The sequence below is a fragment of the Anguilla anguilla genome, chromosome 6, assembly GCF_013347855.1.
Source record: "Anguilla anguilla isolate fAngAng1 chromosome 6, fAngAng1.pri, whole genome shotgun sequence".
Taxonomy (NCBI): Eukaryota; Metazoa; Chordata; class Actinopteri; order Anguilliformes; family Anguillidae; genus Anguilla; species Anguilla anguilla.
The window spans coordinates 49,155,372-49,299,550 of NC_049206.1; the positions used below are offsets into that span (position 1 = coordinate 49,155,372).

The 144,179-nt window shown below is 40.6% G+C and overlaps 1 protein-coding gene and 1 long non-coding RNA gene across 5 annotated transcripts; one reads left to right on the forward strand and one right to left on the reverse strand.

Moving 5' to 3' along the window:
• Positions 1-15,698: 15,698 nt before the first annotated feature.
• epha7 (eph receptor A7) lies at positions 15,699-76,255 on the reverse strand. 4 transcript variants are annotated; one of them, XM_035423323.1, is made up of 17 exons: positions 76,065-76,255; positions 74,146-74,210; positions 71,169-71,838; positions 57,733-57,888; positions 50,277-50,612; positions 28,103-28,227; positions 26,622-26,790; positions 25,425-25,533; positions 24,243-24,298; positions 22,102-22,215; positions 21,446-21,631; positions 20,864-20,925; positions 20,285-20,494; positions 19,847-19,996; positions 17,878-18,071; positions 16,973-17,128; positions 15,699-16,018 (listed from the first exon to the last, which is right to left on the reverse strand). In XM_035423323.1, the coding sequence occupies exons 1-17, from the start codon at positions 76,156-76,158 to the stop codon at positions 15,904-15,906; spliced, it is 2,967 nt and encodes a 988-aa protein (XP_035279214.1). In that variant the 5' UTR covers positions 76,159-76,255; the 3' UTR covers positions 15,699-15,903. The 4 variants fall into 4 exon arrangements, with proteins under 4 accessions (XP_035279214.1, XP_035279212.1, XP_035279213.1 ...); XM_035423321.1 differs by having other exon boundaries at positions 19,847-20,062; XM_035423322.1 differs by having other exon boundaries at positions 22,102-22,227.
• A 14,391-nt stretch (positions 76,256-90,646) lies between these two features.
• On the forward strand, positions 90,647-127,289 carry LOC118229333. Its single transcript, XR_004765651.1, has 3 exons — positions 90,647-90,978; positions 125,887-125,978; positions 126,253-127,289. It is a non-coding gene; the product is annotated as an uncharacterized LOC118229333 (long non-coding RNA).
• Positions 127,290-144,179: the final 16,890 nt, after the last annotated feature.

Below are 144,179 nucleotides of genomic sequence, written 5' to 3' on the forward strand. Positions count from 1 at the left end.
GTGTTTCAGAAATGCTATAATAATGATAGAAAATGATTAATGCTATTGATATTTGCTTTGTGAAATGACATCATAACGAATGAAACTAAATCTGATTGTAGGCCCACTTTAGTAATGGAATTTCAGTATAAATAAATTAGTATTGAATGGTACCACATTATCCCCGTTCTCCCATTAAAGTAAATGTGTCCCACACCTGCAGCCAGGAATCTCTTGGGGTTTCAGTCTCATTGCGTGGGACCTAGTGTTAGGTATGCAGGTAAAGCATGCTAATTCATCCACATGCAGAAGGTTGTGTTACACAATGTGCTGATTAGGTGTTTCTATTCTTGTTACATTGCTGAATAGCTAGCTACCTATATGTTCCAGTTAAATGCAATTTGATAACCACTCACTTATGAATGTTGAAATTAGATTGCACCACATTTTGAACAACAATAAAAACAATAACTACAGAAGTACAAAGCACCAGAACATAAATATCAGTTGTACACTAAACAAGGGGTTCCCAAACTCAGTTTTGGAGCCTCCCTGTATATGTTGGTTTTTGTCCCAACCACAGTCACAATCCCAGAATTTTAACAAGCTGTTATTTTTTCTTAATTGGGTGTTTTTAGAGGGATTATTTACCCTCTTAAGCACAGTACAGGCATGTCAGAAATAACTATGCATGCCATAAATAATTAAACTCCCATGTACCTAGTGTTCTTATTGTGTTATATTGCAAACAATTGAATAAAAAGAGGTAAAAACTGAGGTAGGACTGAAGTGAATCAATAGGCTCCTAATTGGACACCTGGCCACTAAAACAAACCATCAGGAAGACAATGAATAATTCGAAGACAAAGCACATGATAATGAGTCAAACCTGTATTGTGTTAATACGTTTAAGGAAGAAAATTATCAATGAAATTAAACACATGTTCAACAACCTAATTAGTAGCCAATTGATTTATCTCTTTATATGCAATTGTTTACAATGTAGCACAATATGGACAGTGTAAAGTAGCACAATATCAACATGGGAATTTTATTATTTGTGGCATGCAAGGCTATTTCTGACAAGTTATATCTTAAGAGGGTAAATAATCCCTCTAAACATGAAAAGCATTTAATAATTAACGGTTTGTTAAAATTATGGGATTGCGATTGTGGTTGTAATGGAAACCAGCATACACAGGTGGACCCCAGGATCGAGTTTGAGACCACTGCACTAAATATTTTTGTTAAAATATCAGCCAATTACAAGATAAATTGCTTGTGTTGTGGATAAGTGCAGGACATATGAGGCTTGTTTCTGTTCATTCACACTATGCTTTGCCTTTGCTTGCAGTTACATGCAGTATGTAGCTACAGCTTCAGTCATATAATAAGCAAATTAATCAGAATGGGTAAGTATTCTGCATATGATGTTCTATGCAAAACTATTATCCTAAACATTGAATGTTTTTTTTACATTTTTATTTTTTATTTTGAATATTTTAACTCGTATTTAATTTATTTATGTGATGTTTTTCAACCTTAAAACATGCATGTGTGTGCATGTCTTTTTGCAAATTGGAAAACTACTGCTACATAAGAACATGAAGTTAGTCCAAACACAAATCTTACTTAAGATATCGAAAATTTCAGTTTGGTATTGTCAGCATTTTTCTACCGTTGTGCTGGAAATATAAAAAGAGAAAACTTTTGCACCTGCACATGCCTTCACTGTCATGTTAAGAATGTGCTCTCCTATGTGACTTCATTACAAGACTCCAAAAATACAGCTTTGTGTAGCATATGACATTAATAATCACAACATAGGTACATTGTGGATGTGTTTGTGTTTGCGTGTGTGTGCACGCGTGCGTGTGCACGTGTGTGTATACAGGTTGCTACACAGAATGCAAGGTAAGCAGCTCATCTGTATTCAGGTTTCATTCATGTCTGTAAAGTGTGTAGGTTTGGCTTTTAGGAAATGACCCACGAATGCAATGCAATGGAGCAAAGCACAAAAGCCTCGTATGACAAATCATAACCAGAAATGAGAGAGCACACTGGGGCTGGGGCAATCAAAGACATGGACAAATGGCTGAGCTTGTGTGTGATGACAGGCCCAGCAAGTGGAATCATCCGCTATAAGACAGCTACATCAGCTGAAATTACAGGAATACATTTGACCCTTGCTCCTGTGAAAAATGTAAGCCTCCTCCAATGCCAAAATAGTAAGTGACTGATTATAATGCACTTTTTAAGTTTGACAAATTGGGTCCTTTGTATTACAGATTCCAGAGTTCTGGTAACAAGCCTCTCATATGGGCATGGTGTTAACTATAACAGTGCTGTTCAGTTAACAATGCTAATAGGTCCAGCAAAATGTAGTAGTCTTGTGACTTGAATTGTATTACTCCATTCAAATGACAAAACCAAAATAACCAAGTTTGTGTAACTAAGAATTGCACACTGGGCCACCATAGAAAATAAAGGTGTTTGTTCTCTGCCAATTACTCCTGGTCAGGGTTGGTGGCGGGGGGGGGTATTCAAACAAGGTACGACCTCAAATGTCTTTCGATTGACCTCAAATGTAGGATCTGATAAAAGGCCATCAGTACCTTCTAATAGACTTTTGGGACCCATATGTAATTGCTGCCATTTACAAATATCACAAAGACGAAAACGGATCTGTCCCTTTAATTCTGAACAGCTCCCTCTCCTAAATGCTATGCCAATAAACAATTTACTCTCAGAAACTTTCCCCCCTCCATCTCACCATACGCCAATTAACACAAGTAGAACATATGGGTGCTAGAGTTTAGAGTAATCATATGCAAATCTTAAAAATAAATTTAGGAGGATTCATTTTGCATGGGCCACATGCCATTAAAGCTGTCAAAAGCGTTGTGATGCAAAGGGAAATATATTGTTTCTGGTGTGTTTTGTGTCCCCACAATAGTAACAACAAAAACAGTTTGAACCCTGCCCCCTCACCTCATAATCAAATAAAATAAATAAATAAATAAATGCTGTTTCAGAGAATTTACAGTTGCGGGCACATATTTTAGCTTGAATATCATTGCAAAAATATGGAAATCCTTACAGCTTCTCCCTGGAAATGTCTGGCACCAAGGCAGATGACAAAATGAGATTTAAATACGTATTATGACAGCTGACACCTACTGGATAAGTCTTAGATGTTGTCTAAGAATGGATATGGCCTATTTCACAAAAAATGACTAAACCATAAACATTTTTGAGTTAAGTCAACTTAAAAAGAATTAATCTGAACCCAAAAGATCTAAAATGTAAGAAATCTTAGATGTGAGAGATTATTTAATGGAGTAGCCCTACCCTTATCCTTTTTTCAGGAGGTGTATTTAAACTGAGAGGTGTGGCTGTATTAAAATGGGTCAAGTTGTCTTCAGCTGTTTGGTTTTATTACCTCTGTTGACACCATATTTTCAAATAAAGCTATGCTATTATTCAGCAGAAAATGTAAAACACCATCATGCACAGCTCATTGACCACATATAATCAGTCTTTGGTGAGGATAATAGAAATATTGAATGTCATATCCATGCGGTTGTATTCATCATAATACAGCATATGCAAGAAGCCCTGCGAAGAAGCAAGGTAATAGCTACGGGAATCATTTCCTAAACCAGGATTCCCTTATCAATCACATGCATGACCTACCTCCATGTGATATTTATGCTGAAAATCCTCAAGGACATACAGACCACCACACAGAATGTTGGCCTCAGGAAATGGATATGATAAGCATCACATTGCATATCATTCCAGTTTTGTCAAAATCTGAATGTTTCTATATACGTGAGCAGCTCGCAGACACCATTTTGAAATAAAATTTGTAGAAGATCTTTTACTCCGCCAAGTGATGATAGCTTCCTGCAACCTGGCGGAGAAAAAGCGAAAGCATAAGCATTTTAATTTTTTTGACATAATACAAGTGTCTTGGACTGCAGCGGAAATATTTTCAAAAAATATTATTTATTTTATTTTTTATTGAATTTCTCTTGTGGTGTAAGTGTCAGCATAGTACAATGTGTGGTTCTTGAGATTAAGACCTGGGACTCATATAAAATATGTGTATTTTAGTTTACACATTAAAGAAGACATTTATGGATTTGGCAAATGCACTTGTTTGAAAATTTAAAATAAGAAATTGAAAATAGAAAGTATTACCATATTTTTAAGGGTAAATGCTCAAAAGCATGCTAAAATAGAAGAGCCCCATGGCACATACATTATTAATGAGATGAGATGGGAAGATAGTATACAGTCATTTTCCCTCAATAAATTGAAAAATCAGATCAATCAAAATCTGCAAGAAAGCTGCCAAATAAGAATGTCAACATGTTGTACGTGTTGTCATTGTTTTCCATGTTCCAAGTCTTCCTTCCTTCCTGTTAGCTCATCATTATGTACATTCAAATAGTGATGCATATGTAACCTCGAGTTTGGCCACAACATAATTTCCTGAATTACAATCAATCTTCGGTTTGATGCATCGGTCCTTTCAAATGTCAGATTCATGTGACAAAAGAAGAAAGAAGGGAGCAGAAATGCATTGAATCAATTGTACCCAAAAGTATCACTCTTTCATCTTTCAATCTGATATCGTGCTCTCCAGCCCCCCCCCCCCCCCCCCCCCCCAGCCCCCCCAGCATCCCATCAGCACCATGCACATCCAAAGCCAATTTTCTAACAGATGCATACTCCAGCTGACAGCTGCATCAGGCACAAAAATAGAACAAACAATTGCACATGAAAGCTAGATTTCTTGTTAACAATTATCTGTTGAATGAAGGCCACAGTGTTAATTTAGCAATCAGACAATCTCCATACTGGAAAAAACGTAATAAATTACGTATTCTGAAAGGAATCTTCTCCAAATTTGAGATGTTACACAGAGTGAATATTTAAACGCCATGCTTATTGGAAAGCAATACACATAGCCAGTGTGCATGATTGCTCACGCGCGCAAACCCACACACACACATGAGAGTACACACACACGCACACACACACATACTAAAACAAGTGACATGTATTGAATTTGTGTGACGTCTGTGGTCTATGGTTGTGTGACGTCTTTTTAAAAATTTTATATATTCTAGAGCCTTCCAGTTCCCAGCACACTGAAATCCCAATGGGCTCACTTAATTTGGGTCACTTGATAATGTTAATGTATTTTACAGTAGATTTACAGCCACGTAGCACATACCCATATGGTATTTGTATGCATCGGCACATCACTGCCCCATCTAATCCATTCCAGGGGATTAATTGGGTTAGTAGCAGGCTGTGATGGATTTCGGCCCTGCGGTAGGCGCTCCCTACCTCCGGTAGAGGTCTTGCCCCTCACCACCAAACACGAGTGCCTCTCCTGTGAAGGTGACGGTAAGGTAACCCAGTTTACTTTTGAATACACCACGCCAAGGTGTAGAGGGGGAGACCTCCACCATGCATCACAGAGGCTGGCGCTGTGAGAAAAAAGAATTCAAATGAGGGACGGCGCACTCGAGACCAGGTGACCCGACGCATCGATAATGGAGGCCAACGTTTCATTACGTGCGAAAGTGAAAGGATAGCGTGGCGCTCAGCGCGCCCCGTTATGCGTGCACTCCCCCACCGCACACTACGCCATTGACTTAAATGGATGAAAGCACACTGAACCATGACGGTGAACCGCTCTTCATCCTCGCCATTAACCATCACGCGAACCATTGTCCGAGAGCTTGGGCTTTTGTCCTTTCATCCTCCTTTCATTTTGGTTCGGCGGCCATCCCATTAGGCGCATCAGACGAGCGCTTTGCCCTAAATCAATATGCGCTTCATTAGGGGACTGCTGTGAGGGTGGCCTCGTGGGGGCATTGGCTCGGCTGTCCTGCTGGGTGGCCGGTTGCCCCCCCCCCCCAGGCCGTGATGCCCTCATTCGTCAGCCCGGCTCCCTGGACATGCCGGAGGACCTCTGGGTACACCTGCGCTAATGGCAGCCTCTTATTTATTCTGAGCTATCATCAGCCGTGATTATCAGTTACAGTGGGACTGTATCAGCCTCATTTACTGAGATCTAGCGTTGTTGCGTGGGGGGCTGGGGGGTTCATTATTGCAAGGAAGGGGCTGGGTGTATGAGTGTATTTTGGCTGGGTGTGCATGTTTATGGGGGAGGGGACTGTTGGGGGGGTTGCTTCTTTGTATCTAGAAGGTGTTTGGTCCTCCGGTCCTCCTACGCTTTGACTAAAACTATGAATAATTAACTTAAGTGTTCATTTTTCTTTATTAGGATTTGACTACATTACAGTGTAACTTGATTAATATTCTCTTTACTGTGAAGAAGAACACACTGAGCAAAGATTTTAATTGCGTTTCTGTACTATCCAATGTCCCACCCAAGGTGTTCATCACGAGCCCAGGATGGACCCTATAGTTGTGGGTTTGAGCCCTCAGCTATGTCTCCAATTGGCTGTCACAGGGAATCCAAGATGACAGGACACAATTGGTTTGGTCCCGCCAGAGATAAGATGGGTGATATTAAAGCTCCTTTCACACATGGAATCCACAGCATAGATGGGTTCAATTATTCGGGTTAGGTAGCGTTTTTTTCCCGTTCACAAGAGATGTCCGTAAATCCTGCTAGGCCTTGTCCTGGCAAATTGGAAGAGTGTCTGACACAAAAGATTGACTCCTTCACTTGTTCACACGCTCTCAGAAAAAAATTTCCTAAAAAGGCACAAACACTTGTCATTGAGGTAGTACCCTATAGGTACATGAGATTGTACACCTAGCCAGCAATGCATAATTCATTTGTACCTTTCGTGTTTGTGAAATGTACTTATTTATGCCCAAATAGAACACTGCTGTTCTTTCAGGGTACATTTGGGAATTTTGTTCCTTAAAGAAAAAATATGTACCTCCACTGTACCTTTATTTCTGAGACTGCACAAGATGCAGGCATGGACAATTGGTGGAAGATGTACGGGTTAAGATGCATGTGTGAAAAGGGGTTAAGTATGTCTTACAGCTTTCCTTGGGTAAAAATAAGACAGTGCTGATAGGTATTGTGTGGCTGTTTTCGCATGGAAAATTGAGGTAATTTAGGTAAGCCTAAATAAAAATGGTACATCATTCCAGGAACAGCTAGAATCATTTCAAATTTTGTGTGGGAGATACTTTCAATATACTTATCATCAACTGCAGAAGAACTATGATGGGCAACCCGTTTTGTGAACATAGGCAACCATGTAGACGACAGTCTCGGCAATAATTGCACGTGGTCCAAACAAAAGAAATACAGCATCCATTTCTGTGGTAACACACAGACCTTCCGAGGTCCTTTGTAGACCACCAATATTTAACTTTTACTTCAGCTCTCTGCTCATTGGAGAGTTATAAAACAATCCCAAAGTTGCTTTGTCTTGGCAACTCAGGATGAAATACTTACTGAAGTGCACTTGCAAGCAGTGGTGTCTACAACCTAGAGGAAACATCTCAAAACTGTAGTGTGGAGGGCCCTCCACATCATGGTATTAATTGGACTGGATACTAAGCTGAAAAATGTATCATTTAAAATTTTTACTTGTCCAGAGAATACAGAAGTATGATTTAAAAATAACTGTGACTAAAACTAAGTGACCGACTAAACCTCTTATTCAGAGCAAACTGCATATTGGTACTGGATTTGATTCAGCTCTGATAAAAACCACTCTGGAAACTAAATGCAATGCATTTTTGGGAATATTTATTTCTAATTGCATTCGGCGTGATTCTATATTATGACTGGCACCTGCTGAGCTCACTGTTTTATATAATCAATACAGGTAATATAACCCACAGTCTGATTAAAGGATATATTATGCTATGTGGCAGAGCTGTGTTGTACAGAGGCTGCTCTGAACGAAAGACTTCTGAATATTTTAGCAAAACAGACCAGATGGATGGATGCAATTTATCTCCGCGACATTTTTTTTTTTTTTTAAACCGTTAAAACGAATAAATCAAATCATACTGCATTGTGGTCTATCGCGCATGCAAATGCAGTTTGTGGTGCGTGTGACAAGAAGTGAGCAGGACTGAAGGATTCACAATGTACAGTCGCACTTCCTCTTCATTGATCAATGAAGCATCGGCCCATCTGGTCTGTTTACCCAGTCACCCACTCCGAGAGCGACGGGATCTCGAATCTCTTCATTTCCATGACTGATGTCGCACATCTCTCTGGAGATGGAGGGATAATGGTGTCACAAAGCCTGTGCACATTCCTCCTGAGGAGGAAGAATTTACAATGGGGCATTCTTTGATTTTTTTCAGCCTCCTCATTCCTCACATTGCTGGTCAGTGATTGAATGAATTTCTGGGGAGATGCCCGCACGCCCATTTCTGGTGCTGAACTTTAGCGAACTTGTTTTTTTTTTCCGGAACAGCTTTAACTTTTTAAACCTCTGCAACATCTTTTGGCACAGGTCAGGTCTGATTCGGCTGTTTTTTTTAATCATATCCATTTTTTTGTGAGTCATCTTGTAGGCACATATGCTGCTAAAAAGCAGCTGTCTTTTCCCGCTGATTTGATGGGGGATGGTGGTTTTTGTTTAGTTTATTTTTTTTAACACTTCATTTGATTTCCTGATCATGAGAGCTATTTAAATTCAATCAGTAATCTGTGGTTTGATGGTCTGAGCTGCCAAATGCTGGGCAATTATCATTACGCTTGTCACATACTGTACAGGGACAGCGTGCCTCTTCTATAAATGTAGTGTGAAACTACAAACTGAAAAAAAATAAAACATAAAAAGGACAGAGACGGTACAAAATTACATGATTTCTCCAGAATGGCAGGACACACAAGACACATTTGGAGCAAAGCCCATACTCAGTTTCTATGAAAGTTTTTGACTCCTTTAATGCAAATGCTGCAGCACAGTATACACCGAAATAGCATTTAGCGTCTGTGAGTTCAGCTGTCACCATAAATGCGCCATAGAATGCCAGCGTGCGTCACGTCATATCATGTTGTCTGCTCTCTGCAGTGGGCATCAAAGAGCTGGGAATAAGAGGTCGAGCTTGGCGTCATTTGATTCTTCTGACTCCCTATGACACTCAGCAGCCCCGCTAATGGCGTAGCCAAAAATGTCATAACTCATTCCGCCGCAGTGTGTCTTTCAGGACCCCGTCATATTCGCCAAAGCCGACAGCTTTCTCCAAAGAGACATTCGCAGGCGGTGAAATTGATCATCTGCCTAGGGGTTGGCACACTGTGTAGGAGGGAGACACGTTTTTACAACCACCTAAATTCTTAATGCTGCAAGGTACCATGAGTCAGGTCGTAAAAAGGAACCGGGGCGACTTCAATGTCAGCAGAGCTACTTCGAGTGATATCGCCTCGGGCACACAGGGCATTACAAAGCGTGTAACTCAAACGGCTTTAATAATCCAAACTTTAAACACTCAACACGTGTTGTGTGTATATTTCATCAAAAGGAGATTTTTAGGGAAGATATCCCGCGTCCCAAGTGTGGGTCCCCCGTCATCCGCAAACGGGCCTCGTGCAAACAGATTCGATCGGCTTAGCGTGGGACCGGACCGCGAGTCTTATTTTCGTCTCTCTCCGAGATTAACTAATGATTCTTATTTAAGCCGCACTTGAATTTGAAACCAGGAAATAATTACCCCTTTCATAGATGTGAGTGCTTTGGATGGAGGCAGCGCGATTGAACCGAACCAGTCCAATAACGGCATCAAAGAAATGATTTTTTTCCTTCCGCTCATCTCCCGCTATGAATAAGAACACCGCTCCCAATAAAAGAACTTCGGCCTGTGTCAAATCGGTTTGATCAGTTTGTGACTCAATGCCGGCTTTTCCTCCAGCCTTAGATTAAGAATAAAGGATCCATTAAGCTGTGCACAAATCACTCTCAAGTCTGTACTTATTAACACTATCATGAGCATGGCTACATTCTGAAGAGTTCAGATTTTAATGTGCAGGCACATTAGAATCAGTGTTGTGAATGTAATTAAAAACAGGTTTTTACTCCTGAAAAGCAGTACGTAGGTCCTTGCACAATTTTAACAAACAGCGGCTCTCTCAGATAAGAAGTTGACGTTTATCTGCAAGTTTGAATTTTCACTGTGCAATTGTCAAAAGCACTGCACTAACACATCTGTCGCAGACTCGAACGGCAACAAATGCCTTAAAAATAAAACAGGGAACAGATGTTTAAACCTGCTTTCTCATACACGTATTTGCATATGATATGTTCAAGTCTAGGAATTCACTGCGACCTCAGCCATGTACCATCTGTGGTTTCCCTTGACATACGCATTTGGTACTGAATCGCTGTCTGAAATATACACATCTGCTTCATGAAATGTTTTTTTTTTGTTGTGCTATTACAACCTCAACCTTTCATTCTGCTGTGCCTCACCCAAGTCTTCTTCTTGCTTTCTACCTCTCTCCCTCTCTCTCTCTCTCACACACACACACACACACACACAAGCAAACACAGACACACCCCGACACACACACCACTGACTGTCATTATTCAACATTACTAATCTCATCAATGGCATCACCTTTAGATCAGTCATGATAAATAGCGTAGTGCTTAGTCAATTACTTTTCTGGGATTACCTTTGATTTACTGCCTTAAAGTATAATACTTTTCCCTTGCAGCCTTTCTGCTTTTCCGTGACAATTTTTATTACTATTTGTCCATACGTCTGATTACATATCTGCCCTTGGGATTCGTTCTGACCATGCCAGTATCAAAACGGTCCAGAGCATTGAAAAGAAAAATCTCAAGCCACATGCTACATAATACAGGTCAATGTCCTCAAAAGAACAGATATATATATATTTATGCTGAAAACTGAGCTATTTTATTTATAATGGGCAGCAAAAGGAGACATTTTCTAATGCCAAGTGAACTTTTTGTATTGCTTTCAAGTGTTTACAATCAGTTATCACAATATTACTATTTTTATCCAGAAATCATGTTGAGATGACTGTTTGATGCTACAATGCACGCTAGTGATGAGACTCATGCACTGCACTTGAATGCCATTATTACGTGTTAATCTGTTTTCTAGGTGCTTAACTTTGGCATCAACCTAACAGCATTTTATTAACATTATTTGCTCAAGCCCAGTGTAGAACTGGTTTGGTAATGTGCAACATAAACATTTGAACATTTCTCTACTGCTTTTGTTAATAGAGGATGTTGCTTTTTCCATGCAATTCATGGGTACTGTTTTGACTGCACAAAAAAGATATTGTTTGAGTATTGGAATCAAGGACTTATTTTGGAAATGGTGTTTTTCTTCTCTTGCATTTTTACTGTTTTTTTGCCTGTTCATTTTTTCCCCCTATCTGATGATTAATCTATTGGCCACTTTCCATTTGTCCCTCACACAAGGGAAAACAAAGAAAACAAACATACCTGATATATTACAAGGAGAAAATGTTCTGACTTTTTTTATTGATCGCCTTGCTATGAGCTGAGCCAACTTGCTATGAGCTGAGGGGGTGGGGGGGTGTTTCCCACAATGCACTTGCAACCCTCCTCCTGTTTCTGTCTGATTGAGAAATACCCCATTAGCGTGTTTCATGATTAGGCTTCATGAGCAAAGTGAGGCCTATGGCAATTTAAACCCATTTCACCTCCCACCTGCCCCTGAGTCCGACCAACCACCTTCCACCGCTTCTGCCGTAACATTTCACGACTACGTTCAAAAAATCTCCCCCCTTACTGACTCCCTAAAGTCCTCCGTGGAGGTATTGGGAAGTGAGCACTTTACGTGATTAGCTGTCACTGATCTGAGATCAGCAGGGGGCTAAGGGAATAGGGAGCAAGGGAGCACTTTAGTCTTCTCTCTGAGGTGGCATTGTTCCACTGCGCACAGAGGAGCCAAAGCATTTTGGAAACATGTAGGTTTTATTATTGAATTCTGTCTGCCTCTGGGATGAGATGTTAAGATTCTACCAGACTTAATAAAGTAAATATTAGAATATCTGAGGAGATATAATCTGTATGCAGCCATTAAACATTCCCATAAGATTTAGTTTAATTAGATTTTTTCAATGTTGGAGGTCTGATAATGTCTTTTTAATGACACCTTTCCTGGCACACTCACAACTCACACATACGCGCGCACACACACACACACACACACACATGCAGACACACACACACACACACACTGAGACATACACACATCTGCTTGTCATCACTTGATGGAACAAATAATTTGCATTTCTTTTGAGACATAAACTCAAGGACAATTTGTCAACTTTCACAGCACACAGTCTGATTTAGTGTGGTGACTTAATTGCCAATGGATTCATTAAGATTACACCACAGTGACTTGTAATCCCATAGCAACGACCCATTAACATTTGTTAAAACCCCAATGAGAAACCAAAGGCAACAGACATCACCTCTTAACAAGTAGCCCACTAATAATCAGCATTCGGTTGATAGACTTCAGTGGGGAAAAAAACAAGATTTCTGTAGAGATTGTATTATATTTCCAAAAATATATGTACAGTCTATTACAAAGGTTACAAAGCAAAAAAGAAATGTCTATGTAACAATAAATTGCCTAGGTTAATGATTTTACAGTTCTGCTGTAGGGGAAAATACTTCTGACCAGTGAATCATCTCAATACTCTCATCACAGAAAAATAAATAATACATTGACAATTTATCTTACTGTACATTAATCTAAAACAAAACAAAACAAAACAAAAAATAACCAAACAAAAAATGGAAAACCTATTAGCCATCTTTGGTCCTAAATGAGAAATTATGTACAACTGAAATTATCTGGGTGACAATAATCTGCAAGTGAGATAGAAAAATATAGTGCATTTTTAATGTATTCAGAGCTCACTACAGAGAAATGTGTGTAAAAAACAACAATATAAATAAAATGTACAAGTTTTACAATAGACCATATACAAAGTTTTTTTTTTCCATTTTGTTTTTTCAGATCTCTAAGATCTTCACAATCAACAGTGCTTTACTCTTTGGAAACATCTGCCACACTTGAAAGGGGGTGTCCACAATTTTCAACACTTCTAGCTTTCCTATAGTCATTTTTTCCCACCACATATTTTAATGTTATAATCTCATGCTGGCCTACCTTTTCTGTCTCTATAGGAACCAAAAACCCTGAGGGGAGGGGTGGAGCAGGGGATGACATCAAGGCCTGGCCTGTAAGGGCGGAACATGGCTGGCCCTTTGGTAGCAATGCAGGGTGACTGAGAGGGGGAGGGGCGGGGTGCTGCTGACTAATGTGTTTATGCTGGTATTCAATTGAAACGTCTGGCAGGGAACCAATTGCTGAGGTTTGCTGTACAGATAGAAAGTGGGCCTGTGACACAGAGACCAGATGCCACGGTCTGCTTCCAAAATCCCTTTGCGGGCATTGGGTAGACTTCCAAGGGTTCCTGGTTTGGTTAACCATATGGGTGAAAATGGTTCATAGACACATCCAGACACAGGTCAGATTTCTGACTAATCTCTCACAAAGGAGTCATAGAACGGAAGTGACTAGCCGTTGATTTTATGTTTAAACATAAATGAGTCAAGCTTTCCACTGAGGCATGCTTTCTGAAGCTGGCTTCCTATTGTAGTTCCCATACAGTCAACTCAAACTGCTTCCCAGCCTTGACAAAATACAAGGACGTCAAGAGACAGTCACCTTCTTATAGAGAAGACTCAACTATTTTCTGAAAGTAATTCAGCTTTTCTTCCAAAGATGTACATTTTTCCATAAACAAAATCAGATGTTTCTCAAAAATATTGCTTATACATCCACACCTTCTTTTTTTCATGTTTTTTTTTTCAGAATTCTGAAAAGTTCAGAACAACCCCTTACGCCATTCAATTTGAAATACCTACACGTATCGTTTTCTTAATATTCAGTAAAAAAAGGAAATTATTCGTCAAAAGACTACAATTCTGAAGACAAAATTCAAGAAGATAACACATTCATTTGTTGTACAAACATGACTGCGATGGCACCAGTACATTGGCTGCGAGCACACCTGTGCAGAGGCCACTTCTCGTCATCGTGCCCCTTTGAACTTAAAAAGGGGGGGAGGGTAGAGAAAAAGGATACACCTAGTTTCATGTACGTAAGTTACAGCTACACAAACGCCTGGACAGAATAAGCAGATGCGCATAAATAAATAACCAAAAGGCTCACCAGGCAACCTGCTGTTTGAAAAAGGTCAATGTATACTCCAAATCCATTCAGTGACTGAATGCACCCCAACACTACAGCATATCTATAAAACCTAGCACCGTGACATTTCAGAAGATGACATGCTTTATCTGGAGTTATTATTGCTCTGTTTGGTCGAGTTAACCGCACCGTTAATCGTACACAAACATTTTTTTATTTTTTTTTTATCACTTCAACCTCTGAATGAAAGGATTGATTCATTTCATTTATTCAAGTTCTAGGTAGGATACCACAATATTATTGGAAAATCAAAAGGAAAAAAAAAAAATCTGTTCCTTAAAGTAAACTTCAGGAAGATTCAACTGCACAGCATTTATGCCTTACTGATACCAGAAAAAACAAACATCAAACAAAAAAACAAAAGCTTACTTAAGGCAGTGTTGCTTTCAGGTAAGACTTGCACATTTTTTCATTTTTATTTAAATGATTAAAAATGTGTAAGTTACTATGAAAAGTAATACTACCTTTAATTATAAAGTGATTTTTTTAAGGTATCACTATAGCAAAATGTTTTTTTTTCATTATATTGAATCCGTCCTTTAGTTTCAATACAATCGTTCTCTAGTGCTATCCGTGGAGTGTTTCTGTTAAATATTTAAAAAACAGGATTCTCAGAATCTAATCCTTGTTTAATAAAATGAAATGATTTCAGTGGTTGTGTAAAAAAATGTCTCCACATTTATCTTTGATATTCACAAATATATTTAGTGATTTTCTTTCATGGTATATGTAATGTTTCACTGTTTTTCATTTTAGGTATTCCTTTAAAAAATTCTGACCATCTTTTTTCAAATAAGTATGCTAAAAAACACCCCTGTAAGCTTCAAACATCCAAGTGAATATTGTCTCTAAAATAGCAACTGCAGTGCAAGATATTACTTTCACCTTCAAGCAAAATACTGGGGCAAAGAAATCTCACTGCAAACAATTAAAAGAACCAAGAGTGCTTCAACACAAACTGGTCATGCCTAAACATCCAACAATACCGCCAGCCATATTTAATCCACATTTTGGATGGGAGACTTTACCCTGTTGTCAATTTCAAATAAAAATACAAATAAAAACAGGAAAGAAATAAAGAGAAGAACAAATGTTATGTTTACATACCACACCATATCATTATGGCTGACACGAATAAACAGAACTATAATAAAAATGGCATTGAAATCACCACTGCACGCAAAAACGCGTCTTCAATATGGACAAAATGTTTTTGTGAAATCCATACTGATTATGGCCAAAAAGGAGGGAAAAAAAATGTACAAAGTTAGAAAGGAACAAAATAAAAAGCCTCCAATTAAATTGCTCCTCTTCACTTTTCTTGATATGTGGTTCAGATTTCCTCAGAGATTGGAAAATTCTAGATGTCCAGGTAGTTTCTCTCTTCTTCAGCGGCCGGAAAAGGTTAAGATCCTTCTCGTCAGTGGCGCCAAGGAACAAAGGAATGATTTGTTTTTTTGTTTGTTTTTAAGTTCCGTAAATCCGTAAGAGTCACACACGGGAAGCAACACGTTTTTGTTTTTTTGTTTTTTGTTTTTTTTTTGTCTTTTTTTTTCTTGTATTCATTCATGTTTTTCTATGATTGTCCACAGTAGCGCTGTGGAATTGTTCTGGGTAAGTCTTTGCCCGCCCTGCAGGGGGCAGTGTCGTCAGTCACACCTGGACACCCGTCCCGTGGAGGTGCAGCATCTGAGCCCTCATAGTCTGTATGCTGCTCATGATCTTTTTCTGATGGCCCACTAAAGTGATTCCCAAGCTCATCACATCCCTAGGAGAGACAAGATCCAGTCATAAATCACCGTGCTCAACCACGGAGAGCCAAAACAACAACAACGATTTATAGCCTCAGGTATTTCATTAAGTGAAAATAAAAATGAAAAAGAAAATTCATAAACCTGCTGCAAAGCCTTATCCATTAATTAGAATGTAATTAATTGTACTTGCTAATATGAGACTGATTCAAAAAACTTTGAATTCCATTTTTGCTCAACGTCTACAGCTGGAAAAAATGCCAAAATTAACAGCCGGTGACCTGATTCGATATGTTCAACGATTGGTGCCGAATGTAAATAAGCAAAACGTTTTACTCTTCGAAAACTTGATTTATGAGGCAATTCAATCGAAGTGCAAAGCAGTTTATCCTGAAATTTCAAATGGCCATTTCGCAACAGCTTGTTTTTGTGACAAGGACCACAACACTCTAGTTTTATTTCAAGCTGAACTAAATGAACCATATAAAAAAGTCCTGTGTGAACAATAAAAGATACCCCTTGCCTTGAATACATGATTTCAAAAAATAGACCATTTTATGGTGTGACTGCATTACCACCCTAGAGATCACGCTGAGGCTAAAATACATCCACGCATCATAAAGCCATACCTTATAAAAAATCTTAAGCTATCAAGGGCACTATTAAAATTTTTACACATAGAATAAAAAATGTAATGTCAATCCTTAGATTTACTGGTTCATATTGTTACCAGACATTTAAATAGTTTTAAATTTTAATTCAGATTGATTTAATTATGATATGATTTAATTTACATTTTTTATGACATTTTTTAAATTCTTTAAATACTGACTTATATATGAAGTGTGCATAATGGGGCTATTCTTTAACAAAGTTGTGGATAGCATTGCATAATAAGTAAAACTGCCCACTGGCAATGTTATCAGTTGAGGAAAAAATTCTTGACCTTGAGATACAGACAGTGTACTTACTCAATAGTCATCCTCGCCACGGATTCCAATGAGCTGTACCCGGCTGCCGTGAAGTTGTCTTTGTACCTCTCCATTTTGATGGCTTCCAACCAGTCTCCGACTGAGCGGAAAGTGGTGAAGTCCGGTGTGTTCTGGTCTAACAGGGGGCTAATGGGTCTGAAAGACAGTAAACATCATAAGCCAAGACAGGAATAAACCGACTAAATAAAGTCATTTCTAAACAAGACAATACAGATGTTTCTTTGTATGCATGTAAAAAAACAACACATACAAAAAAACTAAAAGAGAGATACGACGGTGCCATAATCTACAATTTAATATGTTAATCAAATACCCTTTCCAAGTATTTTCTATTGAAAATGAAAATGAATTCCCCAATCCACCATCCTTTTGCCGACATGAAAAAGACTATATCATGATTTTACTTTTAGATGACTATAGACCTTTCAAAATGAACCCGTTAAAAACGGGCTTTAGGTCATGTCCTGAGTCCCACAGAGTGAGATCATATTTCCACTGTAAAGGGATTTCATCTGACAAATGTCACAGTGGGATCCGGAGTTCCCACAGAACTTTAAAGTCACAGGAAGTCATTATAAGGATTTATTTAAAAGCATCTCTATTGACCATAAAACCATGGAGGAGGCTTTGGTTTATAGATCGTGCATGATTTATCTTTCATCTGTGGGCCCTTGCCAATAAATCAACCAGTGAACAGTCTGAATGACCCGCTAATGAAGTTAACAAGGGATTAAAATAAATAATGGCTTGTTAACGCGTACGGGATGGTGACAGGATCGGGGCCAGCGCACCGCGCAAACCGAAACGCCGCGTTTCGAACCGAAACGCCGCATTTCGATTGGGGGGGGGGGGGGGGTCATAGGGGGGCAAGAGTCAGGTCTTACCTTGTACATGTTCCAACGGGGGTTTTTAAAGTGTTGGGATTGCGAATCATTTTATCGAGGATGCCGACTATCTGATCGAATTTGGGGCGGTCGGCCCTTTCCTTCTGCCAACAGTCCAACATCAGCTGGTGCAAGCCAGGCGGGCAATCCATGGGGGCGGGGAGACGGTAGCCCTCCTCAATCGCCTTTATTACCTGAAGGACCGTAGATGCACAATAGTCAGGCACTGTTCGCTGTTACTTTAGCTTACACTCGAATTCTCCTTTTCATCAGCTAATTATTCACTGGATAAGCATGTGCGACAGCTCATAATAAACTCTTCAAGGAAAACTAGGCTAACCAGACGCAGTCGCCTGGCATCAGCTTGTTAAAAACACTCCGAGCACCAAGTACACAATGTATGAGCACTCTAATGAGGAGATGCTGGAAACTTCACAACTAAATCTGCCCGTATAAGGAAGGAATTAGCCCGTTACAAATGTCACTGTCTGCCACGGCAGAACTTTCTGTGATCAATTAAGCATACAAGAGGGCTATTTCCCTTGGATGAGGCTGGTTTTCATCATTAAATCTGTGTCTGATTAAGAGACAAAAACACATACGAAAATATTTTACAGACCACCTGCTGACTACCATCTGGCTTTAAAGTAGAATATATTATTAATCTCTTTCAAATTGTGTGCATATTACATATGAAGTACACCATGTGTTCTGCATTCGGTGTTCTTTTAATTGTTTGCAGTGAGATCATTTGGTTTTGACAATCTGCATGCACAGGAACACAGACAAGCATATACACGCATTTTTATTACTTATGTCATGCCGATTTAAACCAAAAAACAAGAGAAGAAAATGTCAAAATGCAAAAGCGCTTGAAGAAATGCAATTACTTTACTTCCAGCACAGCGCATACACAGATGAATTGTTTTCTCCAATTTTAACAGTACAGGATCTGACAGTGATGCATGTCAAGCTTTTCCATGCCATGCATGCCAACTAAAGGGCAACTATGGCTGTAAACAAAACTGAGTGTTTGAAACCACTGATGTTTGAAATGTATGTTTTCTGGAAAAAGTCAAGAAGCACTTGAAAGTGAAGCGCAGATAAACGTGTTTAATGGAACATACCACTGACGCGCCATTTAAACAGACCTCTCCGAGCAAATTTATAAACCCATGTTATGTCTAAGCAACTGCCTGATTTAATTTCTCGTGGAACAAACTTAGGCGGCTTTTAACGGGTCCATTGTGCGATTTTGTCTTTTTCAATCTGACATTTACTATTTAATCAAAGGGGCTTTACGGTTTGTCTGGGACGGGATATATAAATCATGTTTAGCTCTCCGGCTTGGCGTGTTTATCTTCGGCGAATATTCGGAGGCTTACATAATCTTTAATTTCAGCAAAGGATCAGGCTAACGCAGAGTATCCATCAGGCACATAGTTAAACACAACAGGATTAAAATACTTTACTCCATACGTCTCATCACCGGTCTGGCGGAATTTTAATGTGGCCACACTTGTGAAGCCACTTTTGTTATCAGCAAGATGAACAGCGTTGCAGTGTTCATCTGTCCAAATTTAATTGAACCAAACCAATGGGAAAAGCTCTTGTCTTAGGTTTGCAGGACTAAGTACTTTTCTATGACTGTTTTGTTTAAATGTTTCCTTCACATTATTATCATTATAGGGGTGAGAGATGCAATTTTACTCATTATATAGGTTAAAAGCCAGGCTGGATCACCTTAATGTATTACACATTGTATTTTTATTATTATTTTAATAAGCATGGGTTACTCATTGTTACTCAGTAAAAACATTAAAAAGAAAAATGTTGATAATTAATTTCTGTTGTGTAGCTTTGGTGTGTCATAGCAGTGTACACTTTAAATGAAAACAGCTGTTGCTTGCACTTTTCATGACTTTTCAAAGCATTAGATCTCGGTGCGAACATGAAAACAGTGACTCACATCTTGATTGGACATGTCCCAATAGGGTCTCTCCCCATAGGACATGACCTCCCACATGACAATGCCGTAACTCCACACATCGCTAGAGGACGTGAATTTGCGATACTGGATGGCTTCTGTCGCCGTCCACCGTACGGGGATTTTTCCGCCCTGTTCAGTAAAATGCAGATCATTTGCTGGGGTAAAGGTCAAATTCATTATGTCCTGCATCTTCCCCTAAAACACCAATTAGAAAGAGTTTAAACATTTAATGCTGCATCCGTAGAAAGATTCAAGTTATTAAGTGCATGCTTTGCATTTTACACCGAGGCAGTCGGGTATATAGAAAAGAAGGGATTCATTCTTTCTTGCAGATTTAGCTGCCAGTGTGTTATTTCCGCATTCCGCGAGGGGGGGAGGGGGAGGAGAGAGAGGCAGAGTGGCGTTCGGTCGACTCACCGTCGTCGTGTAAACAGCCTCGGGATCGTCCTCCATCACTCTTGACAGCCCGAAGTCGGACACTTTACATACGAGATTGCTGTTGACAAGGATGTTGCGCGCGGCCAAATCCCGATGGACGTATCCCATGTCGGAGAGGTACCTCATCCCGGCCGCGATACCCCGAAGCATCCCCACCAGCTGGATGACTGTGAACTGGCCGTCGTGTTTCTGCGGAGAGACAAGGGCAAACGTCAGGCCGCTGACCACAACTGACAGGCAAAGCAGTGCTCTAAATGTGTTCCGCTCTTCAGCCCTATCTATCATGACCTCTACCAAACCGAATAATAACTGCCATCAATAAAAGCGTGCACATATTTGCGGAATATAAGAATTCATGTCCACAAATATTAACATACATGTCTGTGCTTATACTGACAGACAAAATATGTACAAAGTAAGTCTGTTGCACGGTCCAAAAACTCAGCAGTAGGTCATTCCATCATAATATCAAACTGATGAATAATTTCATGTTTTCTTTAAAATGTTGCATAACACAAAATCCCGCAATTCCTTTTTCATATAGTCTGTTTTACTCACCCTAAGGAATGCATCTAATGATCCATTCTCCATGTATTCAATCACAATCATGACAGGTTTTCCTGAAAAATGGATAAAAATGATACATAAGTACCAGAGATCCCTTTTCTCCTTTGACATTAAGTGCACATATTCCTTGATTTAAACCTGGAGCACAAAAAACAAATCTAATTCTCCATGTCGATATTACAATATTACATGCCTCAGGGTAATCCGACACTAATGAAATAAGATCCTCTCTATGGCAGTTTTCCGGTCTTACTTTAAAGTTAATGTATCAATCCTAACAGATAATTGTTCAACTGCGACAATCGTCGGTCACTTTTATGGTCTCAGTAACTTATGTAAGAGGTGTGTGTGCTTATTTGCCAGTCTGGAATTTTACACTTAGACCAACATAGCATATTACCAATATTCTTGCCATCATCAATGTGTTTTTTCCCCCCCAAATACGTCAGGCAGGTCAGTTGCATTTGGATTTTGTTTTATAATTAGCATCCGTTGCTACTTGGGTGAAACTGCGTACACCGCGTCTTTAAAATAAATCACGTTTGTCATGTCCTGACAGGCTACCGTTCTTACCACGGGTCACGACGCCTTCTAGGTGGACCACGTTTGGATGGTCGAACTGTCCCATGATGCTGGCCTCACACAGGAAGTCCCGCCTCTGCTTCTCCGTGTAGCCATTCTTAAGGGTTTTAATGGCAACTGACATGTCTCTCTTGCCAGGAAGCTTCAAGCGCCCGCTGCACACTTCTCCAAACTCCCCTGCGAGAAAAAAAAGTCACTCATAACCCACAGACTCATAAGGACTTTATGCCTAGCTAACAGGTGAGCGCACTGGCAGATAGAACAGCTGCGCCTGTAAGAGGATGTGGAGCGGGCCCAGGACTCGTTGTCGTACACAAGAGAGAATTCTAGTAACTGGGACACAGAAAAGGACATGCTCAGTATGTAGGACTACAGACTCAATCAAATCCCTACAACCCATGTGACAGTGATTTATCATCGGTGTGCATATTTTTTTTTCCTCTTCAGCCAAAAGATTCAGAGTACGTCTTAATTGCGACAAGGTCCCCCCCCCCCCCCCCCCCCCATTCTTGAATCTGTACTATTAATAAACAGAGCAGAAAAGAGCACCCCAATTGGAAATGCAAATGTTTGGCTGTCAATGTGATATATGGTCGTGTAGTGTGGCTAAAGAGAAGAAAAAGACCGGGACGGCAGTGTGGGCTCACCTGCGCCGATGACTCTCTCAATCTTAATGCAGGAGGCGTCCAGCTCTTTGGCAAACTGGTGGACTGCTCGGTTCGGGTCCTCGTAGGTTTCGGGGTCAATGTACGTTTTGGTGCCTGGAAATTTAACTGTAGAAGGGTAAGAGGATTACTGTTACGATTAAATATGCACGCGGCGCAGAGAACGCTTGACAGACGGGCGGTTACCCGGGGCAACAATTCAGAAGGCATCTCTAAACAGTCCATTGATGAAAAGCTTCTGAATCAAAGGGCCTTTTCGAAAAACCCAAACCATATTTTTCTATCCAAATACATATGAAAGAGCCATTATGTTCCCCGTTCAGACTTTCCTCAAGAATGTTGATGGAGATATTTTATCTTCTACTAACTTTAAGTGTGATCTCAAGGTTTGATCTACAACCTTTTTGATTTTCTTAGAAATAATTGCAATTCAACCTTGTTCCTTCATTGAAGTTCTGCGAAACACACTTTTCCATACATGCCTTAATATTAGGATTTCTCTTAAGTTGAGTATGTGAAGGGTAACAAAAACAATAGATGAATTACATGCTGCTGCTTTTTAACATCATTACTTCCAAAATAAAAGCGTTGGGAGTTCAAAAGCAGTTAATTTCTGTCATTGCCCAGTTCTTTATGTAGAGTTTGCAGCATTGGAATGTGAAAGATTAGGAGTGTCGTCTTCAAACAACCATAAAACGACTCAAAAAAAAAAAAAGGTTTAACACGCAGCCATTGTGTGTAGAGGCCATACAGATCAGAGAATCAGTCTTTCTTTCTTTCAGTGTGGTTTTGCATCAGGCTTAAGTGGCCCAGCATCGTACATTTCAAAACTCTTCACTTTCCATTCAATTTTCTGGAACTGTAAGACAAAATGTGTTTGCACTTCTCCTTCTAACATTACCTTAAAATATTACATTATGTTAGGGCAATTTAATGTCTTCCACTGACCTAATTTGTTCATGTCAAATTTCCCTTACTACAATATTACCTGTCAGCTTCAACCGTGCTAGCTGTTTAACGCTGAACACGTAATGCACAAGACGACAAAACACGCAGAAAATAAACACGCTAAAATACCGTAATTAAATTACTAATCAGCTCCAGGCGAAATAGTGCCCAACAGAAAAGCATGCGCCATTTTCTGAGCCCTCCAAACCACGCTGGCCTATCCAATAACATAAACAAGAATGCATTCAGCTTGGGCGAGGAGCGATGCCAACAGATATTTTCTCCACTCGCTCCTATAATTGCTTCGTCCATCCAAGCTGTCACCGGATCAGATAGGAGACGTCTTATCACAATCTTCCGAGCCGCGAGGCAGACAAATTGGGCCTACAACTCGAATTTACGTGCTATCGGGCTCGTGTCGCCCCGGCGGCGTTTCGTCATTTAATATCGCCGAGCGGATCCCCTTCCCGAGATCCCACGGCGGCGGCCCCTTTTTTCCGCGGTAGGCCCGGTTGCGCTCCGCAACTCGATCCGTGGGATACTTAGCGGCACCGGCCTCCGCCGTGAGCCCGCCTCTCTCGGACACCCCGCCCCCAACCCCCCCAACACCCCCCCCAACCCCCCCACCCCCCGCCCCGCTGCACCATGCGACACCCTGACCCTTTGTTTCCAAATCAGCAGTTTGCCTACAGCACAGATCATTACGGCTTCGCCGGGAAGCTGTCTGCAGCTGCATCTCCAGGGGGATCATTAGGGGCGGTGTGAAAAACTTATTGGTAAAGGAGCCAAGGAGGGGAAACCGTGGGATTAAGAGAACCGTGTTCATCTCAGTGCCGAGCGCCGGGAGAAGCTATGCGCTCTCTACAAAACTGCGTGTATAGGACAATGCATTTTAAAAGAAGAATTTTTTTTAGCTTTTTTCCATTGTTTTTTTTTTTTTACTGTACAGCTTACACTTTTCACATGATTTATTTTAATGTCGAACGTCTGGAGGCTTTTTTTTTTCATCTTAACAAACCTGTCCATTTAATTTGCCAAACAGATGTTCTCATCATAATTACTATTTTTTTAAATGTATGACATTAAATGTTCTGGTTTAACTAGATCTTTCTCCCAATGAACAGTGATTGAGTTTTTTAAAAAACTACCTAAATTTGATGGAAAACGACACTCACATTGAAAGTACAGCTCCTCGTCTCCTTCTTGGTCTGCTTTGCTGTATCCACAGTGCCTTCGGAGGGGAAAAGCAAAAAACAAAATTCAACTGAAAGTGAAAGAATCATGATGTAAGCAGAAAATAGCATTGTGCATAAGAAGTCTTTGATCACAAAAGGAGGCGGCAGCTCTGTCTGAAGGACTGCGTAACAATTCCTTCCATTTCTGAGGACTCTGCAGTGACACTACCACTCTGCCCTTGGTTCTGAAATGCGGCAGAATTTGCAAAGCTTTTATGAAATTAATGTAATATATCATGTCACAAATTAACCATACACATCGGGTCTTTTTTTCCATGTGAAAGTTAAGCCTCTATTATAGATCATGTTATATATTATAGATGCAGTGCTTTCAAGAAATAGTTTCAATGCACAAAATGGCACCAAAAAGTTAAGTCTTTCTAACGTATGCTTTTATCACTTTTTCGCTACCAGAACGTCCAGTAGAATGCATGTGCATTTAAAGTGCGTCCAAGCAGGCCAATAGCTGTACAAAGTTGCTCTTTAATTTAACTGTTTGCAGTAGACCACAGAACCAATACGACAAAACCAATAACAACAGCAAGACCAGACATGCAGATGACTGTTTCAAGGATGTGAACTGAGCATGTGCATTGAGCATACACCAACATGCCAATTCCCTGCAGTACCTTGCATACAATGCACTTTTTTAAAGATGGCTGTCCAAGGAAAGTCCCAGTGATTGTAATTGGGTAAATGTCCTGGGTAAGTATGAAAAAATCAAAAAACATAAATTTGGTAACTGTGATGGGAAGTCATGGATAGGGTGCTACACGAAAACGATGTATGGATGAAAGCAAAAGGACCGCTACCATCAATAAGGCCATCGTTCGGCACACTGGGCCTCGAAGTGTAATTTGTACAAGAGGTGCCGAGGCAAACCCTCCCTGTATGAGAGCACTTATGATTCAGAATAGACGCATGCAAAAAATAGTAGCTATCAGTTATTTCACAGCGCGAACCCTAAAGAAATGACAGACTACAATCCATTACCACAGCATGCAACACATGATGGCGTGTGTGCAGGCTCCATGGCTATGGAAGCCCGTGAGTGACAGAAAGGCTAATTGACAAGCGGAGACTCACAGCAGCGGAGAGTCAATGGGGCCCGCGAGAGCGTACCTTCTCCCAATGATGAAGCCAAACACCATGAACACAAGGATGATGGTTCCTGCCACGGCCACAACTGCGATGATGATGACGGGGTTCTGTTCGCTGGAGACAATTGTGGCTAAAACGTAAAACGAACAGCAAGACAACTCAGTCAAATAACTCGGCCAGCCAACCGACTGGCTGACCAAACAGCCATGCAATCAAAACATTTTTACTGATATAAATATGATGAATATGATGAAGATGGTGAAGATTATTATTATTATTATTATTATTATTATTATTAAATGCGGAACAGCTATTAATCATCATTAAGAAGTAAATAACATGTATAACAATGTGTACTCAGAATCTCATATTTTGACTACAAAGCCCTTTATGTCCTTGTAGAGACAGAAAGGATATTTTATTTTAACTGAAAGGACCTCTATATACATCATTGTGCCATTTTAAAATGTGTGCTTAACAATCCAAAATGAGGAACTGGTAACCTTCATTTGAAACAATGACACATTTAGGTTGGATGGTTTCTCATTTATTATTCATTTAGAGATAAAAGACTGTTTGAATTGGAACAAATTCTGGAGCTACAGCAACATAACACATAATGATATATACTAATTATGTACCTGGGTCAATGAACATATGGTTTTGCAGTTAGAAGGACTACATTTCATCTATAACACAACTTTTCAGCTACAACAATAGAAACATTGTATGAAGTGTGGAAGTAAACCAGTACTTTCCAAGATGCACCTACCATATTTTTTCTCAATGCATGTCTTTTTCAATGGAAAACAAAATGGTACCAAAGCACAGAGCTCAATTCCAAAATGTAATTCCATATATGCAAGGCATTTGAAAATGTTCGACCCACAGTAGTAATAACAATAGATGACATGGGATCAGAAGGAATGCAGCAGCAGAAAGGTATGCGTGTCTGAGAGGGAGAGTCTGTGTGTGTAATTGTGTGTGTGTGTGTGTGTGTGTGTGAGAGAGAGATAGAGAGAGAGAGATAAAAAGGGAGTTTGTATGTGTGTGTGTGCGTGAGAGAGAGAGGGATAGTTTGCGTGTGTGTGTGTGAGAGAGAGTTTGTGTGTGTGTGTGTGTGTGAGAGAGAGAGAGAGAGAGAGATATGGAGAGTGTGTGTGTGTGTGTGCGCCCATGTGCGTGCATTCGGGTGCATGTGAGCGCACGCAGACATACCTGTCGCCTCCTCTTTTGTGGTGACCTCCAGCCTGGGCCCATACGTGCCGTACCCTGCGGCAGTGAAGGCTCGGATCTGAAACACGTAGGCCGTGCTCGGCTTCAGGTTGTTCACCGTGGCTGAAGTTGACCTCGACTTCACCGTTGAATAAATACGATCCTTTTGGTCCTTCAAACACAATAATAAAAAATAATTAAAAAACTGAAAATAATTTGCACAAGAATCATTTTTCCTCAGGATTACACATCTCTCACTCCTGTTTTCATGAAGACATACTTACTGATTGCATCCTGTAAAACTTGTCAGTACATGGAAATTATATAACCTGAAAATAATAATCCAATTCATTGGCAATACTCCAAGTGGTAACCAAAATAGAGTCATCTGTGAAAGCAAGCTCAATCCAATACATGACATGTGGAGTTACAGTACTTCTTTTCATGCCATTTCAACACACTGAGTTTGGCAGACTGCATGTACTGATATAAACATGGATTTTGCCGCTCATTTGTACGAAATTTGCCCCCAGAACCCCAAACGGAATGGCAGAGCTTAACAGGGAAGAAGTCATTGCTTCTACATTTAAGGCATTTAACAGACGGTCGTATCCAAAGCACAGATTACATTTTTAAATACAATCCCATTTATACAGCTGGATATTTTTACTGCAGCAATTCAGGTTAAGTACCTTGCTTAAGGGTACAACAGCAGCAACCCAACTGAGAGTCAAACCCACAGCATTTGCTTTACAGGCCCAGTTCTCTAACCATTATACAACATTGCCGTCACACTCGTTTCCTATTGGTCCCCGATATGCACGACCGACATTTAAAGCAAGTGAGACGAGAGTTGCAGTCGAGGGCTGCGGCCAATCGGACACCAGATCCTGAAAATCATCGGTTTGCACTGTAGAGCTAAACCACTCGCTCTCTCTTCCGCTGTAGGGAAGAGGCTACTTTAATTTCCACTTATGATTAACACACCATAAGGTCCAAAACATCACTATATGTGTTGGAAGGTCTGGGAGATGCAGGAACAGATTGTTAATCCTGTCCGCGCGCTGCGAGGCGGTGAAGTGTGTGTGTGTGTGTGTGTGTGTGCGTGTGTGCGCGTGTGCGTGGGGGTAACTGCGAAAGGGCCGCAGGCTTGTGAAAACGTAATGAGCACCTCATTCGTTATTGCAATTGCGGAAATCCAGCCAAAGAAAATCCGGCAAACGCTTCCGACCTGGAAGCGAGCAGATAGCACGGAGACTCCAGAGGAGGATATAAATAAAATGAAAGGGAGAGACAGAACTGAACTGTCTTGAGCTGCCGCACTAGCTCTTTCTCTCTGTCTCTATGGCTCTCTGTTTCTCTGTGTTTCTTTGTCTCTCTCTCTGTCTCTCTTTCACTGTCTCTCTTTCACACACACACACACACACACACACACACACAGTCGCACACACGCGCGCACGCATCCCGCGATGCCTCGCGCTCACCTTCTCGTAGTACTTGATCTCGTACTCGGTGATGACGCCGTTGGGCTGCTCGGGCTCCTGCCAGGAGAGCTGGACGCTCCGCTCCTGAACCCGCTCCTTGATGACTTCGCTGACCTGGGAGGGAGCTGTTCCAAAGAGACACGTCAATCAGCGCTGGGCAAACTCCGGGCTCGCCCGCTTCGGAGAGCGCGCCCGGGCGCAATCAGCCCCACGCTGGGCCGTTCTCCCCGCCGCCGCCGCGGCAACACGGGGGTGCTCCACCCCTCTCTTCCGCTTCCTGATGAATATTCACGTGGCAGCTCCTAAATGTTTATGCTTCATAATAGAAATTTCAATTACAGTGCAAACAGCGGAAGATAGCATTATCCCAGTCAGTGTAAAACTGCAACGTGTGGGTTATGAATGACAATTAGGCAAATTAATTCAAATGAAGTCAATGGAACCGCCGGCACTTACTCTCCCGTTGACAGAAGCATTCAGAAAGCTTTTATAAAGGTATACCTGCACCACCTCTACGCCGCTTTAATGTTCGGCAATTGCCTGTCGCACTTAGCGTCACAAAGTTTGTTTGAACTTGTTTAAAATTTCAGTGCTTTATGATTAATAACAGTTTTGAAATGTAAAATATTCAAACTGGGGACAAATGATTCAACCCCAACACATCTGAACGAATTGTTTTATAAACTTTTGATTAAGCGACTTTTAACAACTGTGTGCACAACAGAGGGAGTAAAGTTATTCAGGGCCTACAATAGGTCTGCCTCTCTCAGTAAAGTTACTGAGGGTCTAAACTGGTTTGCCTCTGTAAAGTTACTGAGGGCCTACAATAGGTTTCCGTCTCTCTGTAAGGTTACCGAGGGCCTGCAATAGGTTTCCCACTCCCTGTAAAGTTACTGAGGGCCTATAATAGGCTTGCCTCTGTCTGTAAAGTCACTGAGGGCCTACACTAGGTTTCCCTCTCTCTGTAAAGTCACTGAGGGCCTACGCTAGGTTTCCCTCTCTCTGTAAAGTTACTGAGGGCCTACACTAGGTTTCCCTCTCTCTCTGTTTGCTGTAATGCTTGTAAAATACACACAGCAGATGGACATAGGGAGAAGGTGGTTTATGAATGGACAGCTGGAGTTATAACTCACCTCGTCATTTATTAGCTGTGAACATTTACAAGAAAGAGGATTAATAATCCAGGAATGTACATCGGTTCAACCGTGTCTCCATCCATTTTCCATCTCAGTGAACTTTATGCTTTGATACGTGCTTAAATATGTACTCAAAGTGTCATTCTTCAAACTACAGCCATATTTTACAAGAGAACCACGAGTGTTGCAATCCCAGCTAAGTTAGTAGAGTGCCTCTCTAAAAATGACTTTACACAGACGTTTAAATGGAGGTGCATTCATTTTCAGTTTTAAATAAGCTGCGTACACTGCAAAAAACATGAATTTGACTTTTGTTATATTATCAAAAATATATATAATATTTAAAAAACCTAATCCTAATATGAGAGAATCTCATTCCACAAGTACTTCATGTCATACTCTTTGATGCAAGGCAGTTAACATCAACTGACCCTGAATATGTTGACAGAGACCCGATAATAGTGTCTCCAGATGGATTAAAAGTTCATTACCAGTCCTACGCATTCTTGATATGGATATAACAGCGGATACAGAGGAGTCCTGCAGAAGCCACAGTCCAGATTTGAATTGCCATACGCAATCCAAATAAAACAGACAAGACCATATATCCTTCCCACTATGGAGGATTTGGAGATTAACAGATTTAGGCCTGCTCGTCATCTTAAGTTGATATAACCTCAATGCACTTTGTCCTTAAACACAGAGTACTGAATTTATGAAAACACTTTCATTTTTTTTAGTTTCCTGCACTTCACAAGTTGAGTTGTGACTTTAAAGGTTGTCACTGAAATGGGAAAACAACATTCTGAGGAAAAGTCATGAGCAGCACAGAGCATTGTGGTTCTGCTGAATAGAGGCCTTTGTTCAATAAAATTGTCCCAAAAAAAAGAAGAAAAAAAAAGAAAAGAAACAGAGGCCTGAACGGAGACTCAACCCACAGAGGCTACAGTTTTTTTCTCCATTTTTGCCCAGTAGTAGATAAACACTTTCTGTTTCTCATAGTTTTACCTCTCTCCGTCGCATCGGAATATTATCGGAGTCTATAACTGCCAAAGGCACCTCCGGATTGCGATTCTACGCGCGGTTCTGATCTGGCATTTGTTTTCGCCTCCCGCGCATGTCATCACATGCGGCTCGTGTCAATTACCCAAAGAGGACTTCGGCGACGGAGGTGGAGAGATGCAATTTAAAGTGACATTTGTACCGCTGAAAACACTTGTAAGGCAGTAATTGGATCTCTTTACAGTTTACTGTCTGTCACTCGACCACATCGGCGGCTTGTTTGGAAGTTTAAGATGCATCTTTTCTTTCTTGGGGGGGGAGGGGGGGGGAGCCTGGAACGCAAGTGTGTGACCGAGACCTCGGAGCGAGCTGCGCATTGCGCAGAGCCTCAGCCTTGTAATTAAGGTGCAGCGTGTATTCAGGACGAGCTGTGCCTATTTCTCTCTGCACCTCTCTCTCTGGCTCTCTCTATCCGTCTCCCTCTCTCTCTCTCTCTCTCTCTCTCTCTCTCTCCTGCTTTCTCCCTCCCCTTCCGTGCCTCTGTCTGAGTTGCACAAGAGAGCCCTCAGACATGCCTCTAGGGCCGCGGCGATGAGCCTCTCACCTCAAAACCCAAACTAACACCTTCATCCAGCCTGCCGCACTTCCTCCTCTGAGTCAGTGCTAGCTCACAACCGCCCGCCCGCATACGTGCAGTTCAGGGAGAATCAAAGAGAGTCCAGAAAGTCCCAACCCTCACAGCTCAGTAGCGCTATTATACTGCCAGGCTAAAAAAAAAAAAAAAGGAAAAAGACATCTCAGGTTATTCATAAAAATAAGCACCTGGGCATGGAGTCCATTTCAGGATATTGAGAATGAAGACCTCGGTTCATTGTTATCGCCGGTGGGCCGGGTTTTCTCTCTAACTCTCTCCTGTGTATTACTTAGTGTGTTCCCTGTATCAGCCATTAATGACATACTTAGCATTATGGGGGCCTGAGCCAGCCAGAGACTCAGAGACTTTTAACATACCTGAGGGACTAAGTGTACCAGAAAATTGTGTAATTGTTACGGCTGTCTTAAAGTGACTGTTTGGGAAAAGCATTTGTGCAATTATTCTGCAATATTAAAGAACGTGTTAGTGACCCCGATGCCTTCCCCTGTAAAGCTAATTCATTCGGAAGGCGTTCTCTATCATGCCCCCCATTTCAATACATTAAGAATACATTACACTTGGGAATATTAATATCTTTCTCTTTCTGCTCAGCCGGATGGTTCCACCAGCCTGGCAGTAATAGCGAAATGTCGGTTCATTATATAAGCTCCTTTTCCTGTTCTTCTGCTTGGCTTGTGAACCATAATGGGGCTATAAGCTCATTTATTAATTACCAAACTACTCAAATCAAGCCTGTTAAACTCAAATTGCCATTTATTCTCTCCCTTCTATTGAAAAAAATACTGTTTAACCAGTATAAGAGGCTTAAACTGAATTTTTACCAAAATGTTTTGCCTTAATATTTTGGAAGGCAACCAGAGTGAGGGTTGCTGGCAATTACTGTAAACAAGAAGAAAGGACCTTTCTCTTTTCCACGGGGACTGAGACTATCAGAAGACAAACAGACATTTGGTGAATTCAATTTAAGATATATCTGTTCTTTCACAGTTCAGTGCAGCATCATATCTGAAACAGTACTTTATTTCAGTGTAGTCCTGACATTTATTACACTGCACTCTTATGTTTTGGCCACTCACTTTAATGCAGGGTTATAGGGTTTAGGCTGCTACATGCACTACTACCACAGGGCTCTTCGATCATCTTTTTCTCTCTGAAACCATAGTGGTGTTTCAGACCCAGTGCTAACAAGGCAATGATGTCAAGCCCTCCATCTGATATTGTAATTGCGTGCTGAAAAAAGACCCAGTGTATTAAATTTTGCATGGCCGGGGTGGCAAGTGGAGAAGATTGAGATCATTGTGTTTGCCCCATTGTTAGCCCCAGGTTCCCCACACTGAGCTGAAGTGGTGCCTGGGCTGGAGCAAGCCCCAGCCAGGTGGTGAATGTAATTCAATCACTCCACGACATGCAGGGAGACAGAGTGACACAGAGAGAGAACGTGAGAGAGAGAAAGAGAGAGAGAGAGAAAGACCAAGAAAGAAAGAGAGAGAGAGAGAGAGCGAATGAGAGAGATGGCCTGAGAAAAGAATTCACTTTTGTGCTCTGTGCAATTGGGCCAAGGCTCAGTGAGTCAGAAAATACATGTGCAGGGCCAATGATGGGCCCGGGCTTTGATCAATGCGCGGAGAACCGGTGGAATTGCCATGACGGGCCTCCCCGCTCGTGGGTCCGGCAGCCTGCGTCCGCCGCCGCGACGAGACCGAACGCAAGGATTGCGCTCGCGCCACCCGCGGCTTTAGCCACCTCCGGTTAAAATCCGGGAGGGGTCGCGCCGACAACGACGGGCACCGCCATGAATTGTGCGGCCCGCTCTGTAGCACTTTCATTTTTTTCCCTTTTTTTTTTTTTTTTTTTTAAAAAGGGGATCAAAGCCAAAGCTTTTGTGCCGGTGTCTGTGATGTCAGGGTGGAGTCTGTTCAAGAGACTTATTCAGAAGCTTACAGAGGGCTGTATATTCTCCCAAACACTTAGACTTGACAGGGGGCAATCGGAAGCCTAATATCTCAGGATGCTCCATGTTTTTTTCATCTCGATCTTCAAAAAAAAAAAAAAGGGTAACTAGGTGTATTTTCGTACAGTGCGCCAACTTCCTGTTGCAAAAATGAAAGGCGAGTCAATCGGATATTCAATTAACACCCTTTTTTTTTTTTTTTAGTTTCCACTAAATTATTACAAGTATTCATTAAGCATTGTGAAATGAGACTGGAACGAGGGAAAACGTGACTTTGAAGTATTCCGACTGTATTGCGTAGCCCTGAGACTACGAAGCAGAGCGAGAGAGAAGGTGACACTACCTGAATAACAATGCAGGACTTTGAAAACACTCAAAGGGCATTCGGTAGAGGTCAGAAAGTCACAACTTGAAAGCAATTAGCTGGGAACCATTTGGGGGAGGGTACGGGTTGAAGCTTTCATGTTTCATTTGAAGGCTGACAGCTTCAGTGCTGACAGGGAGATGATTAATACATATTTGACAGTTCAACACCGACAACTTGGTTGTGCCACCAAAATGACAGTTTCACATCATTATTTCAATCCTCAAAGAACTTCCAAAACCTTTTCATCACACATTCATTTGTGTTTGTCAGATCAAAAGTAAGATAACGAAACCAATTTCATATACTTCGAAACTTTTCTAAATTATGTGGTTCGTAGGTAGTACCATATGACTATTCAAATATAACCTGACAATAGAAGAGGAAGAAGTTACACTTTAAAAAAGAGAAGAAAGGGTTCACTCCAAGTTCATAGGAAAAGCATGAAGCAGAACAGGAAATCACATTGGGCCACATCCTCATCTATAGGTATACCTAAGCTGTATGTTTTGATGCAGTGTAAACCAACATACAACAGCAGAGGCTTGTGTGGACCACAGAAATCCCCATTTTCCCATGATCCCTCACTCGCCTTACACGGTCAGCCAAAGCGATTTCTCCAGATTTCTTTAATATTCACGGTACAGTGGCAAGTTACGCACCTCACACGATTACATCTCAACTGCGCGGGGACAGCGAGTTCATTTTACCCTATAACAGCAACCACGCTGCAGACTCTTGTCATGTTCTGCAAAGTGGCATTTGGCCGTGTAACAGACGCAGAAATCACTGGTCAGCTTTGTTACATAATTGTTTAGCCAGCAGGGTCCCCACTTATCTGAAACCACTCAACTGCTCTGTGTCAGTGTCCAAATTAGGGACCTGGGTTGGCAGGCTATCATCAGTGTCGCTACACTCCTTCCCAGAGTCCTCTGAGTGAGCCGAAAGAAGGCCCACGTGGGGATGTTTATCTGTCTGACCACACGTCTCTAAAAGTCACATCAACCTCCTTCCTTAACACTCAGATTCATAATCCGCCTACAACAAAGTAGCTTCGCTCGAAGACTACAGAAATTCCACACTACCTGGACTTCTTGGTCAATTTGTTGTCTTCTAAAACTACTGAGAACTATTATTTGAAATAAATAAATAAATATTAAACACGCTACAGTACCTCGCAAACAATATAAACCATCAGGCAGTTTGTAGCACAAAATAATGTGTTGCACCTTCACGCTATGATCAGAAAAGAATTTGACATTCTCAAGAAAATCATTATCATTCTTGCAAAATGTATATAGTTATTTATTACTTGCAAGGTGAAACAAATGGTGGGCTATAGAATTTTCTAGGAATAGACCAGAGAAATCAAAGGCAGTACATGACAGGCTCATCCACTAGGTTGGTCAGCCGACAAGGTTTTTTCTTTTTTTTCTTTGCTGTCTCTGACGAAACTCTGTAAAAATGATAAAGTTGCATATTGTGGTATCCTTAAGCGCATCTTAACTTTACTTTCACTGTTCTCTGAATGAGAATTGTATTCATTTTTGTTTACCACAAAATCTTTACATGCAACAAGCTTGTGTCTTTATTAACAATTACACACTGAATTTCGAACCTTTCATCAGAAAAAAAAGCTACTCGTTCCAGGGCAGCCATTCAAATTAAATTACAAGGTTAACAACGAAGCTAAATCTCTCTGGCTTTGTAAATAAATCTGGCAGATTTGTTCAACCATTTCAGCCATTTTCATCAGAACTCTCTTAATCAAAGGAAATCCAGGAGAACTTCCTCTAAGAAAAAAATGGTCAGAAATACAGCTTTACTGCGGAATTTCCAGAGATCCAAAGAATTCAGGAAAAAAAAACCTGCAGTAAAAGAATAAAGCATAAGCTGTTTGATAATAACGATTTCGAACAAACTCAACACAGCAACTGTCTCGGTAAATGTTTCCTCCAAACAAACGGCGTCCAGATGAAGAATGAAAGTCCCGTTCTACAAATGCTCGGCTTCCGCTCTCATCCAGCTACAAGGCGAGTCTCTTCAAACACACGGGCAGCTGAGCCAGATATCTGTTTGCATACAAGGTGTGTTGATCGTTTATCTTAATAAAAAAGCAAAGGCTTTGAAGTAAAAAAGGTGAGGGGTCGGATTAAAGCGAACAGCGCTCAGTGTTCCTGGTGATGGATTCGTGACTGTCGACGTTCAGACGATTCACTGAGCGGCCCAAAGACCTGTGGGTCTCACATTTCAGCAAAATATCACTGCAGGCCCCTGGGGTGCAAATGAAGTAATGACTGGATGTCCATGAAGTATGGGTGCTGAACGTCCAAATTATTCACAATATGAAGAATACTTGAAATGCGTGGGGAGTGGGAGGGTCAAAAAACCCCAAAGCGACACAATTATTCTTTGTACTTTCCTTTTAGCCTTTAAAAGGCCACTTACCTCACACTTCCTACAGAGCGAGCACGCCCTGTTCTCATTTTCTTATCAGCGGCAAATAAATCTAGCATTTGGCTGCAATGCTAATATTAAAACTTCAAATCAAAGCCGCACAATTTTCACAGCGGTGGGAAGGCGCAGCGGGAACATATGATCAGCAAGCGCTGGCATCGTAAACATCCATTTATTATAGGAATACCTCTGTCATCAAGAAGATGATCATATTAATCAGGGTTCATGTGCTCTTTAATCATAATCTTGGACGAGGTCCATCCAGCAAAACCATATCCAGAGCCCCTCCAGCCTTGCAGGCTGCAATTGAGCACCGAGCGCCTGTGTCGTACATATTTTTTGCTGAATCCGCTACAAGGCCAGACACAGTCTGTTGCTTGTGGACGCACGCAACTGCGTTCCTACCTACAGATTCTATATGACATGGCTCTGGGTCTGGATTATAACTCTGTCCTCAACTGGAATGCTCAGTCGATACCGCTGTACCCGATGTTTTGGGGCATATTTAGCATGTATGAAATTCATGCGCGCCGTCGATCGATAGCAGCATTTTCTGTTCACTGTGCCTAAGAGAGCCGGGGTATTTCGTGATATTTAATTTGGCCATCGCAAATCAAATCATTCAGCGAGACAGAGGCACATCTGCGATAGTGTGGACATGGCCCATTGTAGCAAAATTACCTTCAAAGGGAGAGAGAGAAAGGGGGGAGAGTAAAAGAAACGAGAGCAGGGACAAAGGAGAAGAGAGAAAGAGAGAGAGAGAGAGAGAAAGAGGGAGAGAGAGTCAGAGAGAGGGAGAAAGAGAAGGAAAGAAAGGGAGGGAGAGTGAAAGAGAAGAGAGATTGAGAGAGAGAGAGAGAGAGAGTAACAGCAGCTAGTTCTGTTCAGAAAACTCATATTTCAGTACAGGCCAGTCAAAACAGAAAATGAAAAACAGCCTAGCAGCAGATCAAAAAACCAAACGAAAGAAAATGCAATTTCCTTTAATGGCGTGACCGCGTGCCCCTCCCGGGTCGGTGGCCCCCCGAGCTCTAATGACTGCTCGTTAACGTCCAGGTGAGGCAGAGTGCACGTGGCCCCCTTTCTCTCCCCCCAGCTGTCCTCCTCAGAGCCGCGAGAGGCTCGCAAACGCCTGGCTACGAATTACCCCTAAAACCAATATCCATGTCAAGGCCCCGCCTGGAAACGCCTAAGTCGTCAAACCTCACCGCTGCCTTCGACAGGGTCGCCGCCGACACCACACAAAACCGCAACGGCCCACCTGGAGGTGGTAACGACCTGACATGGAAGCTTAAGAGGTGAAAAGGAGTGCACGGGAGAACGTAACTCCTCAAATCTGTAATTGATTTTAATTGAAGTTGACACCAATACCGTAAAGAAAGAAATAAACTTAACTGTGTCATATCAAAGACATACCCATCAGTGTGGTTTCAAAACGTGCTCAAATTACGAAGGCGACCACAAATATGACACACCGCAGCAATGTTTTCGTGTGCTCGTGTAATGGACATCAGCGCGGCCGTACAGAAATAACGCATTACTGGAGTTTGTGTGACACATTGAGACAGACAGCATAAGACGCCTACTTAGCTCACTAGCTCGCAATCACTGCGATTTAACAACTGCCGACAACATTTGTGATGAGTAATTCAGCTCCAGACACAGACAATCGCAGCCCTCCTCCGGCCTTACAGACTGCCAAACATTGCGCAAGTATCTCTTAGTCATTCTTGTAGCCGCTTGCTATTTCGTAAGCCTGTCATCAGCAGCATGTTACATTGTCATTAGCCTGCTTGCTCTTAGTTCTGATGTGTTCATCATGTCTGTCGGAATCCGACTGACGGAATGTTCTTTGGTTTTTTTTTTCCTCACACAAATATTTTTATTTTTCCTCAAACAAATTTTTATTAAATGTTATATTTTTCTATCCAAGACTACATATTCAGGGTTGGATTAAAAACCAAAAAACATTTTCTAAATATATAAACAGATTACACACAAACATCAACATTTTAAAAGATGATACCATTAGAAACTAAGATAAATAAAAATCACTAAAAGGGTCTGGTCATATGATGAGTTTTGCCGAAGATTCCCTGGGTCTTCCTGAATTACACTACAGAGATCTTCCTGAAATGGGGGCTTGGTTCATTAAGTACAAAAACTTAGCATCTGAAAGAGATTGCTCTAAAGATAGACAGACCACCCAGCTACAACCATTACTGATCACTAATAGCTCTATACAAACTGCGAAAACCTTAACTGACCATAATCAGCGGATGGCTGTGTTAGTGTTCCCTGAAAGACAAAAGATCACTTGCTTTTTCAATAAACATTTCAGAGACGATTTGCCTTTTTTTCTTTTTACTAAAAAAGCTGATCAGTAGTGATGAGGTTAAACCCGATCGCCTGAGAACTTCACTCTTCCACTTTCACTGACCCCGAAGTGGGATTCGAGCGGCAAGGCCGAAATGCCAGTTATTCCACAGCCGGCCCCTTCCCTGGAAACAGTCGCGGATCTGAAATTTCTCCAGCTGAAAGTGTGCTGAGTGACACGCTACCTGCTAAGACAATGCCCTCTCTCATTTTGTCTGACCAAAGTCAAAACCGCAGGGACTCTTTCGCAGGCACACAAAGAGGCTCAGCAGTGTCCTGTAACCTCCCCACGCCCCAGCGATTGGCTGTCTTCTGTGGGACCAAACAACCCTGCTCTGTTTCGAACAGAATGCGAGCAGCCTGAAGTAGCCCAGCCCACGAGCACCCAGAAAAATGAAGCCGGGTACTGGCTTTAAATTCATGCCCAAAGCACTTTGAGAAAAATAAATAAATAAGTAAATAAACAATGGGGGGAGTATACGGTAAATAAGGTAGAACAACTGCCAGGATGTACATATGTAGAGGTCAGCTAAAACTACTCCCGGGATGTAATCTTTGAGCTCTGACCCTGACCATGCAAGGAGCTTCAGGAATTCAGATCTTATTTTGGTTTGTTATTTTTGTATAAATTGCACAAGCTACCACTGCAGTCAAAACTCCACCTGACCGTCTCCCCAGAACAGAAGGAAATACATCAACAAAGAGGTTCACCGCTTTACTGAACCAAGTGATGGATTGATTCCGTCACATTTGCTATCACAGCATATCCCGACAAAAGTGGAAGCAAAAAAGAACAAAGTCTAAAACGGCATTCTAGCCAAGGTCAGACCAATTACACCAACTTGTTTTGTTGAGTAAGGGTCGTGGAAAAAAAAGCTAATTCATTTGTGATAATTGACTTGTGATCTGCGTAACATATCTCGTATTATTAAATAATCACTGGAAACATTTTTGTAATGGGCCCATTAAGTGAATAATGTTTTCCAATTTAGCATCAAAGCAAGACATGTTAAGGGCACTACGCTGAACTTATTGCCGGTTCCTTCAAATGGCAAACCTCAGTCAGGGTCTAATAAAACTCCGCTATGTCCAGTTTAGATGAAACGCTTTTTTTCTCTGTATATAAAAAGGATCATACCAAGTGGAAATGATTGAGATGCAGGGGAAATGGAGAGGTTTGCAGTGCCTTTGAAGTCGGGGAGACTGATTAAAGTCTGGAGCACAGCCAAACACAAGAGCAGAAGCTTTAGCGTTTTCCGTAGTGTATTTTTTTTCCCGACCACGTTCTATTCTTTTCAGCATTAAGCAGGTACAGTATTAACAAAAGCTTCCGTTGAGCTGTGCCTTATACGGAGGACGAAACATGATGTGAACTAATCTATTACAAATGGAAGCGCGTGCTCACGGTCAAATAAATTCACTGTCTCCACATGGAACTAATCAGCAGTCAATGCCTTGAATCACGTTTAATTGTGTCGTCCCTTTAAAATGCCTGGCTGAACGCAACTGCCATTAATCAAACAGCACAATTAAAAAAAGCCGCCCTGGCCTAGTCCTTTGTTTATAGGCCCGAATTGCCTTAATCCTCACCATTAAAGCAAAGAATAGTTAGTCCAGCTATTCATATCCATAACCCACTTCTTTTCTGGCTTTGTACAATGTGAGCTCGGGGGCGAGAGGGCCAGCCGGTGGCGGGGGGTGTTTGTGATGCAGATCCGTCGTGACGAGGACCACCATCAATGAAGCGACTGCACACAACACTACGTTCTCATAGGTGGACTGTCGCTGAGAAACGGCTAGTGCAGATTGCACGATTACGCACTGCACCTGAACCCAGTCACAGCCTCGTACCACCCCCAGAAAAAAATGCCGAACTATTGGACGACCCGCGCCTTGAGAGATCAAGAATAGGACCATATGACTCCGAGTAACACAGCAGACAAAACAGACTTGTGGTCAGCATTTGTAGGCGCAATAATAGCCAATCATAGCGCGGCGTAGGTCAAAGAAAAGAGGCTTAATGCCGCATGGGAGGGCCGGAAGATCGTTTGCTTTCACGGTGTTGAGCTGGTCCCAAACCCCTACCCCAATTAATGTAAGCACAATGCCAGAAACAGCTTCGCCCCGTCTTTGTGTGGCGAGGTGTGTTTGCTCAGGGAATCCAAATCCACTTTGTCACCAGTTAATTGGAGGATGTCGGCTCCGTTATCATGCAAATGTGAAGAATGTTAGCGCGGGCTAAAATGAGCTACAGTATCTTCTGTGAGCAAGGTGGTAACAAAGTAACGAAAAAGCCCTCCTGGCTGCTTGAGCCGCGCTCGTTTTCGCACCTGCGTCGGGAAGCGGACGCCACCTGTGGCGACGCGGCTAGCCGGGATCGGTCACCCAGACGGACCTCCCCCGGTGGCGGTCGTTTGTCTTCATTTCAAAATATCCGCTCCGTTGTAACGTACCGTCACTTTGCGGTCCACACTTCTTGAAGATGAAGTCAGTTAAGAACATCTTTGAAAAAATTTTTTCCGGCAATTCGAGATGGTGCCAGGTAAGATATCAAAAATAAAGCAAGGAACACTTTTTTTATATCAGCCAGAGAACTTCTATCTATTTACTGATTCCTTCTGGGGGCATGGGTTTTATTAATATACAAAAAAATGCATACTGAATAAACTCAAGGTATAGAGTTTACAGCATAGGCACAGCAAAAGGTGTTGACAGGCCTGGTTTTCATCAGACAGCAATGGCTCTATTGACATATAATGTTTCCAGTTCCAAGCACTCTATAAATTTCCACCATCTCCTTTTAGTGCGTTAATAAATGGATCATAAAGCACACTGTACATAAATATCTGTACATAAAAACAAGACTGGGTAACTAAAGCGACCGTGCTGGTGGCCATATAAAGAAACATAGCATTTTGCTTTGCAAGTGATAGCCTTTCTGCACACGTCTGGCTTCTGAAGGATCATATGAGATCACAGATGTATCGCATTAGTGGACATTTTCACTTCAGAGTCTAAATGTCCATTAATAATATGTATAGTATTTATACATATTATTATAAAATTAACTTTGAATCAAATTAAATTTAAACAAGATCTCAAATAATGTGACTTAAAAATAGAATTTTAGACGGATCTCAACTTGAACATTTGTATTTCTCTAGTATAGTGTTTTTCTTATCAGCGATGAAGTCCTTGATTTAATGTCTTACTTATGTTCCTCATAAATAATGTGCTGTCATTTATTTACTGATGTGACTTATCAGTAGACGAGATGCACAATGGAATATGAACAGGAAGGTGCTCTTCAGATATAAAGCCCTTTGGGGTAATTGCTTTGCTTATTTTTTCACTTAATTCTTTTTGAGGAAAACGCATCTGTTGCAGGTGATTGGTTTGATTTTGGTTCTTAAATCTGACTTGGCTTTCACATAAATGAACTGCACAATGTTATCAGCAAACCAACAAACACTTCAATAAACCGCCAGAATAAGATCATTGAGGATGAGTGTCAGGAACTGTAAATGTGAAATTTATCCTACGGCTGTGCACGTAAATTGTACGCGAGTAGAAAAAAAAAAAGTTTCCCTGGAACAGGACAAAAATGTGCCTTTCTTTGAGCAATGCACAGAGATGACAGATTTAAGATGAAAAACTTATAAACCGCTCCAAGTTACATTTTAATTTCTCTTTGATATCAGAGAATATAGCCAATATGTTCATATATTAAAAATATATACAGTACATTAAATATTCAATACATTATACAGTCCTACATCTAAGAATGAGCTTTTAGAAAATGCTGCAATAGGTACATAAAGCTACAACTAGGATAAATGTGCTGTTGTCAGAATATACATATCAGTTATTATCATAGTATTATTTTTACATTTTTTCTCCTTTCACCAAGTAACCAAGTAATTGCAAGTAAAAGTCCTGTGTTCTGTGCTCATAATTACTTGGTGTAAAAATGTTTAAAAATAAAGCAAAGAATGAGAACTACCAAGCCATTCCTAATCCATGGCATGATACTACCCAAAATATATTTAAAAAAACAATGCAGACCTTTAGTTCTTTGCAAAATGTGTTTGTATGAAAGTATGAATACAATGGAATCAGCTCTTTTAACAGTTTCATAACATTTGAACTGACGAGAAATACTGAAAAAGAAAAATTCAATTAAATCAGTTTCCTTCCCGTGCCTCGATTGAGCTAGTTTGAGCACGTGTGTCTTTGCACCTCAAGGGATAGGCCTATGCTGTACAGTTTAAAGCAAAGAGAAGAAGAAAGAAAGAAAAAACCATTCCCTCGCACATGGCGAAGGAACACTGTCCTCCCCACAGGATTAAATCACCACCTCAAGGCTTTTTTGTCAAAGTGTACCTGCGTTGACCAAAATAATAATGACTTCACAGCGAGCCAAGCTTAAATTACAGATCATTGGGGCACAGGGTACAAAGGGAGAGGTATGCATTTGAAGGCGCATGGATGCTTTTTTTTTCCAGTCAACGCATCCCTGGTGCCCTTCCTAACATCCTTCGGACCAGATGTGTCTCCCATCTGCTCCGGTGCAAATTCTCCTGCTCCCTCTGCAGAAGCCATAATCTTTTTTACTGTTGTTTTATACCGAGTCATTAAAAGCATTGTGCCAGATGGCCGTCATATATTCTCTCCACTTTGATAAAAAGGTATCGGCGCGGGGCTGGTGTCAAGCGCGGCGGAGAGACGCGCAGACGAGGGGGCCGAGCAGGTGCATGGGAACGAGGCCGAGATTAGGGTGCGCCCCGAGCCACTCAGGCAACAGCTTCGGGGGGTCAAAAGGTCACGCAAAAATTTACGGGCAGTCTTTTTCGGAGGTGCCAGTTGTAGTCGCGAGCAAGCGTTCTTTGTGTTTCCGCAGAAAGGACAGACTGAAGCTCATTGTGATGCCTTTCGTAAAGGGGGAGGGGCTATATATGTAATTAGCTCTTTTCACTGGTGGGGACAACGGGCTCCTGAGGTAAAAGACGCAAACAAGCTTGTAAATCTTGTGGCTGCATTTTTCCTTCCGAACAACTTCCCCCCACAGGCACAAGGATAGTTTTAGGACAAAGACAGATTAAGCAGGACAATTACTGACATGAGTGGCGGCTGAACTATGTGCATTTCTCCTTTGCGGCAAAAAAAAAAAAAAAAAAAAATCACAATGCTAGCATTCCTTGCTCAGCACTACGCAAATTCCTCGCTCCATAAATCTATGGTGTAACGGCCATGCAATTAATTGCAGTCAGCTCCAATATTTATAGCGTCTGACTGGCTGCAGCGCTCTCCAGTAAGTGACAGGTAGACTTTTTTTTTTAACTTGTCAAAACGGGTAAAATCGCCTGCGCTGTCAGTGATACGAGACCTCCCCCCCAACATCCGCGGCACAGCCGAAGATATTTCACCTCCCACGTTTATGGGGCGGGCAATCAATGGCCGGAGATAGCAGCTGTGGCAAGTTGGTGACTTGTTTTTAACTGCTGTGACTGCACACGGGGGAATTCGCATCTATCACACAACCGCGACACCAGACGCCATTCGGATTTGATTCCTGCCTGTCATTTATTTTTTTGTTCTTTTTTTTTTTTTTTCCGCACCACCACAGGAAATGAAACACTTTGATACCTCGGCTACTTCAAATTACAGAAATACTTTCCACTGTGGGGTCTGTGTTTTTTTTCTTTTTTTCTTGGGAACCATGTGTTCCAAATAAACAGTGGTGCAGGTGGAGTCTTGTATGCGCTGGGGCCTTCAAATCACCTATGGGTAGTAAAGGGACCGGCCACCACATGCCATGCCGGTGAGCAGCCTGCTTCAATCACAGGTAAAACAACTTTAATGTCAAGATCCCACGCTCTCAAAGGTCCCTCTTTGCACTTTGTAAACACCTGTCATGCATGCATTGTGTTCAAGAGCTTAAACACATACCTTCTATTTTTCCGCTCATAAGTAGAGCAAATGTACTGTTCTATCATGTTATGGTTCATTTTTAGCTAGGAGCGCAAATCAGATACTTGACCTAACCGAACTGGTTCTTCAATGCGAGCGAGAAGAGATTCCTTCACCATACAGCGAGGCACTGAGATATCGTTTTTTTTTTTTTTTTTACAATTTATTGGCTTTAATTAAGAACAAACTATGACAATGTCAGAGAGATCACAGATTCTCATTAGCGAAGACAGAATGTGGAAATTCCATTTGAGTGAGCTAAATCACGGACAAATAATCTCCGGAACAGCACTTTAACGCGCGCCGTTAAAATGCATTATGCGGGAAAGATTACAGACAGATGTTAAAAGCTGAATACATTTAAAATCCGCAGTAAACAACTTGAAATTTCATTAAAAACATGTCACGCGGCTCTATAAAAGACTTGTCATTTCCAGTCTTGCACAGTAGTGCGGCTGCTGTCATTGCTAGCAGTACTGCGCAATAAGAATATTATCGATGCTAGTTAGCAGTTATATTTTCACTTCTCGGTCATTGTTCTCGGGGTTTTGTAACATGATTTATCTGTGCTCATCTGATATAACTTGACAGATTACTTCAATTAGCATCTGCCACTCAAATGAAGCTCATTAAAAACGAGCAGAACATTTTAAAATGACCCAACTGAACAGGACCATTCATCCTCAAACAGCCGAGTGCCATCTTTTCAATACAAAAACATTAACTTCACTACATTCAATGATTTCATATGACATTTATATCAGGATGAATTTATTTCAGGACAACATTTTGTCTTTGGGTAAGTTCTGAAGAATAACAGTATCCCTAAAACTTTTTCATTAGTTTGGCAATGGTAGTAAATAAACTCTATAGGATTACACACAAAGTAAACAAGAGAACAGCTTGCAGAAACTGCACTTGCCGCTTCTCAGGAAGCTAAATAATGAAACACGTCTCCATCCTGACGTCTGCAGAACAGAGAGTTGAGGTAAAAGATGAAAATGAATAAAAACCCCTGCGTTTTACCTCTAACACATCCCTCACCAAGCAGAGAAATCATAATTACAAAAGTGAGAGGCTGTGTAGCGTGTATTTCACATGTATGCATTTTAACTTCATTAAGAAATATGTGTTATGTTGCTAAACAAACATACAGACAACTGGAACTATGTACATACAGAGGAGTGAAATAAACAGCTAAGAGGTGAAAAAACAGGAGCCTGAAGAAATGGACAGACATGCAGTAGCTTTAATTAGTACCTAAAAAAAGAGAGGAAGGAACAGGCTCGCGGTTAACAACCACCTTTCCCGACAGTGCCCGGTGGACGGTAACAAATCCGTCGGCCCCTCGACACCCTGCAGTGGCGGCCACGTCCTTTTCTGAAAGGGACTAACGGACCATCGTTCGGACTGGGCGGGCGAAATGCCTACAGCCCTCTGTTCCCAGACAGTGGCTTCCTTTCTGCCACCGGCTCGCTCACCCCAGCAAGGGCTCGACTCAGGGGGGGATATGGAACAGGCGCTGCTGTGAGGTAGCGCTCATTCAAGCACAGAGGATTCTGGGGGATTTAGGGGGCTCGTCTGCCAGCAATAAAAGGCTGAAACAGGATACTTGGGGAGATTAATTACCTAGATAGGGCACGATAATGCCATTTAAATGGGAAAGTAATTAAAGTGCACCTTCCATGAAAATTATTCATTGCTGACGGATTGGGTGACAGACAAATCAGAAGGCATTTACAGAAAGCTACAGGTTAAGTACTGCGAGTCGGGTCTTCGGAGACCACCACAGTTTCACTGCAGCTGTTGAATCTCGCCGCTCTGCCCAGCACTCATCAAATTACCGTGCGAGGGGGTGGGGCGAAAAAAGAGAGAGAGAGAATACGAGAAACGAAATAGGCTCCCAGGTAACGTAAAACCGCAGACAAACGCTACAAAGACGGGGTCTGCTTAACTAGAAAATTACACCGCCTGCTGCTGGTCAGCTGGGAATCCTCCGAATCAATCAATCCATACCGCTTAATGTCATTACGGAAGATTAGGGCATAAAAGTGATAAATCAATAGCCGTATTGTTCCCCGAAGTGTTAGTTTTACTAATCCATTGAACGATATCCATTTTGTAGTGATAAACAGGCTGTGTAAATTGCCGTCCAAGTGCCTTGAGAACTCTTGTATAGCTGACTCTCTCACTAAATTATGATATTTCTTCAAAGTCCTCCCTGCAATTACTTCAGGCTCATTTGAATGTTATGTTTAAATACCGATAGCCATTTTGAGTCAGCAATTGAGCAGTAACAAAATGCATTCTGTCTGCATTGCCGCAGAATGATTGACAACAAGAAGCAGAATGAGCTTGATAATAGCAGCTAGAAGCGGGGATGAAATTTGGGCCTTTTTCGATCATGTTTTCCTCTCACGAAATCTCTCGGTAGAAAGGCTTTTCAGATCAAAGCGAAATGCTTTGCTTACAGTCATGCGTGCCACTAAGCTTTCTCCCCTCATTCAGAGCAAAGGTAAAAACAGGGATAACCTCTTTCCTCTGAAACGTTTCAATATGCTAACACCACTAGCTGCACCTCTCCTTAACAGCAGGACAAACATGGGGCTAAGCAACAGGAGTCCCAGCGGAGAATTTGTTTCCCAGAAAAGCAGCAATTTTTGTTTTCCTTCTTGTGGATTAACATCCAATTCTGGTGATTGAAATAGACATGTCCTTAGATAGCCCTGAAGGAGACTGAAGAGCAAGTATCCTGGCAGACAGGCTTATAATAAAGTGGAATAGCAATGAAGCTAGGACATCTTCCCTGAATGCTAGGGCATTTGAAAGGGATGCGGTGACTGATGGAATTATATACCAAAGTAATTTCATATTCACACAAAGAAGCGATGAGTCCTCTAACTTTCGCAGTCGATAGTTTACAATGACTGATGTGAGAACAAATACAAAGTTTACATTTTCAAAAGTAAGAAGGTAAAATATATGCAGCCAACTATTGTGAATATGAATCACAGCCCATTTAAATGATTCTTTTCCCCCAAATTTTGCACGATTTTGAAACAGACGTGAGAAATTGGCGGTCAAACAACTGGAGGCATTCAGAATCCCACAGAAGGGGGCTTTAAGCACAAGGCTTTGATGCACTTTCTGTATGCGGGTATATAAACCGTACGCCGAATTTCAGCCGAGCGCTGCAGTCAGCATTAAAATCAATTTCCACAGCCTCTCGTTTTCTTCCCTTATTACATTGTTCACGCTTCTTGTCGTTCATGCCTAAACAGTACCCGCTCCATTTTTCTGTTATACAATTTTACTCCCACGTACGGGTCCTGTACCCATTCCCCTGGCTGATTCCAATCCTATTTCTGTACCACTTCCACAGTGAATTTTCTGGCTCAAAGATGCGAAAGCTCTCTTGAATAAATATTAATGGTTATTCTATAAGCAATTCCCTCTCGTGGGCATCTGAAAGAACAAAAGGGCCTTGTGTACTAGCATGCCGCGCGAAAGACGTCTTGAAAGGAAGCCTGCGAGGGGTGGCTTCGCGGAGTCGTCAAGCGACGATTGGGCATCGATTGATAATCGCCCCGCGCGACATCTTCTGTATCTCTTCCAAAACTACTCAGTGCATTAATATGACAAATTTACTTCAACTACGACGAAGAACAAAAAAAATAACTAAATTTAAAAGATCACACTCATGAAGCCACCGACTGAAAACAGCAGCTATTTAAACCCATTAAAGCCAGGGCTGAGAAGTAATTAGGTTTCGGGGAACAATAAGCGCTCAACACCTCCAACTGTAGGTATGTCAACCCCAGACAGTTTCCATGCTGTAATTAGGAAGGCAGCGAAATCCACATATGCAGATTCGCCATCTGCAGTCGCACAATGCGGGCTCCCCCTCTCCTCACTGCGGGAGGACTACCGAACGAGGGAGGGGGGAACACAAGCGAGAGAGAGAGAGAGCGACACTCCTCTTTTCCACACTTTTCTCAGGGCATGTGACTCTTCCTACGGTCTGGGAAAGGTTAATGAATTCTGGATGATGAGGCGTAAAGGTTTAATAATGTAGTCACTCTAACAAGTGCTGTGTGCTCCCAGGAAGTGGTCACTGTTTTAGAGCTCTCCACATTCCAATTACAAGGCACTCAGGCGTCAACATCTTCAGCCATGGGAAAATGAAGCTTTGAAGGACCAGCGACCAGGACTCAGGGCCACGGGTCACCATACCCTCTAGATTTATATCTTTATAGGAAGCCTATTATGTCGTCTTACTTTATCCCTGAAATGACAAAAAAAAACACCGAAAACTGCTTCCTCTACATTTTTGCAGGCACCTCCTACTAAATAACATAGGATGTGTACAGGAAGAAAAAAAAATCACAGCATGTCATAAAAGCGGAACCCTAAACAATGCTTTACCAATCGCCTGTTTTTATTGCACAACAGCGGCTAACGTTTGGGTGTACAGTAATTCGGTACAGCCGACACACTGTGGGTAATTGCGACCGGCTCACGCAGAGTCCCTGTTAATTGTTTTTCGCAGGTCTCCTTCCTACGTCCTTGTGTCCTTGCCACGGCTACCCACAGCACATTCCTGCGTGAGCCTCTGTCACGAACCTTGTCACCAGGCATACATCATCCCTCTCAGTTCATCCTACATTCATTCTGCTGGCTGGCAGCAATTCCATATCCCTCTCTGTCAGACCTCTTGGCAAATGGGATGATTATGTGGTGGCCTGCTTCATTTTTCACTGTTTTTTTTCTTTTTTTTCCCCTGCCCGTGTTTGTTCTTTTTAATGTATTTTTCTCCAATGTAAAAAAATAATAAAATAAAATTTTAAAAAAGGAAATACAGAGTCAATTTCATTCAACGCGGGCCCGTGAAAGTTGCGTATAGGACCACGAAATTCGGATGACCCGCTTTGTGCGCAGTGACCTGTCGTTGAGACGAAAAGCAGCGTGCAGCACGTTTAGTTAAAAACATGCCCGAGCACGGCTTAAATATCGTCCGCGTATGAAAGTGCTCGTCTTTGATTTGCGCTCTCATCGAAATTCAAACCGCCTCCATTGCAAATGTAGATAAACAAGGGCGGCCCTTGCTTTGTTGTAGCTATCCCTGCTCCTGTCCGAAACGCGGCTATATTTTGACATATTCCCTCATCTCGGTTTCCTCATCTCCTTTTGCAGCCCAAAGGTTGTTATTTTGCTTTTCTGTGCTTCAACTGAAAGTAGGTCTTTTTTTTTTTACATAGATTAAATTAGCTCTTGGGTATGCTCCAGCTGGTACAATCGCAGACAGCGGGAAGACGCGGATGGGCCGTTTGTGACTTTGCCACGGGTTAACCGCCTTGACTCGAGTCTGTTTGAATGGCGCAGCGAGTGTGCTTTGTTAATGACTACACCATGTATGCATTTTTGCGGAGAACTCAAGGATTCATGGATGCTTAAGCAGGGAAAAAAAAGCCTCTTGTTTGGTTGGACCCATGGAAATAATTAAAAAGCTAAAGGTTCGCTATGCTTTCGCAGATTTTATTGCCAAAGACACACAGCGTTTTAATTACAGTAGTCTCCCCAGACTGTTTCTTATAGGACTACTGCTAAAGTGCGCCATCCTAAAAAAACATAACTGCAAGCACAACTAGCACAGATCATCACACATGTAGATTTAACTAATAAAAAGTAAAGTATGAATACTTAATAAACTGCATTTGAGTTTATAAATGAATCAAAACAAAACAGAAAAAATGCAATCAGTAATTCAGGGAATTATATCACATGGCAAGAATGTCCCCTTTCTTTGGTTAACACATAAACGTTTTTCTTGGCTTGGAATTCTGGGAACTCGCTTCAAAGCACTGTGGTTCTATTCTCTGCAATCCAAATTATCCTAAATGGCCACCGTTTACTGGTCCGGTGAGGAATTTTTTTCGAAAGCAATAAACATGGCCCACATAGTAAATGTGTTAAAATTACAGAGCGTCTTTACTGTATCTTCCATGTGCTTTTGTTGGCCGAGCTGACATAGAACCAGTGGAGCCTGCACGTATTTAAACGGCACTTTCTGTGACTAAAATGTTGAAGCCAATTCCAGAGCACATCGGAATGCTGCACTCACAGCCTCGTACGCTCAGAAACACCGAAAAGAAAGAAATAAGATAAAAAAGGCGACTGTGTGTGTGACAGAATAAGACACTCTGGCCCGCTGTGGCGTAGGGGGGGGGGGGGGGTGGGTGGGAGTCGAAGCAGGGAGGCCTTACCTGCTTGGCTGGTGGCGATGTTGACGGCGGCGAACAGCCTCTGCGTGCGGCTGAGGTCCGAGACGCCGTTGACGGCCTCCACCTCGAAGGTGTAGTTGGCGTGCGCCAGCAGGTCCAGGACGGTGACGTAGGTGTCCGCTAATCCAGACTGCTGCGGGGAGTAGCCCACGTTCCCGCCGCACGGCGCGCACTCCTCCGGCTCCCAGCTGCACCGCCGGCACATAATCCTGTAGGTGACGTCGCTGCGGCCGCCCGTGTCCGCCGGGGGGCTCCACTCCAGGCTCACCGTGGTCTGGTTGATGTTGTAGACCAGGTTCTGCGGCGCCGAGGGGGGTCCTGTCACGGGAGACGCAGCCAGACGCCATTAGGGACCGGGGCCCCCGAGTGTAAAATTACCATTTTGACACCAGCGACAGATGTGCGGCCAGACCATTAAGGTCTCAGGCACATTGTAAAAGGGTAACCAGAAGAAAGGTGCTTGGGAGGAACTGCCAACAACCACAAATGGACAATAGTGCGCTATGATAATGGAAAAGGAGCTGGAAATGTATCTTGTGCATCTTGAAATGTATGGGAATATGTATCTTTGTGTCGCATGCTACTATATGGGACACCCACATTGTGCACTGTATAGTAATACTTTCCATATTAGAATGACCTATTTAAGGTATGTTCAATTGTTCTAGCTTTAATTCATAAAACTATAATCATGATGGAAAGGAATATAACCTTCAATTCCTCACATACACAGCCAGATTACATTCACAACAACATTGAGTATCCAACCAAAATCCTTTACTGCATACTACTTATAATGTTCAGTCAGACACACATTTCCTCAAATTCAAGAGGTATGACTAAAGTACAAAAACCACTTGAGAGAACATATTTAGATGTGCCGTTTTAAACAGACTTAAGTGGACACACCAGGGAAGCTGACATTAGCTCACTATTCCATTCATTCCACCACCTCCAAGCAATAATGATTGAATAGTGGAATGAATCTGTCTGGTAATGGTGCAGACAGGAGACTTCAAGTTTAGGATTTTAGCAGGCAGGGAGCATGACTCATCTCAATTCACGAGTTAGACTAAATCCAAGTTATCTCTCCACAACCTCCACCGCTTGTGGCTCAATACAGACTCCTTTGAAGAAGGACCTTAAGTGCATCCACTCACAAATACACTGTCCACCAAATTATGCTAACAATAAATTGAACTAACCTGATAATGCTATGCTTTATAAGTTGCTTTTAGTTTAAAAAAAAAGTTTTTTCTTCATGTATTTAAATGGATGTGATAATAGATAAATTCATTTACTCGACATCATCAACAGCATTGATAAATAGGGTACGCACTGAAATGCACAAGCTAGTCGTGTGTATATTTAATACTTCAAAAAATTTCAAACAGCAGCATATCTGTCAGTGAAACACTGCTTACAGCAGTTCATAGACGCCATGATGTGGGATTCTCTCTCATGCTTGTAGGCCCCGGAGAAGCGTCTGCACCGATCTGTGCTCTAGACGCTGCATGCCATCTCATCTCAAACAATGATCAATGCTGCAGCCGCTCGGCGAGCGGGGCATCCATGACACAACTGTCTGACGCTGTTGCTACACGAGCTGTGTGCGCGGGGTATACGCGGCCTTGCCGGAATGGGTTGCTGTCAGGATGAGAAAGGAAGGGACACCAGTGAATACCAGTGTATCACCGCGCGGACGGGTAGCCATCAATCAGAACGAGCGATGCTCGGCAGCGGCTAGGCGCTCTCGCCCCCGAACATCGCAATCGCGCTCGCTCATCGATTTGCGCCGTCTCGCACAAGGATTTGGCGTAACGCGCTGCGCTACGCTAGCTGAGGGCCGTTTCTGGGTTCTGTTTCTGGCTTGACCGTTTCGCGATCCACGCTCCATCTTGTTCCGTTGCCTCAGTGAGCACCGGTGGACACTAAGGCCCTGCGAGGTTGTCTGGCCTTCAAACAATAGGTGTGCATCCAGCATCTGACAGATGAACTGCTGATACACTGGCTCTGTTCACAAACACAGCCTTTCTGATGCATTGACTGACTGAGCAAAAGAAACAAAAAACAAAACAAAAATGAGATGTAATGATTTTCGGTCCTGGCGTAGCGTTGTGGCTCATGGTTTGCCAGATTGTGGCTTATCGCTGACGGGCTGTGTTTGGCAGTAACGTCCTGCCAGGTTAGAAATTTCAGGACACCCCAGACGGCAAGCTAGTATGACTTACACCAGCCTCAGAGACTGTTATAATTGTTCTGTAGTTAAGCAGGACAGATTTGTTCCTTCCTGTGTTTGTTTTGTGATTTCCAATGCCAAACTACTGATTAAGTCATCTGTGTGAATACTGAGGTGCTGGTACTGCGGTCACTTCATCGTCAAGTCACATTCTGTCAATAATGTAATCGCCATTTTATTTTTTGTGTGTACTTTTTTAAAATTTACTCTCAGTTTCTGTTAGAAAGAAAACTCACTATTTAGTTGGTCTGTTTCAATTATGCTGCACTCTCCATAATCTACATTTACGTAGAGTTACAAAATAACCTATATTTTTGCAGGACCTTAGCAACACAAGCATTGAAATAATTTTATAATAATAGCCTGAGTTATTTGCATATCCCTCTCATATAGAATACCCAAACCGCTATAATAAAAACAGTGGATACATGTTCATGCTATCCCAGAAGCTCGAGAGCAGAGACGCAATGATATGAAAAGCTCCAGGTGAAGATGATATCCAAGAGACAGCTGTAGAGGTAGACACTAGAACTTCGGTCCCGATGCTAATTTGCACCCTTAATCCACTTCAGAGGCACAAGCCACACTCAGGCACGGGCTTATCTCTGTGTGATTTGGTTGTTCTTTATTTTCCACGACTACATTTATTAATAATCCCTTCATTTATTCAGAGATTATTGTAATGCGGGTCTCAAGTAGCAAAAAATCAAGGCAATGTTTTCCCTGCCGCTAAACGGCATTGAAAGGATGTGGTGAGAGCCACTGGTATGGCCGAATTATAATAATAACAATTCAGAATTAATTTGAATTAATGCTTTTTTTTTTGTTTGCTCACGTGCAGGCTCTGTGCGCTTCCAAGTCACGCAGCTAATTTCCCCACCGCACCCCATATAAGTCCCGACGCCCCATTTACTCCCTCTCCAACCGTTTCCCACACTCAACTGTTCTTGATCGATACCACATTGCAACATACAATTCGAGGGGAAGGGATTGGCAGAGCAAAGAGGCCTTTGAAACAGGATTTACTCAGTTATAGCATTTTCTGAAATAATCATGAACAATGAAAAAAATAATATAGATTTTTTGAACCCTTCCCAACAAAAAAAAGTACAAATCCTTTGCCAGAGATTTTGCACAAACATAAGCGCAAATAATATGTCAATCCAAATGCAAATATATGTCAGTATATTTGCCAGTATATATTCAAAACACCCTTCCATAGGAAAAGCAATCATGTGCAAGTAGATATTCAAACACTGGCATTACCTAAATTGAGACCAAATGCAATTCATCTCAACAATTTTTTAGTTTCACATTAAGATATGTGTGTTCAAACAATTCCAGGTTAATTTCTGGTCATGTCAGCAGTGCCGCGTCACAAGCACACATGCACCAGGAGAATGAGATTTCGTTTTCGGCTCTGCTCCTGCTCCTTGTTCCCCTGTCGCTCTCTCCGGGCCTTGCTTGTGCTCGGTGGGACCAGATACTTCTCACCACACCTTACCTGCGGCTCAGAGACGCGACACTTCCTAAGCTCCGGCTGTCTGTCGGCTGATCCTCTGAGCTCAAGGGCTTCTAGCTCTCTCTGTCTTATCTACGCCACCGCCCCCCCCCCCCCCCCCCCACCCACCCTACACTCACAATGAAGTTTCACTCCACACATTCTCTGTCCGTATCCTTCACAGACTGGAATGTCTCAATCACATGCAAAACAGAAGCTTCTGTCTCTTTCAACAGCTGCATTGTGTGTGTGTGTGAGTGTGTGTGTTTATGTATGTGTTTGTGTGTGTTTCCGTGGGTTTGTGTGTGTGTGTGTGTGTGTGTGTGTGTGTGTGCCCTGTCACACTTTCTGCATACCACTTCAAAGCTAATTCTCCAGTCTGGCTGTTTGGGTAAACCTGTGATTTTCGCATTGAGCATTCACCTCTGATGGTAAATTCTCACTTTGCGCACTGCATTAATGAATCCCAGGCTCTGATGGTTCTCAAATACTGTTTCCTGTTGCTGAAATTCCTGAAAGTCAGCCCTTCAAATCGAATATCATGACATCCCCCGTCGGGGGACCGTTCAGAGTAACACCCAGGCTCCCTGCCCTTAACTCTGAATTATGAATTTAAGCATTATTCATTACATTTTTTGATTCCAAATATATGACCGTGACATCAGCGGTCACTGGGACTAATGAAAAATATGAATAGGAGCAGAGAAAAGAACAGAAATAATGTGATATGTTAAGGTGTGACACACCAGCCATTAGTGCTTGCATTAAGCAAGTGCATCTTGCTTTCACAGTTACAATTGGCACAATAGTGAGACAAATATAGTTTCCATTTAGTTCTAAGTTAATTTTCAACAACAAAAAAATGAATTAAAAAAAAACTTGTCTTAGTTCTTGTATCATATTGAAGTTGGTTAGTTAATCATATTTCTCATTTTTATTGTGTGCAGAATATTAGAGATCGTAGCATGTCAGAGCTTGATCAAAGTGAATCCAGAGCTTATCTGCATAGCTTAGCTAATCGATTGCCTATTGAGGATCTAGTCACTGACTGAAGGGACAAACCATATGGATTTAAGGTGGGGGGAGGAAGATTACATTAAATCACATCAACCGAGCAGAAACCCTTTGATCGACAAACACGGGTACTGACCCCTGGCCCCGCTTCTCCGGCGCGGCCATTAATGCATTCCAAACGATGAGTGAAAAGTTGCGGAAAATGGGCGATTGCACATGACAGGAGGAGAGGAAGCTCTTTACGGCTCCATATTCTCCAGCCCCCGCTCGGTCCCCTAGCAACTGGATGGCGGGATGAAGGCTCCACGAGATGTCAACTTAGTGAGGTGGCGGACAAGGGGAGAGAGCGGGGGAGGGGGCGAGGGGTGGGGGGCTGGGGGGGCGGGTGTGCACACAACTGCCCTTTTTAGACTGCTCTCATGCCAGCACCACACACAGCTGTCATGTGATTGATGAGGAGGCTCGGAAACCTATCAACATCCAGCGTCTCTCCTCTGCACCAAAAGAAAAAGCAAAAGCCCGCTCTACATATCTCATTATCTCAGAGGTCTGAATATGGAGAAAGTAAATGACTCTCAATGGGATTATTGTATGAATACACCAAAAACTTTTTAAAAGAAATATGTTGTGTTTGGACGCCTTTTCAAAAGGAAGATTAAGAGTAAGATTTATTTTTCAGCGAAATCCATCCGTTTATATACCTTACAACATATCTTAATCTTGTTTTTCTCCTCACAATTGGAATTGCCTAATCCATGCTCTGAAGAGATGTCTCACTGTTTGTCATGAGCCTAAGATTTTGTAGGCTTCCAAGTGCTCATTTAAGAATCTGTCAATCAGGCTGTTTATTCAAAAGAATGTAAATGCACATCCAATTACTATTCAATCCAAAAGCGCTGCAAAACCCACACAGAAAATCTCTACCTCTGACAACTCCTGTAGTCAAAATAAGGTAATCCTGAGATAATTGAGATAAATGGGGATGTATGGACATATAGTAGCTACAGTTTTCATAGTATTCGTCACAACAGCACAGAGAAAAAGTATTTTACCCTTTATTTCTTCTTCTTCTTCTTCTTCTTCTTGCGTGTGTATTTTTCCCTTGGTCAAGTGAGTACCAAAAATGCAGAACACTATAGTTATTCATCTCCAGACAGTAAAACCACAGCAGTGCCGGAGTTGAAAGTAATGGACCTGTCATTCATAAAATGATCTGAGCGGTTACATGGTGAATGTGGGTCTTTTGTCTACCCCTTTTACTGATTGGGGGGAACCGGGCAGCAATTAGGTCAAATTGCTTTACAGTGAGTTCTGCCTTTTGAGTTAGTCACGGAATTAAGACTGGAAATGGGAACTTCTGTTAACAGAAAAAAAAAAAACCAGAGGAAATTTTGGACCGGGGCGCGAACGATGAATTAACCTGTCAGAGGGGGGAAAAAAGGATCATTTTCCAGATTCTTCCTTAATGAGACTCCTGTCCCAACAAGGGATATCATTTGTTTAAGTAAGCTAAATTCACTGCTCCTCAATCCACCTCTGTGAAGCCAACTCTACGCGGAAACTGCAACTGAGACCATTTTCAGGGATCTGAAAGGGAGAGCCCCGCCTACCTAAATGGATCCCTTGCCCAAGTAAACAAGTCATCAACGCCTGTCACATAATTGCCACACTCACCGGGACAAATGGAGACATGAGAAGCTGCTAGGCTGCCGCTGACTATAATTGCAATCTTTTAGACAGGAAATGGCAAATTGCTCCAGTGATCATTAGCTACCCGCAAAGGCAAAAAAACAAAGAAAAGGAGAAACACAAGCAAGTCCTTGAACATAATTTTAAAGGCATATTGGCATTCAGGGATATTGAATAGCATGTGGCTGATGAGCTCTGGGCTGGAAGGAGAACAGGTCTGGTTTGTATATAAGATTTTTGCCAGAACCAGCACTCTTAATTTTGGCAGTGGGGACTCCTAGACTGGTTGACACATCTTTGGTAATATTGTATACTACACTAGGGTTAACTATTTTCCTGAAAATGTAGCATTTTCAATGCTGGGAATAAAGCACATTTTTTTCTCAGGAAATACCAGTTGTGTGTGGATGGGAAATGTGTATGGAAATCAAACATACAGTTCCGAAATCATATGCCAGTACTGACAAGTCATTTTGATTTTCCTTTCTCTGCTATCACAGTCATTTAGTCATTATATGCTTGCAATCCCACGAGTAATAGGCTAAGGAGAATGCACAGAGTCAAAGATCAACATCAGAAACGGTTCACATTTTGAAAAGTGTATAATTTAGTTTATAGTGCTATATTGCACGAGTCTTACTCCAAATAATTTTATTATTATTATTATTATTATTATTATTATTATTATTATTATTATTTTTACTTTTCAAGATGTGCAGGGACCTGGGTTCCCAGCTTTAAATGCTATACGGTACAACACGTCTGCACAGCATATATAATGGAAGAACAATTTAAGGCGAGCTACCCGACGCTAGCGAGTTTACAGCTCACAGCGCTGCAGCCGGCAGTGGGTGTTTGATTTATGTGTCAACAGTTTACCGATTTATTAAGACGCGGCGGTGGGCGGGGGCGGCCATTTTAAGGGGCCTTGACGCGCGATGGTCGGGCAGCTAGCGCACGGCGGCAGTTTGGCAGGCGGCGGCGGCGGCGCTTACTCGTGCAGGCCACGGAGGGCGGGTCCGAGACGGCCCGGTAGTAGCCGTCCTCGCAGTCGCAGCGCCAGGAGCCTTCCCGGTCGTTGTAGCTGTGCGCCGGGCACCGGGAGCACTGCAGATCCTGGGAGGAAGACTTGTAGAACCCGCGGCCACAGGCTGGAGAGAAACAAGAAACCAGACGACCAAAATTAAAACCTTTTCACGGAAATGGAAACGTGCTGCAATATAATGTCAACAATATAATGTTGAAAATATGATTCCATTGATGTGGTGCACTGATTTTCCAAACTTGTGATGAACTTTTGTTTTAAATATTTGTACAACAAAATGTAACCTCAAGTTGCGATTAAGGCACCACAGATATTAGACTGGTATGCCCCCATCCAAAGTTGCAAAAATACAAAATGATTATTTATATTCAAAAGATTAGGGTACAATGAGTGTCAAGGATCAAAGTCATTTCATGAATTATTCCCAAATGGCCAATGGCTACTTGCATGTGTTGTGGGAACACCCAAGCTCCATGGCTAATAGTGTATACTCTAGTTTTTGTAATCCTTTACCTTACTACAGCACAATAAATTCTAACTATGAGCAAATATAACAAATCTGCCAAGTGTATTGAAGTTAAAAGATCTAGATTAATGTCAAATATTACTGGTAAACTTATCAAGTGCAAATGCTAATTTCATTATAAATCACAACAGTACAACTGAAACTGAAGTTAGGGAATAGAAATAGAAACATTTCAGATTTGACATATTAATCTGTACTCATAAATTCAGTTAATCTGCTGTTCATGTAAATTACTGAATCCACATTCATTTAACATTAATCATGTTTCTGTACCCACAAAATATTACACCCATTTTCACAAATAACAGAAATACAGATTTGCATATCAACAACCCAGATCAACAATTGCTCATAGCTCACATATGGAGTCTCAGCATTCCCATAAATTGATGCAGGAAAGGTATATTTAAAAAAAAACAGAATTGAAAAAAAAATATATAGAATTCAGATTGTAACATTCATGCCATGGCACGAAATAAAAGGAACAGGGTAGTCCAGTTTCAGAAACATGAAAGCCCTGTCAAACTGAATTTATCTCAATGCTTGGCTTAATGAAATAAGATCGTTTTCAGCATTGAAAAAAAAAAAAAAAAAAATGACATGATTGTATCTCGTGTTTCTTTACCTATAAGTTTGCGTAATTGAAAACAGAATTTTGAAAAGGTGAGAGAAGCTTAGTGCTCTGAAAAGCCATCTTGCTCTGCAAAGTCAAGCTAAAGTAAAACAGGAACACTGCATAGTGAATATCAGCCTTATAACTTTCAGCCTTGTGCTCTTTTTGATTATCTGTGTCCTTCTCACATTAAATGTGCAATCAAAATATTTTAAACATTAATTAATGTCTAAATAAATGGCTAAATATTCTGGCACTTAATGAAATGACAACGTGCTGTTGTCTTTCCCTTGCAGTCTGTGATAGTGGCCACGTGACACCGCCAACGCCACAGCCGCGGGATTGGCTACACATGCCAGTTAAGCGTTTCTAACGCGCAGCCTGTTTGAACATTGTGATAAATCACTGTGTCTGTTTGCCTTTTCCTCCTCGTTCAGAGAGCCGCGAGCTGGAGGGCTAGCATCTGGAGGAGAGGATCACGGCTTGGTTCACGGCCCACTCTCCTTTCCTGCACACACAGAGAGCCCAGCTCCAGACGCTCGACGGGCGAAAAAAACTACAAGCCCCAGATTAGCGGTATCAGAGTCAGTGCAAGACGAGTTCTGGAAAGTAAACAATCCTCCGTGTTGCAGTTTTTCTGCGCAAGCCACGTTTATTTATTTCAAAAAACCTTTTTTAAAATCAGCCGTTGTTTATCGATGTGTCTAAAAGGCTTCGGTTTTCCAGAAATGTTTAGATAATCAACAGAAAGGAAAAAGGCTCCAGATTAGGCTTCGAATAAAACTGAGACATGAGTAACCATTTACACACCCCCCCCCCCCCCACCTACGCTCGCCTCTACTTCAGGTCCCGGATACTCCAGCTTCACTGTGAATGACATGTATAAACATGGCCGTCCAGCACTCGCATTCCTATCCGAACAAGTCACGTATCACCAAAGCACTCTTTCCCCGAAATGCTACTCAAAAAATACAGTGACTTGAAGAGTGTATTCTCTGGTGCAGAATACATATTCAAAACATATTCAAAAATGATTGTGTATCAAAGAAATAAGAAAACTTATCCTACACTAACAGACATATTACAAACACAATATTGGGAGTGTTCCAATGAAAGGATGTACAGTACGTGTCTACTAAAGTAGGAAGAGAGTGCAAACAGGAGGAGCTCAGGGTATTGCTCTGGTTGAAAATATCAATCTTTGCATCATCCTTTCCGCATGCCTTGATGCGCCTTTTCAATGTCATAACCGTGTCCTCTTCCCTAGTTTTCGGAATACTTTACTCCCACGGCAAGCTCAAATGACAAACAACAGAGAACAGGCCTCGTTTCAACAGCTCATAGTTTTGCCTCATTCCAGATCAACAGTTGCTAAAGCGAACAACTGAAAGGCTGAGATAAACACTCGACCCAATTACAACATGAAGAAATTAGTCACTACTTAGAAAACAAGGCGGAGGTTGAGCAGTGCAGGAAAAAAAAAGATTAAAAACTGTCTGGCATTTCTACCAGGCTTCTTAGCAAGAGAGAGAGAGAGAGAGAGAGAGAGAGAGTCTGTGTGTCTGTAATTTGCCTTCGAGTGGTCAAGGCTTCGCAGTCGGAGAAGAGAAAACAGACTGCAGTCAGCATTTTTTTATACACTGCACTGATGGTAAAGGAAGGCCTTCAGAACTCAGCGAGGAATAAGCTTCGGCTTACAGCTGTGAGAACGTCTCTATCACGCTCCAGACTGAGAGACTGCGGATAAAACAAAGCCGCGTTATCTTGCCCAGACACACACAAAAATAAAATGCTCTATTGGTTTAAGATACTAGTTTTTCTGCACAGCTTTTTAAAATTCTTGAATTGCATCCAAGGGGCTCAAAATATTTGCCGAGTAAAGGACGGACATTAGAAAGGCCGCAAAGAAGAAAAAGAAGAAAAAAAAAAGATGGATAATATTCTGAACCCAGGGTGACATTTTTGTGACAGTGTGAGATATTGTTTCCTGTAGCCATTCCAGTCGATAATTATTATTAAAGTCCTGGTGTCGCAAAATGGCACCGCGATTGTTTTCTTTCGGTTAATGCAGCGCTTTGACTGACAGATTAGATTTCACAGTGTGCCTTGCAGCTAGTATTACCTTTACCATAAAGCAAAAGATCTCTTAAAAAAAAAAAAAAAAGAGTCTGCAAAAATCTGAAAAGTATCCCCTCCCATTAGCCCTGCCATTAAATCACGGTAGCTATCTTTTCCACCATCAAGGGCAGAGGCAATTTCAGGTCTGCAGGGACGAGGAGCGATATCACGTTTCCTCGAATCTGTCTCATTTTAGTTTAGGAATGGCTTGGAGGAACACTCCATTTGGGATAATCCTGAATAGGGTTTGGGGGTGAGGGGGCGGGGGGAGTCAGGTGCTACTGACTTACATCCAAAGAGAGCGACGTCCGGGTGCCACCCCCGAGGACCGAGTGGGCGCGCCCCGTCGTGGTTGGCCCCCCCCCCCCCCCCCCGGCCACTCTCCCGTCCGACCTGATTATGCGTTGAATCCGCCCGCGCGCCGAGTCTCGCCACGAAAAAAAAAGAAAAACACCGGGCGGCAAGCGGCCGGGAGAGACGAGGAGTAACTGGGAGATAGCGCCCCATTAGAGTGATAAAAGAGGTACGCCGAAAGAGCGGCCGACGGGACGGCCACACCGGCCCGGCCGCTGATGAATGCCAGGCGGAGCGGGTCACCCGCGATAAAGGAAACAGTTTATTTTCGCCCTCCGAAAACCGCCGCCGTCCCTCTTAAACATTTCCCGCCCGCACCGAAGGGGGGTGGGGGGGACTCGCCTTTGCAACTATCAGCTTTAATCACGGTTCAACTGAGACGCGAAGCACGCCAAGGTTTTTTTTTTTTTTGTTTTTTGTTTTTTTTTACATTTGCGCTATTTATTTTCCCACTGCGTTGTTTGTTTGCTTTAAGGTCACTGAGTGACACGTGTTGCCTGGTCACGGTTTAAAAAAGGATGGTTAAAAGCAATGCGCTGACTGAGCCTGTACACTGTATTCTGAGTGTGTTCAACCCCACCATGTAAAGGGGACATGTTTTAAACATGCTTTGTGTCATCGTATACATCTTAGTTTGTGTGCAATGCGCTGAAAGTCTCGCCTAATGAATAGCACATTAAACTTCCAGCCTGATCTTACTCACTATTCCAGAGCTGTAAACAGACATAGTGGTAGAATACTACTTTACTGTGTTACCACAATTTACACAACCAATTATATTAATAGCTCCTTTGATTGAATTTCTGTTCTGTTTGTGTTAAGCACATGTTTTACTAAGATCAACATCCTAACATAGTTCACAAGAGCCTTTTTGCTTAGTCAAAGCTTTTTTACAAGATGCATGAATTATAACGGGCCAGACACACACGCACACACACACACACACACACACACACACACACAGACACACCAAAAGTAATAACACATTTTGGCTTTCAATTCTAATCTTCCAACTCTGAAGACAAAGGCTTGTATTCAATCAGCATCTGTCCTTAAGTCTGATTTACAAGGAAACGCAAATGTTTCTTCACAGTCTGTTTTGGTGATTCACTTTCAGTGATCACTGGGGTCATCACACCATGTTTATGTAGGAAAAAACTATTTTACTCATTAGTCAAAGCCCTATTCACAGCTCAGGAAAGAGTGGAATAAATCACAAAACAGAGGAACTCATTGAAGCCCTGCAAGAAAGCACAGCAAAACCATAGATACTGTGTCAGCACTATTCTCCTTCAAACCATTTTAAAAAGTCCACACCTACATTTGGGTAGAATAAGTCCTGGAGTGTAAAACAAGATGGCAAAAAGTAGATTATAGTTTTAGAGTCTGGGGGATTAAATGGCAAAAAGAAACAATCACATTCTCCCAATTCACATATAACTCCCTGCATTGCTTGAAAAGAGCCGACTGGCTTTTGCAAGTTCGGGACACAGAGACAACCACACCATTCATACGTGGTACCTGTGCTTAGAGGGAGGTCAGTACCTTTCTCAGAGAAATGGAGAAAAGCTTAGCATTTTCTTACATTACAGTCTACTTAAAGCACACCTCAGGCTGCTCTCTAAAAAAAACCAAACACCGAGTACTTTTCAAGGTCGCATAACGCAAATATTTGTGGTACCTTAATTCCGACTAAATGTGTGTTTTATATTTCTATCCTAATGAAAGATGTTTTGCAGGTTTAAGAATTCACTCACCAAACTGTTTTTGCAAAAGGAAAAAGCTTTAACTGATATTGCAGGATAAGGAGAAAAAAGCAGTGAGCTTTGAATAGCCAAGAAGTTTCAACAAAAAGCTACTTTATGTGAATTCTGTCGACTCAGCTAAGAACAGGTAATTGTCCTTCTTTACCATGATCCACATTTGTTTCCGCTTAACAGAAAATACAACTGAAAAACACAACATCCTGCTGTCCGCGACAGCATGTACCATCACAGCATGTAAACCTGTACTACTGCAGTAGCATTTTTACAACAGCTGTGAACACTTGAACAACTGCCCTGCACTGTTTTCTATCCATGCTACTGTGCTGATTCAGTAAGTATAGCACAACTCCAAACAAAGGACACTTTAACATTAAATCAATTACATTACATAATTTATTGGACTTGTTCTGCCTGGACAGGAACTGAACAGTGTGTCCACAAAATGTATGTCCTCTTCCAGAAACTTCTCCACAGCTTCCATTCATCATGCGGTGTTAGGCTTTCCTAATGAATTCATCCTGATGTGGAAAATGTCCCTGCCTAATCGACTTTCTTTTAGTTCATTTAACTCAGAAGGGGTGGGGGTGTAGGGGGGCTTGGGGGAGGGGCGGTCACTTGCAGCAGAGTACGTGGAAGGTTCGGAAAGAACTTACGATGAAAGGGGTTTGAGGGAGAAAAGAGAGCCGGTTATTAATGGAGATGAAAGCGGAAGGGATAGGACCCCTGATGCCCCCCCCCCCCCCCCCCCCCCCCCCCGATGCCTCCCCCCTCACCCCCCACACCACGACTAATCGGCGGTTAAAAAAAATAAGTTGGAAAGCACGATTGGGAAAAAAAAAAAAACGTTAGGCTATCACCGGCTTGGCCCCTCGTCACCTCAGCCGTCCTGCTTCCGAAGGCAGGAGCAGCTGAACGTGGGGACGATGTCAAACCAGCCGTTTGACCTGTTGGCAGGCCCCCACCCGCCCCCGGGCGATGCACAAAGGGCCGTCGGCGTGCCCCCCCCCTCAGCAACCCCCCCTTCCACCCCTGCTCTCGGAAAGAGGGGGCGTCACTGCCGCGGGGACATGCATCATTCAGCGCGTTGGGGTGGTGGGGGGGGTCAGACGGGTCGTCACGTGAGGCCGGTAGGAAAGCGATCCGTCCGCGCGGAGCGCAACCCCCGGGCCCCCGGCCGCGGCCCCATTTAAATAAACGCTAACTACGCGGTTATGGATTATAATCATGATAATTAGGCCGGCTTGCTTGTCACATTTACATTAAGCGCTGCACTGCGGAGCTCTGAGCCGTTTCGATTATTTCCGCCAGTCGGCTTTAGAGTAAGACGTGTCAATCCTGCAGCTGCGGAGAATTTTGAAAAACGTCTTTATTTTTGTAACCGCGTGTTTTTCCCACCAAGAGCTGGCAATTAATTCCTTCGAGCTCCGTGCTTTTCCCCCTCACCAAACCTGGCACGAGCAGCACTGCACATACGTCTATAACACAGTACATTGCATTCTAGTGCATTTTCACTATTCTTCCAATGCCTCTTTAAAATAAATACAAATTAAATAACATTTTTCTTTCTCTGTATTGTTCGAATGGACGTGAACGTTAAAAGGTCACAGAGGGCGCATGATTAATACAATTACGATGCATTTTCGCCGTGTTTCAATTCCGTTTTAAAGGGAAATTGAACGTTCTCTGCCGTGTTTTTGTAGAAAGCCTCGCCGCGGAGCAAAGTCAAAGGGCACAGGGTGTTGCTAAAATGCTGAGCGGAGAGCCGCGGAATAATGAGCAAGCTATTCATTTTTAATGCTGGATTCAGTGTCACCTTTGCAAACGTATATCATTTCAGAAAACGTCTTCCTCGGACACAATGAAAGTTGGCCAGCTTTCATTTTCACAGAAAAAAATATTTCCATTATGTGTCCAGGCTTCAGATTGCATGCAAGACCAAATACGCAGTGTGGTAGTGAGTAGATTTCTTATATTGTTTTGATGCCACATATTGCATTTTCTCCCATAAACATTCACATTTAATTATATGGGCCATAGTAAATAGCAAACAGAACAATAAAATGAATTTTTATGGTTTTCATTTTTCATCACTGAAATCCAGCTCCCATTTTTTGCTTTCAATATAGGTCTAATAGATTTCTTGGGAAAGAGCTCCTCCTTATTGAGTTATGTCCACTTCGGACTGAGAAGAAATTTGGCCTCTGCCCCACAGAAGTGGTGAAAGCATTTTCTTCTTAGCTATTTCAAAAGCTGTAGAAACTCGATCGTATGTATATGGCTACAAAGTAGCTTTATATCCTATTTATATCTACTTTGGATTATGACTGTGGAAAAACAGAAACTGTGCTGTGGACTATTTAGGGGAAAAAAAACCCTATTTATGTCCTCGCTGGATTTCAGTACCGCAGAATTCATGGGGGAAGTAGGAACCCTCGATGACCGAAAAGTAATAATATAAACCGCCTGGGAACCTGAGCATAAAATGCCCAGCATGCATTTCAGCTTTTTCATCCAAACAGCGGTGCGTGTGCACACCGATTCAGATACTCGCATTAGTGCAAAAAGCACAAACCCTAAAAGGAGATGGACCTTTTGTGATTTTTTTTTTCTCTTCTTCTTCTTTCGCACGAGATGGCATTATCTCCAAGGTGATGCCCAGGTCTCTCATTGGCTATGCATAAGGTCAGTGAATATTAACTTCATTTACACTTGGCTGCAAACGTGCCGGCTGGCCACAATGGAGGCCTGCCTCTTCTGCTTAGTAACGTGAGCGCTGAGCTGACAGGACGCTGCCACTGACGGAAGATGGATGAGCGCGGCGGTTGACCCCGGGCGCCTAAGGAGTCACCTCTTCGCCCCCCTCCCCCCCCCCTTCCTCCCGCGAAACAAAAGCCCATTCCCAGCGGCTCCCCGGGCCCCTCATCCCCGGCTTGCGCTAACAGGTCTAGACGTTTTCATCGATCCCCGGTTCCATACCTCTTACAATCTTAAGCTTACTCTCTTTAGCTATCTAAACCTTGGCACAGATGTCTTTTTTGTAATTGCTCGCCGCTGTCTGTTGGGAAGGATGCGATCGGACAGGCGAACGCGGTGTCAGCGAAGACAATGTCTCGCCGTTTAGCGAGGTTTCCCCGTGGCATTTGGGTGAAAGTGATATGTGGCTGGCCGAGATCTTAACACCTTGCGAGCCGGCCCGGGAGGCCCCTATTGTCACCGCCGCCGCTCCTCGGAGAGCCTCTGAAAGGGTGGTTCTGCACTTCAATCTTCTCTTAAGGAGAAAATCAATAACTTATTACATAACCTTGCACTTTTTTTTCCCCCCTAACACCCAGAAGACAAAGAGAGGACTTTTTAAACGGGCTTAGAAGGACTCTGTAGCGTGAAAGCCCTCCAATTTTTCCCAGTGACTTGTTCTCCTTCTGTAAAACAAGCACATATCCCTATTTTTCTGTGTGTGGCTGTGTGTGTGTGTGTGTGTGTGTGTGTGCTTGTGGCGTATGTGTGTGTGTGTGTGTGTGTGTGTGTGTGTGTGTTAGAGTGTGTGTGTATGTTTGTTTATAACAACTGTGATTACAGGGCTAAGGCACATATGTTAATCTTATCCTGTGAAAATCACTTGCGTATGTATTTAAAACACACTAATGGCTATGCCACATCCTAAAATGAATGGTGACTGTAATTAACCACAGGGCACATATGTAGTATTTAACCATTTAGAAGTACGTATTTACCCATATATATATTTTTGCTTTGTAAACCCATTGCTTTAAACCCGCCAAAACGAAGACAGATGTTATCGAAGACCTTAAGTTTAAGAGGAATCAATAACACAGCTCACGCTGGCTGTCAGCGTGTCAGCTTTACTACACTGAAGACACAATGCCACATCTGTGTCATTTACCACGCTACCTGCCACCAGCAGCAAAACAGAGGAAAAAACTCCCCGTCACTGTGACAGAACAGCAACAGTGACACTGACGGGAGCCCAATCCATCAACCAATTATTTCAATTTCAAATGATTTAAGTCCGGGGGTATCCCCAGGGACTGACCACGTTCCCTCTTTAATTTACATTATTAAGCTCAGCAACACTTGTAATGGATTACCATTTGGAGCGCATACACACACCTTATCAATCAGGGAGGTGTCAAAGATTTGTGAGGAGTCCTGACTCCCGGTTCATTTGAAATGCTAAACGCGGCCTTCTCTGGGCCCGGGGCTGGGCCTTGCATCCCTGCTGCCGTGACACACCTAGCCTTTTGTGGTCTGTGGATGGGGCCTTCCCCTGAGTTTCTGCCCATCAATCACTTTCTGACTAACTTCTGTCCAAACCGCTGACTGTCTGGGGATTGATGGCGTCGGGTGTTTTCTTGACGTCGCGATATCTTCACGTTAATTTGAGTGTTAAAATGTAGGCTACTGATAGCCGAGATAAAACAACGCGTGGTCAATCTGTGCGAGGGGAGATATCACCGTCTTTTGGTAATTCACAGTCCAGTAGGCCGACTGTCACTAACTCATAGCTAGGAGATAGCAGTAAAATGTAATTGTGCCACATATAAAATTAAAGTGCATTCCTTGGATTGCGCAAAACGGGGAAACAAAGGCACTGATGGCTATCTGCGAGATTCCTCCATTTCAGTAAAAAGCCCACTGCTGAAGGAGACTTCAAATGAACAGCCTCCATGGTTAAGCAAGACTTTCATGTGTAAACACACTCTGCACATATGACAAGCCACATCAAAAGCCTCTTCCCCCCCGCCCAACACCTATAAAACAGTTCTTTCTGGCTGGGGGACAAATGAGACATGAGTGGATGCCAAAAGAAAAGAAGAAAAAAAAACAGGAGGAATCAGAAGAACGAGAAGAAAGAATCGACTGTTGTGTAGTGCTGATGACTCCCCGCAAAGAATCAGAGATAGAGAGGGACCTGAAAGACAAGCCGTCCCTCGGCCAGCGGCGATGAGTGACTTGATCACAACACACTCTGGAGGAGTCTCGCGCAGGCACGCGGAGGGGCGGGGCTCCCGGACAGGCGTGATTGACAGCTCATCCCTGCCACCTCTCCCACTCCCCACTCCTTCATATTTCAAGTGGGCTGCCGTACACTCACAATCATCTGTTGTGCGTTTGCGCCAGCAGGGGAAAATACGGGAGTTGTAAGAGAGACAGCGAGAACATAAGAGAAGAAGTGAGTAAGGGAGCCGGGGAGGAGTGGTGGGGGAGGCGCAGAAAGACAGAGTGGAATCACGTCCCAGAGGAAAGCTAAGGGGGGCCTATATGGACTGTAGTACGATCTGTACGCTCCGCGATAAAGGAAGATGCGGTAATTTAATGCCCTCCATTTCTAAAAGGTCTTTGTTTTAAAATGTTCTGCTACACTGTTCCACTGACATAGGCAATTTGGTATTTTCCCATCAATAGGATTCAACACTGATGGATTAAACACTCAGTGAGTATTCAATATCACGAAACGTCTAAAAACAACATTAGGCATATGAAATTCTGACAACAATGTATCATTTTAATACAGTTGACATAATCCCATAATAAATCCTCTATGGCACCATGGGAACAGAGATTCTTAACTCTGAACTAGAGCTGGGCAATATGATGATTTTATATCACCTCTGGTTTCAGGAATAATACACAGATTTTTCTAAAAACAGGTATGATTGCTAACAGTTTTGCTTGCTTTAAAAAACCTCAATTACGTGCAATGACATTTCAATCAATGGTGCAGAGTCCACCATTATACTAAAGAAAAACTGCAGTAAACCAGCATTGCAATTTCCACTACATTAGCCTACATTTATTTATTTATTTATTTATTTATTATTTCGTTATTTATTCATTTCTTTTTGATGCCTATGTTCACTTGTTGTAAATTCTGCATGGGTTTGTGACAGCATGATATCAATCCTGAACAATTTCAAAGTAGGCATGATTGCACTGTATACATGAAAGACAAAGGTACTTCTGTGAATAAATACAATTAATCAAAATTAGTGTATCAGTGCTGAACCGTGTATAAATACCTAAGTGAAGGTGTTAAGGTCTTCTTAGTTCATTTAGTGAAACAGTAAAAACCTGATCATACTATGATTATTACTTTGTTTCTCAACCATATTAACGCAACATAATATTGAGTTATGTATTGTGTATCATCCAAACATCAGAAAAAAAAGGCAAATGGCTTATTGGGCATGCTGCCGACCCTTACTTTCCAGAATTAGAATGGTGGAATGAATGCCTAGGCAGGGTGTTTTTTGTGTGTTTTTTTCTTTCTTTCTTTATGAAGATATTCAAGTTGTTCCAAAGCAGTTACATTTACCTAATTGAAGCCTTACAGCAAAACGGACAGCTTCAATTATAATTTTTCTTCATTGGATAGGATTGCTTAATTGCTCGGAAGGGCTACAGTTCAGTTCTTCGTGCCCTTCCTCTTGTTCAGTGATTCCCATTCAGTTGAGCAGCTTTCTAATTTTATATAAAGCAAAGCCATTACGTTGTTTGTACTCAGTCGGTAGATCATGCAATGCCCTCAGCTGCTCGAGAGACACACGAAGCAGACAATGCATGTCTTGCCATTTATGTATTTATTCTATAATAACCAGAAATGACCAGAAAACCCTCTCTTTCTGACCATTATGCTCCCTTGGTTTCTGAATCAGTTCTTTGTTGTTAAATTACCTCTCAAAACATTAGCTGCAGCATGGCAGTGGCAGCCTGCTAGGTTTTTATAAAGTATAATACATTTATGAAGCACCCTTCACATGGCAACTTGTGATAAACGTGTAGCACAAAAGCTGCATGGACTACTAATTTGCTCTGGGAGACACGCTGCTCAATTATTGCTGGTTTGCGTACTTCATGAGCTGCTCCGGTGAAGGGAACCCATTTTACACACAAAAGGTTGTCTGACAAGACAGGCCACTTAAAACTCCAGAGGCTAAATGCTTTCCTTTTTATTCACTGGGATTTTTATGCGGGAAGTCAGGTGGGCACCAAAAACAATACTTTGCTCCAATGCAGTGACCTGAAGTATTTTAATCCTAATTGCCGGGCAATTTGGATAACAAAAAAATAAAATAAAATAAAATAATGACAAATAAATAAAAACTAAAAATGCACATGCACAAGACTGTACACTCCACACGTTTATGGAGTTCCCTTTAAGACCCTCTATACTGTATTGTAGCCCACAGTCTACATGCCACAGGGAGGTGGTTATTTGCTTTGCTTCTCTGTCAGGGTCATTTTGGAGAGAGGCTGAGGGATATTGAAAGATTGCCTGGACTTCCTCCAGACCTGTGTATTGTTTGGCTGACTGCCAGCGAGAGAAACACTTTTGCAGAAGAACACAGAGCTAAACCGAAGAGCATGTTATCATTTAATCCCAGTGTCAACAGAGTAACTGCAGAAATTAAGAGCCTGGTAATCAAACGATTAACATGGATCCCAATTAGAACACGAAGAATCCCACACCCCCATACTTTATCCTTCATTATGCTGTCAAATGGGCAAAACAAATTATGTTTGCTATCACAATTTCCTAACATGACCTTACTTGTCAATTGCATGTTTGACTGAATTATCCTTTCTAGAATTAGCAAGTCAAATTTTCTGCACAACTGAAGAAAAAGCCAGGATGTGAAATGGGATTTAATATGCAGATGTTAATATGAAAAAGATGAGGAAAATGCTCCCATTACATTCACTTCTCAAATAGGCTATATGTTTCTAAAAATAGAAAATAGTTTGCTGACTGAATTGACTACTTCTATATTTAAGCGAATTTCATATTTATTTTTTTCATATATAATTTTCCTTCTTGGCCAAGTTCCAATGTGCTGCCGAACTGAAGAAAAACCCACCAAGCTCGAGTAACATTCTTTGGGCAGATACATTGTACTACATGTAGGCTCAATCTAAATTTGGTCTACACAGTATTGGAAGAGCTTACCATCGTGAGGGCAATTGCATTTGAATGAAATTTCTATACTCACGTTCGCACGCATCACCCTTCTGGTGAAATCCAGCTTTGCAGATACATTTCCCAATGGGCACCAGCCATTCTCCCTCAGCGCTGCAGTGCATCTTGGGGGAATTGTCGGCCTCCTCCTCGGCGTCGCTCACGCACGTCCCCTCCACTTCCACCAGGGAGGAGAACTCCGACCCGGTCACCGTGTCCGGAAAGGTGGCCAGGTTCTCAATGATAGACCAGCACTTCTTGTAGTACACCTTGACGGACACCAGGGCGATGCAGGCCCCCACGTCCTGAAAGGCAAGGTAAAACCCCCGCCTGGAGAGAGGCCCGATTATGCGCACTTCGGTGTTCAGCTTCATCTTCCTCTCCCCCAGGTCTCCCTGGGTGAAGCTCTCGTCGGCGGCAATAGTGTCAATTTTCACGTACTGGCTCTCTCGTATATTCCTACCGACCTCGGACTCGGTTTCCTGGTAATACAGGTTGAACGTCTCCTTGCACGTCCCCACCACACCTGGTAGACTGTTACAATCCCTCAAGGTGAACTTCAGTTCCACAAAAATCCTCTGGGCATCGCCCTTCTCTATCCAGTTAGTCCGAAGCCAGTTGTTCTGATTGGGCTCCATGACCTGGCAGACCTGGTAGGTGCGGATGGGGGTATAGTTTTCATCTAGTCCACTGATTTCTTCCCACTGAAAGACAAGGACAGGAGTTTGACATTTGATGCCATCCGAACACTTACCCTAGGGGTTCTACCCCAACATTCTCTGAAGACATAATATAGTTCAAAGATGCACAACTCCCTTCCCAGCAGGCTAGTCTGTATGCTGGTTTTTGTTCCGAGCCACTTAATCTGGCTTCACTTCCAAACAGCTGTACACTGAAATGCTGGTCCACACCTATATCAGGATACAGCAAAACATTTTCATTAAAGATATGTGAAATGATATGTGCAGTCTGCCATTGTAGCTCAGTTTATGAAAAAATGTAAGACCAAGTAACTGTTGGGCAAATTAAATAATTAACAAAAGAAGTCAGCATGAAATTCTGAAACAGACTGGTCCTCAACCTGCCCCCCTGCTGTAGTTTAAAAGAAATAATCAATGGACAGTGCACAGGCTAGAGAAAGAATATAGCCTATGTCATGTTTTGTTAATATGAGTTTAACTGTGAACTCCAATTCTTCAGTTAATGATAATGGTGTCCATTCCCTATCTGTATGTTTCAAGATCCTAGTTCCAGCTTCAACATTTTGCGAAAACAGCTATTAGGCACATGCAGTAGTATCATGGAAAAACACTGAACTCCACTGTGCATTTCTAAGATTTTGGCTATTTCTGCTTAGTAAAGTGCCAAACTTAAAAATAATAATAATAATGACATCCACCTATTCTCTCCCAAAAGTATATTGTTTGTTACAACACAAAATTATATACCGGATTCATTCAAAGTTGCATTAAATAAACAAATAAACTAAAAACTTGTATTTCTCTGAGTCATCAAATTGTGGAATAAGAATAACAATAAAAGGAAGCAATCTATTCTGTTTACAGTTGACAGTAATTCATCATGTACTATGCACTATTTTAAAAACCATTAAGCTGTACCATTAACCAGATAAATTACCATAAAAATACATAAGCCTGTTACCCATAACACCTGTTTCCATTAGAAAATTCCAATAATCTACATCACAGAGGAATGCTAACACAGGCTAATGGGAGAACATAAAATATACTGCTTGGCATCCATCTTGTATCATAAAGGTTGCAGATTGGGGTTTGAAAAAACTACAAATTACTGTTTCAAGGACACATCTAGGATATCCTATGCATTTATCCATAAGAAGTGCCAGTGTAATAAAGCATTAGAAATAACTTTTTTTTTTTTTTTTTTTTTTACCAAGAAAGAACGTTTTTTTCTTTCTTGGTAGCCAATTAGTGCCTGTTCCATTGGAACAAGGCATTGGATTCATTTTGAATAAGGAAGTGAAGTGTGTTTTACTTGTCTTCATTACAACATTTGTTGTTTATTAAAGCTTGGTATAAAACAGCTGTTTAGTGTATCACAATGGTGACGTAACTAAGACCTTAAACCCATTCTTGAACTTTAAGGCCAAAGTATTTTGTAGTCAAAATAAAATCAGGCCATAAGTCAAATCCCAAAGACAAAACTAGCAACAACCCTCCGCACAAATGCCACCAACAGCCTGGACTTCTGGAATGCCATCTCTATTGACCTGATTTACATAAACAAACATTGTGCACAAATGGCCTTTCTCAGACCCAGAGTCCAAGACTCTAAGCAAATTTCAAAGAATGTCTACAGGAGAGGAGATTTCCTTCTCTATGTAGTGACTACTTTCCTTGAGTCGGGCAGAAGCAGTTCACAAATCACAAATTATTACTTATTATCTCGAAAACCCCCATTTTCCAGCAGAAACACTATGTGGGTCAATTCAAAACTATTTTCTATGTGGGTTCTATTTTCAAAACAATCATAGAATACTGTTAATACATACGCAATATGTCATAAAATTATCTATTTAACTGGGTTGTCTGATAAATAGCTTAAAGCTTCTTACTAACTTTCCAGTAATTAAATATTCTCAACACATACTTAGCAAAACGAATCACTTCATACTGACACCATATCAAGGATGCGATACGAGCGCTCAATTCACGGATCAGTGTAGTTGCCATGCTGCTCCGCCTATACAACTTTGCTATATAGTAATGCGTTGTAACCATCCCCATGGTATTATTAAATAGGCTACATAATTAAACCAAACCCCGTTTAGAACTGTATCGCCTTGACTTAACTGTAGTTCACGGAAAACAATGCAACAATGAATTGAGAAGACTGGATTCTGAAGAAGTTGAGGCAAGACACCAGTGCATTTACCCAGAAAGAAAACTGAGATGAAAAAATATTTCGGTAGGCCTTCATTATATAGGTTACTCACGTATGATACAGTAATTTAGTAATTTAGTACTTACCCCACTAGGAGGAGAGGAAATCCACTCCAGCTCTGTCTGCTGAGCTTTAGAATCCAACAGGATCACTAACGGCAAAATAAATAAACAAATAAATAAATAAATAAAGAGAATGGAATTAATAATGTATTTCCCTGTGGAGCATTGTGCCCTATCGTAAAATGTATGAAAAATATCAATTCGCGGCAATGCTAAAAAGAATATAGTTCATCGTCCGTCTCCTAAGGTGATTAATGTGCAATTATAGAAAAAACAAATGGACACATACACTGCAGTAAATCAAACACTTCATCTGCCATGCCTTGACACCTGCTCTTCTAGTAAAACATGCAGTTGCTCGAGTGAGACGTGCTATACATTTCGGAAGACACGCAACAATAATATGAGGTCTCATTCAAGTGCATGTTTTTTGTCTCAATTCAGTTCCCTGCGAGGGACCTACTCATTTTGCTAGTTCAGCCAGTGATGTTCCTGAAACAATACCGTCACATTTACTCGTGGAAACTAACATCATCATCGCCACCAATTTGTTGCAACTTGGTCTGCGGTACCGATTTAGAGTGAATGTGTAATACCAAAAATGTTAGAGGGCAAAAACACCTGCTTTCAACGCCGCGACATAACAAAGCAAGAACGCGTTTTAATCGGAATGCATTAGGCTATATAGTACAGCGCCGAAACCCTGAATTATAACAATGACATAATTAAGATGATAAAAAATAACTTTTAAAAAATACCCAAGCAAAAAGTGAAAAAATATGCCCCTGTATGTGTAAAATCGGGGGCTCTGTTCTAGATTGAGTGATTCTTTTTTTCCATGAAGACTGTCGAATGATTGGAGCGTGCTTTACTTTTTCAATCTCTGTTTGAAATAGCATCCTTTCCTGAAATACCTGTATAACTGAAATTCCATGGGGTATAGTATCAGCTAAACGCAGTGGCTGACATTATTTACTTCACGTGTTAATTTTATTAGAATATGGTGATATCTCAATAATATTTAAAATGTACTATATAATGTAGGCTACATTCACTGTTAGCCAACTCATATGTTTGAATGCCCAGTGTACGCAGCAGCATGACCTAAAAATGATTAAATGCAAGCTATGCATTTGTAGTGAAGGTCAAAACAGCATTTGGCAATATGACACCTAATCAAGTAGGTACACATAAACAGTGGTATTTCCTAATCATGCATCCCACGGACATAATTTATTTATTTATTTTTGTTTTAAATAGGGAATATCGCTTCACCATTAGCTGAGACTTGACAGTCGTTGAGATTCCCCATCAATAGCAGTGTGACATACTTTTAATTGCGTTCTGCTTCGGTTTAATCTCTTTCGAAAACGATATTTTAAAAAACCCCACCGTAATATGACACATTTACGAAGCGTCTGAGTTTTATTTTCTTGGTAGGAAGGACGGAGTCGTATGTGGCAACATTTTTGCAGTTTAATCTGATCATTGATGAGGCTACTACTGTGCTTTGAGAAGGGCAGTCTTTCGGAACTCCTGCTAACACGTAGCTTGCTATTTAACTCCAGATTGTCAAAAAACTAGAATTTGAGCCGAGTTAACTTTCTGAAATTAACATTTCCTTTTAGTTCTCGTATGCAATGGTTCAGCATTCGCTGTCATTGATAAAAGAGTGCTAAAATACGACCAAACACTTGCCGTAAGCCTACTGTTATTATTTGTAAATAACAGACTACTACAAGCTCTACATTCTCATTCAGCTCATAAGTGCAGTTTTCAGTATTTCAATGTGCTGTCATTACGTTTGGAGTAGGCTATCTGTCTCATTTGAACGCCGCAACGCATGTAGGCTATAGTTTCAGCTCTTGCTTTATATATCACTTTACCACAGTCGAGTCAATGTTCAGCATGCAAGGATGAGGAGAGAAAACTTTAGCGCTTACCTTCTTTCGTATTTTGTGCTATTCCTAGGTTCGTGTAACAACATAAATGAAGGCAAAATGTAATCCACAGGCAAGGAATCGATGTCGAAACCATGGTGCGTTTGGAAGTTATTGTCGCTAGTCAGTATGCGCTTTTCCACCACAACGCTTGCTTGCCATTGACGACGCTGAACGAGCTCTGAATAAACGGCTTATCCGTCCCTCACTCAAATAGCATCGGCAGCAATGGGGCGGAGACTGGAGCATACCCTACGTCTGTCATGTAGAATGACAGAGGGAATAGCCACACAATGCAAGAGAAACTGACCCAGCACCATCCTTCTGATGAATGGATGCGCAGTGGAGGCGGGTCTTAATATTTCGGACAAGAAGAAAGAAAGCGCGGACGTGTGTCTAAAATTTGGACTACGCTGTTTGCTGTGGTACTTTCAGAACAAAAGAGACAAAAACTCAAAATTTGTCAAATCCTAGTCGTCATAATTTAAATAACTTTACTCATCATAGCAATCAAGGACAAGGTATATTTGCTTTACTGTCTCTTCTTTTTTTGGTGTTGAACCACTTGAATCAAGTCCATTTCTTATTTTATTTTAAAATGAGATTAATTTTAGCTTGTTCAAAAATGTGTAATATGCCAGTAATACATTGTGTAATACATGTAGGCAACATGCACTGTCTTCAAATAGCTGACTGAGATGACAAAAAAAGAAGTAAATAAAAAGTTAAAATTCCTGAACATTAGATAGGGAATTTATTATCATTAACAAAAGGCATAGGTTGTTAAGGACAATATAGCCAACCATAAAGCTGACAATAAGTAAAAATGAAGTCAACTTCACATTTTTGTACAATATCCTAGGAGAACGCTCCATCTTACCACTGCGCTTATTTTTTCAAGGTTAAGGAGAAAATGGACAATTGGCACTTGGTTATACTTACTGTTTTATTATTAGTTTAATATTGATTTAATTCCTGAAAGGTAAATTACCCTAATGTGAACACTGTTTATTCATCATAAGAATTCTCTGAAGTGTAGGTGTTATGTTACTGGAAAATAAAATGTGTATGTATTTTTTAAGTTCAGTACAATGTATACTCAAATGGTTATGCTCCACGGATCATAATTTCCACTGTAAAAATTTAAGAAACATCAATGATCTGCGTTAGTTCTGGAGTGATGTTCCTCATTTCTGCGAAACACTATGAAGTCATTGGGATTATTGAAACATTAAAACAAGCACAGCGGAGACATTGAACATTGAAGTGCGTGTTTGTTCAGAAGCACCATCAAAAAGTTGGCAGCAGAGACAGCATGTCTGTGAAACAGGTTCTGGCCCAGTTTTTGAAATACCCTTTTGACTTTTTTTCATTTTATTTTTTTTTCTCAGATGGAGTTTTTTGTGTGCAAATCAGGAGTAGTGATATTGTTATTTTTGTCTGTAATTCTACTCTATAGCTACAGAACATTCCACACACAACCAAATCTACTGCAATTAAGTAGCGGGGCGTGCAAAGAAAATGAAAGATTTAGACTGGCTTGTCAATGACTCAGAAGGCTTAAGCATCCTGGAACCGTCTCCTTAATCTTCCAAAAAGGTCGCAAATATTAATTTGAGGTCTAAATTCAGAATTAGACAACAGCTTGAATACTTGCAGTGTTTCTCTGTGACAGTCCGTCTTTTTTTTGTGTCAGAAGCTCAGTGGTTTGAATGAAAAGAGCCATTAAGATGGGTGACTGCAGAATGCTTCCCTCCCTCAGGCCTCAGTTTTGCCGACATCAGTTGACAAGAGAAAGATAGCAAGTTTGTAGTCTTTAGAAGGTGACCTTAAGATAAAGTTTGGGCTATGGGACCTCATCATCTTATTCATTAGTCTGACATTGCTGCGTGAGAGAATTGCGACGCAAAGATTGAACTGCGGGGGGTTCCGAGTAATGCAACATAATCAAGATAAACACAAAGCACAATTAAAAAAGTGCAAGTCAATTTCCAGTCGCTCAGACGACTTTGCAAATTATGTATAAATTAAAGTACAAAACAATTAATTATCACCTTACACATAATGCATTTTTTGCAGGTCACAAATTAAACTCCATTACCCTGTACAAGCAAAACAACTGTAACGATGACTTTGCAAATATTGATTAATAAACTGTAGATATCACAAATGGACAGAAGTAGACAAGGACTTCCTTCAATGTTTATTATCCTCTATTTTTATCCTGTTTATAATGCAGATCATTGTGAGTCCTGTTTATCCTTGATGCGTGGGTCCGTACAGAAGTCTACCTTTTGCTCAATTATTACAGTACTAAACTGTTTTAAAGTTACTTTAATTACACAATATGTTGGATGAATGAAAATGATTACTTTATGAGATAAATGGTGTTTATAAATGTTAATATATGCTAAAATTAAGAAATTGTGACAGACTGATATTAGTCATTTAGTGTATTAATTCAAACCTCGCTGATAGTATTCACTGTTTCTCTGTCAACAGTAGATTACCCTTTGCATTTTTTTGTTATTATTATCATTATCATTAATTTCGTCTTGAATATTCATAGCCAACATGCTGCTCATTAACATTCACGCTGTGTTTATCCTGAATTAGTTGTGACAGGGCCAGGCACCACAGTTCTTTCCATTATAGCACAAGGCATTCCACTGCTTTAGTCGGTGAATTGGGTCAGTACTGGAAGAAAAAGGACCAGAAAAGCAATAGCATACATACATATAGGCAAAATTTATCTGTGATTATTATTATTTATTTTTTTTTTTTTAAGGAACAAAGTTATTTCTTTTCAAGAATCCTGCACACGAGGAACCAACCACAGAGCTTATTCAACCCCACCTTTCCCTGGCTACAATTTTATTTACACGGCCCCTTTTTGCTTTGTCTTTGGTAATCACCTATTCGTCATGTATGACATTGCGATTTGAAAAGTCACGTTACATATTTCAGAGCAGCTATCAGGTGCCGTAATGATGGCATGTCCGCAGAGAAGAGGCATCAGTTGGTTAATGCACCCTGATTAAAGTGAAAATGAGAGTCTGCAAGTATGTGAGAGTGGGGAGAGAGTTTAAAAGTTCAAGGCAAATCACTGGATGGAGACCGGATGCCTTTAATTGCCTAGTTGTACTGTGGCTAGTTCACAATAACATAACCTGACAGTACGAATTGTGTCCATATTGACTGCTGTTTTCATTCATTGTCCATTAACATCAACATATATACAGTCCAAAAGATTAACTAGTACAATCTCACTCATGATTTATCATCTGTTTGTCCATTCTACTATTTGAATGAATTAATCTATTGACATATAAATCCATAATTTACAAAAATAACAAACTCATCATAAATTAATTAAATTTTAGACCCCAACTTCTACTTTTTAACTTTTACTTTACTATACATGCAACAGAGATTTGTTTTGTATCTGTTTCCACAAAATTTACTTCGATGGGAGCATCCTTGAAGAATCTGGTTGGTTCTATTCAACTCAGAATCAGACTGTGGGGTGAAAACAAAAAAATAGAGATGCAACATTTTGGACTGTGGCAAGTGCATGTGTCTGCATGCACGTACACACACACATGCCCACGCGCACGCATACATGCACACATACACACACGCACGGACACACACATGCACATACGCATATACGCACACACGCACACACACACATACACAGATACATACACAGACACACACACACACACCGTCTGTTCTCTAATTTACGTCACTACCCACACATTCAACCAAATAATTTCTCATTTACAGTCTTTTCATCGGCTCCAGCATGTGGTACCATCTTGTCACAGGCTGATTTTTGTGTTGAGGAATTTTTAAAAAGAGCTGTTTGTGTGCATGTGTGTTTGTGTGTAGCCGCATGTGTGTGCGTGCGAGTGAGTGCGTGTGTGACTGTGTGTATGTGTGTGTGTGCGTGCCTGACTATGTGTGTGCATGCCTGCCTGTGTGTGTGCATGTGTGTTCTAGATTCATTTGATGAGTTTTCTTCAGTCAGTCCATTATATAATTTTATATTGTTTACTAATTTGCACTGATTGTCAGTGTTTGCTGAGATTCAGTGATTTATTGGTGCATATCTTATTTACACAAGTCATTCCATATATAATTCAACCTGTGTTGTTGTTTTTTTTCTTTTGTATTGGCTTTGTTTGTACTGTCTCTATTGGTATTGGTGAATATCCTAGTATTAGATGTTACTGTATATGAAGCTGAGAGAGGCAATGGCTTTTTTCATATCGACTGAAGAACTCTGAAGTTTTCACATATTGTCATGAAAATAACAATGAATTTTATTAGAGTATATACCATTACAAAAGCTAAAATTAAAAACTAGAAGCAAAGACCGCATAACCAAATGTGAAACTGTTCTTTTCCATGAATAAGTAGAGGTTAAATTGCATTCCAAATAGTTTATCACATCAGATTACGCATTTGTTTATTCTTTGGTCCAGTTTCCAGTGAAATTGGGTCTGTGCCTCCAGATTTTTCTCATCAGCCGACAGAGACAAGCAGCACTTTTTTATAGTCAAGAATCCAATCAAATCTGGTTGGAACATATTTTTTACACTGAGTGAAGAGCTGGGTCCTGTGGCTGTTGTCAATCTGTGTGTGTATGTGTGCATGTGAGTGTGCGTGTGCATGTGTGTGTCTGTATGCATCTGTGTGTTCGTTCGCCTGTGTGTGTGCCTGCCTGTGCATGCGTGCATGTGTGTATGTGCACGCGTGCATGCGTGTGTGTGTACGCACGCATGCATGTGTGTGCGCGTGCATGCATGTGTGCGTGTGTGCACGTGCTTGCGTTTGTGTGAGTGTGTGTGTGTGTGTGTGTACACGTGCATGCGTGTGTGTGTGTGTGTGTGTGTGTGTGTGTGAGTGCCTCCTTCCAATAGACTCCCTGTGTGTGTGCAGAGGAGCTTGGGAGCACACCAAAGCAGGAAGCAGCAGCCCGATCCAGGACCGGAGGCAGGAGTGGCAGCCGGCTCTTTTCCTCCGTTCCCCATGGGAAAACACCAAACTGGGATTTAGTCGCGCGTCAAAGTAAGAACACAGAGGTTGCATTGGCAGACAGTTTAGAACTTTTTATAGACCGGCAATATGGAAAGGGACCCCCGTAGGAAATCTTAAGTGTTGAAAAATCCCTGTTATTTTTGTGGGGCAACTCACACCCATTTGCACTTGACACTGTTTTGTTGATATAATCACAGTCCCAACTGCATCTGTTCCTGTCTGATAAAAACATGTATAGATATTATTACAGTAGAAAAATAAATAAATAAAAATAAAAATTCTAAGCTTCAGTGAAGACCCTCTGAATCACGTTGTTTTCAAAGGGATGAAATAAATATGTAGCTCATTTTTATGCCAATGGTAGCAAATAATATAAAATAAAAATGTCTATGACAAATAAATCTCTTGGAAACAAGAAATATTGAATTAGTTCCAGATTGGTTGAGTCTTAATTGCAGTATAATGCATTTTCTCTCTGGCTTATTTTGGAGATGTATGTAGGAGGGTTTTTTTTATCCTAATGAAAACAACTTATTCATGAAGCTATGTTACTGTGAAACCTTCCATATTACTGAAAACAATTACAATATTTTTAAGCAAATATGAATTGCATAAGTGATCCAAAATAGTTAAAAATCTGAGATTCTAGCAGAGTCATTTTCATATGTAATAGCCTGGTTATGTGTCAATAAGCAGAGCCAGTGATGAGACATCACTCCAGCATGAAAAACAATTTACTCTTATCTGTAATTTGATTACACAATGAACAGAATTCTGAAATGCAAATTGCAGGCGCAGTAAAAGATTAATTGAAGTCGGAAACAATTTGAAAAAAAAAAAAAATCACCAGGGAAAGACATTAAACTCATTCTACAATCAATGTGGATATATAAAAATGGCCAACTCTCAACCCCCATCCCCCCTGAACCAGCCACACAAAAATATCGTACATAAAAGATAAAAATGTGTTATCAGTTTAAATATGCTTCACAATACAATGAAGGAAATTACAATAGGAAATTAATTTGGTTAATTCAGTATTATATTTCCATGCAAACAAGACAAGTATAATTGTTTGTTTATCATATTCTGTGTTATTTGAGGAATATGCTTAAACATCTCTCCTCATTTCTTGTTTTCTTTTTTAACTTCCTGCTAATATGTAGTTGACAACCAAATGCAACTCATGAAAGGCTGGCTGCAACAGTAGTAGGCCCCAGGAAGTCATCCCCGATGACTGAGCTAGTTTTGGGGTCATTTGTCTTTCAGAGTCTCTGTGGTACTTGTGGATTCCTGAAGTGACGGATGAGGACAACCAGACATCCAGCAGCACGGAGCAGCCCGGCTTTGGTTTCCACGGCACCTTTTATGTGGCCAGGATCTGATTGGTTGTCTTGGGCTGATGTTGCTTCACTGTATACTTTGCCATGATTTCACAAAGGCCTCCATCTTAAACTGTAAAGGTCTGCGTGTCACTGTGTACGTCTGGGTGAGCAATAGACCACATGCCACTTTGTTCAAAAATAGGCAAATAATTCTATTTTTGTTGTTTGAATGAATGGTGGGGAAGGAGTGTTGCTTGTGATTAGCATGCAAATATGTTTAAGGGGACAAACTGGGGAATGTCAGTTTGTATTTCGCATATATTTATGGTTTTGCATACTTGACATCAATTTTCATTGTGGCTCGCACTGCTGCTCAGAAGTGAAGATCACATCCAGTGCAGAAGAAATGTTCTCCAGTATATGTGGCCAATGTGCTTCATCTGCCATGTGATGAAATAACAGTCCTTTGAGTATGAAAATGTGAAACCACGGAGACACCACACAGAAGGAATTTAGGATGGACACTTTTTCAGACCCAGAGATATTTCAATTACACCTTCTGTTCAAGTCCATCAGTACCCTGGATAAATGTACAATATGCTGTTCTGCTTAAATTCCAGTGTATCTGATGAGAAACTATAATGTTCAAATGGTACGGCGCTGATTAATAACTATTAAGTTTCCAACCAAAGCTTTGAAGAGCTGTGATAAAAATCTTTCACGATGAAAATACCCATATCCCTTGCCTAACTCACAATTGGAATAGCATTCATTTTCTGCTTCAAAGATGTTGATTAAATAAAATATTTTGTTGACATTAATTAAATGTATGTCTAAGTAATGTTCCAAACACATCACTTGATTTTGTACATCAAAAACAGGGTTCTTGGCTGCTGAGTGATTCAGTTAATCACCAGTCCCGAGCACAGGCCCCACAGTAAGTATAGGTTTATTTGATGCATCACCAGTTTGTATCTGGGCTATGTCATTATCTGACTATGAACTGGAGTCCATTGTGGCATTACACAATGGCATCATCCCTCGGGGGCAGGCTAGGCTGAAGACAGCAATTGTCCTATGTGCTACAGCTCTTAAAGCACACCATAGCTATAAAACAGGTGCCTGCAGACTAGGGGATGTGCACAGACAGCGCTGTCTGTATCTGTTCGAGCATCACAACGATTTGTATCTGTATTCAGATAGAAAACTAAAAGGGGCCTAAACGCGACATTATGCCACTTCTTGTTGGTACTGCTGTCGCTGTGCTTTCGAAGTAGCAAACAAAAACATAAATCACAATGACGCATCTAACACATCATTGCATCATTAATCATTAGGTATAACAGATCTTTTTTTTTTACAGCGCTACAACACTAACCTAGATATTCTACTTGATTAGGCATTATATGAAATTTCATTTTATAATCTTTTTTATCTGTGCATTTCCAGATAGGGTATTTGGATTTGGATACACCCCTACTACAGGCTACCGTTTTTGGTCAGTTTTCTGAGGTATACTCCCTGGCTTTTAGAGTGGAAATAGCCACTGGCTTGAGTGTGATTGTGCCAAAGGAGTGCAATATCTCAACGCAGTGTTCCCTGTGTGGGTGGCATAGCGATGACATGACCAATTGAAACATGAGAAAAAGAGGAGAAAAAAATCACACTCAGGCACTGCAGATCGGTACTTGTTTGCCTGTGATCCAATGTCCCGTAGTAAGAAGGGTTACATTACTATACCAAATCTTATTAATCAAATCCCTGGGAGGTGAAGGGGAGAGAAAAATGGCTGACAGGCGGTTAGGATTCCCATTGCGTGAAAGAGTGGAATGCGGCTCAGGAACCCGAAAGGAGGACCCGCAGAAAGGTGTATAATTTCACCCTTTCTTTGGCTGCCTGCTCCGAAATGCTGACGGCGTCCAATTCGGTGATCCGTGGCCTGAATCTGGTGGCGCACCCAGCCGAGAACCCAGTCCCCGGCCCAGACGGGCCCGCTCCGTTCCTTTGGCACGGTCCGGCTCTGATAAATGAATGTCTTCTCCGCTCCAATTATCTGCTCATCAACCAACAGGATCACTTATTGACCATTTCTAATTCTTTTATCTCCATTTGCATATTGCAGAATTGTCTTTTCTTTTACCTAGCCAGGCTTCTGTATTTCTTGATGCGTGCATTCGCAGATGTTGGGTTTATTTAGATTGTCTCATTCTAGTACTGTTCCTGCTTGTTCATTTTTAGGACACTGTTTGTCTAATTCATTCAGAATGGTAAGGTATGAGATCACTGGCCCACTTCATATTTTCTAAGGACTGTTGCCATTACATTTTGTTAATAAATGGTGATCATATTTTGATTGCAATGAACAATGCCAATAACAATGATGTAGAACTGAATTCAGCCAAAATTAGTTTTTAATGCAATTAAATTCAAATGTTATTTTTTTCTCCATAAAAACACAATTTGATGAGTTTCAGCAATCGCCAGATTAACTTGCCGAACTGCGTTCTGTGAATAAACAAACACTTAAAAAATGTACTGAATCCAGGCTATTATGTTATAACCCATTGAGGGGACACTGCTCACATTAATTTAAAATCACTCAACTGGGGACCACATGCAAGTTCTTCAAGAATAGAGTTTTGATATGAGTGAGAAAAACCTTACAAATTTGCATGTCAACATTTGTTTTAATCATGCTGACTGTAACTGGGCCTGTGGTGTGCCATCGGATCCTGGTTCATATACATAGTATATAATTCACCTTAAGTATCTTTCCTGAACCTGAGAAACTTTTGAAAGAGAGAGAAACCATGCAAGGCAGCAACATTGCTGACAGGACCCCCAGTAAATACATATTTTCTGCTTCCTCTTTGTATTTCTCTTTCTTTCTTAAATTTTTTAAATTTTTATTCTCAGTATGTTTCAAATTCTTATAGTTTGATTTTTGCTAAATCATTCCCATCTCAGTACCCAGAAGCCATGCGTGGCTGGTCTTCAGGCATTACAGAAGATAACACACAATCATACTTGCTCAGTGTCTCACCTGCCTAATATATGTCCATGTACACAATATTTACTGTACAGTCATAGTGGCAATCCCAAGTACGTCACAGATAAGACTCATCTGAGCTAACCATGGTGAGGTAGGACATGCTTTCGCAATTGGTGGAAAAGCTGGAATGCAGACAATGGTGGAACAACATCTGCTTTTCTGATTCAAATAAGGACACCACAGGCATGCATCACAGCATGCTTCCCACTGCTTCTGTTCTTCATGGAGGGAAAGCAAATCAAAGGATGTTGCACAATGGCCAGCCAACTTCAGTCCCACCCCTATCCACTGAAATAAGTATTACTGTGTGGAAAATATATTTTTGGACATTTTCAAATGTGATATTATTCACTTCATTGTTTTAGGAGACCTGAATAAATGTTTGATAATCTAGTTTTTATTATTATTTATATCAATCAGTAGACCTTAAAAATAATTTTGTGTAAATTCAAACAAAATAAAATATCTTGGCCTGTGATATTTCTGTAACTTATTATACACTTTTGGAGCAGACATTTGGAGTGATATCAAATCAATTGCGGCCAAAAAAATTGTTGACCATGTTTAAAAAAGCATCAATTTAAAACCAGTATTTCATCACCACCTTTTCTTGACTAGCTAGCTAGATTGTATTAAAGACTTTGATGTCAATGGGATGAGATAAACAGTAAGAAAAGTGCACTAGGATAGAGCAGCCAGAGTGCTTCACAGACCGGATGCACCTCTGAAGCATTAGTGTGGGATATTTTCATGGCTGAGTATTAGTCAAAAATCAGACAAGAAGCCAGTGCTCATTGTTGCACTCCAGGAGCAAATGGCAAGAAATTAGCTTGTTAGCTAGCTCATCTATGCCAACCTATGTTGCACCAGCTAGAATGGCATGTAGTGCCAGCGAGTTTGCCACCAGAAATATCTTTATGAACTACATTGATAGCATTTTTGTCACCATGGCCTGAAATCCGTTCATGTGGCACATTAACTCTGACTAGCAATTAAGTGTGTTTTCGTTTTAATCTTCGCTAACATTGTTTCACAACTTTGGCAATTACCAAAACTTACTTGCCAAACTGTGTGAAGGGAGAAAAGAAATTTCACTTGCATTTATTATTAAGTCAAAGAGGTGTTGATTGAATCCAGAACTAATGTGTCAGAATTCATGATTTATATTGTCTTTTCCAATGAAAGGGTCTGATGCAGTTCCTTCATTTGGCATTTCCAATGCCGTGAAGTAATATTACCAATTCTAGATTTGACAGATCCTCCAAGCTTTCAGATAATTAATGAGCGGCCTTGGGAACACGCTGCAATCATTAAAACATCAATTGTCTGTCTGCGGTTCTTACCCCTCTGTTCCTACTGTCTCTTCACAAAGCTGTCTTTCTCTAACCATATGTTACAACTCAAAATTAAGACAAAAAAAAAAGTTTTTAAAAAATATCCTTTAACTCTATTAATAACCTGTGTGCGCGTTAATGAGACGCCACCGGCTCCCTCCAAAGTTTCGGCTCGACGCCGTCATTAGGCCCCCTCGTGGACTTTTGACTTCAGATTTAGTTAATTTTTCCTTAAGGGAAACAAAGGGGATTATGTAAGCTTTAAAGAGATCCGCGCATATATACCCCAGTTCCTCTCCCCTTTTATCTCCTGATTCCATTAATTCTTCGGTGGGGTAAAGGAGGAGGCAGAAGTGCTGAGTTGTGCGAGGCTTTTGAAGCCGGGCGGCGATGCTCCTCCGCTCCGCCCGCACCCTCTCAACCCTGAAAGCAGGAACATGCGAGCTTCTCCTCAGGCCCGGATCCTCCCTCCCTCTCCCTGACCTCTCTCTCTCTCATTCTTTCTTTCTCTCATTCTATCTCTCTCTCTCTCTCACTCTATCTATCTCTCTCTCATTCTATCTCTGTCTCTCTCGCTCTCTCCCTTCCTCTCTCTCTCTCTCTTTCTCTATCTCTCTCTTGCTCGCTCTCTCTCTCCCTTCCTCTCTCTCTCTCTCATTCTCTATGTCTCTCTCTCCCTCTTTCTTTATCTCTTGTTCCACCACCATCACTCTTTGTCTTTTGCTTTTTAATCTCATTTTATCTCATATTCTTTCACTTACTCTTGCTTTATTTCTCTTTCTCATTCCTTCCCTCGCTTCCCCACCTCCACATTACGGAGGAGTCTTGACCATCCCTGGGCTGACGGCCGCGCAAACCCAAAAGTCACATGCAAGTTAACAAGTGGCATATTTTCACATGCTAATTCTGGTGCCCTGGGAAGTACGGGCACGCAACAGCGACCTCTCCCTGAGCAAGCGTACGACACCAGAATGTTAATCATGTATGGCTACATGATGAATGCTTTCAATTCCATTTTATTTTGATTTCACTACAATTTCATGAAAACACGTATTATGATGATGATGATGATGATGATGATGATGATGACGATGATGATGATTATGGTGATGATTATTATTGATATTATTATTATTATTATTATTAGTATTATTGTTGTTGTTGTTGTTATTATTATTAACAGAAATAATCCCCTTGTGCATTTATTTATAAGTGCATTTGCTTATTTAACAAAAATAATTTTTTTTTCAGCAAAATCACACAAAAGTGACCTTAAAACTACTGTTCAAGAGGCACTACTTCTGTAATAAACAAACAAACAAACAAGCAAAAACTGCACATTGTGCTTGTCTAGTTGATGGCATATTGTTCTCTAAACTCTGAATGTACTTTATGTGTTGTAATTTTTTGACTTGTAAAAGAAAACAAACATTTTTATGTTCTTTGTTAAAAAATGACAGATATTTCAGCATGCCAATGTTTATTCAGTATTTTACCACGTAAAAGTAGGGCAAAATACCTGAAACAGTACATGCCATATCAAACAAAAGAAAGATTACATCGCATTACTTGACAAGAGAAAACATACAAAAAATATCAAAGATGATAGACATGGCAAAGATTCATATCAGTCAGAAACGTCAGAATGCTGAAGATATTTTTTTGGGGGGGGAGGGGGGGTAGTTAGGATTGACAAGTGAGGCTTACATACAAGATTTTAATTGGAAAAGCATACAGTGTACAATGTTATCAGATAATTAAATCACAAAACAATTGTGCTTTACATCTTCTTAAACTCGCAGATCGACATCTGAAATGTGAACTTAAACCGACACTCAAAGTCACAAAGCATTTGAGCTGAAACACTGTTATTGCAGCCAAGGCTCAGCGTCATAGGATTAGAAAACCTGACATCATAGAGAATGAGATTAGCAGCTATTCCTCATTCCGGGAGCTTCACCTCATAATAGCCATGTAATGACAAAGGAGCTCCAAGTGCACATTATGGACGTAGAGTCAGACTTTGGCATTAAATTGAAATCCTCTTCCCTTGACAAAACAGATATGGCATCTGAAAACATAATAAGCCATTTTAACAGCTCATCAGCTTTACTCACTCGCCTTAGATTTGCTCAATGGACACTTATGTCTTTCTGGCTTGTCGGTAATGTACTTTCTGTCAAATCAGTGACACTTGACTGACATTCAATGACAGTTCTCAGGCTTTGTTTCCTTATAAAATATTCATTTTGAAATCTCCCTTGATTATTTATTTATTTATTTATTTTATATATCACTGGGGTCAGTGAAAATGTAAATTTCTTTCACACAGGTATGAAGACACGTTCAGTATATTTATATGTACTGTAAAAAGCACAGTGCAATGGAATGATTCACAAGCCACTTCTCATGTCTCTCTGTGTAATTTATAATTAGTAACATTTGTGCCTGGGTCTGTGAAACTCAGAATGCTATAACAAGTAACAATGTAATTATGCTTCTTCCTCATCTGTTTTGAATTACCACTGGTACCGCAAGTTCACAAAAAAAGAGCCATATATGCTTATTCTGGTGCACAGTGATTTAAGTCATTATAATTTTATATTGTCATCGTCATTGTTACTTTTGTGATATTTCCAAGCAATACAGTGTGGTTAAGAATTTAGGCCTTTGGTGTGGTGGAGGCATGTTGATGAGAGTGTCCACCACTGCTTATGAACTCATTAAAAATATGTTTTGAACACATATTGATGTTGGTCAGATTGCACACGTCACACAGAGTGTGGAACTATGTAACTATACACAGCATACAGTATATCGCTACAGTTCATGCAGCCTCATTCCCCTTAGCTAAAAAAAACAGGTGGCAGGCACTGGAGTCTGAATATATAATTACCAGCAAACTCAGGGGGATTATATAATCATCTATGAACTTAAGAAATCGTGACTTGTTTCTGAGTTTATTTTTGATATTTCCCCCCTTCTCTTTGGAAAATCCAATACATCTTGCTGAAAGCTCTGCTCTGGATCCTGGAGGGCGCTCTAAAATACTTGTTGGGCGCACGGATGACCAGCAGGGGTTGCTGGTGAGCGATGAAGTGCTGCCATTCTGAGGCCTACTGAAACCCTCCCATCCGCGAGCGATGCCAGAGCCAGCTGTGCATTGCCCAGACCGCGGGGCCCATCCATGCAATAGAACAGTGCCTTAATACGATGAGGCAAATCCCATAAAGCGATAATAAATGTGAATATTATTTGCATTTTTATGTTGATTTAAATAAAATCACTATAATATTAAATATTAGCCGTATAGTGTGAGATGGAAAAGGGAGATCCGGAGAGGACTTGTTCAGGTGAGATCACTTCTTGAGGTATCTTCTTACAACAGTTCAATCAGTAGAAACACTCTCCTCAGACATGTTATTATTTTTTCACCTTGTGATTAATCCTTCCTAAATGTCTGGATCATGATATTGATCTTCGACAGCATTCCTACCCTTCACCGACTGTCATACTGTCACTGAAAGTAATGTGGAAACTGTACAAGGCGTGTCCATTTTGTGTTGCCCTTATCCAAGACAAACAGCGAGCACAACTGAACAGGGAGTTTTCATCTTCAAAGTTTTGGCATAAATAAAAGTAGGCCATTGTGGAAGCATGTCCACTCAAACATTAAAGCTTTTGTAATATCAATCAACAAAGCTTTACATCGTAATCCAGCCCTCTCCACCTGCTCTTTAGCTTGTTTTCATTACTGAATGCTCGGAAACAAGAAAAAAAAAAAACCCCTGGAAAATGTCTCTGCGGCCATATTTTTTTTCAGAGGCGATTTTCTTTCCTACTGTAGTGCGCTTTGCCTGACGTAATGAAGAATCTATTTTCGGAAACGAACGGTCAACGTGACTCGCAAGTGGCTCTAAAATGGCAATATGGATATCTATGGCTGCAGCGTCTGAAAACACAACAGCCGCGATAATACTGCAGAATTCCAGAAAGAAAAGGAAAAAGCTTGATGCCGAGGAGGGTGGCGTGTGTGCCAGGAAGGGAACCGCTCTTGCTGAATCGCAGTGCAGAGGAGGAAACCCTGCCGTCACACGCTGCACGGATTCCAGGTCCTGACAGGGGTACAAGCGGAGGAATGAAGAGACTTCAGCCTGTAGGTAAACTAATGGGGACCGCAGCCTGGGTGACTGGATTTTACACAGCCTTAAAATGCACCGTAGCACGTTTTTTTTTTCATTTAGCGTACACGCCTTTTATTTTTTTGTTTATGGGATATTTGCCATCAGTAGTAACAGTGGATGAAGACAGTTATCAAATTTAATTATTTTGTCAGGTTTTCTCATCATGGCCCTTATTTTCTGCATAACGACAGCGATGAAATGATGCACAGCCTCTGGATTCAGCTGAATCCAGAATATTTGATTTTCATGTTCAGTTAACATTTTTAATTTTTTGGCAGCAGGAACCCATTTCATGCTCTCTAAAGGATTACTAGAAGGTATATGTTCAACGATGATCAAATACAGGTTTTTAAAATTGCTCAAGCACCATCTGCTGAAAAAGTGATTTCATTATATATCATGTAAAATGATTTCAAAAATGAAAAATATCTCATCTCATCTGCGAGCAGGGCAGCAAACCATTGTGATTTCACAGTGTCAATTGGTACGAACATATTGGAATGACCTTTTTAACCATGATAATTCCCGCCGTCCCCCGTCCCCCACCCCGGGCTGTGCAGGGAGTAGATCATAGATACAAAAATTGCAAACTTACACACCATGCAAACATAGCCACTGGCGAGGATAAGCGGGGAATTAAGTAGTTTATATTCAAATGCATTCGTCTTCGGTGGTATTCCGCCGTTTCCAAAGCAGCATTTGCCATACGAGCTCCCCTCCACCTCCTCCTCCTCACCACAGCAACCCATGAACTGCATTTAACATTGGAACGCACAATACTGCACGAACATAATTAGATATCACACGAGATAATTGCATTCTACTTTGTCTTTATTGGAAGCAGCTGGCACAAATAATCATTTTCCTCACGTCTGAATGCTTTCACAGATGCCGTCTGAAATATTACATGGATATGATTTCGTCGGAATTCAAACAGTTCACCCCAAAATTCCAGTTCCACCATCCGCATATATGTCACACTACAGGCTGCAGTGCATTGCATGAGAGAAGGAAAAATATACCTTTAAAACACAATAGGTCACAGAGAATCTTGTAAGCAGCTACACACATTCTAATGACTGAGGAAAACTATGTATTTAATTATTTATACTGCCTGCAAAAATGTTGCTCTAGCTTTTTTTTTTGTGAAGAACTTTGGATTACAGCACAGAAATACACTATATAAATGGCATATACATATGAGCAAGTGCACCAACGATCAACAGCCTGGCGTGACCTTATGCTATATGACAGACGGCCGTGTCGTATCCAGCATTAAAGAAAGCGTAACGAGTTACAACTGTAGCGCGATGGTATCTGCTTATGCAGTTCCCCCCTCCGCTTGGAAAGAAGCCCACGAACGCAGAGCACAGCGCGGGCAGGCACCCGAGCGAATGGGCCCGCAAACCCCGAGCAGCTGGGAGGCTTTTAGGAAGCGAGACAGTTCGCTAAACGTCGCCTCTCCGGATTTACCCACGCAGGCGCTTCCCCCAAAGCCCTTCAGCTTTTTTTTGTTTTGGAGGCGATGCGAGGCTACTGAAACAAACCCACCGCCTGAGGGTCAGTTTCTTCCTACGGGGCCACTTGCTTAGTCCAAGCTTTGCATGGGCCATCGTCAATACCAGAAAGGAGTGGGCGGGGGTGGATGGGGGGGGTTTGGAGGAGGGGGGTGGAGGGGCTGTGAAATCCCAGCTCACTGATCTTCCCTAACCAGTTTTCCCAGCAGGTATAAATAGGCACACTAATTACCATTGCTTGTAGCTTCGCAGCTGATCTCCACCCCGTGGCCCCTTTCACACCTACATTTCCCTACGAGGAGTTACGCAATTCCTCCATGCTCCGATTGTGACATACTTTGTCTATTTTCCGAATTCCCACACTCTGGCGTTTCGTTTGCTGATTTCCGTATCTGCCGTCCATGCTGGTCCACACATGCGGCATGTTTCAAATGTAAACAGGAGAAGTGAGTTTGCAGAGAGGCATTATGCTGTGCTGTTCACCCATACATTTTAGGAAAGGAAGGCAGAAGGGAAAAGGGCATACTCCCCACTGCAAACCTGCATGCCAGCTTTTTATTCTTCTGCCAAGCAGAATAATGCATTTTTTGCTGACACTCATATGGTAAATGACATTTTTCCTTTAATCTGGCCTAATTCTGATCCATCTGCTTATGGCCTATGATGTTGGAAGCTCATAATGCACATTAGCATTTCAGACATAGCTCAGGCTTTTTGTATTATGATCGCCATTTTGTTTCAGAAATCCAGCCCCTCTGCTCCTTCTCCTCGCGAGTCTCCTAAATGTCTCCAGAAATGTTCTGTCGCTACCTACGTTTTAGCACCCCTAAATCTCGAGTTTATTTGAGAAGTGGCCCGCTTTTCAATTAAGTCTTTCTGTACCAACTGTAAAACTGAAAGATTATTGTAACTGCTGATGCCGTGCTGAAAATGTTTCAACTGTTTTATCCTCTGAAAGTATTTCTAAAATATATGTATTAAATTATATAAAATATATGCCAGACAGTGATTTAAGCAACTGAACCTAATTTAGAGTGGAAACTTGGAAACTGGTCAATTCTTGAAAACAGAACATTTTCTTTTCTGAATCAAAAAACAATGTCTGTGGTGTATTTGTATCGTGTTTCTAACAGTAATGTCAAAGACAACAAATATTGGGCACAAACCATAAGGGATATCATGTAAATGACAAATATCAATGCTCAATGTTCAAAACTAAAGAAATACACCGCTTCTAACCATATTCGGGCAGCACATGAGGAAAATATATTCTTTCACCCCAGCATCCTAGCCAAATTCCCCATCTATATCAATCAGTCAATTAAATCAGTTATTCCAGTCTTTAATTTTTTAAATGAATCAAGACTTCTCAATTGTGAAATAGCCCGAGCTTGAAGTGGGTTGGAACAGACGGGGACATCTACGTTCAGCTCTTCTGAGTACCGGCACTTCTTCAAGCGTTCCGCTACTTCTCATAAACTCCACGTATGCTCTCCCTCCCACTGTCCCCATTCCACAATTGCAATCTCTCAACCCAAGACCCCCCTCCCCCCCCCAAAACGGTCTGCCATTGCTCTCAAAAACCCCAGCACGTGGTTTTACAGATTGTATTACCTTCTTATTGTATCAGCATAGTTCCATACTTTTTACTTCAAGCACTAGAAATATCATGGAGTGACTGCATTGTTCACCCAGGTGGTCCATATGACTTTGTGCAGGAGGATGCAAGCTCTCTGTAAAGTATTTTAAGATCCACGTATAAAGTACAGTACAGAAACACATGCTATTCTTGTTCTTACTGCTGCTGCGGTTTATGCTGACCTTGGAAAATTGTATTTGTGATCACAATATTTACGATTCTGGTCTTTTCAGACACATAAAACAATAACCGCACTATGCAATTCCATTTTCAAAATTTGAGAGAAGCAAAAAAAGTCTTTGTAATGTTTCATTTTTAAAAAAAATTATACATCAGAACACAGACTGATACAAAAGGAAGCTGACTAACAAAGACATCAGAATGACTGTCAATGGACGAGGGGTCCTGCTGATATCTTTCCTTTCAGACATACCTGAAGTGGAAGCATATGAGACCACAGATGTTTTGACTCATGAATCCTGCCATTTTTTTTTTTGGAATCCCGCAGAATGGATAGTCCTAGGAACAGCAGTAGTCTCTGTTTTGATGGAGCACTTGCTTCCATGGATTTAAGATGAGAAATCTGACTGTATGCACATCCACCGGGACACGATGCGCCTCGCAGCTACAAGACTTTTGCGGGGGAAAGCTGGAAACCTGCCAATGGCTGTATTTCATGGCGAATCAGTTTAAATGTTCTAAAGGGCCAAAACTAGGAGATGCTCAGCTAGGGCTTGATACAATCAGCGGCACACCTCCGAGATACCTTGTGTGATCTGTCACAGATGAAAACCGTGGTTAATAAAGGCACCGTGTTGTCAGCTCATAACCAGAATGTGTTTTGTACACCACAGAGGTTGATCGTGAGGGAATTTGTGCTAAGGTTTTTTTTTTTTGTTGTTTTGGTTTGTGAGGCAGGAAGTCCAGTGTTATACAGAACAGCATGTCTTTCTGTCAACTGCGTGTGCCTGATACACGATTGATCCTGACATGTTCTTTACCAACTATTTCTTTGCGATAGAAACCAATGAATAAAAATCAGAAGCTATCTGTTGGCTATTGCAGAACGGCAAGGAAAAGGCAATGCTCTTTTAATCCACGTAATGGGTTATTGACTTTGACCTCTTGGGAGCTTCGTTTGAAGACATAAGCGATTTCATTTAAGTTACATTACAGTTCAAATCTTGAGACTCAAAATTTTTCAGTTTATTTCCAATTTTTTCAATTTATTTTTTGCTTCATTCATATAATTCGCAAATCATTAGAACACCTTTTAAAGGATGTAGTGATATATCTTTAAACATCCAATGGATGGATTTGTAAAAGTGTTTTTGGTTTGGCTATATTGGGTGTCAAACAAGCTTTGATAAATCCATTGTATTTCCTTATGAAATATATCCATCCTTTCATATGCTAAATATTTAATTTAATTGGGAACATGCTATTTAATAAACATTCTTTGGTATTTGGTTGTACAGGCTTAATAGTTGTCAAGATGAGGCCGCCAACAAAATGTGTGTTAAGCACATTTTATGATCATGACCATTTTATATTATCGCTTTGAAAAAATGTGCATGTATTTGCCCCTTTCAAGCAATTAGGCATGTACTGTTCAATCAATGCTTATGCAGCAGTTATTAAATCATTGGCTGTTTATATGTCATATTTTCACTCCTGTGTTGAATTGCCAAATAATCATATACAGCATACAAGCTATTTGTATTTAGTTTTTTATACCATTCACTCAAAAATGATTACCTGAAATCATTACTGAACACCTTGTCCAAACTGTAATATTTTAAAAATCTAATTAACGCGTCACTATCCCCAACAATTAAGGCAAAGGGAACCATTAAATTATGTACTGTAGCTTTTGGTGACTTGAAGACCCACATATGGAAACTCATCACAGGATAGCTATTATCCGGAAAAGAATGCCATTTATGAGTATGTTGATTGCTCCAGTCAACATCCCGTGTCAAAGTTTGTTTTAATTATACAAAACAGGTGTTGCTAAAGCAAGAGACAGATAACACAATCATCAACCACATTTGCAAAACAATGAACATAATGCAACAGATTAGGCTGTCATTTAAACGTCTTTGCATAAATATGCTCCTATTGAATAATTCTACATAATTACTCATGCATTAATGCTCTCCAAGAATAGAACACTATTCAGGAAACCGGGAAACCTGAGGCAGCTTATCTTTAATTACCGTCCATTCTTTTAACCTCTAACTTGAAAGGTCAAATGTATTTAAAATCTAATTTGTTACATTTTAGTATTCCTAATCGCTCTTTACATTATTTATGGAGAATGTGGAGGAATCAAAAGAAATCCTGCCAGGAAACTGAACTATGAAAAAAAAAACAAGTCTCCGCTGAAGCTTCTTCTTCTTTTGCTTTGTTCCGAGTTCATTCGTCACTCGGCGATGCATTTGCATAATGTTTTGTCGTCTATTAAACAGACACATTTCAAGGTAACATCAGAAAGAAGTTTTACTCCTCTTTGAAAAATTCTGAATTTCACGGTCAGGCAGTTAAGCGTTTCCCAAGTTTGGCAGCCCCAGGAGGCCACCTGGGCTCGACTGGACCTCATAGTTGTCAATTTGCTTTGAAGAAAAGGAAGTGGACTTGTTTTTTTTTTGTTGTTTTTTTTCCCGTACAGGTGCCAACTTCTCAGGGTAAACAGTGTACACAAGGGTGCAGGGGTCAACTCGGCATCTGAGCTAGAGCTCTCCCGGCAGACAGAGGCTGACAGGGGCTGTGGCTGACCTGTCCGGGGGTGGGTGCAACGCGAAGCCGCCGTGTCACTTGGGTTGACATCACATCAAGCCGCGGCGCGGGGGATTGTCACGGGGGAAACGCTGCCTTTTTGAATCCGCCGCCGGTTCGAACGCTCCAGGCTTCTGCACAGGTTCCCGGTGCCTTTAAAAGCAATGCTGGGCAAAAGAGGAGGGAAATCGAGTCCATTTATGAGCCTGCGTCCCAACCAACTACAGCTAAAAGTGGCGTATAAAAGTAGAAAATAAAGAAGTTGTAGCAATGGTGGTACTAGTAGCAGAAGTAGTGCGACAGGCGGCAGGACAGTGCCGTGTTAATGGAGGGAGTATTTCTCTCAAAAACCATATCTGAGATCTCATCTGCCGCCCTGCGAGTGACCTCCCACCTTGATACAACTCCGAGGGCAGGCAGGGCTGAAATTGGCTTCAATGGCCCGCGCGTGGTGGACCTTCTACCCCAAGGAGAAAACCCCATGGCGTCAGAAAGTCCATTCCACGAGTCCGAAGGCACAACGGTGCTAATCGATATCAGGGGGATTAAAAGAAGAAGAAAAAAAAGTGGGTTACACAGACCCTACACCTTTGCAGTACTGCTGACAAGCCCTCCACAAAAGAAGGTCATTTAAGAAATAATAAATCAGCTTGCTGAATATACATTACATTCTCCGTGTCTGTACGTTGCAGTAAAATAATAAGTTGCTAGCAGGTTTGGTTCGAGGAAGTAGTTTGCCCTTTTTTTTATCTTTGACATTTTTGAGAAAAAAATGTCAAACTGTTCTAGAAAGCAAGTGCCGTGGCTGGAACAGGGTCAGGGGAGTGGGGGAGGGTCCCTCTCTCTAGTTTCACAGTTAATTGAGTATGTGGAAGGAGCAATTGAAAATGCCCACAGTGGTGTGTCTCCTCCACTTACGTTCTTTAACCCGACATCTCCTAATGCCAGATCGACTGAATTGCTTCAGTAATTCAGTCCGACCGTCTCAAAGTTTTATGTTGACATCGGCCAAACTTAAATCTGCCTTCATGGGATTACAGTCTGTTAGGTCGGGTTTTAAATCTACTCGTGAGAGAATCACTGATTTGTACTGTTACTAATGTCCCCCTCTTGGTTATAAAACATGGATCTATTTGATTGATTTCTAAGTATTTATTTCCTGTCTGCACAAAGCCCTTACAAGCCATTTACACAATTGACCATGTTGCCAAAGACCAGTTTTCCAAAGTGCAGGTAACGCTGCTGGTTGGCAGTCATTAAAACCATTAAAGTGAATGTGAGTCACCAGATCACTTGGTAGTTCCAGTTTATTGCTCGATTAAATGAAGTAAAGCTGCCGAGACTATTTAAACACGCAATATCAAGTGAACATTAAGCATGAAGAAGTTCCCAGACCCTGCTGATTGGCTAATAAACAGGCAGTTGGAACCTCAGTTTTAAGGAGATTAGGGTCCTTGTGGATCAGCTTAAGACCTGGGACTAGACAAGCCCTCAGCCCTGACCCTTTTCACAGTCTGACTGGGGAGATTGTCCTGCAAATCACCAACGGTGGAGTGGAGCATGTTTGAGCAAGAGCTAAGAAGCTCAGTGGACCAGCATGACAACACTTGATAACTTATTACATACCGAACAAAATGTTTAAAAAAGTGTTCCTTGACACCTTAAACATGGTTCAAATTTTTCCTGAAATACTTCACGTTTCCATGGCATCTGAGATATCCACTTCTTTCCAATTCTTTTGAAGAATAAATGAATGTTTGTAATCCACCCAAAAGCTGAAAAAAATTCAGCCCTCAGGCCTTAGTTTTAGGCTACAAAATGAGCCGAGGCATTATGTGTATAACCATTTTCCATACAAGCTTACATGCTTGAACACATGCTCATAAGCACATTTGCACATATACTTTTATATTTGGCAGGAACACAGATCCACAAATATTTGGCACCGTCATTTTGGTAGTATAAGTCACTTTGAATAAAACCTACCAATACATTTTTTTTTTTACAAAGAGGATCACCAGCCAATTGTTATGAGCTGAACAATAGTACTGCTATGTTGCATTTCAAGTATCACTCTGGAATTTGGTGTTTGCCTGAGTGCCACTCAACAATGTGGAAGACTAGCTCCACTACTGTAGGTGGTAGACTACTTGGCAGCTGATGAAAAGTCTTTTTTTTTTCCCCCTGCAGTAGGGAGTAATTAAAATGCAGGCAAGCTGCGTCTGTTTCTCTTCATAATTTATCCATAATTTCAGATACCAAATAATAATCCTACTTTAAAGGGATGTAAGTTTCAAATATTCATGGTAGATTAATTAAAAGCGTGTTTGTGTCTTATTTCTTAAGCCCTTGGCGCTGCTGTGAACCTTGGCCGAACTCAAAATGTGCAATAAGTAGTTCACTGTAGTCTGTGCAGTGGATCCGTTTATGAAGGCTGTTGCACCAGTCTCTTTCACTTACTTTGTGGATTTATGTGTTTGTGTTTGTGTGTGTGTGTGTGTGTGTGTGTGTGTGGTTAAAGTTTATCTATACCACAATGTTTTTCAAGATGTATAATCATATCTCAGAAGAAAGAGTGAGAATGGAAATACATAGCTGCATGTACAGCCTGTTGAAATTGTATGTATTTATTGAAAAATAAAATCAAGGATATTAAATGTGACCCGGCCAGCATTACAAAAAAAAAGCAAATAAATAAAGGTGCTTTCATGTATTTATGACATTTTCTATTGCCTGTTAATAGAAACGCATATACACATATGTAATGTAGGGCAAGTTAGAGAACAGATAAATAATAAGAGAAGCCTTTTCTGAACAATGAACAACTACACAATCAGAGCATCCATGCGGTGCAGTTGACTGGACCTGTCAGATGAAGGTTGTGGGTTCCATTCCCGCACCACATGTTAAGAAAAAAGACAACTTACAAGCTGATCACCCTCGCTAATGTCAAAAACCGGCAGTAAATCATCAGACCGGTGGCCATTGTCAGGGTAGTGTAGCGTAGAGTGTATGGGTCACTGCGGCCAGAGCAGGAGACGGGCATTCGTTGCATCTAAATGACCAAAGCTTTCACATTTCACCATCTGTTTTTCAGTCAGCTATTATCTAGAATATCTTTGCCGTAGCAGCAACTCCTGCTAAACTGCAACTCAGTCACAAAGACAATACGTTTTGGTGGTATGTCTGCAAGTTTTTGAAGTTTTTATTCCGTTCTCTTATTAAAAACAAACAAGACATTTTGTTGTCAGTGGAGAATGTTGACCATTTTCAGATTTTACTTTTGTCAGTCCTTTGAGAATCAAATGCTGCTCTGGTGTTTGTACCATTGCATGATCATAGTGAATCTGCCACACAGTGTGAATCATTAATTAATAATAATCATCATCATTTGCATGCTCACAATTTTGAAGCAAAGCAGCAAAGCAAAGTCTTTTGTTGTGGGGAGCAAATTTATTTGATTGGTTCAAATCAACAAATACATGATGATACACGTGGACTCCCTGAACGAATACTATTGCTTTAGCTTTTTATGCCTATGTTTAAATTTGGAAGCTTCACCTGATCATAGTTATACATTCAAATAATAAAATTCACAATGTGCAGTTACATTTCATAATTATATGGCCAATTAATTAGACTGATGAATGCTGTAAAGACTCCCTTGCATAACATACACCGACTAGGCTATTTGTCTCAATAAAAATGATATTTAAAGATACTTAAAATCTGATTGTTAACACTTGTGTTTCATTAGCATTTTTATGTGTCAAAATGTAAATCAAATCACCTAGGGGTGTAATGTCTTCATTTGCATAAATAAACAACCTTAGTAACTAAAATACATAAATTATATTAAAAACAATCTTAGAGCTATTGTTGTAGGCCAATGATGTTGGTGTTGATCTTATATCTTATTTGTAAAGTTTAATTGTAATTTTAGCATAATTTAAAGCTCTTCTATTAAAAAAAGGTATGATGATCGTGTGTTTCAGATTTATGTTTTAAAGGTCAAGCGAATGCACCCTTGATGTATGTGTACAAATGTACGAGCATGTTTGAAGCAGGTTTCCTGCTGATTCCCCCAAGTTATTCATCAAGATGAAGTGCCCCTACTAACAGCAAAGCGCTCCTTTGAACGAGTAACTGAAGCCAGCCGCGGGAGAACAGTAAAACACAAAGAAAGAAGAAAAAAAAAAACTCATGCGAAAAAAAAAAAAAAAAAAAACTGCGGTCAATTTGCATATCACCTGCGCAGTTTCCGCGGCGATATTGTGCCTCGACTGAGCCAGCTGTAAGTCCTGGGCTTCCTGTTGCTGCGACAGAGAAGATTCCAGTCGCAGTGGGAAGCAGAGGCCCACTGCGCTGTTTGTTAGTGTAAGGCATCTGTTCTCCGTGTCAGAGAGCCGCACCCCCTCCCTCCACCTCTCCACCGTCACCCCCCTCCCCCAAACGAGAACGTTCCCCGCGGCCACTCGGCTACGTGCGGTGGCAGCAGGTCACCTCTGCGGGCCTTCGTTGCTACAGGCTGGAGGAGGGAAGCGCGGGGGGGATAGTGTGCCGCAATCCATGACATCGCACGTGTCAATGTAGTATCGATCGGCGGCTGATTGATTGATTGATTGATGTGGAGTTGAGCGGTTCACACTGGGCTGCACGCGGCGGCGTGTCCTCTCTGAAGTGTCACCGTGAGCTGTTTGAAGGTCAGCGCATGAGACAATGAAAGCGCAGCGACGTGCACGTTCGGTCGCCAGCGTTTTAACGGGTGGAAAGTCCGAGAAGCGCCAGACAGCGCTTAGTGGAAAACTGTCTTGTTAAAGCATGATTTAGCGCGGTGTTTTTCAGTTCAGTGGGTCTGGGATAGCTGCACTCTTCAACGAACGTTCCAAAACCTTTCATAGCTGAGGATGACGTGAACTCCAGTGCAATCCGTGGTTCAGAGGACTTCCTACAGCTTTTTTTTTTTTCTTTTCATTTTTCGCTTGAAATTGAGCGAGGCTGGAATAGGGACGTGGGGTCCAACGACCCAGGCAAGGAGAAAAGTGAAAAATCTCAGGTACGCTGGTGCTTCCCTTCAGATATATTTGATTGTTCGTATGACTCCTCCACATGTCTCCTTCCATCTCATGCTGCTTGTCCATTTCTGATCTACGAAACCAGGCATTCCACAAACCAACAAGTATTCCCAGACAGAAAGCAACTGTATAAAGCAGAGAGATTCTCAGTTTTACATCCAGTTTGTGAATTGTTTCAGTAAGTCCCCCATCATGTTTTAACAGCAATAATAAGAATTCACACTTAAAGATTTATGTCACTAAAGGAATTATGAATGTATATGTGAGTAAACAACAGAAAATGGGCCTATTAGTCAATAATGGGAGCAATAAGTACCAATGGGAAGTCAGCCAAAATTGGCCTTTTAAATCAAACACAATCACAACCACTACTGTAGGGCTTGAAACAGGCAACTTGGAACAAAAAGAGAGGCATTTAGGTGATTATTATTTCATGAGCAAAGGAAATTGTCAATAGAAGAATCAATCAAGATCAAGACTTTTACTGAAGACATGGTAGTATTTATGTACTTAATTATTATTAATGAATATTTATTACTATTGTGTACTATTTTCCTCCCCCTCCTCCCCCCTCTATAGTAGAACTCAGTTTGCATGGATTCAGTTATACTTACCAATCAACAAACTAGAAAGTCTAAAAAAAAGCAGAGTCAGTTGAAACAAAATGTCTGACAAACATACAGCACAAATGACAGGAAGTCCGAATGAACAGACCAAAAGAACAGAGCCTTGCACCAACCGGCACTCTGGATTCCACCTGCATTTGCAATGGCATGCGCTAGAGACAACTGCAAAATAGGTCAAATAATTTTCTGCAATCTACACGGCTCTTCCAATTAGCAGTCCGGTGTACACATGGCCTTGTCAGTGGGGAAGCATTGTGAATGAAATTGGGCCTGACTGCTTCACATCAGCCCCCAGTGTGAAATAGATTGATTTACTCACAAGGAGGCCATCCTGTTCCATCCTATAAATGTTTGTGGGGTTATTTTAACGGCACTGCTCTTTGCCAATCGATAGCACTCCAGTTTGTCTCGATACTATGGTAAACGCTAGGAAATCCCACTGTTTTTACCCTGCTGCATTGAATGACCTCTATGTGTCCTCTAAAGCAGTACCACCTTTTGATGACAAAACAGAGATAAAACTTATTGTCTAACTTTGTAATACTTTGGAATTCAAGATATGACATGAAAGACAAGGTTGTGCGAAGTTGGCGGAAAGTGTTTAAGACCTCTCAGAACCACCGGACAAGGGTGATTTAGCGGGATCATGTGACCTGGTTTTAAATAGACGGACATATGGCATTTATGCCTTCGCAGCCTGTGCTCGACATTGACCAAGATCCTTTATCTGAACGGTTTATAGGAGCTGTGAGGCAGGTATACCTACGCTAAGTGCTCACCAAATATCGCTAACCCTGGCTTGCGTTTTCCTCTGACATTTGAAGGGTAGTGGCAGTGAGGGAGGGAAAGTGGTCGCATAGCACTAGTCTTCCTGTCAACGTCAATCATAAAAAAGAAGCCTGGAATGTGGTTTATCTCGGGGGTCAGCCGGGAAGCTGAACGCGGTAACGACACAGTGACAAGCGTGGCTGGAGGCGCAGGCAGGGTTGGCATTGCCAGGAGTTTTGACTGGCCACTTGTGCCCCTGTCCTCAGGCGACCTTTGACCCAGTCCTCAGTAGGTCAGTGCATCCAGAAAGAGGCTCACCCCCGTAGTCATGGTTATAGGCCATATCTTGCTTTGGCCACTGTAACCCTAAAAACGAGCATCTAAGAAACATTTCAGAGGGATTACTGTATCATTAAAATAAATACAGCATACCACACCCCTCTGAAAAAATGTAAAAGCGGATATGTATAATATGGCATAACCCATTGTGCATGACAGCTTATACTCTATTTTTATATGTGGGAATAAAGATAATGTCATTGTATGAATAAGCCCCTATTGTTTGTTTTGTAAAATAAGGTCAAACACATTAAAAATATCCTTGGAGTAAGGTTTCTCAATGATTGATCTTTTGTCATGTATTGTATTACCTGTCTTCATGCCTGTTTTTGTGTTCTCTTCTGTGTATTGCAGACAGTGAACCATTTTCACTTCGTAAAAACTCCCAGTTATAATGTTCTAACGGTTCTACCGAAACAATACCACCTAACTACAGGCTAACTTTCTGTTTCAACAAAAGGGAGTGTTTGTAGCATTTGGTTTCAGCCTGATAAGTGATCTTCCCTAAGCAGACAATTAATATTTAACTTGATAGGGTGCAGAAACAGACACAGAGAGAAGAGAAGAATTGTAACAATGGAAGCAATTACATTTTGTGAGAAAAGAACTTTCCAACCTGGATCATAAGTCAGCTCATGGCAAATGAAATTGACATTTTACCAGTTTCAGGGTAAACCCCACCCCCCCCACCCAAAAAAAAGAAAGAAAACAAACACAAAACAAACAAACAAATAAATAAATAAATAAATTAAATCCTGTCCTTCTTCCAAGTGGCTGGACAAGTCTCATGTAACAGCTGTCCTTTGTTGCTTAACAAACCAGATATACTATTGAAGGGACAGGCGACTTAATAGGATTATTTACATTATTTCAGCTTTTGTGTGTGTTTTCTATTGGCCCACATAGTTTTTGTATTTGATTAAATATATTTTTGATATTTAAGGAAGCTTCTGACAGCCTGCAAGCTTTACATTGGCGGGTACAGGGGCATTAGGCAGGGTTCTAACGCGAGAAAATACACTTCAAATAACTCTAAAGCAGCTTGTATAGTCATGTTATTCCTCTAGACGTTGTATACGTGTATGTTATCCAATAATTCTTCAAAAAAATGTTTAATAATATTTTCAGGTGGAACTATTTCCTAAGGCGCATGAAACCGTTGCATTCAAGGAACAAACTACCAGCACAATGCAAAAGATCATATTTATTTTTGTAAAGTAAATAAAGTCTGCCAGATAAATGTTTTCAGGAGCCTCAGAAAACAAAACACTGTTGAACAAGTTGCTTTGGCCAGGAACACATAAAGACATAAAGCCGTCAGACCGTCGGAAACTAACATCGCACATAAAATCTGTCTGGGCCGTTGAAAGCATACACTAAAACTGAAATAGCATCAAGAAACCCACAGAGTCAACTGTCCTTTTAAGCTGCAGTATCCTTTTTCTTAAAAATACATACAGTGCCATACAAAAAAAACAAACAAAAAAAAACAGAATTTGGCTGTCACAAGACAAAAATAAGTCATATTTTCGTATGTGACCATTGCCGCTAATTGCTTTTTAATGTGACCTTCTGATGCCCTCTCACCTCCTAACAGCTCTTAAGTGAAATGCAACCTTCTCTCCAATTTAGCCCTGAAAGCCCCCCTGGGAGACCAAATGTCTTGCCCTTTCCATGTCTGACCCTAATAATATCTTCATGGAAATATTCACATTGTGCAAGGATGCAAGTTATACGAAGACAGTCGGTTATTCCAACCATACCATGCGCACTGCTGAAAGTTAAAAAGAAGGCTCCATATGGTGCATCCGACAACATCCTCACTCCATCTCACAATCTTATTCCCAGAAATGCATGCATTACCATTTTCGTGATACAGGGCTCAGAACATTGAAAACATACCCAGAATACCACTGGGAATGCTGCAATATTTTGCCTGAACTGTATGGAGATATTGTTGTCAAAACATATCTCTGCCAAAAATAAACACTGAAAAGATGTTACAGTGCATGTGAGATTTTATGAAAGGTCGTCACATATAGATGTCAGAATTTTTTTGTTCTCTTCAACTATTTTTGAAGTACAAACATTACGCCATTATATAATGCCAAATGTTGAAATGAGAATTATCAAACAGAACAACACCACCAAAAAAAAATAAAAAATCAATAAATAAATATATCAGGCAAGCTGAAAAATAACTGAAATGGAAATGCAGCCACACATGCGAAACTGCCTGTAAATCCTATTTGTTTTTTTTGCCTCATGGCTAATGAAAATTATAAATGTACCCCTAATTTAGTTCTTCAGAGATACGGTTTTAGATTTTAGACTTAGCATTCACGATTATCAAAAGGAGAACCTGACTGCTGTCAAACAACATAGCAACATGAAATAATTTCACCTCACACAACCGCAATAATAGGCAATGGAATTTTTTGGGGGTCCTCACATTTCATGTGTTTTGGAAATTGACAGACGGCACAAATTATGGTAAAGCCAGTATCCTTATTCCATCGAAACAACATCCATAATTATTTTTAGTTCCAAAAACGTGCTAACTCAGAGAAACATCGATAGAATGTCTTTTGTTTACTTAGCAATTCTTTAGACCTCACGCAATGGATTAGTGAACTATATAATTAATGTAAGTATTTTCTCTAATCTTTCAGACCTACTGCTGCCAGCGGTGGCAAAGGAACAGCAAGGAGAGTGAGGATGAGAGGGGGTGAGAGGGAGAAGATGGAAGGAGGATGATAAGCAGAGGGAAATTAGCTCATTTCAGTACACATCTCCCACTAGCATATACTATACAGTATATAGCATTTTACACTTCTAAAGACCCATAATATCATTTGGTTACCAAGTGTCCATTTGGAATCTCCAAGTGGCCTTTTCGGAAACTCACCAAGACATAGCTTAGAAAAATGCAGTGTGCACAATGCAGAATGCTAATTTTTGGTGGTATTGCCATCGAATTTGAACCAGGATTTGTCCAGTGTTGTGGCTGCGGCTTTATTGTGTTTCTAAGCCCAGGAGACACACCCACAAGCATTTGAATCGGAAAAGGAACTCCCAAGGGTTACCTTTCAGAAGAGACCAGGGGGATGACCGTAGTCAAGAGAATAGTAACCATTTTATTTCTGGTATGTCATTTTCAGGCTTGTGTTAAAAAGGGGAGCATTACAGAAGGGATTAAATAAATAGTTGATGTTTTGAATATCAATGCAAATTAAAGTAAACAATGCTCCACATATTGCTGTAATTTCAGTATTTGCATACAATGTATCTATTACATGTCCTCTGAGGGGAAAATATCACAGACATTACATCTTAACTCTCAGTTTCTTTTGATGGAAGACAGAAGAAAGTTTTACCACAATTTCTTTTATTTATTTTTTTTGCTGACTAAAGCAAGCTTCGCAATGTAGGGTATGGATTTACACGAAAAGTCCATTTTACTAAGTTGAATATGAATTATGAGTGCGTGCCATCCCTGGAAGGCTATAAATACACATGCAGTGTAAAAATCCTTGTGCATTTCTGAAACACAGGATTATGCCCTTGTGATGGCTTATTTCTTTATTTATTTTGACTTTTCTCTGTGTTCAAGTCCTGTCAACTTCTCTAAATTGCCGAGGGAAAATGGTAAACATTTTTCGAGCTGATGTGCACATTCTATCTGTCAGCCAGTGTCTCTGCCTCCACAGAGCTCTCCATATTTTTCTATTCCTGAGCCTCTATAAATACACACTGGGGCCATTTGACTCTCAGGCCTGCGAAGACCTGCCTTGGCAGTGCAGAGTGCCTGGGAAACTCACCATTAGATAGATTTGAGGAAGACAGATGACCAGAGCCGGGGGCTCGGGGCAAACCAGAGAGGGCACATGGTGCGGGGCATGTTTTGGTCACGGAGATATCCGGCTATCAGGGAGTCGTTTGGAGAAGGCTGTCACCGGGAGAGAGTGCAATGTGTAGACAGATAAGTTGTGGGGGGAGTGGGGAGGCATTAGAGTGAGAGTGAAATCCGGGACGGGGGGCCGGGGGTGAGGGCGGGAGTCTGTGGAGGAGTAGTTATCACTCAGATGGAACACCAGGGACGATTAAAAGATGACTAGAGGCGCAAGGAGGGGGGTGCATGAGGGGAAGGGGGAGGGGGGGTTGGGGGGGGGGGGTCGGTGGTAAGGCGACCTAGGCCCATGGACTGTGGGGGGTAGGGAGGACCTAATACCGCTTATCAGGATCACAGGGAGTTTTGGGGGGGCGCAGCAAGGCAAATTTAACACATGGTGGGACACACTCAGCACTGGAACTAGTCAAAGATAGGACAGAGTAATGATTTGTCTCTTTGTTTGCTCTGTTATCAGCTTCTCTGTGTATTGTTGAACATTGGTTTTGTCTGCAAATGTGTAACTGACTGGATGTTTAAAATACTTGGAGACATTCCCCAAACAGGCAAGATAAGCTTACACATCAAATCAAGCACATGCACTTAATTACTTTAGGTATTTTGAAAGTGTACAAAGTGGGCTTTTCAGCAAATAGACCATTTAAACTCTTGGAATGATTTATTTACAGCCTGCAAAGATGGAGATGCATGTAAAGCAAATTTTAGAAGAGGAAATAAACATCCAGTTTGAAGGTCATTAATTTATTTGTTAAGGCGATCTGTGAGTATACTTTCCATAGATTCTTACTCTACAGATGTAGCATTGCACACGAGCGACCCGATCATAAATCCAAGGAGTCGGCTTGGCTTCGGTGACAAGCGGTACGCAACCCAGACCCGCAGAATTTCTATTCCGTCTGGCCATGGGCCATATATCTAGAATCTCTGGTGAGGTGCAAAGCAAAGTCATTACTGGAACAAGTGATTTCTCTTTCAGACTGGTTCATGGGTCAATTGCTCTTTCCCATTCTATTACTCCCCAGAATTTGTGAGGGCTGAGGCTCCTTCCAGCCCTCGTCATTCCCACGCATTCTTTTCAGCTATTGAATCCTCCATCAGGACACAGTTTGCTCTTCAGCTCTCCCCGTAGTGTGTTTAACTTTATTGATTTTAAGGAGGCAGGAGCTCATGTCATTTTGTCAAGCCCTGCGTCGAGATTTTTTAAAAACCTTACTCAGTAAAACCATTGAATCATTCTCGGTGTGCTGAGTAAGTGTAAACTGTCTTTACGTTACAAAGTAAGGCTTATTTATTTATATATTTGTGTATGTATGATCCAAACGAGGCATGGCGTGTATTAAATCGTCCTTAAGTTCTATTTACAAGAAGACACAGGCTTTACACTTTTTCTTCAAAACTCAGCTTGACAAGTTAGTTTTAGTGATTGCTGAATTAATTTGTGATGACAATAAATATTCTTGCTTTCATGCGTTAGTCACAGTTAAAGACGAATACTGATCGAATCCCAGCCCATGTTTGCTTATGAGACTGCTTATTGTCCAACAGGAAAATGTGAGCTAGGAAATCCAAGTAATTTTCTGAGGGAATTCTGAATAAAGCTGTTAAAGCTTAGGCTTTGGCTCGTATCTGAAGTATGCAAAACCAGACACCTGGTAATGTGAAGACCATGTGTAAATAAATGTGTGATCACTGACTGCACAATGTAAAATATGTAAATTGTGAACAATTTATTTATTCATTTAGCCATAGTAGTGAACGTCTATTAATGTATTTGCAATACAATACAATACATTCAGTAAAATACTTTCAGTAACTTTACGATTTTCATGTCAGATGATCTATTTACAAATAAATGTTCATAGAAATTGTTTTTTTGGAAATAGTGATTGAATGTGTGTTCCAGTTAAAGTAATGCAATTTATATTTGCTAAAAATGTATTTAAAAACAAAACAACACTCAAAAATAATGAAACAGAATGGCGGGCAGCAAGAAAGAACTGTTTGAACCCGATGCCTATATATCAACACTGGCTAACTGGGACTATGTTTGCTTCTCTCTCTTGAGATAACTTTGTTTGAGGACCCACATTGTATACATGCATCCCCGCTGATTTCTCATGAAGCTTTATAGCAAATGTAAAGGTACAAGTTACATGGGTATAACTGAACCGTGCGGAATATTAACGATCTGAAAATGTAACCGTGTCTTGTGTTTTTGCACGGGTCCCGCTGGTCTCTCTGGACTGCTTTCCCTCACCGCAGAACCATCTCGCAAACCCCCGCTGCAGCTCAGAGGTCACCTCGCGGGCTCATTACATCACCTAGTCCCTGTCGGGGTACCCTGTGCTGACCCCTCTGCAGGCTTGCATGTAAACACAGCTGCTTGGCTGACATTAAAGGGTCTGCTTCTTTGAACTCCTCTGATGTTGTCGCATATCATCGCTGTCCTTGTCAGACTACACATGTACCCTTCAGAAGAAACGGGAGGCATTAATGACACACCGGCCCAAAAGGTAATGGTATATTCCTGAAGCTCCCCAGCAATAATTCAGCGTTTCACAGCGAGCTACGGCAAATGACCACAGATGGATTTCATGTAGAGTTCGCCCCTAATAATTCACAATTGACATTAACCATTGCGTAATGTTCACAGGGGAATCAATGTACGTATATTGCACAATAAAACGTTTTGTACAATATGCGCTATAATGGTTTGTAGATTTCCTTAAACTTCATTTCAACACATTTAAAAACAGTGTAGCAGCAAAAAAAAAGTATATATATATATATATATATATATATATATATAAATATATATTTGCCTGGTAATAAGTTATATAGAATATTTATGGTTTGTCACACATGCCCAAGTTGTAAATGCACTCTGGGCAGTGTAACAATAAAACTTTATTGATTAGAAACAACAGCATCCCAGGAAACTGGTAGCATTAATTGAATTATGGGGTAATAGACACAGGGGATGCCAATAGTCTTACATGCACGTTACAAGAGCCTTTCCTCTAAAGAAAAAAAAAAGTTGGCAAAAAGCTCTAATTTGATGGTGTTTTGTTTTCTCATATTTGACTTGGCACAGCCCCAGATTATTAATGTAGCCACAAAACTAACAGAAAGAGATTCTGTGTTGTGTTGATGGTCTGTTTCACTTGATAATCAGGTGGAGCCACGTGATTGATTCTTCCCTCTGATACATTCCTGTTCTTTTTTTTTTTCCACTGCCATGCCCTGTAACTTTTTCAGATTACCTGGTTTGTTAGAAAAGGTTGTTGATGCTTTATAAAATATACCGGTAGATACCGGTAGTCTGCCTGCCACCCCATATTTTTTCCATCTGGAAAGTTTTATGGAGACATTTTCTTTCCAGAACATTGCATATGCATTATGTGGGAATAATGAATTTTTCAGTGCAATAGCAACATAGCCCTCCCTACAGTTTCATTTTAAATTATATCTGCTTTCCACATACAGAAAGCTATTTGATGATAAAAAGCGCCATTATTGGGTTATAAAGATTTTTTAAGGTTCACATATTCAGAGCCATCTATGTTGCACTTTCATGACTATATATATTAAAAAAGTGCAGAATGAGTGTGCACTAAGGCATGGGCAGGGTTGCAGTTTGCATTTTGCAGATGCATTGCTTCAAATGAACTTTGTCTAAAACTACCTTTTTGCTTTCATGTCAGTCTTTTGCAATGTTACAAAGGTAAATGTCAACAGGGAGAAGAAACTGTGTGTGTGATTTTGTTCCGAATATCGCATGAGACAGAATGAAGTCTTTAAACAAGCATTTAATCACAAAGCTCAGTGAGGCAATACTGAACTGCTTATTCAAGTTACTAATATGAAGTGTTTAGTTTATCATTCATTCCCTCCTTGCAGATTCACCATGTTCAGTATAAAAGATGCAGTTCTTTGTTCTGGCTATTGTACCCTATAGCAACCTAAAGTCCAGAATGTTGGTAATTAGCTGTTGGAGTAGGAGAGGTTGATAAAGAGAGAAAAAAAATTAAACATAGAGTTCACCCATTAGATCCAATCGCATGCGTCCTTTGACTGATTATACAGGGTATGAATGCCAGCTGTTGCACCTCAGTGGTTCTGCTAAGTGGACCGCCTGTATGAATCTGATGAATCCTCTCAGATAATGAACGCTAACCTGACTGAGAATTAGCGCACATTTCAATCACTGAACCCCCACAATCTTTTTTTTTTTTTTTTCCCCCGCATTCATGAGCTCAGAGCATTCATGACAGGGAGCGAGGGAGCAGGGGAGAGAGGAGGAGGGAAGAACAGGCAGGGAGGAAGAGGGAACACTAGTACATTTATGCAGACTGAGGTGTTTTTCGCATAGTTGAACAGCAGAAACTATGCAAGGTGTTGGCTGTCAACAGGTATCGCATTCCATGTAAGACAAACTTGGCCGCAGTATCAGGTTCATAAAAGTCACCAGTGTTTTTCCAAGGAGCTATTATATAGCTATTATATTATATAGCTATTATATATAGCAAGTTTTTTTCAATATTTTTCTAAGAAAATAAACAAGCTCTTAACAAGGGCCTACTTAGAAATAAAATGGCTTCTGCTCATAAGACTGCTCATAGGATCATCTGTAGGCCGCCAGCCTCATTGCCATGCAACATGGAAAAAAAAAAAACAGGGTAGTTACGATGGCCAAACATCACGCTGATTGGGCATCTTGGATGAATTAAACGAGGTTAGATGATGCTTTGTGTTCTTACACCACTGAGATTCAGACTCGGTAACAAAGAAGAGCTGTGTGAATAACGCCATCCAATCAGAGGACTGTTTGCACAGAGTGCAGAGAAACATCTCTCTGTTAAACATTGCTGAAAGAGGAGACACTACAACGTAGAAATTCTGCATACCATATGCTGAGTTGGAAATGATACTCGTATATTCAGAATAGTGTGGTTTTATATTGGCTTCTGAGCCTCTACAAGTGAAACTGTCTGATTTAAGACATGTGCCCCAAGGCTACACGTTTTAAATATCACTTTTTGCTTATTTGGCACCGTCATATGATTTTATATATGATGAACTGTAACATATTCTGTCCAAAATAAATCACACCAACAAGTGAAGAAGACTGAAATACATGTAAACTTGTCTGTTTATACTCATTGGAACCTCACATGCATTCTGATCATCCAATCAGTTAAAGGAAAAATAATGACCATTTGTCAATGAGTATGAAACATCATATCACATGTTACTAAAGACTAAAAATGTTCTTATCCAAACGTCAAATGAGAAAGGCATTCAAGTTACTGAAAATTATATATAGCTTTCGGGGTGGCCTGTCATCATAAGTTATAGAGTTACAGAGGCTGATTTGCTCATTGATTACCTCAGACCACCTTTATGAATATCATATTACTATCACCTTCTGTTAGAATATCCTCAACAGGACACTTTACTTTTGTTTCTTTCCTTTTCTTTCATAATCATCACATATGGCCAACTGCAGTGACTTCATTATAGGAATAAACTTTAAGATTTAAAACAACTAGACCACCAAACTGTTAAAACTCCTCATCTCATAGCTTTCAGCCCACGATAAAGCCCTTGCAATTTGTTAAGAATGCTTTCCAATCCAGTGGGAACCCCAAATAATAATTTTAATCATGAAAAAAAAAAAATACAACAGTTAATTCAGAGCCTGTCCGTGACAAGATTTATGGGACAGATGACGCACATGGGACTGCTTTCCTTTCCCGAGTCTGGAAAGGAAGCAAATAAATATATATCTGGCTATTAATTATCAAGACTAGATCAGCAGATTTAATGTGCAAGGGACAAAGGGACAAAAGGTGTCTGTATAACCATTGTCTGTTTTTTTTTTTTTCTTCTTCTTCTATTTTTTTTTTTTTACTGTGCAGCTTCTTTGTGTGGGAACTTTTGTCTTTGCTAAACTGTGTACAGGGTCCACACAGACCTACGTCCGCTCACTGCATGCAGAAACACTTGATATGCACAGAGTGTTGGAGCCGGCAGTGTCTGCCCTACCACCAGCTGATTCTCAATTTGGTCCCGCAATGGGGGCGGGCACGAATGTATTGTCCTAATACAGAGGAAAAAAGCACACAAAAAGTACAGTTATTGTCTTCCTTTAACACAATATTCTTCATTAGATGCTAGCGTAAATGCCAAGGACAAATATAAAGGGCTTACACTGCATAGGTAAAGCAGAATTTGGCTACAGCATTTGTCGCCAAATTCCACCTATGTATTAATTCATTATATACTACCAACTTCAAAACATTCACTAGTGAACAGATATGCTTGGTAATCTGTCCCTTATTTACAATACATGATTTTCTTGCAAGTAGAATTTGAAAAATAGATCCATTTCTCAGCCTGGACTTTTTTTGAAAATGGTGAAACATTCCCATTAATATATTGAGATCCACTGAAGAAAAAGCTTTAGCTCTGTTCCAGCCAGTCTTCAGCCAGGCCGCCAGCCTGGAGCTGGGGAGGAACCATTTGAAAGTATGCACGGAACTGGCGTGCAGTCTCTCGCACCCCTGTCAGAGGGCGTCTCCCTCTTCCCTGCTCCACGTCCTGGACACAGGCCCTGTGGCATTTCCCCTCCCCCTCCCCTCCCTCCTCCTCCCTCCTCCTCCTCCTCCTCCTCCTCCTCCTCCTCCAGCCGGTTGTTCTTGGCTGAATGAAGGCCCTGAGAAAATAAAGAGATCTAAATGTCAGCAGGGAAGCTGAGTGCATTCCTCTCGCCGTGTCCTAAGACCGGTCACCCAGAACAACTTGTGATCCTGGGACAAAGCTGTCGACGGCAGGTGGCCATATGAAGAAATTTTCCTCCCAGAATTAGATACTATCCTGGGGAAGAGCCATTGAGTCAGGGATAATACCCCCCACCCCCCCTCAAACCCCCACCCTTCCCCTGCTGGGGCGAGTAGGATTTTCATTTCAGTTTCTTTACACGACAATGCTTTTCATCTCGTCCGGCTACGATGACAGCTCTCCGGTAGGAAATAAATAGAGGCGGTTGAAAAGAGGAATTGTCCCTTGAACCTGCAGCATTCCCTGACATACCTTCCTACTTCGCTTCCTACCCACCCTGCAGATGAACACAGGCACACGTATGTGCGCACACAAATACATACAAGCACACACCCACACACACATACACACACACACACACACATGATTTAGCGACATACAGGGACAGGCCTTACCGAGATCCAATACCGGCGAGCCGGGTCTTCATTCCTCGCCTTGTGAAAGGTACTTTCTGAGGTAACATAAATGATGCATAAGAATGGAAAGGTCACCCTCAAACTGAAAAGTAAAAAAAAAAAAAAAAAGCTTTTTTGGTCACGCAGGAAAACGTAATGTTTATTTATTTACCTGATGATAGAAAGCCCCCCAAAAAGAGTTTCTCAGAAAATAAATCTCAAAGAGTGCTAAGTGTTTATACATCTTGTTTACACAAGACTTTTCAATTACCGGCATATTGTTATGTTCAACTGTATTAGATCTTGGCTCTTAAGTTGGAGATTGATGGTGATCCAAGAACCTGCTCTTAGCCTTAGATCATGTCCCATGGAACACATTATCCTATTTTCCTCTAAATTAGAATTACCTCAAATTTCAGAGCCTTTGCATATTTGTAATGTTATGAGGGCTAAGTCCAACTTTGACTTGAAATATATTTAACCACAGCCTAAAAAAAAAGTATTCCACTACCGTGTGTTTTGAATTATTCCGAATTGTTGTTGTTCTGTGTCATACAGTATCAAATGCGATGCCTGACATTTTTCACAGAGCCCATTGTTACAAATCGTGTGGGGAAGAAAGAAGAAACAATTACCTGGAATTCTAAACAAGACGCAAATGTGCACCTGAAATGTTTCAAAGAGAGCCGAACTAACAAGGCAAAGCATGTTGAGGGGAAAAAAAAGAAAAAAGAAAAAAACCTCGAACCTGACGAAGATAAAAACGCGCATTGTTTCTACGCGGATGAACTCGCGGTGCAGAAAACATCAGTATGCTGGCTCCCGGGTCTGCATAATGTCGCTGGCTCGGTTGCCAGGGGACCCCTACGAAACTGGGAGCCATCTACTGTAGCGCAGTTCTCTTTCCCGCTTCGCCTCGCCATCTGCAAGCAGCAGTGACACAAGGCTCCAGTCAGCCAATCTGGTGTCACAGTTTCACCTTTCCCGGATCATTTGCTGGCTAACACCTGATACTTTCATGTTGCTAACTCGCAGGCTGCCCACAATTGCTTTGCCAAATGGCCTGAGACCACCTATTCTGCAGGTCCCCATTGTGGATCAATTGAAATCTTTCCAGGAGCCAACTCAAGTCTAATTGACCCCATATGTTCTCGCAGAGTGCAGATCCACCCGTAGGCTGTATCTATGATTCAGTGCAAAAAATCAGTTTTATGTGTGCCGCATGCATGTAGCCTAGCCACACATGATCAAAGAAACAAAGAGCTTATTGATCAGAGAGCATAAATACACAGAGAGGAAGGGACTTCTGTTTTTAGATCTGAATTGAATTACTTTATTCTGCAGTCTTCTATTTCCTTCTCCTCTGAAAACTCGACGTGAAAGATCCATTCAAAGCAGCGTAATGGGTGAAAAGGAATTAGTAAATTTAATTAATGATTTCATGCGGGTGTAAATTGGACAAAGGAACGGGGGACCGGAGTCGTGACTTGGGTCAAGCCGTATACGGATGTTTATTAAAAGGAGCAAACAGAACGCACAAATGACTTGGCCTGGATGTCTGGCCTCCCATCGCTTTGGGAGAAACCAGGTCGCTTGCACAATAGTCGCTCATGCTGATCTCCCAACAAACACTGCAAATTTCAGCACGGAACCCAATTCTGAAGAGCGGCAGAAAGCTTTGGTAAATCAGCAAATACAACCCACACCAAAATAGAATAAATAAATGAAAATAAGAAATTTGTTGTCAGGTTCTAGCTTGCACAGAAAGAGATGAAACACATTTATTCAGGGAAGGGCAGCTCTGCATGACACTGAACCCTTAGAAAAGCCTAAAAGGTTCAGGGCCCAATGACATCACTTGCTGGTCAGCAAAACTCAGAAGTCATTGTTTTGAAAATACAAGCCTCTCATCCACCTCATTTTCACATTTATTTTGTCAGTTAGGAGGAACTGAAAAGTTAAAGCATATTTTCTATCCCTAGTTGGTTGATGAATGGTCATCTCCTTAAATATTCAGTCAGCGGTATCAAGGCATAGTCCGTCATAGTGTAATAACTACAAAATAATTACGTTGAGAAATGTGGGACATTAAAGGACTTCACCAGCTTGAGAGTGATGGACAGTATTGAGTCTGCAGACCATGTTATTTTCTATAACTGCCAATGTTTTTTTCAATATGCAGTAAGTTAAAAATCCCAAGTATATTATTACTAGTGGTTTACAAAAACTAAATTGACATGAAATGCCTCACTTTAGCTTTCCAACACAATTACATATTTATTTACTGTTTATTTGTTCTTTATAGGCAATTTCTGACTTAAAAGAGTAAAATGAATGACTCTATCAGCAACGGGAACCGACCTGAGGACAAATTGACAAAGCACTTCTAAATGTAAATTTGCTCAAAAGCCGTGTAATCCCTGTCCCAAAGAGAAATCAACATGTTTAAGATCACCACTATGTGTGGTTTCAAAACAAGGTAATTGTGTTGGACTACTTTGTACGTTTGACACTGTGACTACTGAGATTGAAACAGGCCAGTTTGCAGTGACCTTAGAGCAAGAAACTCATGACAGATTCTTTTTAATTATTGTTTTTTTTTTTTTTAAATTGTCCATGAGTACAGTTGGGGAAATACACCATGCTTGAGATGAAAAGCTCCGTATATGATGAACTGACAGTGGTGTAATTTATAAACCATTTCAGGCTGTCATATAAATTCTCTGTTGGTAAGAGCTCTGCAGTGCTATCACAGTATATTGCCTGAATAAATGTTCCGAGAAAACATTTCCAACAGTGGAATAGCAAGGTATCATTTTATAACCAAATAAAAGGAACATTTTAGAGTATAAAAACAAATAAAAGGAATAAAAAGAAAAAAGAATACGCCGCAAAATAAAAAGGAATATGAAGTGTCTACATTATTCTTTACGCGCTCTTTTAACAGGGAACCACTTTGATCACTGCTCGCTCAGCAAAATAAATTAAATTCATTTGCATCCATAACAACCGGCAATCACAGACATGCTCCGACTGGCTGTGTGGAAGTCGAAAGAGGTATACCCCCTACAATTAAATTAGAATCTCTCCATTTTATATAAAAATAAACCTATGAGTGACTGTGGGAATAGGCTAGGAGCGCGAGGCACAGCAGACGTCACAGTCCTGACAAGGCACAGGTGCCACACTAATGGTGCTGCGGCCCAGGGTCATCAATCCCAAAAACCAAACTGAAAGCGCGCGAGGCCATTAATCAATGCCTGTCAATGGGACAAGGCAGCTTGCGTTTGAATAGGACAGACAGGGATGAGAGATGACCCTGCCATTCGCTCATCTATAAGTTGCCCCCAGCAGATCTCATTGGGGATAAATATAAAAAGCAGAGAGTAACTGACCAATCAAAAGCTCCAAAACTTTTGTTCTCAATGCATAGCAAACTGCTGCTTTATCTAAAGGCATTCCATATGTTCAAACTGTTTGGTGCTACATGGTCAGTATTTAAAGCTTTTAGACATTCAGTATCTGTAGCAGTGACATTTTCTAATTATTATGACTATTCCCATGTGTATGTATATGTACACCAACGGTCCGTAAGTATTTGGACATTGACACAAATGGGTCCCCATGTTGAGAGACAACAGCAACAAACTCCAAATGCAAATTTCACACCTAGAATCAACTCTAGGTAATGTGTTAGCTTTCTTGTGCATGACCTATTGATGGTGATGACACAGCTGGCAAAGAAACAGCTGAGCAGCCAATTGTGTGGTTACTTTTGGTTACTTAAAACGGGGGAGCCATGTGCAAAAAGGTGTAATTCAATTAAATTAAATTACACCCTCGAATTAAAGCTGAAAGTCTAACTTTGACCTTATATTCATTGTTTCATTTCAAATCCAATGCGCTGGAGAACAGAGCCAAAACAATAAAAATTATGTCACTGTTCAAATACAAATGGATTGCACGATATAATATGATGTCTTGATTTGGCTCAGTACTCCACAATTTCACATGTGGTTAAAGTGCACATTCTCAGCTTTTATTAAAGGGTATTTTATGCACACCATGTAGAAATTACAGCACTGTTTATACATAGCCCCCCATTTTGCCTCCCAGTACATAATTTAGAATTCTGAACTTATCCACTTGATGCCATTTACTGCTTGTAAAACTGTAGATTACCTCTTGTTAAACAACTTTCTAGACCCAGTAGTTTATTTCTGTAGGTGTTGGCAGCTGCAACGGAACCTGTGTTTTGAGAGTTAGCTTGGCTCAAAAATGGGAAGGTCCAAACCAGGCTGTTACGTCATACTGAGACTTATAGATCATTCACATATGAGTACCAGCCCCTTTTTTCCCCACTTCAAGCACTGATTGTGACTAAACTGTTAAGAATCAGTGACCGACAAGGTATTTTCTATATGGCTACTCTTGTTATTACTGTAGGTATTTTCTATATGGCTACTCTCGTCATCTACTCTCGTAACTAACCAGCAGGGGGTGCTGCAGCACCCTCAGCACCCCTGCTTCCCACGCCTATGATGACCGGTGTTTCCATCACCTGTTAACAATCAAGTTGGTGGCCAACTGTCCTTTCCTCTGAGAGCAGTTGCTTGGCGCTCAGCAGAAAAGCATCACTGACAGGGCACAGAGAATGTGCCAACGACAGACACTGGATAATTGGCTGTGGAGCAGCAAGACACAAATTGCAAATAGACAAAAATAGGGAAGACACATATGGTCGCCATTATACATAATCTATATTTTTCAGTGGTGTAGATTATATCACATCTACAATACAGGCAAAATTCATGAAATTGCATTGCTAAAAAATTGTATTATTTATTTTATTTATTTTTTGGTGGAGTTAACACAACTATTCAAATTTTTAATCTTTCACCCTTGTATAATCAGATACATGTGTAAGAATGAATTGGGCTGTAAGAGTTAAAGACATGAGATTCCACTTTTCTGTCGCGCTGTATGTTATGAATTAATTGACGCTTCTCTGCTGTAGGCTGGCCTAAGCTACTCTCCCCAGTTCCTTCCTCACAGACATAGAGCACAAGCATACAATTTTGTCCATTTCCATGTGGCATAACCATAGTAAATATGTCAACAAATACTTTCAATACTAATAGAATCCTTTGGAAAGAAATTCTTTTTTAAGATATAAAGCCTTTTGGTCCTGTTGCACCATTTTCCTTTATGTTTTTTATTTATTTCATTTATTTTTTTATTTTTTGTTACACATATACGTTTTGAAAGGAATTGTCCACTTCCACTAAACTGTGAAATATACATGTACAAGGTTATGAAGGTTATTCCATATATGGATTCCCATCACATTCTGTCCACACATTAATGACTACAGTAACAGCATTCATTTCAACCCAAATTTGACGCAATTATCACGGATGGACTGGTCATGCATGCAAACTGCCCTCAATGCCCAGAAATGGCCGCCTAATATAATAGCAAAATGTAATTATTGCATCTGTCACAGCTTTGCTTGATTGTGCTCACATTTTCTAAGTTCATGATTCATGACCGAGCTGGCCAGCTAAGATGGGGTCCCTCTCTATATCTGGGATCCTCCTGAGATTTATTCCCATGGGTAGTTTTGTCTTACCACTGAGTGTTTTTTCTTCACACTGGGGAGTTTTTATTTTACTTTCCTGGGCTTTTATGGGTTCAGGCTTGGTTTTGCCCTTTTTGTCCTATTTTATGTTTTTCCTCTGAAGCATCTTTGTGCTAGTGTCCCCTTAAACAGTCGGAGAATTGATTTGATGATTAATAGTTTGTACATACATGTGCTGAAATATTTCCTCCATATATAATTAACCATGCAGAACATGGCTATCAAACATGTTTTTCACCCGTGAAGACAGCAATCACTTATTCATCTCACATTTGGCAAGTATATCAGACATGGAACATAGATATGCTGTTCCTGGCTGTATATCTTTGATCACACCTGGTCAAATGGTGTGTGCCAAGAATTAGTCATTGAAATGATTGCTTTTTTTAGAACTAGTACAAAATGATTAATTGTGCAATACAAAGAAAGAGGAAAGAGCCAAGCCAAAATGTCTGTTACACTTGATTTGCTCTGTTTGTATAATTTTATCACAATCTTCAAGTATGGACAAAAATTTCTTAAAAGACACTGAAAATGCACATATTCAGCCAATCCACTGTCTACTTTAGGGTGTAATCTTGATAGCTGGCTAAGTTACAGAGTTTCTATCCATTTCCGTTTCTTCAAAGTGTGTAAATATTTACTTTTCAACATAATCAATAATCAATGTTTCACACATTCCTGAAAGGAGTGTCATTTAGCCAAAAGATAACTGATAACTGTGCATTTAGCTAACCAAACTGTTTAATACCCTCATGTGATCTGTTTTGATTCAAGAAATAGCAAACACTTCCATTTATATGGTTTACATATTAGTCCTGTATAATGGACATTAACTGGTTATTAATCATTTTTATACTAGCAATGTATTACAATAAAATAATAGGTCTGTAATGTATGTCTAGTTAGGGTACTCAAAAATTCTGTGCATTGAATGTACTGGATGTAAACTGCGTTTTGTGAAGACCCAGCTAAGAAAAGCCATTTTTCCTCTGCCTAGGCTGAGTAAATGCCACTGTCATTGTTAAAAAAGCATATTTCATTTACATTCCATTTACTAGGCAAAATCTTTGAATATACTTACCTAGGATTAATGTATTCACCATGTACTTTCCACATATGGATTCAAACTTTTTATTCTAACTTTTAATCAGCAATTAAATGCAGATGATAGTTGCCCTTTTCTATTTTAGTTATCAGAATAGTGACCTCACCAAACTGTGATGACGAGGACAAGATACAGTCACATTTATTTCCAAGCCAAAAATGAGAATAATAATGTTGATTCCAGGCCACTGTATCTCGATTTATCTTTAAGCATACTGTACTGTTTGGCCGTAAAGCATTTTGGCTGCCTGGCACCCCAAATCAATATATTTACTTTGAAATGTTTTGTGATTATCTTAGATTAATGGTGAATAAACATGAAAGCAAACTGCAAATTAGTTCTGGAAAAAGTTTTTTGCTATAGAAAAATCCCCTTGTCAATGATGTGATAAAGTGGTCTGAAAAAGTATTTTAAAAAATAAACAACCAAAAAAAACAAAAACAAAATTCAAATAAATCAATCCTTATTACTCTTTATGCTTGGAGGACTCCCAGAATGGAGGGCTTTCATGACCTGATTAAAAATGGAAGTGATGATATCCACGGTGTTTATTTGATTTAACAAGGCTATGATTCACGGTGCATAAGTGGCGAAAGCACTGCAGTTCGCTGGCTGTTTCCTGCTCCGATCGAGCCGTTTTATCATTTTAATTACTATTGAAATAAGCGAGTAAACAGACACTTCATCCGTTTAGTTTAAGACAATAGAGGCGACGGAGCCGCTCGGAATTACAATCTGTGAAATGTTAATCGCTTTTCATGGCCTGGATCTCCTTGTTTTTTTGTCCTCTGCTGGACTCACACGGTGCTCCGCGACTTCATTTGAATAAGTGCAGGGAGCAGACCGCTCTGCTGGAGTGAGTTGTTTAGGCTGGACTTCAAGGGAGGGGAACCATTATGGCCTCTCGAAGCCGGCTGTCAGTGCGCCCTTATTGATGGCACCGGCGCTGCCGACTCGCTGAGTGATTGCCGGACGGATGCTCCTTGATTGATGCGACAGACAGTTGGCGCTCTCTTGAAAGCACCCCCCCCCCCCCCCCCCCCCTCGGAAACCCGTCCCTGAAAACACAAAGTGCGACCGCGTGTGTTTTCATTGCGCCAAAAACGCAAACTGTAACTGTAAGGACCCAGGGCCCCTCTCACCAAATGGGCTGACACGTTTGATTGATGCGGCGGATGCATGAACAGATCGAACTCGCATGCTTCCATGCAGAAAGAAATGGGGCCGATCTCATGTCGAAACTCGTGGCGAATTTAATTAAATAAGGATAATTTGATAAGTTTTCAGACCATTGCTGTTGCAGAGTCACTTTATTTAAAAAAAATTAATAATAAAAAAAAAACCCGATATATTTAAAAAATGCATTACTTCGAGAAAATCAATTAAAACTGAACCCCGTTCAACTTGAACTCTGGCTTTAGCCTGCACAGCCGTGCTGAATTTGATGTTAAATGTCAGCGACATCGTGCCCGTTCATGTCATCATGTCTTGTTCTTTCATTTACAGTGTCAAAGTGCTCAGTGTTCTTTTTTTTTTACAAGTCCTCTTATCTACTGGAAGCAAGCCAGTGATGTGACAGTTATAAAAGCTCTGTAAGACAGGAAGGCAGGCCCGCTGCTGCCATACGGATCACATTAAAACCAAAGGGCTCTGCCATGTCTACATCCCAATTATTAACAAGGTACCTTCCGACAAGTCAGTACTCGTGTTCCCTTCCCCGCTCAAATTTTGAGTCTTCCTGTATTTTAATCACGGGTTTACTCCAGGTTCCTTGCCTCTGCCTATGGGAAGCTAGCAAGTATACAGTACCTGTACTTAGGGTACTCGTTAAGTTAGGGCTAGCATTTGCGTGTTTGGTTTTGAACTTGTTGGAGTGGGAATGCAAAATAAAGTTGATTCCATTTGAGTGAACAACACTGAAGACCTTATAAATGGACACAATAACTTTTGTGTAGTATTTTCATAAATGTGCATTTGAAAGTTCACCCACGTATATTATGTGACATGTTCTTTTTTCATTTAATTCCTAATTTTACAACTTTTAAGGAAATAATAAGGCCTGAATATTAAAAAGAGTATCTAAGTTCAGTATGTTTACAAATTTTGAAGGCCCTCTAACAAAATGTTTTCATGAAATAATCATAAAATAAATAAATAAATAAATAAACCAGAAATGTTTAAAAAATATGTATTCAACATCCCTCAATCTCTACTAATGAACAGATATTTCATTTTTATTATGTATTTTATGGGTACTAACAATCTTTTTGAACCGTGGAAAAGGGAACTTAAACGTGTGCTGAGGGCATTATCTCTCAACAGAATAATGTCCGAATGACCATATTTGTAGAATTAGCATTCATATTTGATATGGCTACGATTATTGTCAGCCTCATAAAAATGATTCATTAAGCAAGAAAATGCAATGCATTTCTTGTTACCATGCGAGCATATGTCCATTTCTTTCTGTGTTAGCACATTAGCAGATGTTGACCATACTGACTGGCATTGAGGGTGTAGTCTTGCAATAAATAAGACCACAGTATGAATTGTACTCAAGAGGTTGCCATACAGCGTACCATCTGGACCCAGTGTATGGTACGACCGGCATGAATGGCAAGATGCACGAGATAAAAAAAAAAAATAATAATAAATCAAGGATTTCTCATTAACAGTGCAAAAGCCGGACGCTTGGCATTGCACTTAAACAACTGCGCTATAGGCCCCCACTCACCAGCTGGTTTTAGGATAATTAGAGCATGCGTTGAGCCTTGTGCCCAATTGGAGTGCAGATGGACGCCTGAGCAATGTTCTAGCCAGTGCATTAATACAATGTCCTGGGTGATGCCCATAGATTCAACATGCCAGAGTTCAAGAAGCAAAGGCTCTGCCATATAAACACTGCCTGCACTGACCAGCACATACTGTAGGCCCCAAATGACGGTTTGTTTATTTATTTATTTGTTTGTTTGTTTGGATGCAACATATCCGCTGCAAATGGGAAACATTATATTCAATAAATAACTTAGCTATTCCTCTTTTCAGGTGTCGTCACATTTTTTAAATTCCTTTACCAAATCTGTTTAACAGTGGTTATTGGGCAATTAAAAAAATGTTTTCATAACATAATATAACATAAATTAGTCCAGTCGCTGCTGTGATGCCTTTGTCTGTAACGTCTTTGTGTTTGCTAAATATGACATATGTCTATGCTATATGTGTTGAGCTGTGTATACTATATGTGTTGCTTGCTGCTTATGCTTTATATGGCATTAAATGTTGTTATGTGTGCTCTATCTGTTCAATGTATTGCTATGTGCAGCATAATGCTATGTGCTTGCTGGGGACTTGGTGATGCTCATTTGTTGCTGATTATGTGCTATTATGTCATGACAAATGTTTTTTTTTTTTTTAAATGTTTTTCTATCAACCTGCACAGGGACATTATGTTTATTAATTGGCACTGTCCCTTTTTAAAATAAATAAACTTGTATATGCTGTGTGAGTGAATAATCTTTTGAGGACACAACATCTCCCTTAAAGTCTGCTTTCTCATTTAGAGTTGTGTTGACACTCAGAATAAATGTGCATGAAGAACAGTGCACAGCAGCTGAATGTTTAAGATTCACCAGAGTATATCTCACATTTTTTGTTTTCTGTATATTAAAATATAGCTATTACTTTTCTTCCAGTCAAATGAAAGCATCATTTTGTTCTTCTATAACACTTTTAATTGGATCGCACATGATACCTTGTTTTCAGCAGTACCAGCACACGAGTAACTGGAGGACGTATAAGCGCATATATATGTGAATAATGCTTTGTTATTGTGCTTTCAGTTAGCTGAGCCAAGCATGTAGGCACTAAGGTGTTTCAGAGGCCTCTTTACGTCAGTCACTGCAAAGTGAAGGGTTCTTTTGACAGCTTTCCTATCCACAGAAGCCTGTCTGTTGCCTGACCCAAATAGAAAAACAGTATACGGTATAGGGGAAAAGTGGAGAATATTGCGCAGGAAACTCTTTAAAGGGCTTTAAACACAAAAAGAAACTTAGTGGAAAAAGTCCAAGGATTGTAAATTCTTGGCATGCTTTCCAATTCCAACAACTGAGCCACTGTGTTTGCCGTTAAAAAAGGTGCATGCAAAATGAGTCTGAAATATGTTCTCCTTAATGATGTTCAAAGGTACCTTTGAAATCAAACAGATTTTTTTCTTTTTTGTTTCTTTATTTTTTTATTTCTGTAAAGGAGGAAAAATAAATCAAAAAGGCAATGCGAGACATATGTAGGGCGCGCGAGAAGAGAAGACGCTTAATCAAAGGGTACTTTCCTCAGACTGCGTGAGTAATGATCTTGATAATAATTATCATCGTTGTCATCTGTTTATATTAGACCGCAAAAGGTGGCATATTGTATTTGTACACTTCTGTCACAATGGTATGGAAATGCAATAATTAAAAGTGCATTATGGGCCTCGCCTCAGAACGTTTGCTTTGCGTGAAAATAAAACAAGTGCCGTCACTGTTCATTTTCAGCACTTCTGCTAAGAGGTATAAATTGCATGAATTGTTTTGCTTATTTCTTGTTTCTCCCCCCCCCCCCCATTTTAATCAGACGGGGAGCGAAGCAGGAGTGGATGCTGAAAGAATCTGCGGGCTATCGGTTGACGCCAGCCGCGTCGGTTTACCGAAGCCTTTAACGCGGGGAACGCTGGAGCACAAAGAACAAAAACAAACGCTCTCCTCCAAACTGCCGCCGCGCTTCCTCCGCGCCGGCCCTCGGAGAGGTGTCCACTGGCTTTATCGGCGCAAAGCCAATGAATATGCAGTTAAACAAACAGCGATCCCGGTATAAGGCCGCCGTAGCTAACATTATTATCTCCGTGTCCGCGGCTTGTCTGTCGAAGAGAAAACGGCAGGCCTGTTCGAGGAACTCTTGTGGGGATTTAAACGCGGCAGAATTCTGATCAGAGCTGGAACTTGTCCCAGAAAGCAGAGCTAATAGCCTTTCTCTCGGCTGAATAATGCTTTGAATCTCTAATGCGGCTCGTATGAAGGACTGTAGTTTAACGTGCCTGTGAAAGGACTTCATTTCCGACAGCACAATGTTCCAAAGAACTGCACTAATGCGTTCGTCGAGGTAGGATCCGAAGAAGACCAGCCCTCGACTAAGTGACCATTAATGTCTCCCTCAGACTCTTAACTTTCCTCACAGAAGACATTTTGCCACATTGGCAAAGCCGAAAGCAGAACTAATTCCGAGTGTGATAAATTGATGATTCCACATCCATAACATCTCCGGAAAATCTGGGAGCATAAACATTTCACTAAATGTTTGTAATGCAGGACACGTGCATCACAACGTTTCCACACACAGTATGCACGTGTGGCAACATCTGCAGAGGCAAGACTTTTCCTCATATCCTACGTTCCTTTATTGCACATTCAGAGATTGTACTCAGAGAATGCAGGGTAGATTTCACGCAGGTGCTAAAAGGCTTCATGTAAATGCCATCGCAGAAGCTTTCTAATCAATAAAACATGGGCCTGTATTTCAGGAATGTGAAATAAAATAAATAAATAAAGTGAATTCCATTTCACCCGGGCAGTCCATGCATTGTAGGGGTGTGCTCATTCAGGTAAATGCACATTGAGAAGCTGAAATATTAAATTCCCCTATCAACAATACTTTATTTCACATCAGCCAAGCTATCAGATACAGATAATAACAGCCTCAGAAAATGAGATGAGAGTTTATTTTACGACAAAATATATTATGCTTCTTATCCCTTGAAGAGTTTTTAAGCCTACCTGTCTTGCAAACTGAAAAGATGTAGTTTTTCTCGCCTTTCACTTTACTTTTGTGGATTTGAAACAGCAAGCTATTTAATTATGCTACACACATACGAATTGGATACCCCGTGCCCTTTTTTAAATTTGTTTTGTTTTGTGACATAGCATAAACGCTGCTAAACCACACAATAGGTCTATTCAACTTTGTCTATTCCATTGCTCCTACAGTATAGGTGTTCACTAATGTAAAAAAAAAAAGCAGAATCAATGGCAAAAGAACATCTGTGCTGATCCGGGCCAGTATTCTCAAAGAGGGGCCATTTTGAACTTCAGTCCAGATGCTCCACCCTGTCTCTGCTGACATGCAGTACATTACAGATACAGGCCACCTGTTGAAAGATTGGGTGGCTAATTCCAATGGCGAGTTAAGATACATGAGCGGGTGTTGCTCTCATGTTGAGAGGAGACCCCCCCCCTCCCTCACTCCCCCCCCCCAAACTCTTTCCCACCCTCCCGGCCCCCACTCTGTTATGCCTGATCTCTATGATTGATGGAGGGACTCCACTCAGGGTTAATTCAGCCTCATGAATTATGCATGCTGATCTGCTGCCTCTCCATTCTGCATCTTGGCATGGGGTAAATCTTGCGCATCGCTGAAATCAAGACTTGCCCACACTTCTCTGCTCCTCACCCGCTAAAGGTGAGACTGGCTTATTTTTAGGCCATGGCGGTTAAATGTCCTGCATTACTGTCAGTATACATTGTTGAACTGTTGCTAAAGGTAGGTATGATAAATGAACAACCTGCTTTTTTACATGTTTTCCTTCGGACAGCAAAGAAATGTACTTATTCCATAATTTAAAAGATAAATGGAATGTTTTATCGTTTATTTTCATTACTCTGGGAAAATAGTCAGGACAGTACCAGTTAGAAGGAACAAATGATACAGTGCAGTCTTAATTATCTGTTACTCAGCAGGGAATGAAAAAAGAGGTATCACAAAATAAATTGCTTTACAAAGTCTGCAACTGACACTGGTGGCCTGTTCAGTCTTGTTGCATGAAGTTATGTGGTTAGACTTCACAGCGTAACTGTCTGTGGTCAACAACCAATTGACTCATTACTGAGCCATAATGAACTTTTTCCCATTTCCTCAGAGGGGGAAGATTAGATCTGCTCGATAACAACTGGCTGCTATGCAAGAGTGACAACGAACGTCAATGGGTGTCATATGACATTCGGAATCCGAAAGCCTTCTGCGCCACAGACACGGAAGGCTGATGCGGTCAAGCCTCGGATGAAGTTTTCCTGGCTTTCCGAGCAACACAAAACTCAGTGAGAGGCGTCCTGGGAGACGGAGAGAGGTCGCGTTCCGCTGGGCAGGCGCCCCCCTGCTCCCCCCCACCCCCCTTCTCTCTCCCCAAGAACCTTTGATCTTTCCCGACGGGAAGATTAGAGTCAGGAATGGACTCCTGACGAGGGAGCGGGGCAGTGATTGATCGTCGGGAGTCGAGGCGGAGGCGCAGGAACACCCCCTGAAAGACGACATGCGCCGCTCCTTTCGCCGGGCGGCTCTCCTGCTATTTCGGTCCCCCTCTCCCCCACCCACCCACCCCCCGCGCCTCCATTTTTCACGGATGACAATTGTGCTGTTCAGCAGTTTTCGCGGCTCCGCGGCCGAAAGCCCGCTTCAGTAAGCAATGCTTATTGTGAGTTTCTGTTCCGCAAGCGGTTTTACTCATCGGGAAATATGACACAAGTTCCAGAACAAGTGTGCTGGTGCTGCTTACAGTGCTGTTGGCCAACAGATGAACCCAGCGAGCATTGTTTTTGTTACACGGTGGAATTTGACCGCAAAATTTGACCTGCTACGAGGAGGGCTCAAAACATGTGTGATGAATAAGCGTGGGTTTCTTAATGAATCTCTTGTGTTTATCACTTTTCATGTATTAAATAGCCTAAAGTCTCTTCAATACTTCGCCGATTTTAAGTGTGTCCTGTTGGATTAAAAAGATGCCACCATCTGTGAATTGATGCTCGAGTCAAGAAACGACCATTGCAACAAGAATGGAATAGTAGAGTAAGTGCCGATATTTGGCGCAGTATATGTATGGGAATGTAAGCATATTAATATTTTGACAATTAGTAGCTGTCAACTATAAAATATGCTGTAGTATGAGTATTTGGCTCAGAGTGGTCAATTATCCCAGTAGCTAATTGTTGTAACGATTGGGATATTGACTTCCTGTGTAAATCAGAGTCAGTGAATTGTGAAGTGCTATTTCTATGCACTCTGACTTCTGACCTCTATGAATGAAATCACAAGCTTGTCACAAGCTAGTAAATGAGTGCATCTCATGTGACCAGAAGGACAAAAATTTAATTTATTTTAATTGAAAAATCATGCTCATTAACCTTGAGCGTCTTTCACACAGACAGTTATTTAAACGCATAACTGAATGTTTAGAGCAACACAGTCATATTTGAGGAACAACATTGGCCTTGTGTTTGAGTACTGTCACAGTTAACTTTTTTCAGGACATTAGTTTGTCAATAAGTATTCCATCGGTTGAAAAATGTGTTAAACAGAGCTATGTATCCCGGCTTTATATTTTTCTTGTTAGCAGACATGTCATCTTTTCCAGGGAAGAGCTTAATGAGTGGTCTATTTCCCTCCAGCATGGTGGGAAAGATGACAGCCTGTGAGGTTTCCAGCCCTGTACTTTTTATAGATAATCATCCATTTTCATTAAATTTGTCAGGGCATGTGGGTTGTGTTTGTATTGGACATGCACAATCTGGTTTAAATGGAGCCATCTCGTGATTGGAAGGTGAGCACCAAGTAGTCAGGAAGTGAGTATTATGGAAAATATGTTTGGCTTTCAAAATCATTGATGAAAATTAGATTCCTTTTGCTTTGAGTTATTTTTTATTGTAAAACGATGCCTCATTGTGGCCATAGAACAATCAACTTTGTTTCCGCTTTTGTCATTATCTGAGACTCAAATCAATGAAAAATTGTAATGTACTTATTCTTTTTGATGTAAACGAAGGACAACATGTACAAGCTGTACATGTACGCATTTGTTCCAGAAATAACAGATTACAATTATATGGAAAACATGCATCAGCGTTTATTTGTTGAGTTACCTTGCAGTACTCAATTTATATATATATATAGAATTAATCACCAATGCAAATAGTCACATTTCCATTTCATAATTTGTTCATGCTGCCATAAAATTTAGGTCAGTCATTCATTCATGAATTACCTAAGTGTGGTTCTTCCTCTGACCTCAGCTGTTTAGCGGCTGTTTCTGATTTCGTGATATTGAATTAGTGAATAGCAAACAATCCATTTCAATTGTTGAACTGAAAGCTCATGCATCTTTTGGCAAATGAGCTACTGAGAGGTTCTGATTGTCCTCCATTATTAAAAGGCTATTTGGTAATTAGCCTGTAACTGAGGTGATGAGTACTTCATTATCCTTTACATTGCTATCAACAGTGCAGATAGATCGATGTCTTTAGTTTTTTGCGGGAGCCATTTGAATAAATATCTCGAAGCTTTTGTCAATTTTGAAAGCAAAACAAAGCCATTGTGTTAGAGCCGGCGGTCGCAATGGATGCTGCTGTCACACAAACAGACGTCGATGGCTGTGTGTGCGTGCATGCGCAGGCACCACTGTGTGCGTGTATGCGTGCATACGGGTATCCCTGTCTCAGTGTTCCATTTGCGTCAAGGCTGTTCTGAGAAGAGTAGACGTAGATTTGTAGGGTACTTTATAGTGCAAGCAAGTCGTATTCTGGGCATCCTTTTCATTATGACGCCTTTGTTTTTTGAAGATGTAAGTCATCTTCGGTTGCTTCTGCAAGAACATAGACAGACTGCGAGGCAAATTCTGCATGTAGTGTTTTTAAACCAGGCCTAGAGACTGCTGGCCTGGAATTTGTCCCTGCTGTAGTCATATTCAAGTTAGTGGACTAAAGTCTTAACCAAAAAAAAAAAAAAACCTATTCAAATGAATAGCCTGCAGGGACATTTTCAGGTCCACGATGAAATCACAACTGAATTTTCTTTTAAAGGAAAAAAAAGCTCACAACCCTTGTTATGTTTCCTTTTTTCAGTTTGGTTTGGTTTGGATGGATAAAATGTGACTCACTGAGTTTAGCCAAGCTGGAGCATGCTTGTGGGGGGAAGGGAGGGGGGAGGTTATCAGTTCTCCAGCTCTCATTTGGCTCCAAATTAAGATTCAAAACAAATCCCTTCATCAAAGCATGCTGTTGAGTTCCAGGAAAACATCTGCAGTCTGTCACCCCACCAACCGTATGACCATTTTCTACAGCAATGTCAATAACAATTTAAGGGACATGAATCACCGGCCCACGTGCTTGTGGGTGGTGGTGGTGGTCACTAAGGGTCATCACTTCACTGTCAATATATATTTTCGAATCGATGTCCTAACTGGAAAAAAAGGCACGTGGATCATTCATCGGTCTAACAACTGACACGTGCACATGCAAGCCTCTGTTTTCAGGCATCATTTCAAACAAAATACATGAATTGAAAAAATGTTTGTACATCATGAATTCACACCTGGGACTATAGTAACATTTTCAACCAACCTTTTCCCCAAATTTTCATTTTCAGATAGCGTTCATAAAACATACTTTTGCATTTTCATAGAGCGGATTTTAAACATATGCTCTCGGAGGTATATCATCAAATATTTATTTATTTGAAAACGATGGTTTGATTTCTAGCAATAGACCACCAATACAGTAATTACTGCGACTAACAATTTCATGTGCATTGAACAGACTCACTCCAGTGTACGGGGGAATTGGGGAGTTGCCGGATTTAGGTGTTCAGAATTATCTTCTGATCAGTGATTCTCACAGAGGACTGCCAAATCTAAACAAAGGTCTGCAGCTTGCATACCAAAATCCCAGCATGACTTATATACTGTTGCAAGCATGTGGAATATTGATTTTGTTATAAAAATGTGCATCATCACAGTTTCTAACGTATCTTTGTTCCATCATTATTTCAACATAAAATGCACATGCTTGCTAATCGCTAAACCCACTGGAGTATTAGAGTATGCATTAAAAAATAATTTACCCCTTGCTGTAAGTTTGGTCTTTTTTCTGTAAGTCTGATACATAACTGTGAGCAAAAATAGCTCTAAAGCTTCAGTAGTACATATAAATCATTTTCCAAGATTTGCAGTTAATATTTTTACATGGTTTGCAAAATATTAAGCTCAGATTGCAAAATCATATGTTGATAGCAAATATGTATTTTATTTATGACCTTATACGCTTTCAAAGCATTATTTATGATAATAAATGGTAAAGTGATAATTTATAAATGTGATATGTTATCACAAACCCTAGCACTATCCTTACAAACAATGTTACTTATAAACAATAAAACAATTTATAATTGCAAAAGCAGAAGTATTGATATTGGTTTAAAAAAAAAAAAGCAGACCTAATGAATTCATGAAATAAGCCATCGCTAAACAGAGTTAATGAGAGAGAATATGGCTTTAACTTTGGAAGAAACCCCAAGGCATGACCCGTTACCTAACGGAAGTGTCCCAGGTCTCTTTGAAAGTGGAGGCCGCGTTAGAGACGGACATCCTTCACGCGCCACGCCACTCAAACACGTGGCGAATTTGTCACGGCGCTCGTCGCCGCTCTCCGAAAAAGCCCGTCTATTCATCACAGGCGACAGACAGAGATGCGCGTAGGCTGCGCACGGCATTGGTTTCAGGCTTCAGAAGATGTACTCCCTTTCTCTTATCATGATGAACTATGACAGCCTTCCCGCAGACTGAATTCCTGTCTACGGAAAGAGACGCAAGGAGTGAACACATGGACGTGTGATTTATGGCGCTGTTTATAGGAACAGACACCCGGTACATCCCCTTGTTTGACATCTGTATTTTTTTTCCCCATTCCTTCAACCTGCAGACATGCACAAGAATATTGAAACATCAGACAAATTATGAATGCCAACATGTGTCATATGTTAAGTTGAGTCTGCCTTATGGACAAATTCAGTTTGTACAGGTTAATATGTGGGCTAATTGAGGCAACCTACTCTCCATATACCTTTTTTCATTATTTTGAAGCAAAACTATGAATTCCTTCACAGATATCAATTCAAATAATTCATCCAGCCTGCTACATCTGAGTACACAGGTTATTTTTTGAAATTGGTAGCCCCTCAGTTAATAATTATTATTACAGATCAGCAGAAAAGCAGACCTGTTCTTAATAGTAATGGCTCTTGCCAATATAGATGCACCCATGTGTGTATTCTGGTTCATATTTGTGCTCTGGGAAAGCTGTAATGCTGTCACGATTCAGATTTTTATTGGAGTTTCTATAAACACAAGGTAATGCAGTTCATAAAATGTATTAAGAATTTATACCGTGGCACAGAGTGTTGAGAAGTCTATATCGTCTGGGTTTTAGCACCTCGTAAAAAGCCAAACAGACCATGAATTATACATATATTAAATATTTTTCTTTTCTCCGCTCTCCGTTTCAGGGATATGGTGAAAATCTGAAACAAATCAGAGCGCATTTCAACTCGCGTATCGCAAAGAGTAAGATTTATGAACGCAGATAAACTGTTCAGCAGTGGAATTCAATTTCGAAACAGGCAACATATTTATAGATGATTGGTGACACAGTTGTCGTTTGCATTTCACACCTGTGTCATTTTGTTCTCTTGTAAACGGAAAGCAAGAAAGAGTCAAGTCATGTTTAAGGTAGTAAACCTGAACAGGAGGAATTCACAGGGTTTTCTCACCTTGTAAATCACTGTGATTTCACCGAGCAGGTTCAAGTTTGGGGGTTAAGCGTAAGAGCTCTTCTGATCTTAAAAGGTCATTTTTGGCTTTGAAACAGAAAAGCCAGACTAAAGATAAACAGTAGTTATATTCAAAATTATTTGGTAGAAGACAGGGAAACAGACATTATTTATGTAAATTGTGTCATTTATTTGGAGTCCTCAGATATTGCTTATTTTAGGACAGAACCAGCTATGATTTACTTGAAGGAATGCGTTGGGGAACAAGATGAGGCTTAAGTCTCCTTCAGGGACCACATGACACCTTATCAGTCTGAACAACATGCAGAGGAATTTCCTTTCAGTCTAAGAGAAAAAAAACATTACATATGAAGTGTTACTGAGGTGCTTTTTCTGGCTTTAAAAACAGATACAGGAATTATGTGCTAGACAGTGTTGTGTCTAGGAAGTACTGGTTTGTGATAACTAGACCAACAACATTTAATTCTGAAGAAGTTGCTGGCCAGAGAATGAGGAATGGAGGAATGGGGTTTTTTTTGTCGAGGATGAAATCAGTGTGCTATCAACGTATCAGCCCTTTCTTACTGCTATGAATATTTAATCAGGGCTATTTTACATTTGGAAAGAGCTGTTTGATAAGCATTAGCACCCGCCATTGAATGTGATTGACACTGTACAGGGCTGTGATATGGAAATGCAATTCATGTCTTTGCAGGGAACATAAAATGTTTGAAATTGAATTGATTTATTGCAAAATTCATGTGATCTTGAAACACTGACATAGTATATATTGTAAATATTGCAAATATTGGTTTGTTGAAAAGGTCTTAAGGAAATATATTTACTTGTATCAATGTCTTTGTATGCTTATGAAAAGTACTATAACTCCTTATATCATGTCACACAAATAAAGTCATAATGAATACAACACAATCCCCACCTGAATCACAATGTTACCATTGACAGACATTCAGAGGGGTGACAAATTTAAGGGAAAACCAGCATAAAGTGCCTAAGTAATTGTGTTTGGTCACCATGAGCCACCAGAACAGCTTCAATGAGCCTCTGCATAGATTCTACAAGTCTCTGGAACTCTACTGGAGGGATGGAACGATATCTAAAAGATATTCTGTCATTTGGTGCCTTGATGATTGTGGCGGAGTTCATTTAAATGATGCTCTTGCCACTTTGAAGTGGGCAAACTAACTTGGAAATGCTTAAGCATTGGGCCTTCTCTGGATGTAGAAAAACCAATATACTTTTTTTTCTTTTTCCAAAAATGAAGAGCCCCAGCAGAAATGGGTTTCATTTCTAGAGGCCCGTGGGCAATTAAATATTGCAATAACCCCAACAGTTCATATTTGTACTGTCCATTTTCATGTGGAGGACTTCACCAACTATCTAAAAAAATAATGTGGCCTTGCAAAAAAGCTAGCACTGGTGTATAGCACAGTGTCTCCCCTTCCTTCCCTTCCCTCTAGCTGCTATCCTGGTTGTCGCCGAAATGACGTGTGATGGATTGATAAGTAGGTCTACCATTAGCTAGCAATAATTAAATAGATTTCAAGTTTAGATACGTGGACTCGAAGCCTATCTTTATTTGGGTGTAATGTCTGGAGTTTGAGACTGCCGTTGAGTCTAATGTTAGTGTATAGTAGCTCAATGTTAAAACATTATTACACATTGAATGATCTGTGGCTGTAGCTATAAAGTGGTAAAGCCTATGTTGCTTCCTTTCATGTTGTCTGGTAGTCTAATGTTACTGCACGGGATAACCTGCCCTAAAGATGCAACAAATAATAGTTTACATGTAACGTATCTTATAGATAAAGATATTAATCAGTGCAGGTACACCCACCCTGTCCTTATTTGACGAACAGGTCACAATAATCTCATAGTGTTCATGACAATTTAATGGCTATAATTGGATAAACTTGAAAGAAATATTAAGACAATCAATTGTCACTTGTGAAAAATATAACCACAACTTGAATCCAGTTTCCTGGACCTTTAAGTGCAAAACCACGGCAGAGTGCTTTACTTCGCAAAATGGACTAAATTTAAAAAATCGTCCTCTCGAAAAAAAAATGGAAAGAAAGAAACAGACAACACTCTGTGAGCATTTATGCTTGCTGTGAATCTGCGCAAACAAATAGTTTGTGTGAGCTGAAGGGAGGGACGTGGGGCTGTGCCCTGGTTTAGAACGGGGGATCAATGTCAAATGCTGCTGCCGCCGTCGTGGGGGGAAACTCTGGAATTCAAATGATGTTGACTGTTGCACTTTCCCACAGACGCCGCCGGACCACGCCGTTACCTCGAACCAGCGGTCTTTGCAGAAAAGATCAGTTGCGGCTCCGCTGCCTTCACATCTGAAGGTATCTCATTTCAGTTGCGCGGGGAGTGGGTGGGGGTGGGGGTGGGGGGGTGGGGGGGATATGTCTGGGGGTTTAAACACGTGACTCGGGGGGGTCATGAGTTCAGCTCCCAAAGAGGGGATTGGCGTTGTGCCCTTGAGGCTGGCTTTACCTTGGTTATCATTACTGACTCTACTGCAGACACAGCTGTTTGAGGACAACTTCTATGTGGGAATGTATTGTTAAAGTGGGCGTGTATGTCTTTTTTTTCCCCCTATGAGCATTTTTTTTTCCCAGAGAAAGTACCCTGATGTGATTATGTGGTGTTTTCCTGATTCAGCTGGTCAAAAATGCATGCAAATACCACTTATAAAGTGTGTTTTCTCCACCCATGCTGAAATATTTATTTTTTCTCTCCCCAGAATACAGTACTGCTGCTGAAAGCTGAGTATATTCATTCTACTTTGATTCCTCCACATGTGCAAGGAGTGCCTGACAATGGGTACTTTCTTGAATGTATGCAAATTGGCTGTCAGAATAGGACAGTTATGCAAAACCAGAGCTTGTTATAAAGAGTTAAAAAGCATGGCATAGAAACAGCTATCCCCAAGAACAGAAAAAGAACAGGAAACCGATCCAATATACCAGACTTAGGTAGGTTAGATCTCATACAGTACCAGTTATGTAAGCGTAGCTAAATTTGTACACCTCTGGTTTTACATAATTCTGACTATCCACTTTGACTGGCATTCATAATTCACAAAAATCTAAACAATGGCTAGACACAGTGAAACAAAACATGATGAGCTTGGATAGGCTCAGTAGTAAAAATGTGTATGTCCTTATTTGTTATCTTTCTGTTTCGGCACTAGTTTTATATCTCAGATTCCATGAAATACAGCTCTTCTGTTTTTTATTGCTGAAGAAGTGTCTCATTGTGGTAGACCACAAACATCCATTATGTTTGCAGGCATATATTCTTCATATGCGAACATTTAGAAGACTTTCCACGTGAGTTAAACATGCAAATATAAACCACAGAGAACATGTGTCATTTAGCAATAATTGCAGAAACATACATATGTACATATGATAAATTTATTATGGGCAAAAAATACATGAAGAAATGTGCTTCTAAATATAGGCACAACTAACAAATAATGCCCAGAGACATTTCTTTTCATCATGAAATTGATCTTGTACAATGCACACTACATATGGATGCCTGAGCAAGTATCAATACCAGTTTGTCTGTCATCTGAAAACCTACATTGATTGTATTCTTTGACAGAAGATATTGTTGCTTTTTGCTTTCAAAAGATAGTTGTATGCACATCAAAGGCAATAAATGTTTTTGAAGTATGAAATATTAGCATAAAATCTCTCAAACATACAGTATGCATAGTGAATGCATATGGTGTAGCACTGTAAGTCTCCTCAGTATTCCAGCATTACAGCGATCCGTCAGACACAAGTCTCTCTACTAAAGACCTTTTACTGAAAGTAATCCTTCAACCAGATAAAGTAAAAATCCCTCAGCAAATCCACTATTCTATGGAGCACACAATAACACATTTTTTTCCTCCGCATCACTGGATGTCGCCGTCATTCACCCTTCAAGCGTATAGCAAGGACCATGTCAATCATGTTATTTTCTTGACAAGATATTCTTTACATAACATCTGCACAAACACTGAATAGTAATAATTGATATCCCTTGATGCAGTCGCCGTGTTTTCTGCAGTGGTTGTGGGTACTGTATGTTATCCAATGAAAATCTTGAAAAATATCAAGGACTGTACTTACGCCCATTGACCTTTTGCAATGAATCAGAGTTGCCCCACTTGAGCCAAGAGCTACATTTGTAGTCCTGCTTGTGTCATGAGTCATTGTTTTATCAAAAGCAGCAATTTTCTCCTATTACCGATGCGTGACCCCTAAGCTCTTAAATTACACGTACAGCTAATTGAAAATATTTTAGCCATGAAGAGATGGTTTCATAATGGTTAAATTTTTAAGAAAAACAGCAATTATATGTCCTAGTTAAACAACAATAAATACATAGAGATATAGTTTAATTCTAAAATATGCAGTTTTGCCTCAGTTTGAAAAGGTGTCTTGATTGGAATACAATGTATTATTATTATTATTATTATTATTATTATTATTATTGTTGTTGTTGTTGTTGTTGTAAATGTATGCGTAACCTCTGTGTAATGTAAAAGTATTGTAAAAAAAGAAATTAAAAGCAAGGACATATTCATTGTAGCATCAGTGTCACGTGTGTTTTCAAAAATCAAGGCCTTGTGGTTTTATCATCTATTGCGACATCTCACACACAGTGAACGTAAAGCGGAATAACCAATTAGGTTTTTAATGCCTCTTAAAAATGCTTGTGCATTTCTGCCCTTTTCATTTGAGAACAATTGAGAAGAGAAAAACAAATTCCCGGAGTGATTTCCAAATTATTTCTTGATTAGACCCTGGGAACTCATTATAAACCTGCTTCCGTTTACTTCCAGTCCCCATATACATCATTCCACGTGTTGTGATCGTAAAGAACGAGGGTGCTAAGCAGCTCAGTGGCATATGGATAAAAATTTGCCGAGCACTGGGAAACCCATTACTCTGCTTCAGCGTAACCTTTGCGCAAAGGGCTGTTATTGAAAGCAGCCTTGTTTCCGTGTCTTTTGAAAAATAATGGTGCATCAGCTCTGTGTGTAACCTACACCTTAGGGTAAATAGTTGCAAAAAAAAAAAAAAAAAACCTTCTTTATCTGTGCATAGACTATCAGTGCACTACTATCAGTGGCAAGGGACAAATCTAAAAACACAGAATGGCTGAAAACACATACGAGAGTACATTAGAGCCCCTAAAATAAATTAGTAAGTTAAACATTTCCCTTGCATATGTTCACCATATGTACATAATTTAGCAACATATGCTACCATAAAAGTGACTTGTTTGTATCCACAACAAATGTGGCATGTAGACAATCACACAATTTGTTATCTGTAAATATTTAATACTGGCTTCAGGACCCAAATCACAAGTAACAATTTCTTGAAAAGTATTAATGTTCTTGATATAGTATATGGTGTAGTGTATCATTTTTCTGTTTACATAACTGCAAATAATTATTTGGAAATGTTGAATTTATTGACTGTATTTTAAAAGGAACTTGAAGAACACTTTTAGATCAGTCTACAGCTAAGGAAATGCTGACACCACCTTTTAAATATATTTTTCATTCTCATTTCTTATGATAAAAGTGAAATGCAATGCTTAATTGTGATTCCGGTTCATTTGTGACATTCTGGGTAGTTCAGCTTCCACAAAGTCATCAGACATTTAGCAATACCTAGTTCTGATTTAACAATGGTACAGTATTTGCTATTTCAAAATAATTTAGGAGATTGTCTTTTTATACTTCCATTCATCCTGTGATAAAATTCAACTTTTTTCCAATTCACTGTTTTTTTTTTTTTTGTTTTTTTTTAAAAACATTTTTATTGTCAACTATTAAAGAATGCAAAAGACAATGTTTTCTTCAGGTCATTGGATTACAAATGAAACAATGTCCCAGCTGAACCAACAACAGTTTTAAAAAGTAATTTTGTCCAGTCCAGCTTATTCTGTTGATTTTGTGTTTATATATTTTACCTTTTAAAATAAAACAGTTCAAGCATGTCACTAATTGAGTTCAGGTAGATGATTGCGCCCACTACTTTTAAAAGAACAGGAAGCAGCCACTTTTCTTTTTTTAATGAGAAAGGTTTGATATGAATAAAATATTAACAATTTAGGCTGACAAGACCGGTCGTTTAATACTGAAAGGGCAGATAAAACCACACTTAACACTAATTCGGTTAGACATTAACAGGATGTTTGAAAGACTCAAATGTTAATAACAAAGACTATTTTATCATATATGACATTCTGTAATTGCTTAATACCTGAGCTGTGCTAATTTAGTTGAAGCAGCCATCCTGCATGTCCAAGGTACATCGTGGACTCAAGTATTTTTCTTTTCCATTTTATTATATTTTGACCGGATAAATTAGGTATTCGGGTAATTTAAAATAAAAGTCCTTCTAAATGTGCTATCAGGGCCAGCTTGAGTGTTTATGTTGGTTCAAATAAAGGGAACGGACGGAAGTTCACAGCATGTCGGTTGCAAGCCTCTAGGGCTCTTCATGAAGTGCTGTTCCAGAACTTTCTGATAATGCACAGCTGTGTGATACAGAGTGCCTTTGTGATGAACCTCGTATGAAAAACAATAGACAGATCAAATTAAAATCTAATTCTTCTGTAGGCATTGCCTGATTTCTTCATGTCTTCACTTGTTTCATCTATTGCTTAAGCAAAAAAAACTGTGTTCACTTAATTGAGCCAGGGTCACATAAACATTATTACAGATAATAACAACACTTTGTCTGGTGCTGTTATAATATTAGGAATTCTGACAGACGACAGTATTTTAAATGGACTAGCCAATTGAACAATGATGCCCACTTTCTTGAAGTAGATTATCGATACAAGGTAGGGACATAGTTTTCATGCCTTAGTAAATAAATAAACAAATAAATAAATGCATTTGTATTTGTATCAATTACACATAGAATGTAGCTCTTAATATCTAGCAGTTAATTTCATAAACCTGTTAGAATGTCATCCATAAAAAGATCACACAATATTCTGTAGTGCATGTTGTAGTCTTTATGAAAGTATTGAAATGGAGGTTGGTGACCTTGAATCGGTTGCAAATTTCTACATGTATGAATTGTACAGCCATGTGTGATTCTTTCCAGTCAAAATACAATGCAGTACATGGTTGTGGGCTACAACTGGATGAGGGCTTTAACTGCCACCTTTTTATGTATTTTACAAGGTGAAATATCGAGGCACAGTACAATTATATTTCATATATAAAGTGTAGCATATTTACAATGTATTTACATATGGAAATGACTGGGTGCTCTCTCCTCATTAGTTGCTCATTCAGTTTATTGCAGTGTGGCAAAGCTGATATTTCAGGAATTCAAGAATCATCACGGACTTGATGTGATATAGGGCCCTATTTTAGCAGCCAAAGTGCAATCGTAAAACTCTAGCGGCACCTCAAATTTGAATAGTGGAGGCAAATTAAGGCATGTCCAACTCAATTTTGTGCCAGGAGACTGTAGCTTCCCAGCAGCACACTTGTAAGAGAGGTTGGTTAAAGAGGAATAAATTACCTGGGGGAGTTGTTGAGGTTTAGTTTCATTATTAGTCATATAAGCCACTTCCTTTCCCTTTAATACTTATGAATCAAGGCCATAGTAAAACGGCAGACATGTCTGATATAATTGTTCTAGCGATGGAGTCACCACCTGCACATTCATGGTACCTCAAAAAACAACCCAAATGAGGCTGTCAAGATAGCCTGCTAAAGAAGGTACGGCATATTATGACTATGGTCAGGCGCAAAAACATTATAGTAATTTGTGTAGATTAAAATATAACAAAACATTGACAGAAGCAACCATGTTGGTGTTTTAGTATCTGAAATAGAAACCCAATTTACACAATTAACAAGGGTTTATTGTCAGTTTTCCTCTTGCTTTAAAAAAAATTGAATTTATCTCAGAAACGACTGAATCATTCTACTTGTCTATTTACTTTGTAATTAGAAAGTTAATCAGTTTTGCGAACTAAATTAAATCTCATTTACGCTTGCTTTCATGTAGTTTTAATGACTGGAAGTTGCAGGCAGCTGTAATAAAGTACAGATGAGGCTAACTCTTATAGTGGTTTTATTGTTTCGTTGAGATGTTTGAGGGGACTTCCATGCCCTTATGGCTGGTTTGGTCTAAGCTGAAAGATAAAATGGGCACTTCAGCTTCATTACGGCATTATTTGTTGTCTTAAACTTTGGTCATTTGGTTCATTATCCACAAATTCAAGTTTAATAGGACTCTCATGTTGCGATGGGACTGGCTTACAGTAGTAATCAGGCATTCCCATTTCTCAAAAGGAAAAAAAAAATTTGGAATAATGATATCAACTAAAAATACATAAATAAAACAGACTGCTGTATTCCATATCCCACTGACTCCCATATTCTAATCCTTGTGCAAATCTCTGAAATGAAATTGGATGTTGTACCTGACTTAAATGTTTCCCTTCATTGGAAGGTAACAGCTTTCACTTTTCCACTGCTTTGAGTGCACACTCAGAGCTTGCCTACCAAACAAGCTCCACTGTCACATGTCTTAATGTCACATAGATCTTTCTGGATAACCAGTGCAGCTGTTGGCGGTGCTTTTCATTTTCATTTTGTGGCTATTGTGCGATCTTGGCTACATTTGTTGCAAGCCGGTAAGTGTGTTGTTGGCCTTGAAATGGTTTTGTGTCACATAAACATAATTCCCAAACCATTTTTTTCTCAAAGGGAAATGAAAACAAACAGAATCAAAAATGTGAAGTATTGAAAAAATCTAAGTCACTTACAAAATACCTATTCTGAAATCAGAGTGCTAACAAACATATGAGTTACTTTGAGAAGAGATCTTCTTTGAACTCCTTAAGAAGAACTTGTGGGAAAGCAAAAAGTAGGCTGGCTTTAATGCCAAAAACCATTATTCCTTTATTTATTCAAATTATTACTGTGAATAAAATTAAGTCCATGCCATTCTGAACATTGGTGGTCCCTAGCCTTTCATATGACTAAACACAATATCGACCGAAAAAGTTTTGTTATCATGCGTGTCACTGTCCAAGACTTACAAACTCAGGTCTACACAATGGTAAAGTGCTGTGCTGTACTTTACTTCAGGGTATTATTGGCCTTTCCGGAATTCCTGCAGAACAAAAATATATATATATATATATTACATGAGCAACTCAATCAGGATAACCCCCTTTGTTAATAGCAACTTTTCATTAAGATATTCAGGGGGCATGTAACTCTACAAAAATACATTCTGACTTACACTAATAATCACTCATTCTCAGTCCCGGAGGCATAATGTCTTCAACTGTGACTATAAGAATTCTGCGAATAATGAATTTTAGCAATTATGTTTTTTAAAGTGTTTTTACAAGATTCAAGGAAATTCACTCAGTCTCTATAAGGGAATATAAATGCTTTTAAACCAAAATAAACTTTCCCAAATTAATCAGCCCAGATGTGTCCTTTTTTTCTCACTGTAATCCAGAGCCCCAGAGATTCCAGGGTTTTGTTTTCACCTTAAAATGAGCAGTTTGAGTCCAATAACCCTGGTGAGGTGATTTAACGATAATCATCTGCTTTAATTGATTGCAATTAAGTGCTTAGTAATAACAACAAAAAAAAAAAAACACCAGATCTGAAGCCATCTGTTGCAAACCTCTACCATAGAGAGATACTGGGGCAGAAGTCAGAAGTTCAAGCCTGTTAAAAATAGTTTTCACTGTGCAGTTGACACCATAGGCTGCCCATGATTGGTCAGGATTGGTGAAGTTTAACTGCACCGATGGATCTGGTGCTTACAGTCTGCCTGTACCGCCTGGGTGCATTCCACATGTGCGATGGCTGCATGTCT

Coding starts and splice junctions, on each gene's coding strand:
- epha7 (XM_035423320.1), bottom strand. CDS start 76,158: ATGGTTTCGACATCGATTCCTTGCCTGTGGATTACATTTTGCCTTCAT. Junction 50,613..57,732: donor GCCCTCCGTGGCCTGCACGA/GTAAGCGCCGCC, acceptor CTCCCGTGACAG/GACCCCCCTCGGCGCCGCAG. Junction 18,072..19,846: donor GGGACATGTCCAATCAAGAT/GTGAGTCACTGT, acceptor ACGGTCCTTCAG/GTAATAAAGGCGATTGAGGA.